Source organism: Pygocentrus nattereri, chromosome 12 (genome assembly GCF_015220715.1).
Source record: "Pygocentrus nattereri isolate fPygNat1 chromosome 12, fPygNat1.pri, whole genome shotgun sequence".
NCBI classification, from domain to species: Eukaryota; Metazoa; Chordata; class Actinopteri; order Characiformes; family Serrasalmidae; genus Pygocentrus; species Pygocentrus nattereri.
In genome coordinates, this window is record NC_051222.1 from 32,630,777 (window position 1) to 32,774,955 (window position 144,179).

At 41.8% G+C, this 144,179-nt stretch overlaps 5 protein-coding genes across 7 annotated transcripts; 1 reads left to right on the plus strand and 4 right to left on the minus strand.

Moving 5' to 3' along the window:
• Positions 1-940: 940 nt before the first annotated feature.
• On the minus strand, positions 941-13,479 carry LOC108412700 (adhesion G protein-coupled receptor E3-like). The gene is made up of 14 exons (XM_037543798.1): positions 13,390-13,479; positions 13,166-13,310; positions 11,723-11,754; positions 11,541-11,618; positions 10,764-10,947; positions 10,525-10,644; positions 9,618-9,787; positions 8,585-8,743; positions 6,705-6,917; positions 5,753-5,985; positions 5,092-5,158; positions 4,308-4,399; positions 2,720-2,882; positions 941-1,455 (listed from the first exon to the last, which is right to left on the minus strand). Exons 1-14 carry the CDS (start codon positions 13,435-13,437, stop codon positions 1,366-1,368), a joined length of 1,794 nt encoding a protein of 597 aa, XP_037399695.1. The 5' UTR covers positions 13,438-13,479; the 3' UTR covers positions 941-1,365.
• A 2,864-nt stretch (positions 13,480-16,343) lies between these two features.
• LOC119264667 (sushi, nidogen and EGF-like domain-containing protein 1) lies at positions 16,344-23,469 on the minus strand. Its single transcript, XM_037543289.1, has 3 exons — positions 23,299-23,469; positions 16,732-16,874; positions 16,344-16,640 (listed from the first exon to the last, which is right to left on the minus strand). The coding sequence occupies exons 1-3, from the start codon at positions 23,339-23,341 to the stop codon at positions 16,344-16,346; spliced, it is 483 nt and encodes a 160-aa protein (XP_037399186.1). The 5' UTR covers positions 23,342-23,469.
• Positions 23,470-49,742: 26,273 nt separating this feature from the next.
• On the plus strand, positions 49,743-52,998 carry LOC108412698 (CMRF35-like molecule 1). Of its 3 annotated transcripts, XM_017684840.2 has the most exons (6): positions 49,743-49,890; positions 50,135-50,455; positions 50,571-50,651; positions 51,569-51,673; positions 51,783-51,823; positions 51,910-52,258. In XM_017684840.2, exons 1-6 carry the CDS (start codon positions 49,857-49,859, stop codon positions 52,126-52,128), a joined length of 801 nt encoding a protein of 266 aa, XP_017540329.1. In that variant the 5' UTR covers positions 49,743-49,856; the 3' UTR covers positions 52,129-52,258. The 3 variants fall into 3 exon arrangements, with proteins under 3 accessions (XP_017540329.1, XP_037399702.1, XP_037399703.1); XM_037543805.1 differs by lacking the exons at positions 51,783-51,823; positions 51,910-52,258 and adding an exon at positions 52,644-52,998; XM_037543806.1 differs by lacking the exon at positions 51,783-51,823 and having other exon boundaries at positions 51,910-52,047.
• A 1,122-nt stretch (positions 52,999-54,120) lies between these two features.
• On the minus strand, positions 54,121-66,860 carry LOC108412694 (B-cell receptor CD22-like). The gene is made up of 10 exons (XM_037543799.1): positions 66,624-66,860; positions 63,251-63,448; positions 60,122-60,185; positions 59,483-59,830; positions 58,929-59,162; positions 56,945-57,202; positions 56,632-56,719; positions 55,959-56,004; positions 54,850-55,094; positions 54,121-54,758 (listed from the first exon to the last, which is right to left on the minus strand). Exons 2-10 carry the CDS (start codon positions 63,272-63,274, stop codon positions 54,710-54,712), a joined length of 1,356 nt encoding a protein of 451 aa, XP_037399696.1. The 5' UTR covers positions 63,275-63,448; positions 66,624-66,860; the 3' UTR covers positions 54,121-54,709.
• A 5,912-nt stretch (positions 66,861-72,772) lies between these two features.
• On the minus strand, positions 72,773-91,651 carry LOC119264668 (B-cell receptor CD22-like). Its single transcript, XM_037543290.1, has 7 exons — positions 91,452-91,651; positions 83,566-83,632; positions 82,925-83,272; positions 78,885-79,124; positions 77,820-78,077; positions 77,130-77,369; positions 72,773-72,948 (listed from the first exon to the last, which is right to left on the minus strand). The coding sequence occupies exons 1-7, from the start codon at positions 91,455-91,457 to the stop codon at positions 72,773-72,775; spliced, it is 1,335 nt and encodes a 444-aa protein (XP_037399187.1). The 5' UTR covers positions 91,458-91,651.
• Between the last annotated feature and the right edge of the window lie 52,528 nt (positions 91,652-144,179).

Genomic DNA, 144,179 nt, shown 5'->3' on the forward strand with positions numbered 1-144,179 from the left:
TCCTTATGCAAGTGGATTATCTTATGTGTAATCTTTTCTCCTCAGAAACATCTTCTGAAACATTAGTGGCCACTTTGACTGCAAGTTAGATGAGCGATCTTATAAGTGGTCTCTAAATGGGTACAGGGACAATCAAAAGTGATGAAAGAGATTAATTGAATTTACTTTATTAGAATGTGAACACACTTTCCACATTAATTATACACAGACATTTCTTGAAACTAACTTCTGAATTACATTTATAAGCTGTACGGTTTGTCTTTAGGGTGGAAAACGAGCTACACATGCAGCAAAGGGTTGCTTGCAGAGAAATCGTGATTATAAATGTTATATCATTGATAGCTTTTATTTTAGGATCCTTACATTTCTGATTTTACCCACCATTTATTTGGATTCAAATGTGCTGTGTGATCCCAATACACCAAATCTACATCAAATTACTTTACAACCCCAAATCAGAAAAAGTTATGATGGTAAATATACAGCTGTTCCTGCCATTCAGGCCTGCAATACAATTTGGTACAAAAGCAACATCCAAGAAAGGCCTAGTCCTTGGGGAACAAAAAAGGGCTGAGGATCACCAGTTTGTCAAAACCATGTTCCAAGTTCAAAACCATGTTCCTCAAAGAAAGACAGAAAGGTATTTGGAAATTGCACTCTCTATGTTTCATAACAGAATTAAGAGATTGGAGGAACCTGGAGAAATTTCTATGTGCAAAGGAAGCAAAATAACCACAGCGGGCTCAGAATTACTTTGGCAAACCTTAATCAAGCACTACATTACATCCACCAATGCTACTTAAACTTGATCTTTGTTTTAAATAACATGTTTATTCTTTTACATAAATGGCTGCAACTGTAACAACTGCAATTTCCCTCTGTGATCAATAAAGCATTCTGATTCTGATAATGCTAATTAAAACACAGAATAATATGCTGGTCTATTATTTTCAATACAATACAGGTAAAAAAATCATTTATAATAATCATTTTCTAGTTCAATTCAACACATTCTCACAACTTTTTTCTGAACATTGATAACAAAACTGTGCCTTACAGGATATGTATAAAATTAGGATTCATACAGGGAAAGTCAACCATTAGTCACTAACAGAAAAACGATGCCAAAATCAATACGATAAAAACTAAATGTGTAAATTATATAAAAATAAAATATGTTGTATTTTCTGTTGTAACACCACATAAAAACAGCATAACATTCCCACAGAAAATGCACCTTTTCATATTTGTATAAGAGTGAGACTGTTTTGAGAAAATACATTGGAGAACTTAAACCTTTATCCAATTGGACTCTGCAGTAATATTGTCATAGTCAGTGTGTCGACTGCCACGTAGATCAGGACTTCATCCTTGTGTGGTGCTGGTTTCAGTGATAATGGTTGGAGAGAAATTAACCTGAAAACCACCCAGCAGGTTTCTGTACTTTTGCTTTACCTGGAAATAGACATTAAACAGTGTCAGACAGTGTGTAGAGTCAGAACAAAGTGAGATCAAATAAGCATTGTTCTTTCTGCCATCATTTGTTGAAAGGACAAATTGGCTCTTCTTCACATTTGGGTTGTGACGCCTGATCTAAACTGGCTTTTAATGCAAAGGCTGCCGGTCGGATTTCTCGCTCATCCAGTCGTGTTTTTGTTATGTGCCGCCACAGACTGTCTGGACGCTGCACTTCCGCACTCCCACGTTCCGCCTTATGCGTTTATAAATGAAATATTTAGAAAATCGATTTTTGGCATTTTTGAATCGATTCAGAATCGTTCACGTCTGCATGGCGATGCATCTAAAAATGAATTTTTTTCTGCACCCTTAGTGTCCATGTTAAAGTACAAGAGATCCTGGACTATAAAAATATATAAAAATGTACTCTACAAAAATATATCAATGAATAAATCAATTTTAAAAAGTGCTATAAACAGTAACAGGGAAGCTGTGATATAAAAACTCCCAAATACTTTGTAACGATTTTGGGTAAAATCGGTGTAAGTACTACCACAGTCTAACTAAATGAAATGCCTAATAGGCTTTATCTACTCAGCAGATAAAAGCCAAAGTACAAAGTTTCATATTTCGAAATGTTATTTGGAGTAACAAAGTGGTAAGTTAAAAGAAACTTACACTAAATTTCATTATAATAGTGCATGTTTAACTAGGAAATTATTGGGGACACCTCGAAGTATAAGGTACATAACTCTATTGTCAGAAGAAAAACTTCTCTAAAATGAACAGAAAACAGAAAAAATCTCTAAAATGGTAACTTTACTTTTAGCTAAAACGTAGTGCAGTACTTTTTCTGTAAAAGTAGCTAAATTGTAGCTAGCTACAACATTTGGGGGAGTAGCTTCAAAGGAGCTAATTACTAATTTTTCAGTAGCTATCCCAACCCTGAGTAAACTGCAGTCAGATGCATGAACATGTCTGAAGGTCAAGGTAGTTTACTGGTAGGACATGTAAAGCAGTAAGAGAGTCTCTCATATAGGAAGCTGGAACCAACTGCTTTTCCGTTAAACACTCAGTATGTTAGACCTCACTGGCGTCATTACAAAGACACAACTGTGCAGAACCCATGAGGCCAATGTGTGCTTTGCACAGAAATGATCAGATTATGTAATGCATTTGGATAAGACGTCTAAGACGTCATCATAAACATCATACAGCTTTCTCTGGTGTCAGTGTGGAAGGCTGGACAGAGAAGACTGACCTCATTACTGAGGACACAGTGGACGATGAAGATGAAGGTGCCCTGCTGAGAGATGAGGATCACAAAAATAATCTCCAGAGCCTTACTGTCGGCGGTGAAGAAACCCAGAACCCAGGGGCAACCGAGGATGACAAACTGAGCCATGGTTTTAAAGAAAACAGTCCTACAGAGAGAAAGAGAGAGAGAGGGGGGGGGTAAGTAAATGACCTTTAAGCCATTCTGCTGATGTTTGTTTCTTTTTGGATTAGAAATTTAAGGTGTCCTCAGTTCAAACATTTCAGTACAGATTTGCATTATGACACATTTATAATGATATTAAGAACCAGTCACTGGTAATTAACCAGCTATTCATTAATAACAGGGATTAAGTAATTTAGAGACCCTTATTAGTCTCACAATCTGTGAAGTGAAACACCACACACACTAGGGCGCACTTGCCTGAAGTGGTGGGCAGCCCTATCCACAGCACCCGGGGAGCAGTTGGGGGTTAGGTGTCTTGCTCAAGGACATGTACTGTTGGCTCTGAGGACTGAACCAGCAACCTTCCAGTCACAGGGCCGGTTCCCTAACCTCCAGCCCACGACCGCCCATAATGTTGCATTTTTGTTATGAGATCTCAAGAAAATAATTTCTCTATTGCTAGGAAACAATGTTTTCCATGTTGTGATCATGGCATGAATAACTTGGGATCTCAAGAAAATAAATAATAAACTTTGTATCATGGGAAAATAAAATAAAGAAAATATGCCAATTTATGGCCTCTTAGGATTTTCTTTAAGATTAGAATTGCTTGCAATTTTATTACTTTTTACAGTATTATTTGACTTTTTACAGGTCAAATTTCAAATAACAAAACATTGTTTTTAATGGGGAAAATGTATTTTAGATCAAGTATCAAAGTCATAAAGTACATTTCATAAAGTACAGCTCACTCAATACTATAAACAGTAGAATTTAAGTTTAATCTCAATATTTCAATATCTCAATCCCAGTATCTGCCTATAACATCAGAATCAGTCTTGAGAATAAACACTACCATGTATGATGTTTATGTCACGCATTCAGCTCGACGAGCGGACTCCAACTCCCAGAACACCCTGGGAGATCATGTGACTCTGGACTCCGGCACGCGCACCTATCAGCGCTCACTCTCCCCAGACTTTTAAGGAATGTCACCTGTACCTCATTAGAGCTGAGCATTTAAGCTCAGCTCTGACAAACAGTCAGTGCAAGGTATTGTTTTTCCTAGAAACTTACTGAGCGGATTCCTTCTTGTGATTTGATTGTCTTACTGTGATTTTGACCATTTAGTATCGTGTTTTTTGACTACGTCTGTAACCTATCCCTTTTGGTACCTCTGCTGGTTTTGTGGATTTGTTATTGGAACTCTTGGACTGCTCTTTGACTACCCCCTTGTGTTTTGCCCCTTTTGTATCTTTGACTGTTAGTCCACCAAATAAATAGTGGAACCTTTCATCCGCGAGCGTCTGGACTTCTGTCACTTCGTAACAGTTTATAACATAAAACTAAATGCTTATGTTGTTACAGACCCAAGAAAAGGCTGGTTAAGTTGTAGGGTGAATGTTACCTGGTTTGTTTTATTTGTGAAACTTGACTGTTCAGGTGAGCCAGAGAATATCCCAGGCTGAAAGCAATCAAACTGAAGAGAATTGTATTGGACTGTAAATGTAAAGAGAATTAAGTTAGGATCAAGTTGAAACTTCTGGGGTTCAGGAACGCATTCATGTGTCAAAGTCAATGTATCTATATATATGGTTCTCTATCTTTGTGATACTACAGTGCAGAAATATGGTTAATTTTCTGAATCTGTAGAGTGACACTTTATATTGCATCTTAACGTGACATCATATGTGAATCACATCTGGAGTTATGAGCCTGTGAAGAGGGGCTGAGATACATGACATCTGCCTGTCACTGCATGTAACTAGTGGATTCATGCGGATACATTTTGTGTGAAACTGACCAATGGACACTCAGGGAATCACTAAAGACTGATCCATCACATCAGAAACCTTTCCTTCTTCAGTAAGTAAACAACATAGAACACAACATGGTGTTCAAAGAGTTTACAGTTGCTGAACTAGTTGCAGCAGTTTTGGAATATAGCAGGGAAGATAGCAGAAAACTTTGATATGAAATATACGAGTATCATGTTAAATGCAAGTGCATTTAAAAGCAAATTTAAAAGCAGAAATTGAGAAAATATCCATAGACCTCAGATGTTTAAGTGTTTCAAAAGTAATTTGAACATCTGAAGAGCATCTTTTGGTGAGTGTCAAAAAAAATGTAGTCTTGAACATATGTGCTCTGGTTTAACTGTGACTGTGATAGGCAGGTTTATCAGCACTTACTGCAAGAATAAAAGAAACAGGACCCAGAAAACTCCACTTTAAGTCTTTGTCCTGCTTAAGCCAGCATCTAAAGAGAGGAATGGGGGGGTGATAAATTCATGTAGAATTGTAATGGGAAGATTTATACTTTAGCAAATAAATTTGAATGCTTTATTCTTAAAGTTGAATGTTTCTACATTTTCTCAATTACAATTTCAAAAGTAAAACCGTTACTTGTCATATTCTTATTTAGACTTGCATTAGAAACTGAAGAAAAAAAAAACTGCCCACAGCTGTGACAATTTGTCCTTGTGCAAGAGCCAGTACCATCAATTTGTCACCACTCCACCACATCACACACCACAAAAAAGAACTTTGAATTCATCTGTTAAAATATTGCCTTCTAACTTTTATGTATCTGAATATATTTAAATTCAGATACTTTTTGATTTTCACTCACATGCATTCTTGGCTCCACCCTTCCACTTTTAACTGAGCAACTTTGATGAATTACCAAGAATTTCAAGTATAATTCAAGTATAATTTCAAGTTCTCTGCACTTTTTATAGCACTGCTGACTATTGAAGTTCAACCAAATTACACCTCACAACACCTAATGAAAGTAGTCTGAATACACAAAATGCACTACTACTATTATATAACTACTATTCTCCACACTCACTGTTCACTGCCATATCCTTCAGGTACCACTGCAGCAGACACACCCACCACAAACAGAGCGATCATGTACCCAACCACAGTTAAAAGCTTCCAGTTAAGAAAATTCCTCTGCTTTGATTTGGGACGTGACAGGTTCTTTACAGCGATGAAGAGCATCAGTGCCTCAATGAACATCCACACAAAAGCAGAGAGGAAGAGGAAGTGCAGAACGCCTGCCATCACCGCACACGCCAACTGTAGAAAGAGAGAGTTTAACACAGAAATGCTGTTAGAACTGCAGCTTTACACTATTACTATTACAACATATTACTGTATCCTTAAATTTGGTGGTCCCCTATAGATGCTTTGTTGATATTTTTGTCTTTTTTTTATTGCTTTAATCTAACCGTATCCTAATCCTAACACTCGCTGTAACACGATCCTGAACGTCAACCCTAAATACAAACCCATCTCTCACTGTAACCCAGTGGTGAAGGCAGAAATACGTTTTGGGTAGGCCTGTGAAAAAGTGTAATATATATATATATATATATATATATATATGTATATATATATATATATATATATATACCTAATATTACCTACTAATAAGTTACCTAATAAAGTGGCTGGTGAGTGTGTGTGTGTGAGTGTGTGTGTGTGTGTGTGTGTGTGTGTGTGTGTGTGTGTGTGTGTATACTCATTCTACATCTCAGTTCCCTAAAACCCTAACCTTAAACCACACCCTAACACTCTGATTCTATCCCAAAACCCAAACTTATTCTTAATGGTCACTGCATAAACCCTGTCCCAAACTCAATTCTACACATACTTTTTATGAAGATATCAAAACAAAATGGAACAAAACCTGATATTTAGAACAGTCATGTATAAACAGATTTCAGTACCAGGCGTGATTGTCTGTAAATAATAAGGTTTTCCTCTTGATGCTGTATGTAGGTAATAACACTCACCTTGTGAGGCTGTAAAGATTTGCTCTTCAGTAATATTTGTGTGAGCAGGAAGAGGAAGTGGGCCAACAACAGGCTTATACACAGTTGGATCCGGGCCGTGTTGATCACTCTCGGGTTCTTTCGACAGAGGGCAAAGGTCAATAGAGTCAACACCAAGAACACCAGCCCCAGTGTCTCAGCCACCATGCTGAACACGTCCAAATGATGGTCATTCTGGAAATAATATTTGAATTACTAGGGGGTCTTGGGGCCTTAGCATGTTTAATCAGCTAAGTGACAGAAATTCATCATGGTGTACTAACAAATATTATATTTCCTCAGTTAGGATGAATTATATTCAGTAATTTTAACAAAAGCTTAAACAACCCCCCCCCCCCCTACCTGCTTCTTAATCACTGACTTCCATCAGCTCATATAGCTTCTTTGTCAAAATATGTTTTTATTAACATATTTTTTGTTTTAGCTGGTACAAAAACATCCTCTGACTGGCCTTCAGTGGAACTGTCACTTCTTAATTTTGCTTCATGATCAGCACTATATGTCTATTTCACTGACATTAACATACTGTAAACAACTACATCTGCCAAATACTGGTGTCATTATTTCCAAATACTGAGGAGAACTCGGAAAATAAAAACATTAATAACTGTTAATAACACTATTTCCTCCACTTGCTCACACTCTTACTATGAACTGAAGTTAAACTAGTTTGCCTGTTAGCATGTTAGCTAACGTTAATATTTACCTAAATGCTTTTCTTGATTTTTTACCTCATGAAAACCCAAAGTTTGTTAACTAACAAGCAACTGAGTAAAAAGTTAATAACCAGCTATACTGACCATAATTTGCCACAAATCCATATTGTAGGGGGTATCTTTACTCTGTAACTACGGACTGTTTCACTCTGTGTATAATGTATTTTGAATGAACTTTAATCTCTGATGTTCATTTTAGTGAGCTATTAACAAAAGTAAGTAATTGCTGATTACTTTGCAGTGCGAGTAAAATCAGAGACCCTTCCCCAGGGTATGTTATGATTGGCTTAAATCTTAAATGGTCTCTTTTCACAGTACATTGGTAAATCTCTGGTAGCACAATGTATTGTGAATGAGAATGAACTATAGATGATTTGAACTAGAAATATACATTTATGTCAGAAGGGAGGTAAATAACCCATGAAACCCTTCTAAAATGGGCCTAGTGACACCCATGACAGACAAGCATGACTACATATTATACAGTAACATAGCCTTCTGTACTTGGGTCCTACCACACTTGTAAAGTAAAACACAAGCATATTGCAGTTCTATGACACTTTCAAATTAGCATTAAAATCCATGCCTAGTCTACTACACTTAGACCCAATCCCATTTCACCCCTTGCCCCTACCACTTAGCTGTTAGCCCTCTGTTTTGTGAGTTTACATTTAGGGTTAAGGTGCCCAATTTTTGTTGACATAGAGGGGTAGAGTGAAGTGTTCGGGCTACATGGCCCTCCAAATGGAGGTTTTTCAGAGTCACTCTAAACAGAGTGTTATGAGAAAAAAAGAAAAACTGCATGATGGCTCCGCGAGCGACCAAAGAAACCCACAAATGTGAGAATTTTCTCAGTTAAAAATTACAATAGCCACTGTATTATCTTAATTTAACCTCTTTTCAATGTATTATGGCCCTTTTCTTAATAACAAGCATTAAAAATCACTAATAGCATGCTAAGGTCTCAGTATTTAGCTAGCTAACCTTAAATAGTCTAAAACTGCTTTATAATCATCTTTTTTCCTGCTTTCTGTGTGGTGAAATGACCCCGTACAGTAGTTTATTGTAAACCTGAGTCGTTTTGGTAAGAGACATGGCCTGTGAGGTGAAAACACCTCTGTTTACCTCAGATGGTTTGGTCTGCATGATGAGAGCGAAGGTTGACAGGTGATCACAGGAGCAGACAGAATGAGTGCTGTTGGTCTCTATTAGTGTACAGCCGTCTGTGACCCAGTCAGTTTCTTTCCAGTAGACACAGGAGGGGGTACCACTGAGATTAAACTCCTAAACAAGGGACAATAATAAAAATAAAATAAAAAATCAAGCAAGCAGGAGAAAACAAATGATTTCAGTCCTTAAACTAGTTTTGAGCCTTCTGCTTACAATTTATTTGGATTTGTTTTGTTTTGTTAATATACATGGTGGAAATAAGTGAACACACACATCTTCTACAGAGAACATTCTAAAATATGACATTTTTTCTGCAATTTTTATTCATTTGCTGAGTTTAACTTTTTAAACTCTTTTTAAGCTCCTGTAAAAGCTTTTATAATAAAGAAATAAAATAAAAATTTCCATTCATTTCATGCAGTTACTGAATAATTTATGATTTGGTCATGTAAATTCAGAGAGAATAAGAGGTTAAGATGCTGGGATATATCTATCTATTGATATCTATCTCTATCTATCTATCTATCTATCTATCTATCTATATATATATATATATATATATATATATATATATATATATATATATATATATATATATAAATGTGGCATTCATTTTACATGTCATATCTTAATTATTTATTAATATCATTTTTTTAACATGCTAATTTCAGCAGATAAACCGTGTTTTCATTGTAGACAAAATAAAAAATGACCAGGGATATTCAAACTTTTGCATAGCACAGTTATATACATTAGACATTTGCATGATGATGGAATGGAGGATGGCCTAGTCTTCTTTTATAAACCAGGTGTTTATTCAGTCTACAGTTTGTTCACCCTGTTAATTTAGTTGCATGAAGTGAAAAGTGAAAACCGTTTTGTATGTTTTCACTCTTTCAGTAGATGGTGATAAATGCCAAATGTCAGTACTTTTGTGTGATCACTATGGGTTGCCGTCAGTTCATCTAAACAGAAGTGAGTAACTCACTGCAGTGTGCTTCAGGGTGAAGTTGACTGGTTTGGTGAGGCTTGTGTTTCTGGTTCTGGGGAGTGTGGCTGAAACCACAGTGGATAGAAGTTTCATTGTGCTGATAGTTGTACTGAACAGGCTGGAATTCGACATGTTGGTGTAGCTTATGAACGCTACAGCTGCGTGCCCTGAAACACAGATTAAACACCACACAATAATTGTACCACATTGTTTGTCCTTTCATTGCAGTTATATTGTTTTGTTAAAACTGGAGCTACAATATATGGAAAGAATGGGGCACCTAACCACCATACAAGACCTATTAGTCCACCACAACAGTTGTGAGATATAATGTACTGTTTTTGTAAAGAATTCATGTAAAGACTTTAATACTATGGAATTTACGAAAAGAAGAACGGTTGCAAATTACAACAAAGGAGCTGCTGAGTCCAGACTTTGAAATCATTGCCTGTACTTGGGATTAGTTGAATTGAGAGAATCAGAAAATGCAAACAACTTCTAAGACAGAACAAGAGAAAAGAAAATTGAAACAAGTCTCTTCAAGAGATTTCAATAGATTAAGACAAAGTATGGACAGACTAAACACTGCATACTTGTACCTTATGTTGAATTTAACTAGGAATTAAATAACTGAAGGAGAGCACAATATTGCATACATATAAATGCTCAGGCTGCCCCATATTCTGTTATTTAATTAATAAAAAAAATTAGATTCTTGTATTCTAGACTTTTGAGATTTTCACACAACAAAACAAAGACACAACAATATATGAAGAGATTTGAATAAAACAAATAACACAAGCAATACTACAGTAATCATTCCAGCAAGCATTAAGAGTAATAATAATAATAATAATAACAATAACAAACCGGTTGGTACCAATATCACTAATAGTGACCATACCTTGATTCATCTCGCTTTTAGAAATTCCAATGAGATCAATATCCATTTTATTTTCTGATGTGTCAAGCTGAGGGATTTCCATCATGGAACAACTTGGTCCAACTTCAGTAACTCGAGCCTCTAATGGAGAAACATAATGTAGATAAATGGGATTATATCCAAATATGTAGAGTTTTCTAATGATCAGTACAAAATTGCAAGTAAAGCTTTGACGATTTATTGCATGCCTATATGGTTACCTAAAGTTTCAAGGGAGATGCTAACAGAAGAATTGGTCTCTACTTTCTTCACCAAAGTAGACATCAGTTTGTCTGTGGCTCTCAGTACATTATTGAAAGAGGATATTAGTTCATCTTGGTTTGTTTTTCCAACAAGCAAACTGTTTTGTTGAGTAGTAAGGAACTTCAATTTGTCCTCCACAACCTGTTCAACAATCAGACAGAAGCAGAAGTTCATATATTAAAAAAATCTATATGAGATTTCTGCAGTTATCAGACTATTCAAATGGTCATGTAAGCAGCATACTCTGCTTTCTTATATTGGAGTAAAGTCAAGAAATCTGATTAAGAAATCCAATCAAAAGAGTTGGATTTTAGCTCAGTAATCACATTTACAGTGCATGTAAACTCTTATTTCTCAATCTGCACATGTGCAAAAACAGGTGGTGGTACTGGAAATAAGCAAGCAGCACTGGCAGATGGCAGCAGAACACTCTAGGAGCAACACAGAAAACAACTACATAAAGTTTTCCCCTTATATGATTACGCATGTAAACACACTGATTGGATTACTGACAAAATCTGATTTTATGCAGTTATCGACATATTAATTGCACGTAAACACACTCACTGTTATGCTATTTTAACTCATAAATTTTAACTTCATGCTTTAACTCTATGCTTCTAAACACAATTAAGTCATACACATGTGTAAAACAGTATTTAGAGACAGCAGTAAGAAGCAGCTGAGTAATAGTTTGCTGCTAATCTACCAATCAGGTCCAACAAACTACTTACTTCCTTTGATAACACTTCAGTAGTGATGTTGTCAATCTTACTCAGGAGTGTTTTTGTACACTCCTGGCTGGCATTAGCCTAAAAAAAGTAATATAAACACTTTAAACTTTTCACAGTTAGCAATGGCAATTAAGAGATTTTAAGGAAGTCAATGTGCTTCTCAGTAACATGTATGTCCTGACCTTGCAAGCTTCAGAAACCTTGATATTCAGATCTGAAATAAACAGAGTTTGTTAAGAGACAAGTAACTGGCAAAACTATGAAAACCATACCTTTACTGAACTGCAGAAATCTTCAGATGATTTCTGAGTAAGATGTGTAATGACCTGACACTGCAGGTTTTACTGTAATTGAGGAAAGTATTCATGACAATAAAGCATTTCAAACAACCTCTGAAATTTTGAGTGTACAGTCATTACAAACATGCCCTTAATTTATGAAGCACTCTAGGACCACTGGATGGGCTGGCTCTTCATAAAATAAATAACTGGCTACCTGATATATGATGTACTTTTTGGCAAGGCTTATTAATGGGTACTTATGGAGTAATTTAAGTTAAGTGATACTTTTGTTTTTAATCCCACTACCGGGGAAATTCCACCTCCGCATTTAACCCATTTGTGAAGTGAAACACCACATACACACTAGTGAATACACACACACTAGGGGGCAGTGATCACACTTGCCCAGAGCGGTGGGCAGCCCTATCCATGGCACCCCGGGGAGCAATTGGGGGTTAGGTGTCTTGCTCGAGGACAACAGTGCAAAGAATACGACACAAACAGCAAATGACTCACTATGCTTATTGACATGGGCATGTACTTATCCCTGCTGCTGTCATGTGTGCTCACACACACTGAGAAAGGCATGTCATATAGCTGGGATGCAGGGCTGAGGCAGATCTTTGGGGCTCCAGTGCACACAATATCAGTCCCCAAGCAGCTTCAGAGTCCCCTGGCACAAAATCAATTCCTCAGTTGGCCCAGCAGGGCTGTGACACCCCAACAGCTGCAGCAGAGACCTCTGAATAGTCCAGACTCTTTGGAAAAACCCTGCCAAGTGTTTTTTGCACACCATGATATCATAGACAGGAGGAGCATGTTTAGTGGCAGGTTGCTGTCACAGAGCTGCTCAACCGACAGATTCAGGAGATCCTTTGCCCCCAGAGCCAGACTCTTCAACTCTTCCCAGGGGGACCAGCAGAGAAGGGGGGAGAGAGAGGAGGACTGGGTGTGAGTGACTGTCTGTGTCTGTCTGTCTATCTGCCCTGTGATGGACTGGTGACCTGTACAGAGTGTATCCTGCCTTATGCCCGATGACTGCTGGGATAGGCTCCAGCACCCCCCGCGACCCTGATGGAGAAGCGGCTTAGAAAATGGATGGATGGATGGATGGACAGCGCTATACGAATTATGTATGTAACCAACCCCACCCCCATTTTTAATGAGTTTAATGTTTTTAATGAGGTTTGATGTTGAGTGGCTGGACATGAGCTATAAGGTTTCATGCATCTGCCTATTGAAAATCAGAACCATAAGATACCAGCTGTGCCAGGGTTCGCAGGTTACACAGGTCACCAAAAGTATATTTACTATGTTGAACTGAATTCAGTGAAAAAGACTTACCGCTGGTAGTGGTGTAACTGCTTCCTTGGTTTACCAAGAAGGCCCAGCGCCCAGGGACATTCACATTGCTTGTGCTGCTGAGCTTTGAAACATTACTGTTGGTTGACGTGATCTCAAAGCTGTGTTTGAAGGTATCATATCCAGCCTGGGCAGAAAGCACTTTTAGAACAGAGAATACAGATAAAAGGATTTATGTCAAGGAGGTTATGCTTAGAGCACTTTACCTGCACTTTGTGGGTTGTTGAATCAATGGGACCGTAATTTATCAACATAAAGGAAAGAGTCCCTCTGGAAATCAAAACCACTTGAAATGATGCCTTTTAAAAGGAAAAAAATAAATATATCCATTAAAAATACAGTCTCTTCTGACAGCAAAGTAAAAAAGAAATAAAAAGCCAAGCCAGCAAAGGCTGAGTATGAAGGGATATCATTAACCCAATGGGCCTGCTGGCAACTTTATTACACATTTTACAACAAAAGAATAGCTTAACCAATTTGCAGTGAAGTCCTTGCAGTTACTGTATAATAATGTGTTTTATATAATTAGCTTGGAATGGTAAGAGGTTAAAATAAAAGGGAATTTTTGGGTTTTTTGTGTTGTTTTTAGACTTTGTCAGAGAACTGGGACCAGGGGCTAAGAAACACCAAGCTCAAGAACAAAACAACAAAGTTAGGTGGTCTGCCAACAAAGATGCCATGTTCGAAGTTTTTAACACCTAGATGTAAGTATCAAGAAAAGGTTGACAGTTTGATCATCTTTTCATTTAAAACCTAAATGACTTCAGTGTATAGCAAAAACAAAACATTTCACCTTGACTTTCCACTACTTCCAAAGAAGACTGTACTTGTTACAAATATGTTGAAGTTATTTACTTGATTTACTCCTTTTTGCATGATGTTTTAGATTTTACGATATATAAACTGATCAGGCATAACATTCTGACCACCTCCTAGTTTCTACGCTCACTGTATCAGCTCCACTTACTGTATAGCTGCACTTTGTAGTTCTACAGTTACAGACTGTAGTCCATCTGTTTCTCTGATACTTTGTTACCCTGTTCTTCAGTGGTCAGGACCCCCATGGACCCTCACAGAGCAGGTGAGGCATTCTCAGCACTGCAGTAACACTGACGTGGTGGTGGTGTGTTAGTGTGTGTTGTGCTGGTACAAGTGGATCAGACACAGCAGTGCTGCTGGAGTTTTTAAACACTGTGTCCACTCACTGTCCACTCTATTAGACACTCCTACCTTGTCAGTCCACCTTGTAGATGTAAAGTCAGAGACAGTAGCTCATCTGCTGCTGCAGTTTGTATTGGTCATCCTCTAGTCCTTCATCAGTGGTCACATTGTCTGATCCACTTGTAACAGTGAAACACACACTAATACACCACCACCACCACATCAGTGTTGCTGCAGTGCTGAGAATGATCCACCACTCAAATAGTACCTGCTCTGTGAGGGTCCATGGGGGTCCTGACCACTGAAGAACAGGGTAAAAGGGGTAACAGAGAAACAGATGGACTACAGTCTGTAACTGTAGAACTACAAGAAGGTAAATTAAAGAATGCAGAGAAGAAGTTTTTCACCATGGTGATAAATAAAATGACTCGTCAATAATATTGTAAGTATAAGAGAATATTAGATACAGTATTAAGTCAGACATGTGGCTACAGTATTGAACATTAGTTGAAATTAGAATAAAGTAGCTAAAACATACTACTATGAAGTTATTTTTAACGGCACTATTAACTTCTTTAATTAGTATCAGCATGTTTTACATTTTCCCAGAAAAGTTCACGTTCTGCCCTAGATGTGAAAAGAGTTCAGGTGTAGGAAAGGCAGCTAGCTAAGTTAGCTAATGTTATTTAGTTCTGTGTTAACTGATTTAACAGTGGATGGTTATCCTCACTGACCAAATTAAAACATAACAGGTATTATGGTGAAAATGCTGGCATGAAAAAAAATGTATAAAAGTAATAAATCTTTTTATTTTTGATTTGCTTATTCTCTTCAGTTCTCTGCATAGATTTTTATTTATTTATTATTATTATTATTTTTTGGTGTTACAATGTTATCTATGTGCTATTCCACAGGGATGAACACCTTTAACATTTGTGTCTTTCTTTACTACCGTGGTGTCCTGTGTTCAAATGTAATGGAACAGTATGGTGACTTTAAGCTTGGACACTCAGTAAGCAGCCTTTTGTAATGAGGGGGAGTGATGAGGAGGTGGACACAAATGCTGAGAGAAGCGAGATTTATTTGGGGCAAATCCAGGGTCATGGTCATAACAGTCCAGGTTCAACGAGCCAACACAGAGAAATGGAGGGACAGACATAACGAAATAAACACAGACTGAAACACACAATGGAGGCTGGAATAACAAAACAGTAGCATACAAAACACTTCCAACAGGGCAAACAATACATACAATACAAAGACCAGCAAACATAGGACTTAAATACCAACAGGGATAATGACAGAAAACAGGATACAGGTGGAAAACACAGGTGGAAACAATCAGGCGCGGAGTCAGAAAACAAGGGGGCTGGGCTGGGAAAGAATCAAAACAAAGAAAGCACCTGGACTAGACTGAAAGGTAAACAGACGCACATGGAAGACTGGGAGGGACCAATCGTGACACCTTTTAACATTTTGGTCTGTTATCAGAACAAAAAACTGCTACAATTAATCACTGACACTTTATCAACAGTGTTTTTATTGCTACTGCTAAATTTTGTGGGTTACCAATAATGGGTGCGATTATCAACCAGATTATATTCTCGTTGCACTTTGTTGGGTTGAAGAAAAGATACGTGTATATTTTTACGGATAAATCAGTAAACTTATGGAAAGTTCTGTGTATAAAGTGGAGGAATTGTCCTGTATGCACAAAAATAGCACATAGTGTATATAAAGTAATTTAACCTATTTTTTTGTTAAATGAGTGAAAGAAAATTTCTTTTTTTTTACCAGTACATTTCCTGTTATTTTATTTATTAATATGTTATTTATTTATGTATTTTTGCTCTGTGTTGCATTTATTAATGGGATGCAAAGAAACACTCTGAACCAGATCAGCCACATTTTAAAAGAAAACGGTCTTGGAAAGGTCTGTTGAAAAGAAATTCCTCTTGATTTGACTTTTTGTTTCCTAACTCAATGAATTTAATCATTTTTAGGTATGACATTTTACCTTGCCTGGTTGGTTGTAGTATGGCACGCCATCCCATGTTGCAACAAACACCCAAGAGGCAGTGAAGTTAACTTTTGGAAAGTACCGGTTTATGTCTTGTGTGGCCCGTAAGAGTACACTGCCCTCAGAGTACTGATTGTGTGAGATGACACCTTCTTTTCTGTTATCCAAGTCAGTCCAGAGTGGAGCAATAATAGTAGTAGTACCATCAGCCACAAATGGCTTAGGCACATAGGCAGTAAGCTCCAGTTTAAATGTTAGATCTCCATTGTTGTTGACCTGCAAGTGAAAACAACAGCAAACATTTTCGCGGAGAAATTTTGAAAAAACGTCTGATCAACATTTACAGCTAAGCTGTGATGGAACTTACGTATATCTGAGAGTATGTGTGTCCAAAGAAAGAGAATGGACTCTTTAACTCAATAGCAGGTGAGCTGACATCATCAGCTCGAGGATTTTCTCCGTATCCTTTCTCCGTGCCGTGTGGATAAAATAGGTCTGACAGTGGAGAAACTGTGAGAGAATAAAAGATATTTTCTGCATTATTGCATGATTTTAGCAGTAAATGGATCAGATTTGAAAGTATTCATTCAGTTGTAAGAATTGAAAACAGCTGTTAAACTTCAGAGGAAGGCTAGCAGAAGTGGACCAGGCATCCAACCTGAGGATACCATGGATTTTCAAGCTTCACCCTGCTGTTGAGTGATAGGTTAGCGTTGTTCTGCATATACAGAATGCATGTCTGAATGTTGGTCTCAGCAGGCGGCCTCTCATTGTGCAAAACTGAGGTTTAAGACCTGGACCGGAGCTTCACCACAGTCAAGTCATGGCTCCTCAGCTGGAGGCTGTAGACTATGTTGGCTGGTTCAGAAGGGATGACAGTTTCACTTGCACAGTGTCACTCAGTCAACCTACTCCAAAGCTCTATTACACTTTCCCCAACTTTTATGGCTAGAATTAGGATGTTGAAACTTTTCATTGGCCACAGGGTAATGTTGCAAGGTGGTTCACTCCAGGGGTGAGTGTTTTGGTAAGGACGTCCGTTCTCCTTGTCTTTCTGCCAGGTTTAGTGGTTTCCCCACTGGTTGGATGGAAACTGGTTCCAGCGATATTCAGTATGATTTGTCTTGATGCCTGAGCTGCATTATACCAGACCATGGTGGTTGGGAGCATTCTAATCAAGATCATGAGAACTGCTGGGAGCTGTGGGTGGACCCCTTGGCTTGGTGCCAATTGATCTTTCCAGTTCCACTCGGGAAGGGACCGAGTATCAAGACAGAAGACACTGGGGGTCTCCGTCCATTTGCTCAAGGCCTGCCAATGTTTATCACACCCGCTTAGAAATGAGTCACTAAGTTGTTTGTTGGATAAGGTACAGAGACAAGCTGAGATACCTTGAAAATGGCTTGTGGTGGGGCAGAGGTTTTGGACAAACAGCAATTTGAGGTTTGAGTCCTCCATCTCTGATTCATTTTTGGAACCAAAATAAGCTTGCCAAAGGCAGCTGTAGTACGGTTGGGCCGATTCTCCCCTTTGTTTAATTATTAGAGCTGAAACTAAACCTGTCTGCTGTGAGTGCTTGGATAATTCTTCCCCCAGGGTCATTGGAAGTTCCTCCAATCAGGTTGTCATCTACCATAGCATTTGCAAATTTATACAGTACTAGTTAATGTCTTTTAGGTAACCTTGGACATCATTAGAACCTTTAGGTGTTGGTTCAGAATGAGTTATATTACACACGAGTCCCCTGGGGGACGAGTTAGGAGGTATCCACCTGACTGGGTGAGGGTGGCTCGGTGACACCTCTTTGAGCGTCCCTAGGACCTCATTCTGTGAGTTAGCCATGATCTATCTCATGACAGGCCTATAATTCTTCTTGAACATCAGTGAAATTTTCCCCATAATTAATCTTTTGTCATTAAGCCTCTCAAGTCTGAATTTGATCTCTATCAACTCACTTTTGGTCCTCAATTACTGTTGTTGGGACACTATTAAATCAGCTCTGAATTCTTCTTGAGCACCTTTATGTTGTACCCTCTGCTGTACTAGGCTTGCCTGAACTTGGCTAAGAAGTGGCTTCATCAACCTTATGCTCTAGTTCTCCACCTCTAGCATTAGAGTTGTCTAGTTCTTTCTCATATACAGAGAGGACGTATCCTAATATCCCAGATTTATATGCTAATACCACTTTCTCTTCCTCAAGTTTTTTGGCTGGCTATATTTTCTGACATCAGTAACTCTAGGTTGGAGAAGTGTTATGGATAGAGTTTGCATAATTCATAATTGTCATATCTGCCCATGATGTTTCCAAACCATCCAGTGAATCTTCTCCACTGGTTATGACTGACTGTAATAGACAACAGTAACAAAAAAATATCTAATATAATATTATATATTATACATATGACAATAAAAATGAACAAAATGAAAGTAATAAGCTGAGTTAATTTTCTAAACTGCTTAGCCTTTCAGGTCGCAAGCCGAGTGTGGGGTATTTTTTTGCTGGAGCTAAACTACACTAAAGTGAAAATACAACTACAACAAATGAATAAATAAATCTATGAATGGAATAAAGCAAGGGAACAGAGGAAAGGCTTTAACTCAATATGCATGTCAGTGTTATACAGTGTTAGATAACTTGTAATGGTCTCGACGATCTGTCCTACTCTAATTTGGTTAAATAAATGAGTTACAATGAACCAAAAATGTATTGATTGCAAGTAAAAGTAATAAGGAAGAGAGAACGCAAAGGTGTATTTCATACATGTGAAGGATGTGCACTGTTGATATAACTTGTATTAATATTTTAATAGTGTTTGTAATACAGTGAGTCTCTAGAAAGAATGTATTATTATTTTCTTTCTAAGCTTAATTTAACCAAAAACCACCACAAACCAACTTTGTAATTCACTAGTCGACCACAAAGTGCACTAAAGTCAATTTGATTGCAGTTCACTAAGTCAAATGACAGGGGGAGCCCAAGATTAATTTTACCTGCAATACACTAAGTCAAATGATGGGGGTACCAGAGATGCTTTTACTTACAATGTACTGAGAGGCTCATTCAGTGCCTGACTTTGTCAAAGTCAGTTTAACAAAGGCCTCCATACAGAAGCTACTTCAGCTGAATCTGTTCATAAACACTGAGAGACAAAGTTTCAAGCCTTTAGGCAGCAGGGCAGCCTCACAATAAGAACAGTAAAAGTTGTGGATCACTTTCCACTTTCAACAAACGTACGACTGTGACACACTCATGAATTTAATACTGGAATTTAGCAGTATCTAATTTATGACAAAATCTTTGTGAACCTTGTTTATCCGGTTTCAATGCCACTCATTCCATGCTAATAGCAGCTTCACTCACAAAGCATGCAGCATTCCGAAATACTTTTAACAGCGAGAATATCCTGAAACGTTACGGAAATATTCGGGACCTATTCTGCTCAGTGCCGGAGGTTTTGTTTTTGAGGAATGCAGATGCAGTTTTTTTCCATTGATGTGTTCCACTAACAGGTTTTACCAATTTCTAATGCTAATGGAATTTTTTGACTTCCAGGGAATGAGGACTGTTTTCTTGGTGTTCCATAGATTGATCTAACATTACATTAGTCAAATTGATTACTGATGTGCCGCCAAGCAGAAAAGGTTAGGGACATTCAGTCTACACCTTGTTGTACCATTGAGTCAATTTGCATTGTTTATACCTTCATTAATGTACAAAGAATGAATTTACTTTGAATGAATGAAAGGTGTGAAATAAATGTAGTAAAATTTAACATTTTAATGTTAAGTCTTAATTTCTCCAATATAACTGATGTAAATCTACATAAATGTTTATATACACTTTTTCCAATAGGTGTCATCAGTCAAACATGTTACATCTGTCAAATTTGTCAAGTTGACATGACATCTAATGAGTGTGTGTTTTTCCCAGACATGAGCTGAAAGGTGGACTCGTCTGACCACAGGACACAATTCCACTGTCTTTTGGAGCATTTCAGATAAGCTGAGGCCCAGAGAACTCAGTAGTGTTTAAAATTAATGCATGGCTTTCTCTTTGGGCCAAGTAACGATGGTTTTTCAAAATACTGCCGAGCCCATATGGCTGTTTGTCAAACATAGCATGACGGTTTCTCTCACTTGAGAGTTCAAAGGTCATGCACATTCAGCAGTGGCTTGCTACACTTTAAAAATTTCATTTTTAAATTTTCAATTTAAAAAGTTTTCTGGAAGGGTTTGAATATTATCTCTTCTCCCATTAGTACATGTGCCCTCATGTCTTAATGGCCCAGTGAAGTAGCCTGAACATTGCTTGTTATACTATAACATATAATGTAATACACTGTGTGCACAATTATTAGGCAAGTGAGTATTTTGACCATATTATCATTTTAGGCATATTTTCTAACTCCAAGCTGGATAAACTTGAATGCTTAATGGATTTAAGCATAGCAGGTGATGTGTATCTGTGTAATGAGGGAGGGTGTGGCCTAAGGAGATCAACACTCTATATCAAGGTGTGCATAATTATTAGGCAGCTTTTTTCTTTAGGCAAAATGGGCCAAAAAAGAGATTGAACTGACTCTGAAAAGTCAAAAATGACCAAAAGTCTCTCAGAGGGATGCAGAACTCTTGAAACTGCTAAGCTATTGGGGCGTGGTCACAGAACCATAAAACGTTTTGTTGCAAACAGTCAACAGGGTCGCAAGAAACGTGCTGAGAAAAAAAGACGCTAATTAACTGCCAAGGATTTGAGAAGAATCAAGCGTGAAGCTACCAGGAACCCATTATCTTCCAGTTCTGTCACATTCCAGAACTGCAACCTAGCTGGAGTATCAAGAAGTACAAGAGGTTCAGTGCTCAGAGACGTGGCCGAGGTAAGGAAGGCTGAAACCCGACCACCACTGAACAAGACACATAAGCTGAAGTGTCTAGACTGGTCCAAGAAATATCTGAAGACAGATTTTTCAAAGGTTTTATGGACTGATGAAATGAGAGTGACTCTTGACGGACCAGATGGATGGGCCCGTGGCTGGATCAGTAACGGGGCAGAGCTCCACTTCGAGTCAGACGCCAGCAAGGTGGAGGTGGGGTACTGGTATGGGCTGGTATTATTAAAGATGAGCTGGTTGGACCTTTTCGGGTTGAAGATGGGCTCAAAATCAACTCCCAAGCCTGCTGCCTGTTTTTAGAAGACACTTTCTTTAAGCAGTGGTCCAGGAAGAATCTGCATCTTTCAAAAAGACGATTTTTATGCAGGACAATGCTCCATCACATGCATCCAACTACTCCTCTGCATGGCTCGCCAGTAAAGGCATTAAAGATGAAAAACTTATGACGTGGCCCCCTTCCTCACCTGACCTGAACCCAGCTGAGAACTTGTGGGCAGTTCTTAAACGGGAGATTTACAGTGAAGGAAACCAGTACACCTCTCTGAACAGTGTCTGGGAGGCTGCGGTTGCTGCTGCACAAAAAGTTGATCATCAACAGATCAAGAAACTGACCCACTCCATGAATGGAAGGCTTATCACTGTTATTGAAAAGAAGGGTGGCTATATTGGTCACTAATTTTTTTTTTTAATTTCTCAGAAATGTTCATTGGAAAGCTTTGAGTTGTTTGTTTATAATTCTCACTTGAACAGATGAAAATAAAGTGAGATGGGAAAATGTTTGTTTTTCATTTAGCTGTGTAATAATTCTGCACTGTTATAGTTCCCCAATAATTGTGCACATATAGATATTCTCCTAAGAAATCCAAAACCTCACTTTATTTTTCTTAAACATTCATGTTTGAGGTTTATTAACATTTTGGATTAACCGAGAGCGCTGTAGTTGGTCATTAATAAAAATAATCCTCCAAAATAAGACTTGCCTAATAATTGTGCACACAGTGTATTGAATAATTACCAATATGTGTTTGACATACCAATAAAACACTGAACTACGCTCAGCTCTCATAGTTTGCTGTGTCACTTTACCCCAGAATGTGTTATGACAACCTAATGTTAACAAAACCCTGTCCATTTACACAGATGGTAAGTTAACTTTGATGTTAAAACTACATCAAATATTGGGATAAGTCCTTTATAAGTCTTTATGTAGGTTTATTTCAGTTGTCATAAAGGCTTATGTAGATGGAAACTTTAGCAAAAGTTCTGCCAGAACAATAGAGTCAACCAAGGCTGCAACACCCTTCAGTATGAAACATGCATCTACTCAATAAAGGAACATTTGCCCGATGAAGATGCCATATCACAGTTCATCAAAAAAACAAAAAACAACAGCACAGCAAACTTAAAATCTAAGTCTTACATTAATCATCATAGGGTAATGCATAGTGGTAGACAGACCTAAAGAAGATGACATACTGAGATAAAATCAGACAGCTGCAATGTGCAAAGACGAGGAACCTTAGCCAAATCGTCATAGAGAAAAGCACACTACAAAGTTGGGAAAGAAAAATGTTTCATTTCTGTCTTACCTGTGATGGCTCAATGAATTAACCTAAAGTAATGTTTTTGAACTGTAACTGGATCTTGAAACTCCAAGAAACTGACAAACTAACAAACTGAAAGACATGACGGCACTTATGGACAACAAAAAATTTTTTGTCTTATAACAATGACTGTTTTTTTTTTCAGAAATGAAATGAAGGTTAAAGTTCTTTGATTTGACGGCTCTATAAAAAGTACCATAACAAGCAAAGTAACACGAACAAATCTAACTTGCTATTTGCCACCTTGGGCTAGAACTACAGCCGCAAGCTCCTTATAAAAGTCATCATTTCGATTTTCAACACAGCATTCTCATAAAAAGGGTTACAGAACCTTTGATACAAACAATGAAAGGGAACTTCTAGCAAAAAGAAAGAGAGAAAATAATCAGTTGATGAAAGAAGTAAAGAGTAAATTAAGAAGCATTAAAAAGAAAGTCTCACCAGCTGTAAAAGAGAAGAGGAAGATCACTGGGATGTTTCTCATTCTGACTAATCAAACTGCATTAATAATCGATGCTATTCCTGAAACACGTCTGTGTATGACTGACTGACCATCAATGAACTGAAGACGATTGTTTGATCTCTGTTTAAACTGTCTAGACCTCTTCCTTGATGTGACATGGTGAAGTGGAAGTGTCACAGAGATGTCGCAACAATGAGGTTTTTTTATATGTACTTCTTCTGCTCATATGCGATACAGTAAAATCTAAATATATTATGTTTTATGTTGTAATTACACAAAATTCATCTTTATAATAGCATATATTTGGGCAGTTTATGTCAGGATGTCCCCCTTTGCCTTATTTCCTCTAGAAAGTCTCCCCTTTCCCTGCCTCATGCCTTTTGACTTTTGTCTCATATGAGGTCATGTATCAGATTGTGCCTCATGTGTTACCTTTATTATTTCTACATTCTCACAGAAAAGTAGCAGGCTTATATACACTCTATGGACAAAAGTATTGGGACACCTACACATGACTCCTATAGTAGCTTTTATGACATTCTTTTCTAAATCCATAGGCACTGATATGGAGTTGGTCCCTCTTTGCAGCTATAACAGCTTCCACTCTTCTGGGAAGCTTTCTACAAGATGTTGGAGAGTGTCTGTGGGAATTCATCCAGGAGAGCATTTGTGATGTCAGACATGATGTTGGACGAGAAGGCCTGGCTCACAATCTCTGTTCTAGTTCATCCCATAGGTGCTTGATGGGGTTGAGGTCAGGGCTGTGAGGGCCAGTGAAGTTTTTCCACACCAAACTCACCCAGCCATGACTTTATGGACCTTGCTTTGTGCACTGGGGCTCAGTCATGCTGGAACAGAAAAGGGCCTTCTCCAAACTGTTCCCACAAAGTTAGAAGCATACAGTTGTCCAAAATGTCTTGGTGCTGGAGCATTAAGATTTTCCTTCACTGGAACTAAGGGTTCTAGGCCAACCTCTGGAAAACAACCCCATAGCATCAGCCCTCCTCCACCAAACTGTCCAGTTCACACAGTGCAGTCGGGCAAAATTCTCCTGGCTTTCGTCAAACCCGACTCGTCCATCAGACTGACAGACAGAGAAGCATGATTCATCACTCCACAGAATACAGTTCTACTGCTCCTGGCCAGTGGCAGCATGCTGAACACCTTAGCCACCTGAGAGTATTCTACTGTATTTGTAATCTTTTCATATGTAGTGAGGAGAGGAGAAAAGAAGCAGGGGCTTACTAACCAGCACAAAAAGGCTGTATTATTTCCCTCATTTCCACAGGCAAGGGCAGGATGACTGGGAAAAATGTCCACGGGGCAGGCGGGCCCACAACAACATCCACGGGGTCAGGCGGGCCCACAACGATGTCCACAGGGGCAGGCGGGCCCACAACGATGTCCACGGGGGCAGGCGGACCCGCAATGACGTCCACGGGGGCAGGCAGGCTGCAACGACGTCCATAGAGTCCATACCTATTAACAGAATAAAATCATTATGACAGAAACGCAGAACTTCTTTGACCATCAATAGTTATATCAAAGTTAATCGATTACACATATGTTATTACTCTTATTCAAAAAAGGGAAATTTGGGGACTTAAGGTTATGAATCCTTAATAAAAACCCTTCTGGAGGTCCTTAAGAGGACTAGAAAGTTTAACCATATTGGATAGGGCAAGATGGAGGCAGATGATCCACTGTGGCGACCCCTAAAGGGAGCAGCCGAAAGAAGAAGAAGAAGAAGAAGAAGAAGATTGGCTGCCAGTCAAATTCTACATTGAGTAAATATAAATCTCTAAACAGACTCACCCCTCAGTACCTCAGTGCTGCCATCTCAGGAGCCCTCATGTCTCTGTTACCTTCTGGCTCTCTTTTTCCTAAAAGTAGTCACTGGTTTTCACTGTGGCTGTTTTAATAGATCTGTTACTCTGACAGGCCTCTAACAGTGGTCATCAGTTATCAATGGTTAATCTAAATACTTCTGTCCAGTGACAGGCTGGTTTCTTTTTTCCTTATTCTCTGTATCCAGTGTTTTATACTGTAATAGCTTATCCTCTATTCATACTCTCCTATTTTTTGTGCAGTCTTTTGTGTTGAGCAGTGGGGGATGGGCTCCTTTTTTTGGTTATTGGTTCCTCTCAAAGTGTTGTGCCCTTGCTCTTTGCTTTTCCTCTTACACAGTCACTGTGGTAGGTTTGCATCAGCAGTAGATGTTGTTGGCTGGAGGTGACAGATCTTATCTGTTGGTGAGGAGTGTTGCAGAACTTACTAACTGCATTCATTTTAAGAAACATAAAAATATATGAAGGACATAAAAGCTTAAAGTCTGTTTCTTTTGTTATTTCACATTTTAAAAAAGGAACCCTAATAACACCCTAAATGAAACTTTTAATGCAACCCTTCTTTTCCACTTTGTATAAAGATATGAAATTGTAACGAGGTGGACGCACATGCTGAGATAAGCGAGATTTATTATGGGCAAATCCAGGGTCATAGTTGTAACAGTCCAGGTTCAAGTAGCCAATACGGAGTGATCGGGGGGCAGACATGGCAGACACCAGAATGCAACAGAACAAACAGAACATCCAACACAACAGATAACAAACAAAGACCAGCGAAAACAACGGGCAAACACAGGGCTTAAATACGACACTGGGGAGACGAGGGAGCCGAGGCACGCGGCTCCGAAGTGTGCCAAACAAAACAAAACGGATGCAAGGGACCAAAAAACAGAGAACCAAACTAGACAGGGACAGAAGCCGAAACAGGAACAATGAGCACAGAAACTGAAGCAGAGGCAGAAATGGGCACAGAGGCAGAAACAGGCACACTAGCGGAAGCCAAAGGCACAGAAACAGGAGACACAACACCAGACACAGGAACAGATGGAACACAAACAAAACGAGGACGAAACACGGAGGGAGGACGAGGAGGCACAACACAAAAAGATGCCGAATGAGAGACGACCGGAGAAAAACAAGGACAAGGGAAAAAAGAATGGACCACAGACTATGTAAACGAGAGGGGAACAGGAAACAAAACAGAAACTGGAACAGAAACCGACACACAGACAGACACCGGAACAGAAATGAAAGGAGACACAGGAACGGGAACCACAACATGAACAGGAACAGGCACAGAAACAACAGACGGGAACAAGACAAAACCAGGAACAGAACAGGGCAGAAACAAAGGAACAGAAATGGAAGACCCACAAGCACATACAGAAGAAATAGGAGGCCAACGGGGAACAGCAGACATCGGAGAAATGGGAGGCCCACAGGGAACAGCAGACACAGGAAAAGGAGGCCCACAGGAAACAGACACAGGCAAGGGCAGGATGACTGGGAAAAATGTCCACGGGGCAGGCGGGCCCACAACAACATCCACGGGGTCAGGCGGGCCCACAACGATGTCCACAGGGGCAGGCGGGCCCACAACGATGTCCACGGGGGCAGGCGGACCCGCAATGACGTCCACGGGGGCAGGCAGGCTGCAACGACGTCCATAGAGACTGGCGGCGGGTCTGGAGGCGCGGCGACTGGCAGTGGGTCCGGAGGCGCGGCGACTGGCGGTGGGTCTCACCAAAAGTGTTGATAAGGGAGCGCATACCGCTTAGCCTTCCTTGCTTTCTGCCATTGCCACAAGCCAGTTTGTTATCAGTGCACCAGTACTTGAATCTGAAGATCCAGTTGCAGCTGAAAGATCTAACAGAGGACGATCTGAAACTTGTCACTGCAGTGGTATCCCCAAGGGTTCATCTTCAGCACCTTTAGCTAGGGAACATAATTGTACTATAATTAACTTTAGATCATAGTACATGGATTTCTTCTCACCCAAAGTTTGGGTTCAGATTAAGGTTAGGTTTAGGATTAGGGCCAGGTTTAGAGTTAGGATTAGGTTTTGGGTTAAGATTAAGGTTAGGGTTAGGATTATCTGGAACATCACAGTAACAAGTGTTACAACAGGTGCTGTCACAAAGCAGCTTTACAGAAAAATCCAGGTCCAAGTCCCCATGAGCATTTCCAGTGGTGACAGTGACAAGGTAAAATTCCCTGAGCAAGAGGAAGAAACCTTGAGAGGAACCAAGACTCAAAAAGGGAACCCATCCTTTGGTCGACACTGGATGGTAAACAGCGTTAGTATAAATTATTAGAATACAAATTGGGTAAAAAACAGGAGGAGCAGTGCTTAATTAGGTGGATTGAGTTTTTGTTGCAGCAGCTTCAGTATATCATAATAGCCAATCAGATTGCATCAACCAGACCAAATCAAACTGAATCTAAACCTCGTGTCCATAGAAGTGTTATGTCAACCAGAAGCTGAGACTGTTGGTTATTGGAATAAGCCAGGTTTTGTCAGATGTCATGGAAGGATTATGTAATTGTGTTGTAGCAATATTTAATTAAGCTACAATAAATTGTTGCACACCTTAAGTACAGTTGCTCTGCACTTTTGGCTGTACTGAAACAAACAGGCTACACTTGCAGTGTCATAGACCGAAAGAATGTGTTAGCTGTGAAAAAATGGACAACTTCAGCCACACAAATGCTGTTAGGAATCTTGGCTCCTTCTCTGATCCCATCACCACCTCATTCAATAACTGGTTGTTATCCATGGAGCTCCAGGAGTGCTAGATGACACAGGTGTCTCACTATTGAGGAACACACTTCACTTATTCTGGGGTCAAGAGTACCTTTTAAGCATGACCTTTAAGAGCATGTTTGACTGTAGTTAGTACAACACAAAATACAGAGTTTGCAAAAACACTAAGCTGAGGTGCCAAAAAACAGGAAACCATGACCAAGCAAAAACAGCAGACAGCAAAGCTGAGGTGTTAAAATGAGCCAGACAAGGCTACAAAAAAGGTGTTATATTTTACTTAGACAGACCAGCATAAGATGCATATATTAATTTCAATATGTGCTTACAGAACAGCTTTATGATACACAAAAGATTCTCCTTGTAAGGAAATTCACAGAATTTCTTTCAAATGCACAAAATTTCACAAGAAAACAACATCTGGCTACAGGCATTTCAAGACAAAACACAATGATAACCATTTACCTCAATGCAGTATTAACAGTTTCTGTTCTCTATGCTATTTGCAACCCTGAAATAAACTGCCTACTTTTGCTTTTCCATCAACATACACTTAAAAAAAGACGGTTCTTTAGTAAAGAAAATAGGTCTGTATAGAACCATGAACACTCAAAAACCCTTTGCATGATTCATTTTCAGGACAGTTGCGTGAAGTTGCATTTGCATGATGGTTACAAGCTTGCCAATTGTAACAATAGAAGAACCTTTTTGGCTGCTATATAGAACTGTTTTTCAAGAGGATTTTATATAGAACCATCTTAAGCACATCCTGCATTCATCTAAAGAACACCTTTATGATACAAAGAAGCCTTTAATCATACAAAGGGTTCTTTGAGTGTTCATGGTTCAATATAGACCTTTCTTTACTAAATAACCCTCAAAGAACCATCTTTTTAAATGTACTTTGTTGGAAAAGTAAATGTAGTCAGTGTTTTTCAGAGATACAAAAAGTATAAAGAACAGAAAGTGTGAGTTCTTTTTTGAGGTTAATGGAAAAAAGAATGTACAGGGTGAGTCAAAAGTCACAGGACACCGTTTTATTTTATATGCTGTCACAAGCCTCCACGATGTGGTGCACACAGAAACCGACACACAGACAGACACCGGAACAGAAACGAAAGGAGACACAGGAACGGGAACCACAACATGAACAGGAAGAGGCACAGAAACAACAGACGGGAACAAGACAAAACCAGGAACAGAACAGGGCAGAAACGAAGGAACAGAAACGGAAGACCCACAAGCAGATACAGAAGAAACAGGAGACCAACAGGGAACAGCAGACATGGGAGAAATGGGAGGCACATGGGGAACAGCAGACACAGGAACAGGAGGCCCACAGGAAACAGACAGGCGAGGGCGGGATGAGCGGGAACAAAGGGGCTGCAATGTCCACGGGGGCAGGCTGGCCCGCAACGACATCCACGGGGGCAGGAGGCAGGTCCAGAGGCACGGCAACTGGTGGCGGGTGCGGAGGCACGGCGACTGGTGGCGGGTCCGGAGGCACGGCGACTGGTCCGGAGGCACGGCGACTGGCGGCGGGTCCGGAGGCGCAGGCTTGCCACTGGGTGCAGCCACGGGATCAAGCTTGCCGTGGGTGTGGCCATGGGTTCAGAAATGCTGTGGGGTGGAGCCACGGAATCAGAAATGCTGCAGGTTGGGGACAGCTGCTCCAACCTGGAGAAACAAAGACACAGAAGCTCCCAAGGCTCATTCGACTTTTTGCCAGCCCGCACTGGTGCTTGAAAGTGAGCCGAGAACCACTGCAGGGGTTATCTGCTCGTTCCTTCCATCTAACCACGTCTTGTGCTGCAGGTCGCTCCTCCCTGCAGCGTTGATCAAGACGGGCAGACCCAAGGCGCTTACCTGAGCGCTCGTCGTCCAACTCGAAGATGGGATTGTCCTTCGTCCTCCTCCGGGACCGACGAGATGCTCATGTTCCCTCAGCGCCAGGGGATTTGCTGTCACCAGGTTGGTGGCGTTGGGACACTTTGACCTCGGGCTGCTTAGAAACAGCCGGAGCTTCATCCCAACGGAACAACCGGAGTCTCGCTTACTCGCTGCGTCCTTTGGTGGCTGGTCTTTCTGTAACAGGGAGCGAGGAGGCGGACGCACTTGCTGAGATAAGCGAGATTTATTAAGGGCAAATCCAGGGTAATAGTCGTAACAGCCCAGGTTCAAATAGCCAATATGGAGAGATCCTTGGGGGGCAGACATGACTGACACCAGAATGCAAGAGAACAAACAGACCATCCAACACAGCAGATAACAAACAAAGACCAGCGAAAACAACAGGCAAACACAGGGCTTAAATACGACACCGGGAAGACCAGGGACAGGTGAAAAACAGGTGGAGACAATCAGGGGTGGAGTCATGAAACAAGGGGGCTAAACCAAAACAAATGCACATGGAAGACCAAAACAAAAAGCACATGGAGTGGGAGGAGCCAATCGCGACATAAATAATGTCTATCTTAAAAAATTAAATTCCCCAATTTCTCTTTGAAGTGATTCATAGAAGAACCACAATTGTTTCAATAACTGGACCAATGAACCTATTTGAAGTTTAACCCTTTGAATAGTTATTATATAAAATAGTTATGAACACATTGCTTGATACCTGATATATTGTTTTACAATAGTTATGAGGTCTTTTTTTTTGGGTCTAAAATGTCCTGCTAATCCATTTCTTTTTATTATTTTTTTTGTCAGAGGGATATGCAGATGTTGTAAACCTTGGAAGACTCCAATACTAAAAATAGGTATATGGAAGCTCATTTGAAGTTTGCTACAGAATATTTGGAGAGGAGCGTAGATCACTAGGAGGATACGACTATAAGAGGTTAAGAGAAATATCTCAACAGCCAATCAGATTGCATTTATCAAAGTCTAGAACATCATAACAGCCAATCAGATAGCATCTACCAGAGTCTGGAACATCAAAACAGCCAATCAAATTGTATCTCCCAGACTCTCGAACATCAAAACAGCCAATCAGACAGCATGTACCAGAGTCTGGAACACCACAACAGCCATTTAGATTCAGTCAACCAGTGATTTGCATTGTTGTTGGGAAACACATTTCAGACTCTGACCCCTAATCCCCTAAAAGGTTGTTTAAACTTACCATTGGTTGGTCCATGCATTGAAAAGATTTGACATTCTTTTATTGATCACCATTCAACTGTTAAATTTTTAGATGAATATTGTAACAAATTATATTCAGAACTTAAGACTGCAACAAAAGATTAATTCTTTATGTTTTATGGTTCATCTTTTTATGAAAACAGAATGAAAAAAGAAACATAGGCTTGAAGCTTGATGGCCTACATATTTTTTATGTTCCTGAAAGTAAAAGAAGTTGGTAAGTCTTGCAACATCACCAACAGATCTGTCACCTCCAGCCAACACCATCTAAAATAAATTCACAACCTAAAATCTCATGATCTCCTTTTCTTCCCACTGTAGTTTTTGCTAGACTGAGAGAGAGAAAAATAAGAGTCACTCGGCTTTGTATACAGACAAAATGGGCACATAAAATGATGACACCAGTCTGCTGCCCATCACTGCATTAGATTAACTGTAGTGCTTAATATTTCTCTTAACCATACCTCATGACAACTGCTTCTTCCCTCCTCTCCCCACCTAAGTGAATTTTAGTACCTTTTATTCTGAGGATGATGTGTTCAAATTTAAATTTACATTGATATGGGACTTGTGACTGTAGTTCTAGCACACGTAATGTCCAAAAAGCCAACTACAATCTTGGAAATCAATGTTTACAAGCAAATCTATATCCATATCTGAGAAATGATGTGTTCATGGTTGGTATTCTTCAACAACAATCTCACCAACAGTGTTGATAAGGGAGCGCATACTGCTTATCCTTCCTTGCTTTCTGCCATTGCCACAAGCCAGTTTGTTATCAGTGCACCAGAACGTGCAAACTCCACACAGAGAGGACCCCGGTCACCCGGCCGGGGAATTGGAACCCAGGCCCTTACTGCTGTGAGGCGACAGCGCTACCCACCGCGCCACCCTGCCACCATGCCACCCGTTGACTGTAGCCAGTACAAGAAAAAATACAGAGTTTGAAAGAACACTAAGCTGAGGTGCCAAAAAACAGAAAACCATGACCAAGCAAAAACAGCAGACAGCAAAGCTGAGGTGTTAAAATGAGCCAGACAAGGCTACAAAAAAAGGTGTTATATTTTACTTAGACAGCCCAGCATAAGATGCTTATATTAATTTTAATATGTGCTTACAGAACAGCTTTATGATATAGAAAAGATTCTCCTTGTAAGGAAATTCACAGAATTTCTTTCAAATTTCAAAATTTCACAAGAAAACAAAATCTGGCTACAGGCATTTCAAGACTTCCGCCTTGTGGCAAAACACAATGATAACCATTTACCTCAATGCAGTATTAACAGTTTCTGTTCTCTATGCTATTTGCAACCCTGAAATAAACTGCCTACTTTTGCTTTTCCATCAACATACACTTAAAAAAAGACGGTTCTTTAGTAAAGAAAATAGGTCTGTATAGAACCATGAACACTCAAAAACCCTTTGCATGATTCATTTTCAGGACAGTTGCGTGAAGTTGCATTTGCATGATGGTTACAAGCTTGCCAATTGTAACAATAGAAGAACCTTTTTGGCTGCTATGTAGAACCTTTTTTCAAGAAGATTTTTATATAGAACCATCTTAAGCACATTCTGCATTCATCTGAAGAACACCTTTATGATGCAAAGAAGCCCTTAATCATACAAAGGGTTCTTCGAGTGTTCATGGTTCAATATAGACCTTTCTTTACTAAATAACCCTCAAAGAACCATCTTTTTAAATGTACTTTGATGGAAAAGTAAATGTAGTCAGTGTTTTTCAGAGATACAAAAAGTATAAAGAACAGAAAGTGTGAGTTCTTTTTTGAGGTTAATGGAAGAATGTACAGGGTGAGTCAAAAGTCACAGGACACCGTTTTATTTTCTTTTATGTTTTATGCTGTCACAAGCCTCCACATTGCGGTGCTGAAGGTGGTGTGTGTTGTAGATTTTTTCAGCATACACAATTTGTATACAAAAAGTATAGAGAACAGAAACTGTGAGTTCTGTTTTGAGGTTGATTTGGGGGAACTCCGATTATTTATTCATTTTAACATAGGGCAGAAGTGTTGAAATGGCTGTGTATGTGCAGCTTCAGTGGTGTAGACAGAAAGACATTTTTAGGGTAAGGTTCATAAAAGGTTGGTGGGCTACCTTGGTAAATACAATTTCCAAATATGTTAATGTCTCAGAGTGTCCTTAAGTCATGCTGTAGCCTATTCTTGACAGCTGGACAGTTATACTTTCCAATGCTTTTACTCTTTGGTGAATCAAAAATAATAGCAATCAACCAAAATGTCAGGTTCAACACTGCAGCACACTTCAGTATACAGCATACATCAGCTCATCACAGGCACTTTTGATGTGGGTAGATGAGATGTCAGACTTCTGGGATGTTTAAAGATGAAAAAAACACGGTAAACTCAAGGCTAATTATCCCAGGCAGAAACAGACAGCTGGAAACAGGATATGCAAACAAGAGGAACCTCAGCCAAGTCATTCTAGGCCAAAGCACACGGCCACGGTGGGCACGAAAAATATTTATGGTCCATTTATGTCTTACATTTAATGATTCAATGCACTGAACTAATGATAAACTTTTTCATGCAGGCCATGTCAGCTTTTGTAGTAAAACAGCATTTTGAGAAAACTGACAATGACAGCAAAGTTTTGCTAATTTGTTTTTGGCTTTCAATTAGAAGAAATCGACACACTCTACTGGTAAGAATCTCACTTTGATACGTGATCTTTTATCTGATGTGCTCATAATGAACTGAAGGTTTGTGGCAATGGCGAATAGCAACAGCTGCTAAAGAGTGATTGTAGGGCTGAGAAAATGCCAGATGCATAATGATTTGAGTGGTCACAAAACAATGACAGCAATCACAGAAAACAAATGACATTTTATTGTTAAAATCAAGACTTAAATGTACAAATGAATTAATGTAGTAAATGTAAATGTAATGTTAGACTTTCCACTTCTGGCTAGAACTACAGCCATATATAAGGTTATCATTTTCATTTTCAATACATCATTGTCAGAATAAATGTGTTATTTGGATACAAACACTGTCAGTGAATGACTGGCAACAATTTCTATCAATGAGAGAAAGAGAGACAAAGAGCTGTCAGATACTGTCCATTGGTGGAAGGAGCAATTTGTGGAACTCCTTAATCTGGGAGTCTTAGCCAAGGATTCTGGCATGACAAGCTCTATTTGCCTCTTGGAGGTCACTGAGGTAGTTGCTCTTCAGTGGCAATGCATTGCGGGAGGATGAGATTCATCTCGAGATGCTTAAAGCTGTGGAGCTTTGTGTGGCTGTCATGGCTGACATGCCTCTGCAATGTTGCATGGACCTTGTACTGGCAGACCGGGGTGGTGATCCCTATTTTTAAGAAAGGGGACTGGAAGGTGTGTGCCAAATACCAGAGTATCACAGTGCTCAGCCTCCCTGGGAAAGTATATGCCAAGGTGGTGCAAAGGAGACTTCAACCGATAGTTGAACCTCAGATTGAGCAGGAACAATGTGGATTCTGTCCCAGACGTGGAACAATGAACCAGCTTTTCACCCTCTCACAGACTGTTGAGGGGGCACAAGAGTTTGCCAACCCGGTGTGTTGGACTTGAGGAAGGCTTACGGCCATGTTCCCTGAGATATCTTGTGGGAGGTCCTCCGGTAGTATGGGGTTCCAGGCTTCTCCTGGAGTGAGAGCTGTGTTCGTATACTTGGCATTAAGTCAACGTTAGTGTTGGAATCCTCCAGGGTTGTGCCTTGTCTCCACTCCTGTTTGTGACATTCATGGACTGGGTGTTGATAGGTAGCCGAGGTCAGGAGGGCATTATGTATGGAGGCCAGAGGGTGGCATCTCTGCTATTTGCAGCTGAGTGTGAAGGGGTTGGTATGCAGATGAGCAGTTCCAAGTCTGAGTCCATGGTCCTAGCATGTCCACTCCAGGTAAGGGGAAAGGACTTGCCCCAGGTGGAGGAGTTTAAGTATCTTGTTCACGAGTGATGGAAAAATGGATTATGACATCAGCTGCAGGCTGGGGCAGGCATCAGCAGTAATGCAGTCACTGTACTGGACTGTAGTGGTGAAGAGGGTGCTGAGCCATAAGGCCTACTACATCAAGACCCCGGGGTCATCCTAGGACCTGCTGTTGTTATTATATCTCCAAGTTGGCCTGGGAATGAGCTGGAGGAAGTTGCTGGGGACAGGGTCATCCGTCTGGGATTCTCTGCTCTCCCAACTGCTACCTCAACCCTATCTGGACTAAACGGTTAATGATGATGATGATGATGAGACAAAGAGAGAGAGAGAGAGAGAGAATACAATGACCACATCTGACTATCAATGAACAGATGACGGTTGTTTAATCTCTGTTTAAACTGTTCAGAAACTCGTACCTCCTCCTCTTGAACTCAATGATGTGTTGAGGTTTTAGATTGTGTCTCATGTCTAATGTTTACGTATCCTACATTTTCAGCAAATTAAACATTTGCAGGTGTATCGAAACACACGGTCATACGGTCATTGTATACCAGCAGTGGCAAAAATCCCAGTCTACAGGAAATTCTCATCAGAATTATGTTCAAACGACGAAACAGATTTTAATTATGTGGAAATGGGTCCTTTTATTGAGTTGACAGTAAATTTGAACCACAGCGCCTACACTAAGCTGCTGGACAACCAGGTGTTCCCTTTTGTTCAGCATCTTCAAGAGAAGAATAACTCTCATGTTCATAGGGCTGCAAATGAGACTGATTGGCACTATTAACATTCATGGGCATTCACACATCTGGACTGGCTGAAATCTGTGGGATGACCTCAAACAACGAGTAAGACGCCAGTAACAGCATCCACAAAATCTGGCTGAACTGCGCAATTCTGTGATGCACGAGTGGCTGAATATTGATGTCACCTACATCCTGAAAGATGTCCAGTCCATGAGTAATTGAATCCCAGCTGTTATTTGTGCTTGTGAAAGTGGTCCATGCTATTAGCAATGTTTCAGTCACAGGTAACTTTTGGTGTCATATAACTGTGCACATCTCCATTTGTCTGGGCTGTCGAGTTCCAACTTCCCCATCCCTTTTTCTTCAGGCGAACACTCTTGATCGCATACATCTACATACACTCAGCTACTTCAATCAGGACTCCGACTTAAACATCTTTCTTCACTCTTCCTTCATTCTCTCCTCTCTCTATTTACTGCCGTCTTCATTTTTAGACAAGGCCCAATCTCATTTCACCCCTTGGCCCTACCACTTAACCCTACCCCTCCATCACGTGCATTCATGACTAGGGGTAGGGTGTCCCGATTTTTATTGGGATAGGGTGGAGTGTTAGGGCTACATGGCCCTTCAAACTGAGGTTTTTCAGAAGCAACACTCCAAACAGAGTGTTTTGAGACAAAAAGAAAAAAACAGTAAAATGGCTGAGCAAACTCACAAATGTCAGACCTTTTAATAACTTTTGATAAATTTTGATAAGCACTGTATTGTCCTTAATTTTTAATTTTAGTTTAACGTTGTTTCAGTGTTTTCTGGTCATTTTCTTCATAACAAGCATACAAAAGCATCCATCTTAAATGGCCTCAGCTGTCAGAACTGCTGCACCATTAAGGTGAAATGGGAGAATTTGAACACAAAGCTGGCAAATGGATGATTTCATCATAATATCACTGAAGAATTAGGGGTGGGCAATAACAAATAACTGTCCTTCCCCTCTTTGAAGGCATATGGCCCAGCAGTGAGGAGCTGAACTTTACCCCCCTCTGCTGTCACTGCAAACGGGCAGGGTCTCCTACAGAGCAGTGCTAGTGGCTGTTATTGAACTGAATTTTTTTTTATTTGAGGGTTTCATTTCATAGGGAAAAATTAAACCACTACAACTTGTTCCAAGGGGCATTATGACCTTTGAAAACAAGGGGTGGGGTTTAAAATTAGAAATGGGATTGGGCTAAAATTCCTCCCCCTTATTCTTCTTCTTTTCTTTTTTTTCTTCTTCTTTGTACACTGATACTATCTAGAGTGCTGTGTTTGTATGTGTGTATGATGTGTCTGTATATGCTGTGTGTGTGTTTGAGATGTGTTTGTATATGATGTGTGCGTGTGTGAGGGTGAAGTGTCTATATATGGTGTGTTTGTGTTCACTCACCCATCCAAATAATTGAATTCCAGTGTTCCAATCACTTCCATGGCCACAGGTGTATAAAGCCGAGCCCCTAGGCCTGCAGACTGCTTTTACAGACATTAGTGAAAGAATGGGTCGCTCTCAGGAGCTCAGTGAATTCCAGCGTGGTACCGTGATCGGACGCCACCTGTGCAGCAAGTCTAGTCATGAAATTTCCTCACTACTAAATATTCCACAGTCAACTGTCAGTGGGATTATAACAAAGTGGAAGCGATTGGGAACGACAGCAACTCAGCCACGAAGTGGTCGGCCACGTAAAATGACAGAGCGGTCAGCGGATGCTGAGGGGCATAGTGCGCAGAGGTCACCAACTTACTGCAGAGTCAATCACTACAGACCTCCCAAACTTCATGTGCCCTTCAGATCAGTTCAGGAACAGCGTAGAGAGCTTCATGGCATGGGTTTCCATGGCCGAGCAGCTGCATCCAAGCCTTACATCACCAAGCGCAGTGCAAAGCGTGGAATGCAGTGGTGTAAAGCACCACCATTGGACTCTAGAGCAGTGGAGACGTGTTCTCTGGAGTACCAATCACGCTTCTCCACCTGGCAATCCGATGGGCGAGTCTGGGTTTGGCGGTTGCCAGGAGACGGTACTTGTCTGAGTGCATTGTGCCAAGTGTAAGGGTTGGTGGAGGGGGGATTATGGTGTGGGGTTGTTTTTCAGGAGTTGGGCTCGGGCCCTATCAGTTCCAGTGATAGAAACTCTTAATGACTGGTCTGCAGTCCTGACCTCAACACGATAGAACACCTTTGGGATGAATCAGAGTGGAGACTGTGAGCCAGGCCTTCTCGTCCAAGAACAGCATTTGACTTTACAAATGTGCTTCTGGAAGAACGGTCAAAAATTCCCATAAACACACTCCTAAACCTTGTGGAAAGCCCTCCTAGAAGAATTGAAGGTGTTATAGCTGCAAAGGGTGGGCCAACATCATATTAAACCCTATGGATTAAGAATGCGATCTCACTCACTGTGTGTGTGTGTGTACACTACAGTCAATTTCTCAGGCATATTTGTACATTTGCATTAAAACACATATTTAAATGAAAAAAACTAACAAAAAAAACAGATAATAATAATGAAAAATACTATTTATGGTCCAATATATGGGATTTCACTGTTGTGTGTGTGTCTGTGTGTGTGTGTGTGTGTGTGTGTGTGTGTGTGTATAATACATCATAAAATGTCACAATCACTCATTTCTAACTACATAAAGTATTATAAATAATTGTATTGTTCATTGAATGTTGTTATACATATACATTATTTTATATAGATTATTAACAACCAGTATTTCAACTTAAGTAATCATGAAAATATAAGGAGGCACTCAGTGCCACTTGCTGCCCGCAGAGGGCAGCAGCGGCATTCATCTAGGGCAAACTCTACCTAGGACTCCAATTCCCAGAAAGCACTGGGTTGATTGCCCTAATGCCACTCAGCTGGAGGAGGGCCTATTTAAACTCAAGAGCTAGTCAGATAAAAAGCTGCACCTTTTACAGGGGTAGCTGGTAATAGTACACCACAAAGATTGAAAAGGGGGAAAAAAGAGAGAGAAAAACAATAAAAGTAGAAAAATAAGAGAAAGAGAAATAGAAGCCATTCCAAAGCAAAAAGAGAGAAAAAAGGAAAAGGCACTCAACATGCTCTAAAACAAAGAGAAAAGGAAAAGGGAGCGATAAAAGGAAAAGACAGACCAATTAATTAGAGTAAAAGAGACTCTTTTGGTTTTTCACTTGTTAACCTTTCCTTTCTGTTAGAAGTTACCAACCAAAGAAGTTTCCCTTCACAGTCTCATAGATGGGACTGCTGGAGGTCCAAGTCCTGACTTGGCCAGGTTTCCACCATCACCTATGTATCAATCCTTTTATTCCATTCTTCCCTTTCAGCACACCACGAAGCTTCCAAACCTGTTTCTAGATAATATTGAATTGATAACCAACAGCCAACTGTGTTTGCATGCAGAGGAATTAGACCTCCGCATTTAACCCTACCATGCAGTGAAACACCCACATGCATGCATACTAGTGAGCGCACACACACTAGGGGGCAGTGAGCACACGTACCTAGAGAAGTGGATCACCCTATCCACGGTGCCAGGGGAACAACTAAGGGTTAGGTGCCTTGCTCAAGGGCACTTCAGTCATGTACTGTTGGCCAAGGGGATTGAACCAGCAACCTTCTGGTTACATGAGTGATTCCCTGACCTCCAGCCCAAGACTGCGCCCATACTGAAATACAGTCCTTGTTAGTCCAATATCCTCTTACACCTCCACCTCTTCAGTGGCAGCCCGCCCCCATCCTTGCTATGGCTCCCTCTGAACAAGCATAGGGAGGCCCACAGAATGAGACCCCTACAAACAAGGGTATGGACCAATTTAGTGGCCTTAGTATTATAATAGCTTATGACTTCAGATCAATTCCTAATCTAGATCTAATCATTGATAATCACATGTACTCCTTCCTGGTGGACTCAGGTGCCACCTACTCTTCTTTCAGTTCACTCTCTTACAGTGGTCTTGTGACTGGTGTGTCTGTTAAGTCTGTGGGTATTACCGGGGTCCCTATTGAGTGCCCCCTGCACTCCTTCACTGCCTGTCAAAAGTCCTGATGACTCGAGCATTGTTTTAATGCATTGCTTTGTTATACCAGATTCACCATTCAATCTAGTTGGTCATAATTTGATGTTTAAACTGAATCTTTCTTTCTTTCTTTCTTTCTTTCTTTCTTTCTCACTTGACTGTGCAGGCTCCACCAAACATCTCCATGTTCACTGATGTCATTGGATACACTTCCTGTTTCAATTCCTGAAGAATTGTCTAACGTTCCTGCTAACCTGTGGGTGTCCCATAAGGACGATGTGGGCTTCATCGAATGTCCCCCCCTTAGATAGTTAAAACCATTTGATGATGTTTTAGGTTCTAGGGTTCGACCTCAATACCAAAGCTGTGAACTTAAGCAAGAAGTCATCCGTCCTCCTGAGAGTCTAGCCAGCTGGGGGGGGGGACGCAAATGACCACAGAGAACAGTGTCTGTACTCAGAAGGCTTTCCCCGTTTATTAATCAGAACAGCAGAGCACATATACACTGAGAAGAAAAGGGGAGGCATACATAAAAATGGCACAAGCATCATGTAATCATGCGACAAGACAAAAGAGAGAGAAAGTATTCATGAGACAGGGACCCCAAAGATGTTTGACATCCAGGTATGTGGAGCCTAAACAAGAGACAGTGTTAGAACATTGCTGATCAGATATCATTGTCACTATGAGTTTCAACTCACCCTATGAACACTCAAGCATAAGCTGAGGCCTCTGTGTGACGCAAGCCCTAAGGCCTTATGCGTATCATAGCCCTGAACCCCATAGGCCATCATATAGTCATGAACCCAGGATTGTGCATTGATCAGGAGTATGCACTAACACCAGGATCTAACAGTCCTGCTGGTGACATCCCTTATAAATGACACCAATTTGTGGCCATGCTGCATTAACATGTGGGGAATAAGATGATTAAATCTTTGTCATGAGATCATCTGTGGTCAAGGATTAATTCTCATTCCTGTGCTTTACTAACCATGGCTATGCATTAAAGTCTCTTTACCACACCTTATGAAGTTGCAGCAATGCAGTGTCTATTTATATGCAATGTCACCAGCAGGGCTCCGTACAAACATGTTCCCACCACCTGCACTGGGGTCCTCCCCCTATACCAACCCAAAATGTGACAAATGAAACATTTGTTTAGCACAGTCTACTCTGACACAATAAAAGCAACAGCAATTATAAGCATATTTACAGTGTATTTACGCTGATCAGGCATAACATTTGAGCACCTCTTTGTATCTACACTCATTGTCCATTTTATCAGCCTAAATAGTGCTTGCTGTTTGAGGGTGCATGGGGATCTGACCACTGAAGAACAGGGTAAAAGGGGGTAACAAAGTATCAGAGAAACAGATGGACTACAGTCTGTAACTGTAGAACTACAAAGTGCAGCTATTCAGTAAGTGGAGCTGGTAAGATGGACAATGAGTGTAGAAACAAGGAAATGGTCAATATTATGGGAATATAAGCTAAATGGCTGTAGAATGTGTGATTGCATAAGAGGAGGTGTGTGTGTGTGTGTGTGTGTGTGTGTGTGTGTGTGTGTGTGGTATGTGAGTTTCACTGTATGCTAATGGCATTGCAAGTGTTGGATGGGATAAGTTATGCGACCCTGGGGTTAGCAGGGCCTAGATAAAATCTGGATAACAGGACACAGAAGACACGATGAGACAGTGTGTTCCGCTTGAGCTCACAGATTCATCTCTTTCTTTTTATTCACCAACATACAAAACTAAATCATCTCTTTTCAACAATCTTTGGTCTTGTACTTCTCTTCTTATCGCAGTTTCACAGCAACATTGCCTATTACTTGCACTTCATATACATTCACAAAGAAGATAATTTCAACTTCTCAAATAACAAAACTGCACATCGCAGTAAACACTTGGGTCTATAACTCAATATACTTGGGCTCTAACACTGTATCCAAAAATATATATAAAAATGTATATAAAAATATTACTCTATATTTATACATCTATACATGCATATATAAAACTCCATACACATGTTCTGCATTAATTTACTCTATTACACTGTTACAGCTTCACCAAAAATACCTTTAACTCAGAGTACACCGACTTTCTCTTAGTGCTTTAATCTCATTGTTAAGTTGAGCTTCATATACTTTATCTGCAGAGTGTATTTACAATTGACCAAAGTATGAAACCTGAATAAAACAATGTGAACAGGAACAATAAGTAGAAAAACCCCAGAGCTGTTACCAACTGTAGCTTATATAGCTTTTAAACACATTCCAGTGGTTGGCAGAGGCTCTAGTTTCACTTAAATGAGGCCAAACAGGCTCTTTAATAGGAAATACAAATAAATCTAATTTTTAGAACCCCTTAACTTCCCTCACAGCGACCTAATATGGTTTTATATTCACATATTTATCTTACCTACTTATGTACAACCAATAGATTAAAGGTGTTTATAAGGCCAAAATAATTAATGCTGCTTATTACATGTGTGAAATGGCGCCAGCCAAGTATGTAGTTACTGCAGTGAGTTAGAAACTCGCGGTGGCCAAGCGCGCGGGAACAGGGCTGAGGTAGCTAATGCTAACGAGGGACTAATGACTCACAATAGCTAACAGGCCACGGTGGCTAACGCTAGCGAGAGCACCCAAGGGATAGCGACAGGGAGACACGCAGTTACAGAGCAAAGTGAGGGAGCGCCAGAGCGAGAAATCGTACACAATAGCGTCGGCCAAACGCGAGGTTAGCGGGCCGCGGTAGCTAATGCTAGCGGAAGACTAATAGCACCCAATAGCGTCGGCCAGGCGCGAGGTTAGCGGGCCGCGGTAGCTAATGCTAGCGGGAGGCTAACAGCACCCAATAGCGTCGGCCAGACTCGAGGTTAACGGGCCGCGGTAGCTAATGCTAACAGAAGGCTAATAGCACCCAATAGCGTCGGCCAGGCGCGAGGTTAGCGTGCTGCGGTAGCTAATGCTAACAGAAGGCTAATAGCACCCAATAGCGTCGGCCAGACGCGAGGTTAGCGGGCCGCGGTAGCTAATGCTAGCGGAAGGCTAATAGCAGGTTAGCGGGCCGCGGTAGCTAATGCTAGCGGAAGGCTAATAGCACCCAATAGCGTCGGCCAGACGCGAGGTTAGCGGGCCGCGGTAGCTAATGCTAACAGAAGGCTAATAGCACCCAATAGCGTCGGCCAGGCGCGAGGTTAGCGTGCCGCGGTAGCTAATGCTAACAGAAGGCTAATAGCACCCAATAGCGTCGGCCAGACGCGAGGTTAGCGGGCCGCGGTAGCTAATGCTAGCGGAAGGCTAATAGCAGGTTAGCGGGCCGCGGTAGCTAATGCTAGCGGAAGGCTAATAGCACCCAATAGCGTCGGCCAGGCGCGAGGTTAGCGGGCCGCGGTAGCTAATGCTAGCGGAAGGCTAATAGCATCCAATAGCGCCGGCCAGGCGCGAGGTTAGCGGGCCGCGGTAGCTAATGCTAACAGAAGGCTAATAGCACCCAATAGCGTCGGCCAGGCGCGAGGTTAGCGGGCCGCGGTAGCTAATGCTAGCGGGAGGCTAATAGCATCCAATAGCGTCGGCCAGGCGCGAGGTTAGCGGGCCGCGGTAGCTAATGCTAGCGGAAGGCTAATAGCATCCAATAGCGTCGGCCAGGCGCGAGGTTAGCGGGCCGCGGTAGCTAATGCTAGCCGGCGCAGAACGTCTGCCAATGCACCAGGACATAGCAGCTCATATTACACACAGTTCAACCTTCAATAGCACACACACACTCATCAACCTTCATTATGGTGCTTTGTGAACATTTATACTTGCAAATTTCCACATATTTCCCCACCTGGGTAGCAGGACACAGAAGACACGTTGAGACAGTGTGTTCCCCTTGAGCTCTCAGATTCAGCCCAGAACATTCTCCTGTTGCCCACCTAAGCCACAGTCTAGCGCCCGCCCCCTGGCACAGCTCCCTCTACAGGAGTGGAGCCATCACATTACAGTACAACAACCCATATAAAAAAACCCAAAAGAACATCTGTATAAAATATATGGGAAATAAATAATTACTTAAATGTGATCACACTTTAAGGGCGTCACACAAGGATACTTGTATTTATTTTTATTTATTTATTTATTTATTGATTTCATTTGTGCATTTCTTGGACAATGATCTAGAACACAACATTTGGTAACTTTAACCTCTTGGCCAGGGCCTGTCTGCAGGCCCTAAGTTTTCTTATGCACTTCTGTAACCAGCATTGTAAAAAGTGTCTACATGAACTTCAATGCAAACAATTTACATTCAAGTCCCAGTAGCTACTGAATAATAAGCCTTGGTATGTAATAAGCCTGGGATTTTAAGGGGGTATTGGAATCTTCTAGAGAATCTCTCATTGTCCTCTAGAGGTCACTATAAACAACTCGGACCAAAACAAAGCTCTCAATGCTGCCATTTTCACTTACAGAACAGCAGCCTATGTACGGAGATGATAAAGATCCATGTCCCATGACCAGCATTCACATTTAATATTTATGGTGCATTAATTATGATGCATTAAAATAAGTGTTAGTGCCTTGCAAAAGTATTCGGCCCCCTTGAACTTTTCAACCTTTTTGCCACATTTCAGGCTTCAAAAATAAAGATATGAAATTGTAATTTTTTGTGAAGAATCAACAAGTGGGACACAATCGTGAAGTGGTGCGAAATTTATTGGATATTTTAAACTTTTTTTTTAGAAATAAAAAACTGAAAAGTGGGGTGTGCAATATTATTCAACCCCTTTACTTTCAGTGCAGCAAACTCACTCCAGAAGTTCAGTGAGGATCTCTGAATGATCCAATGTTGACCTAAATGACTGATGATGATGATAAATAGAATCCACCTGTGTGTAATCAAGTCTCTGTATAAATGCACCTGCTCTGTGATAGTCTCAGAGTTCTGTTTAAAGCGCAGAGAGCATCATGAAGACCAAGGAACACACCAGGCAGGTCTGAGATACTGTTTTGGAGAAGTTTAAAGCCGGATTTGGATACAAAAACTTTTCCCAAGGTTTAAACATCTCCAGGAGCACTGTGCAAGCGATCGTATTGAAATGGAAGGCGTATCAGACCACTGCAAATCTACCAAGACCCGGCCGTCCCTCTAAACTTTCAGCTCAAACAAGAAGACTGATCAGAGATGCAGCCACGAGGCCCATGATCACTCTGGATGAACTGCAGAGATCTACAGCTGAGGTGGGAGACTTTGTCCATAGGACAACAATCAGTTGTATACTGCACAAATCTGGCCTTTATGGAAGAGTGGCAAGAAGAAAGCAATTTCTCAAAGATATCCATAAAAAGTCTTGTTTAAAGTTTGCCAGAAGCCATCTGGGAGACACACCAAACATGTGGAAGAAGGTGCTCTGGTCAGATGAACCCAAAATCAAACTTTTTGGCCACAATGCAAAATGTTATGTTTGGTGTAAAAGCAATACAGCTTATCACCCTGAACACACCATCCCCACTGTCAAACATGGTGGTGGCAGCATCATGGTTTGGGCCTGCTTTTCTTCAGCAGGGACAGGGAAGATGGTTAAAATGGATGGGAAGATGGATGGAGCCAAATACAGGACCATTCTGGAAGAAAACCTGTTGGAGTCTGCAAAAGACCTGAGACTGGAACGGAGATTTATCTTCCAAGAAGACAATGATCCAAAACATAAAGCAAAATCTACATTGGAATGGTTCACAAATAAACGTATCCAGGTGTTGGTGTGTCCAGTATTGCAGTTTCCATTCTTTTCAAATAAATCCAGTCAATTTTCAGTCTTAAAAGTTCAACTGTTAGAAATGAAGGTTCTGTGCAGGTAGGTTTTTCATTCATTAGGGTAAAAACAATGTAAATGTTCCCTCAAAGGTAGCGCAGTGGCTTTAAGGTCCAGTTGTGAAGCATAAATAAGCTTTTCCAGATGAAAAGTTCATATTGGTACATTTTTAATAACAATGTTTTTAAAAGAAGACAATACAATAAAAGCCTGGAGGTGAGACGGGGTGTGTGGAGTCATTATTCATTAGTCGTTATGATAACCATAATCCACTGAAATGATATGTTCTCTGACTAAAGGTACTGTAATGTACCATTGTGGATCGCCTCTGCAGTGACGAGGTGACAAATTAATACCTGAGAGTGTGATCCAAGAAATTCCAAACACAGTCATCAATATTGAGGTCTGGACTCTGGGGTGCTCAGTCCATGGTTCAGCTTCTTTGTTTTCCTTTTATCAGTGAGGTTCTTCTTGAACAGCTACACATCCTTTCAGACCCATAGCACCGAGTCATCTTCTCACAGTGGAAGAATGGACAAACACCTTTTTTTGGATGTCTTCACATTTGAAGCAGCTTTGTGTGTGTGTGTGTGTGGTTGTTGTTGTTTTTTTTTTTTTTTTTTCTTCCTCTCTCTCAAAGATGAATGATTTTTGAAGTGCCGTTTATTTGATGGGACAGTGTTGGTGTCTTCCAGGTGGTTGTTAGGAGGTTGATTTTTCTCTGGAGGTTTAATCCTTTGGGTCATTTTGGATCATATCACTGTAGAAGTTACACTGCCTTCCTGTTCCTGAATAATCCTGTTAATCTGCTTTCGGCTCTCCATATCGGTACTGGCCTTGGGCCAAGGCCAATGCTGGAACAACAAATTCCTCAAGAAGAACACTGCAGCGAGACGCGCTTTTATCCCTTCCCCCACTCCCCCAAACACCTACTGATTGTTGACTCTGCCCGGGACCCGTGCGAGGTTGCCTCCATGGCAATTTGCTGTGTTATCGCTATGACACCCAGTGGACTGAACTACCTAGACTGGGATGCCAGGCGAAGCACCTTCACCAGGCCCCCCCTAATCGTCTTCACCCCTCACCCCACCCCCGTTGCAAGTCTTGGAATCTGGGTTGTAATGTGTGCTTATGATGCTGAGGTGTGTGTGTGTGTGTGTGTGTGTGTGTGTGTGTGTGTGTGTGTGTGTGTGTGTGTGTGTGTGTGTGTGTTTTTTTTTTTCCTGTCTTACTGTCCTGTCCCCCCCCCCCCCCCCTTTTCATCATATTGTATATGCTCGGATGGGTTGATGGCTGTTTCACTGGTACTTGTGACTAGTGACAATAAATCATCATCATCGTCGTCATCATCATCATCATTGTCGTCATCATCAGGATCATCATCAGGAGTAGAAGATTTGGGTTGGAGGTGAGCCCTACAGAAAGGTACATCTGCAGAGGGAGGGTTTGGTACTACTGGTGTAGGATAAAGGTCCATAAATGCTTTAGTTTTCCCTTCATCAGTTAACAGCAAAAAGTTGTTTGTGTGGAGTTTTCAACCATTGTGTTTGACTGGGCACCTGTTAACTCTTCTAAACTAAAATACACAGTTATGATGCACAAGTGAGTGAGTAGGCCTTTAACTACATTCACGCCTGTGTCAGAGTGACTGCACATATCAGCGTGATTACAAACAGGGGTTAGATTGCGACAGAGTGAGTTTTGTGGAAGAAGTTGAGCAACATGCTTCTAAGGTGCAAGATGTACACCAAGAACAGATCAGTCCTCTTGACTTTGACTTTTCTTTCTCAGTTCTTTTGACTTTTTTGTTTTTTGCATTCTTAAAAAATATCAAAATATCACCCTCCACTGGAACAAAGGGCCTGAGACCAAACCTTGACAAACGGCCCCAGCCTATTAGGGAACCAGCCCGACGAAGGTTGCTGTTTCGATCCCCTGAGCCCACAGTGTATGACTGTGGAGTGCCCTTGAGCAAGACACCTAACCCCCAACTGCTCCCTGGGTGCTGCGGATAGGGCTGCCCACCACTCCAGGCAAGTGTACTCGCCGCCCCTAGTGTGTGTTCATTACTGTGTATGTGGTTTTTCCACTGCATGGATGGGTTAAATGCAGAGGTAAAATTTCCCTGTTTTGGGACTAATAAGGGTCATCACTTCAGTTGGTAAATAATTGAAGATTCTTTCTTGTACTTGGCTATTTGCTCATCTTAAAACTGAGGCACACAAAGAACAATGATCAGACAAATGAACCATTTTTCATTCTTTGTTCTTGTTGTCTCTTTATGGTCTTTCTTTTAATTTCACAGTTGGTTATGAGTCGGACTGTTCAGGTCATTCTTCTGAAAGTGGATGACCATTTCTTTGTTTTAATGCTAGAGGTAGGTTCTATAATTTACCTCAGTTATAAAGAAGACCAATGATGTGACAATATGGGGGCCAAAATGGTTTAACAATCTCTGAAGGAGCCAGTTGTGACCAAGAATTAGAAGATGGTCTGGACAAGAACTAGACAAGAATTACCCTAAAGGTTTTGAGAACCACCAGAGGTTCTTATCACCACGCTTTTTTTCCCCCTGAGACCTTCTCGTTGAAAGCCATGTACAACAATTGTTTTGTGTGTTTTTCTTTTGTGGTAATTAATAAATGTTTAGCAATTTTGCCCATTCATTCCTTTTTTAAATATTTTGCCTAATTTGAAAATAACAGCCGAATGGGCTGATAGAAATGATGTAAAATTACTTGAAATTTTGCAAACTTATAAAATTGTAAATCATTCAGGACAACAATACAGAGGCCCTGAAGGTTAATATGGGGAAAAATTAAAATGCATTCTTCAGTGTAAAATCCACTTTTATTTAATTTCTCTGCTTGTATAACTCACTAAAAATCTGGTGTACAACTTCATGTATCAAACCTCAACAAAAAAAGCTGCTGCATGTAAAAGAGTATGCTGGCTAAGACTTGGCATGTCACATCATCTGTTTATTCAACTTTTCCCCTTAGCCTTTGTGATCCAGGTGAGGAGAGAAATCCCAGGGAGCTGACTGCCCAGTTTTGGTTCCTGGAATCTGGGAACGTACCAATTTTTTGGTTCCTTACTGGTTTTACAGAAAAGAAATACGATGTTCCTATGTGGTTGTGCATTATGGATCAAAGGATGTTCCCATACCATTCCTGTAACCTTTTGGAGAACCTTGCAGTAACATTGTAGGATGGTTCCAGTAGTGTCCCCCCTACCTTTTTAAAATGTTATTTCAATATCCCAGCTATTTTGTTCTGACAGCATTTGGACAAACTGCTGTTTTGGTGCCTGTACCATTTGTAAAAGTGACCTATGTTTCTAAATGGAGTTCAAAACCATCTAGAATTTTGCAAATTCAGAATCAAAGGCTCTTATCTATTCCTAGATGTATAGACATGTCTTTGTGAAGCAATTGTTTACAATATTAGTATATATTTGCACTGTATTATTGAATAATATTAGTATTGCCACAGGGATCATTTTTCATGAAGCTGGATGTCCTAATATCCTCATGTCTAGCCATTATGTTTGTTTGTTTGTTCATTCGTTTAGTTGTCACTGAGGCGTAGAACACAGGAAAGTACACTTCAAACATGGTTGAATGTTTTTATAGAGTGAAATTTAAAAAATCAGAAACTGGCTTACAGTTTTTTACAGTATAGTGGCTAAAATTGTACAAGGATTTTTTTTTACTCTGTTCTGTTTGAATAACAACAAATAATGGAACTTGAACCCTGATGATGATGATGATGATGATGATGATGATGATGATGATTATATTTTTTTTAGTTTTCATATTACTATTGATCTAAAACTTCATCCATTACTTACTTTAACAGATGCAGTTTATCCAGATTTGCAAAATATACAGAAAGCATCAAAGATAAGAGCTTGAGGTAGTACAGTCAGTGTGAGTTTTGATGTAAACTGATACCAGACGTGTCATTTAGAGCTAACATGTTCTACCAAAAGTGATGGTCAGCTGTTTCTGACCACTGCTGTTTCCTAACCCAGGTGAAATTTCTCCCATACATTTCTCTATATTACTCACTTTAGGCTCCCAGACTTTCTATTTTCGCTGAAGAACTGAACTGAGAACTCGTAATGAAACTGTTAACCTTGTGATTTGGGGGCAGATGTCAGTCAGTGTGTTCGCCCATACAACACATAAACCTGCACGCCACACTGTGTAGCCACTGCAGTTAGAGCTGCTGGTGCTGGTCAGAATGAAGCTCCATGTCCTCTGTGGTCTCCTCTATGGTGAGTTCTGATTTCTGCCTGGTCTTCTAAACAACTAGGTGTCCGTTTTACTATCATTTCAGTGTAATTTTACTATAAATTCAGTATCTACAATCAATCATTAAGCAACTACTGTACATTTTTCAGTAAACAATTAAATAAGCATAAAATAATCTGAATTATTTGGAAAACTTTTATTAATTTTAGGAAATGATTAGGTAGCTACGTGAAACCAATATTTAAGTTTTTATTTCCTTCTCATCAGCGGTCACTAAAGAGGTTTTGGCTGTTAAGCTGACAGGCAGAGTAAATGACCATCTTAGCTTCTCCTGCCATCACTCGTGGGCCAGTACAAACATCAAGTACTTTTGCCGATGGGGCTGCTCAGATAAAGACGTTCTCATCAGATCTAACGGAGTGGGGAAAATAGCCCAGAAAGGACGATACTCGCTGTATGACCGAGGAAGAGGACGCATCACCATCACCATCGCAGGCCTGTGGAAGTCAGACTCTGGAAAGTACTGGTGCGGGGTGGAGAGGTCTGGAATGGACACGTTTCAAGAGGTCTTCCTTACAGTGCTGGATGGTGAGACTTAATTATACTTCTTAATGCACAAATATATAAAATAGCATCACTGCCTAAAGAAAATCAGTAGTGACAGTGTCTGTCTGTCTGTCTGTCTGTCTGTCTGTCTATACAGCTTCTATGGTCACTACATCACCTAAAACAGTCTTTGACCCAAACTCTTCAGTGGAGAAGACAGACAAGATCTCTACTAAAGGTAATACACACACACACACTCTCAGATTTGTCATTTTTAGCAAGTGTGTCACCAGTAGAGCAAAAACGAAATGACCCTTCACATTCTACTCAGTTCCCCTTTCTGACCAGACTACCTGTTTACCACAAACACACTCACATAAATACCTTCAAAGTTTCCACCTACTAAAAAGTGTAACTAAAGGGAAGGTGGTGTAAAACCGTGCTAAACATGCCTGTCATTTTTGAGTTTGTTGCAGGCATCAAATTCTGAATTATGATACATATGGTTTAATGAGCCAGCCTTGAATGCATGCGCGCACACACACATATAGTTCCGTGTGTGTGTGTGTGTGTGTGTGTGTGTATGTGTGTATGTGTGTGTGTATATATATATATTATTTATTTATTTATTTATTTATTTATTTATTTATTTTACAGGGTGAGTCAAGTCACAGGACAAGTTTTATTTATTTATTTATTATTTTATTATGGACTTTTATCTCAGGGGTCATCTCAAACAAATTGTGTATGATGAGAAAATCCACAACAAAAAAATAAAATTAGTTTTATAATCTGCTGAATTTTGAGGTTAGGATTAGGGTGAGGGTTAGGATTAGGATTTGCTTAATGGAAGTAACATATTAACAATACATCTACTTAATGTAAAAGTATCAACAGAACATCTACAAAACCTTTAAACTCTACTAAAGCTACTGTGTTGATGTGTTACTGATAATCTGCTAAGCCATTTTGGGCTGTTTCAGTCCATTCATCATGAAATTTATACACAACATAAAGAGCAGCATGCATTTTCAAATAGTCAAACAGAAAAACGACAAACATGAAGATACAAGGGGTGTGTGTGTGTGTGTGTGTGTGTGGCATTAAACTGGATATTAATAATATTAACGCTAATATTAATCAAACACTTCATAGGTCGTCAGAGCATCATTCCTGTGTGCGTGACCGCTTTATTGTTGACCGTCGTTCTGTCTCTGGCACTTTACTATAAATGGGGGAAATCCTGCTGTGCAGTAAGAGGTAATGATGCAGTTCACACTACACGAACACACACACACACACACACACACACACACACACACACACAGAAGGTACTAGTTGTAAATTTGCTCTTTCTACTTCTGTCCAGCTTGTTTCTCCAAACGTTCTGACAAGTCAAGTAGAAGTGAAGTGAGTGGAACTGAAAATTGGAATTCATGTCTTTCACCACTGATAGCAAAAACAGTGTCTAATGGATTTGTTCCTTATATTTTTAGGTTAACACAGTCAATGAACAGACCTCATCTAGACCCCAGAAATCAGATGGAATCTGCTCCATCTACGAGAACATGGACCCCAGCACAATCCAAACAAATCCACTCTACCATTCGCTGCACAACACCATCAAATCAGATCACTTGTATGACAGTCTAGTCAAACAAAAGGGCCAATCAGATCGATTCAAACCCAAAAAGAACCAGAGATGTCTCAAATGAACACTCTGCAAAGTTTCCATCTAGTAATGAAAATATTCACGTTGAACTAAAACAATTTGAGTGATTTAATTGCGTATGTTGAGTAGAGCGTTTGGAATTGTGTAAAATATTAATGATGTCTTTAATTTCTGAACTCGTGGGCCAATACACTGCAGACTTCAGCACACTGCCTGATTAAACACACCTGATTCAGCTCATTGTGTAACTGGCAAGCGTTATTCAGAGCATTAGATGAGGGTAAACGCTGAAGAGACAGTACAGCTTTAGTCAATAGTTTATTAGGAAAAAAAGGTCATAAGCGTGTTTATTACATATTTTGAGTAATGTGCTCATTCATTCTCAATTACTCAATTCTGGTTATGCTTGAGGTTTCGTCAGATCTACAGACAAATACCTGTTATTTTTACTGAAAGGTAAATAAAATACAAGCAAACCATCTTCAAAACCTCATTCAGTTCTAAAACGGCAGAAAACTTGAACAAAACTTTTCATGTTCTGTTCTCACTGACTTTCAGGACTGCATTTCCCATCATCCCACAGACGCAAGCCTGAGATCATCTAATAAGAGGCAGTTTCAAAGAGGCAACTCGCCTGACTATCGATTCTATTCACCTGTGTTGCTTTGTTTATCTTTTGTATAAATACCCCTGTGCATGTATTGTGATTTCATGTTTAAGGTTTTTGCCCTACCCTTTTGTCTCGTTAGCCTGTTTTGCCATTTTTTTTTTTTTTGGACATTTGCTAGTATGACAACATTGATTTTTGCCTTGTCAATGCATTTTGCTCTTGTTTTCCACAGTATTGACTTGGCCTGACTTTGGATGCTTGATCCTGAATCAACATTAAAGCCCTTAATTTTTACATCTGCAAGCATGTGGTTTGTTATAGTGTACAAAAACGCTCATTAAATAGTCAGTCCCACTTTATATTAAGTGTCCAATAACTGTAGTTACACATGAATAGCATATGCAACACTGTAACTACTGGTGGTTTAGTCAATGGTCCAGATGGAGTACAGAAGTACAGCTTATATAATTACACAAGTGTATCTTTTTTGATACACTATGGATCAGAAGTCGCTTCCAGCAGTTAAAGGAAGGATGTTTTACATAACATTACATTTGTTTTACATAATTACTGTGGAATAACAACAAGGTGACCTAATATTAAATTGACTGATGCCATTCTGTAATTGCATTGTACCTATAACTACACAGGAACCTTCAAGTTGCACTTTTAAAAAATAAGTGGACAGTTCCTGTGTAATTGATATGTAAGTACTATGTAATAATAGAGGTAATATAGATGTTGCTTTGGAGATCATGCAACACATGTATTAATGTCATAAGTTACATGTTAATATAAGGGGATGTCTGCTGTTCTGTCACATTACAGAATGGATTAAAGCTGAAACTGGTTAGTGTCACAGCACTAGCAACATTAGTACTAGCTAAATGTTAGGAAATCTGGCAGATACAGTGTAAGTAATGTTTTAATGTAAGTTATTAACCACTTCCTTTTACTGCTGGAAAAGGATGTTCCAGTCAGACTACAGATGTAATTACATGTATTACCCTGTGTAATTATGAGAGAATAGGCTGTTACAGCTATTAAGATACAGTAGGTATGAGGTATGTGTATGTAATTACATGTGTATAATCCATTTGCAACATGACTAACTCATTAGTAGTTACAATGTTGTTGCATATGTTCACTTTTAACCACTAATTAGAGACACTTAATATAAAGTGAGGCCATACAGTTTTATAGCTACTTTCCTCACTGTACTACCACTCCAGCCAGCCCATATGACCCGTTCCTAATGGGATCAGTAGTAGACCCGTTTTAAACATTTACACCAGTCAATATATTTGCCACCATCTGTACAACTAGACCTCTCAAGGTTAATTTCCTGAAAGAGAGATCCTCAAGCCTTAGTAACTCTATTCCATTAAATGTTCCATTTAAAAAAAACAAACATGGTGCAAAAAGCACATTTTATAAAATTTTTATCTGAAATTTGTTACATTTAAAGCTTGTGTAGCTGCAAAAGGTGAAATCAGAGGTGCTAAAGAAATCACTATTGCCATACATCCATATGTATATATTGCCATATTGTCCATGTATCCAGAAAATAAGCTTCTGCTCAAAACAAGCTCCCAAAATTCTAATATTAAAACAATTGTTGCTTTTAACAGTTACATTACATCAGCAAATATAAGCATGTAAATATTTCAACAAACAGTGAAACAACGTGCAGTTGCGCTTGGTGTCCTGTAGAGGCACACGTGGGTTCATCTCTGATGACTCATGACACTTCAAATAAATTTGTATTTGAATGCTTTTAGTTCCACTTTGATTTCTTTCCACCAAAATGTTGAAATTTCTGTCCAATAAACATCCCAGCACTGAATTTGAGGAGAGACAAAGTGGAAATGGCCAAAATGTAATAAAACACACTGGGGGGTGGAAAAAAGGTGATAAAAGCAGGTAAATGAAGATGATGTGGATCCGCCGGGTGTCCAGTAGCCATGTCCAGAAGGATGCCAATGTGGATGGTGAGCAGATCTTCAGATGTTGTTTAGTTCACGCTGCTGTAGATCACTGAGGGACTCTGAAGTGCAGCAGAACTGAAACCACAAGGGATTAAGTGTGACTGGAAAGCATTTTGGAGACATGCTGTATTGGAGAGAATAAACACACTTAGCTGTTCTAACTTACCTGTGGGCTGGATCAGCATGAGAAAATCTGACACAAGCGTACTCAACCCCGGCCTCCTGAGTCATCTGGACTATCTGATCACGGTGGTGCTGGATGTTACCATACGGAACCTCGTCCTCAGCACCATAGATTGGGTTGATCCTTCCACAGAGCTCAACTGTGGAATAAAAACCATCATCCTGATTGGCCAAATCTGCTGGGTTATTTACTGAAGGTCTTGTTCCCATGTTGCTATAGAGGTTTTCCTGAGATGTGAGAAAATGACGCGTCACCAAAGTAAATCTTAAGTTATGCCTAATAAAAATTTTTAAATGTCATTTTTCTTAAAACAAAAAGCACCAATCACAACTGTATGGCACAAAAATGTACCCCTGCTGTATCTGGTACTTTGTGCAACCTTCCTGAGCCACTATGATGAGCAGTGAGTCTCCTATGAAGCTTGATGAGTTTAGAGAATATAAAACAAGGACTCAGACAGTCCTTAATAAATAATACTTAATAATGGGGTAATTAGGACTCGTCTTGCATTTGCCAAAAAAATAAACAAATCTAAATGACCCTAAGACTTTTGATATAACATTGTGTCGACTGATGAGTCAAAGCTGGAATGTTTTTGGAAGACAAGGATCCCGTTACATCAACAGCCAAACATGGTGGTGGTAGTGTGATGGTCTGGGGCTGCTTTGTTTCTGCAAGACCTGGACAACTTGTAGTAATTAATGAAAACATGAATTCTGCTCTCTAGCAGGAAATCCTGAAGGAGAATGTCTGCCTGTCAATTTGTGACCTAAAGCACAAGTTGGGTTATGCAACAGGACAATGACCTGAAACACACGAGGAAGTCCACCTCCAAATGGCTCAAAAAACAAAAAAAATTTAGGTTTTGGAGTGGCCGAGTGACTTGAATCCCACTGCGATGTGATACTTTTTCACAGCACTGTATATGCGGGTTTACTGATTATATATAATTTTTTTTACATTGATAATTCCATCAATTTGCTGTCAATCATAATTCCTACACATTCTTTGTAAGATCAAGGAAAACTATGTAAAACAGTGATAATGCTGTGGCATTTGAGCATTCACTTCAGTATTTAATGTTGACTTGCCTGTATTGGCTTGGGTTCTCCAGCTGAATGACATTTTCTCTTTCTCCTGACAAGCCACATAAAAACAACAACAATTTAAATAATAACTTCTGGTGTAGGTTTACCATTGTTATGATTTGGTCAATTTGCTTAACAAAAAATCTTTAGTCAAGAAATTTTATTTTATTGGCAATGTGTCTTCAATAGTAGGAAATAAATACAAATAGAAATATAACCGCAAGTGGCAACCTGAGGGTTCAATTGTGTGTCAGCTTAAGGCCTTATGGCCCAGTTTGTTCCAGTGAGGCCTCACCAGGCCTAAAGCATTTTAAGCCTTATTCGTAGACTGAAGATAGTGGGTCAGTAGAAGACAAATTTATTTTGTCCAAAGGCCTACATTTGCCATAACTGTCAAACACAGGTCTTCTAGCATAAGTAGATTTTGCATATTATGTTTATTAGCAAAAATAAGTAGGCAGAGTTTATGGCTTTGGCTTGAGCCAAGGAACCAAAAGCAATAAGATCTTTTTTTTTCTGTATAATTTGTGGTGGAGGAGTTACAGGCCAAATAGCATAGCGCTGCACTGTAGCGCCTCCTTCAGACTGATCAGGCTCATCTCTCTGATCTGAGTAATACTTCTTGACCAGTGTCGTACAACTTGCAGGTTGGTAGAAAAAAAGAACATGTGCTTACCTTATAAACAAAAGGGCAAGGATGAAGAATACGCCTCCAGTTCCAACTATGATGCCAATGATGATATATAGGAAAATGTTTGGATGCCCTGTGTGTGAAAAAAGTGTGCAAGTGTCAAGTGATACTGTTGGTATGTGATGATAAAGATGTGAGAATGATACTGCATCATATAGAAATACTGTTTGGGCCACCTAGAGGCAGAATGACACATTACACCTTATTATTCTGTAATAACAGCCCTGCGTGAGTTAATCTTTGGATGACATTAGATGTCTACAAAACGATACTTTTACAAAATACAAATTATACTCACACAAAACATTCAGAGTCAGAGCTTCAGAGAGCTTCTCTCCATGTTCATTACTGGATCTGCACTTGTATTCTCCACTGTCCACAGAGCTGATGTTCTTCATTGTGTAAGTCTCTCCTTTTGCTACTGATGATGTTCCTTTAAACCAGGTGTAGTTCTGCACAGGTGGGTCTGCATCACTGCTGCAGGTCAGAGTCACTGAACTGCCTTCCACTATATCACCAGAGGGACTGATGGACACTGAGACCCTCTTAGGGCCATCTAGAGGTAGAAAGACATGTTTCACAATATTACAGTTTATGAAGGCTTTTAAATAATACTTTAAACTTCTCACAGAAGGACATCATGTTTTGTTACAGATATCAGTGATTAACTCGTAATTTGAGAATGAATGAATACAGACTCCAATACAATACACAGTGGTGCTTGAAAGTTTGTGAAACTGTTAGAATTTTCTATATTTCTGCCTTTTTTTTACCTAAAACTTCATCAGATTTTTACATAAGTCCTGATAGTAGATAGAGAGTCTAATTAAACAAATAAGACAAATGTATTAGACTTGGTCACTTGTTTAGTGAGGGGGAAAAATAATCCAATATTATCCAATAATATCTGAGCAGCATAAGTATGTGAACCTTCAGGATTAGCAGTTAATTTGAAGGTGAAATTAGAATTGGGTGTTTTCAATCAATGGGAGGCAATTAGGAGTGAGTGGCCACTCTGTTTTATTTGAACAGGCATCTATCACAGTCTGATCTTCACAGTACATATTTGTGGAAGTGCATCATGGCACGAACAAAGGAGATTTCTGAGGAGTTGTTGATGCTTATCAGGCTGGAAAAGGCTCCAAAACCATCTCCAAAGACTCTGGACTCTGGACAAATGGAGTCCCCCGTCAGGAGTACACTGAACAACAATGGTATGCATTGCAGTGTTGCCACAGCTCTCCAAAAAGAACATTGCTGCCCATCTGCACATGCATAGCATAACATTTATGCTATCTGTGAAACATGGTGGTGGTAGTATCATGGTTTGGGCTTTTGCTGTCACATCTGCCGCTGACCATTCCCCTCCCCACCACTGGAGGTTGCTGTCACCAGAATATTAGATGGTCTCTTGACCCTTTTGACCTTTTTTAGTCAGCCATCGTGTGTATGTACTCTGCGTTTGGACATGTTCATTGCGAAGTCTTGTTTGGTCTACCGGCAATTCTGAGCGTTAGTATTTCTGATTTTGTTTTTGACCTTTTACTTTTTGTTCTTGACTACTCTTTTGGATTTGCCCCTTTTGGATTTGTCTGCTAGTTGTGACCTGCTTTTCTGGATTTCTGACCCTCTGCTTGTTGTTATCTACTCACAACCTGGTATTGAACTTGCACTTGACTCCTTACCATTGTGTAAGCACTTCCTGACATTTGCTGCATCTGGGCCATTCTAAAGGAAAATCTCAGGAAATCTGCCTATGAACAGAAACTCAAGAGAACATGGGTCATGCAAGACAATGGCCCTAAACACAAAAGTTGTTCTGCAAAAGAATGGTTAAAGAAGTTCCCACAAGATACTGAAAGCAAAGATTCACATACTTTTGCCACTCACAGATCGATAATACTGGATAATTTTCCTCACTAAATAAAGGACAAAGTCTAATTTTTGTATCATTTGTTCAGTTTGGGTCTCTTTATTATGCAGAAATATAGAAAATATTAAAGGGTTCATAAACTTTCATGCACCGCTGTATATACAAGATTACACAAGAATAATTTACATTAGTTTTATTACATTACAACAAAAAAAAAATTCAAAAGACAAATATGATATTATATTTATTTATTTACTGTTCTTATTCAATACTCTCATTTCAGGCATGACTGGTGAAAGGAATAAATTGGAAGTTGGAGCATTTGGTCATTTATTTGACCTGTTCAGTATTAACAATAACTGCTTACATCTGTGCTTTAATAGGAATGAACAAATGAATCTGTACTTACATCTAACATTAAGAGTGACCTCAGGAGAGTGAAGGTTCTGACTAGCACAGCGATACCTGCCTGCATCCTCCCTGCTGACCGGCTGCAGGTGGAGCTGGTCAGTATTGGAGGATAAACGATGTTCATTTCTGTACCAGGTGAATGTTGGTGTGACTGTCAGACTGCAGGTGGTTTTACATGTGAGAGTGACGTCATCTCCCTCTATCACTCTCTCAGGAACCTCCACCTGGAGATCTGAGAACCAGAGAAACAAACTCACATTGTGGAGACTCACACTCGCTGAGTGAATGTATTATGACCTATGTAAACATCTACACTTAAAATCAGACTTTTATAAACAATCAAGAGGCATTTGACCCATTACATTAACATGATGCAGCTTAGACCTGAACATTAATTCCACTTCCAAGGTGTACAAACTTCTCACAAGCAACTCTGAGTTGAAGTGATCAAAGATGTGCTATAAAGGATTGATGTGATATTACAGAACTGCTTTGTGACCCTGAACACCAGTGAATGAAGTCCAGTGTCTTATTTCTGCTGATGGATCTTACCTGTGACTGAAAGATCAACTCCACCTCTACCTTGATACTGTCCTCCAGTTTGGTCTGTTAGAAATCTGAAGTAATATTTACTTTTATCAGTTTCTCTCACATTCCTCAGTCTGAGAGTGCAGTCGTGTTGTTTATCTCCGAGGTACTGAACTCTGCCACTGTACTCTGGATCATCTAACAGATCAGGAGGCTCTGAACCTCGACCCGACTGTTTGGTCCAGAAAGCTTTTTGGACTACGGGACCACTTGGATATGTGTAAGTGCAGCGCATGGTCACTGTAGACCCCTTTAGAGCACAGATAGACTGATCTTTGTAATCCACACCCCACCCATTCTGAGCAACAACTCCTGCAACACAAAACACAGAAATGTGTAAATTCTCACTGTTTGGGTTTCAGTCAGTAAAAACGCTGCATTAAGTCTCCACTTCAGCTCATTTCTAAGATGGTTCATATCAGCTGAGTGTGAATAATCAGCTGTAAAAATCTGAGATTATTTGGAGGTAGAAACACAGTGAGAAGCTCCACAGGTCTTACAGTGAGGTGGATATTTACACTGCTCACACAATGTATTAGACATATTTTGAATTTCTGCTTTAAAACATTGTACAGAAATGTCTCCTTATGTAACTGCACTCACCGTGAATTAGGAGTAGAAAGACCAGAGAAGTGGGAGGAGTTATTCTGAGTGACATCTTAAGAGTCTACAAACACAACAGAAGATAAAATCTTTGTTTTATCTTTCAAAATAAACATCACATCACTCGATGCTGACTTTATGGCCTCGCCATGATGCGTTTGTGTTTATGTGGGTTTTTGTGGTTAAAAGAATCGGTCACACTTTACTGTAGGGCACTGTTTAGAAGGCTACATGATGCCTACATAAGCGCTTCATGACAACAGACACAAACATACATAAACATTTATAAATACTTATTCCAAAAGCTGTCAGCTGTCATAAAGACTTCTTCTGTCAACTTCGATGCCAACTTGACATAACCACTATGTCCAGAGACATTTTTGGTGACATTAGGTTGTGTCATGGCATTTTCTGAGGTGAAATGACACAGCATGTTATGACAACTGACTTTGTAGCTCTTTTTTTTGGTATGTCAGGGTGACACAGTGCTGATCATGTGAAACAGCTTGACAAAATGAGGCAGTTGGTAAAACTGAACAAAAGTGAGGTCGTCCTGATATTACAGAGTGAGACGTGGCCCTGGACCAACAGGGGAAGTGATTAAATTTCATTTGTTCAACCAGTCACAAAGTCCATGCTATGATATCAAGTGCAACTAAGTCCAGATCCAGGTCATCTGCACCTCCTAGTGGAGGTAAGCAATTTCTTTTAGAAGGTCCTTGTTCTACATCATCCTCGATGCTCAATAATATAGTCCTGGTGTTGCTTACACAGTTAAAGGTTTACTGTAGGTGGCTTTAGTTTGGTTAGTTCATGTCTGACCGCTTTTGTTTAAGTTCAGCTTTGAACAGTTTCTTCTGGCATTTTTTTCATACAATTAAAGTAACAAAGTTATGGAACTGGAGCTTTTAGCTTATTTGCTGCTGTCTAGGTAGCTAACAGTTAGCACACTTAGAGCCTTACAGTTCAAGGAAAATCATATCTGATATTTCCTTGGGGACATCATATAGGAAAGCTTTGTTAACCCAGAAACAGCGTATTTTATTTTAAAAGTAGAAGCTGAAGTTCTGGAACAGACCTTTTTAGTTTTCTTACCACATAAGGTAGAACCCCAATTCCAGTGAAGTTGGGACGTTGTGTAAAACATAAATAAAAACAGAATACAATGATTTGCAAATCCTTTTCAACCTATATTCAACTGAATACACAACAAAGACAAGATATTTAATGTTCAAACAGATAAACTTTATTGATTTTTGCAAATATTCACTCATTTTGAATTTGATGCAACACATTCCAAAGAAGTTGGTAAAGTGGCAACAAAAGACTGGGAATGCTCAAAAACACCTGTTTGGAAGATTCCACAGGTGAGCAGGTTAATTGGAAACAGGTGAGTCATGATTGGGTATAAAAGGAGCATCCCTGAAAGGCTCAGTCGTTCACAAGCTAGGATGGGGTGAGGAATTTGGGTTGTACTTAGCATGTTATGTAGTCCCAGGAACATCATCCAGTCCTGATCTGGGGGCATGATACAGTTGTGTTGGCCCAGGGACTTTTATTTTATGTTAGCCCAGAAGCAGCATATTTAAGAATGAAGCCTTTCTAAAGACATAAGGCTGTAATTTTAGATATTCATGCATATGATTGTTGAACAGTATTTTCATGCCTTTGTTTGCAGTGAAGACAATTGAAGGGGACATGCAATACAAGCTGGCACTGAAGCTGTACAGAAGATGTGGCTCCAGAGGACCTTTGAAAAGCAAAGCGTCAAAAGAAACGATTGCGTGCACGGCTCCAATTATGAGGCTTTACATAACATTTACATATATAAAATATTTGTGATTCAAAGGCATCTCAACATGTTATTTTAATTTGTTTAGGTTTTGTCAAACTGAAAAAATCTTGTAGAAAAAGTGGGATGTTTTGAGCTTTGGAGTACTTTTGTACTGTTGATATGGTTGTTACAAAGCAAGTTTAATTCATACTACAGTCGATTTGGTGTACAGCCAGCTAATATGTCTGTGCTTTTCAGTTTGAGTCATTAGGTGACTGAACAACCTAAATATATATATAATAACTTTGTATACAGAAGGCATTATCATTTTGTCAGTAAAAGTGTTCAATATAATTTTGTTTCTACATTTTGATTTATTGCTGCCATTAGATGTTAACAATAACAATTTTCTTACTAATTTACAAATGTTTGTTTATTGGATAGAACCTCCCCCCACCCCCCACCCCCCCTGCGACCCTGATGGAGGAGCGGCTTGGAAAATGGATGGATGGATGAATAAGGATTTATAAAATGTTATAAACTGTCAAATGGATCTCAGTTTACTTAGGGGCCAGAGAAAATATACATAATAGTGTCATTACAGTGTCATAGTACTTGAATAAGGATTCACAAAGAGGATTTTACTTAACACCCACATTATTTAGTAAACAATGGAAGCAAAAGCAAAGCAAACATAGAACTATAGATTGAGACCACATATCTCTATTTATGTTCATCTAGATGGATGGATGGATGGATGGATGGATGGATGGATGGATAGAAAGATATGTAGTCTCAAGCTATAGTTTTGTATATTTCTATATCTCTTTCAATCTATATGCAGTGTGTTACATACCACAGAAAAAAGAAAAAGAGCTACAAAGTCAGTTGTCATAACATGCTGTGTCATTTCACCTCAGAAAATGCCATGACACAACCTAATGTCACCAATCTCTCTGGACATAGTTGCTATGTCAAGTTGACATCAAAGTTGACAAAAGCAGTCTTTATGACAGCTGATGCCTTTTGGAATAAGTTTTTATAAATGTTTATGTATGTTTGCGTCATGAAGTGCTTATGTAGGTATCATGTAGCCCTCTAAACAGTACCCTACAGTAAAGTATGACCAAAGAATCTACGGAAGTTTTGTAGATGTTCATATCCAGAGATTCAGAGTGTAAAAGCTAATTGTGTAACATTTTCACCATATTATGTTCATACTGGAAAAAAACAGGCTTGCTGTAGTTGCATGTGATCGCCTGGAGTTGCTCTTGGTTTAGATGCCGGAGCATCAGAAATAATATATGTATATTAGAAACTCGCTGTATTGATAAACATAATGAAGCATTTCTTACCTGGCTGATGACCACCATCCGCATTTACTGTCAGATCAGCAAATGAAGAAAGGAGCAGCGGCTTTGAGGTTTTAAGCTACCCCACTCTCTGTGGGTTCTCACATTCTGAACATTCACACACGTTTAGCCTCGTTCTTCTGCTTTTGTTGCAGCAGTCCTCCTTTGCACAATGATGCAGCACTTCAACAGCAGATAAACCTTGTGTTGAATGCGGAATACACTCATATGAATATTACTAACAACAAGAGATCAGCAAATAGAATTTTATCATTGGTCTCATTTATAGCTGGTTGACGCATCTGTAAGAGGCAGTGTTTGTGTCTACATAGGTGACCTTAAGACAGCGTACTGTTCACTCTTATTACAGGTGCATGTGTGTAAGCTGTCTACTGTACCATGAATGCATAATACAGAAAGCAAGAGAAATAAATAAATGCACAGATGGGCTGTGGGGAGAGAGAGAGAGAGAAAGAGAGAGACGGGGAGAGAGGGAGGTCAAGTGAGAGAGTGCAGTGTCACCAAAAAGAGGAAGTCTGTTAAAGCAACTTCCCAAGTCACCATGGCCCCCTATAACCCACAAACCACACTGTGCTGTTGGGCTGACCTGAGGTTTCATCATGTTGTCATAGAGACGAGCATGTGTATGTCTTTAATTCCTCCATGTGTCTGTCAGGTATTGACAGCAATGCTGGTATATATTAAACTCCTTTTACAGTTTGACTACAACATAAACACCTCATGCTGGTCTTTCCCCAAGAGCCATTAATCTCTTCTTCTTCTTTCGGCTGCTCCCTTTAGGGGTCCCCACAGTGGATCATCTGCCTCCATCTTGCCCTATCCACTGCCTCCTCTACTCCTCTACACCAACCATCTCCATGTCCACCTTCACTACATCCATAAACCTTCTCTGAGGTCTACCTCTTCTCCTTCTACCCGGCAGCTCCATCTCCAACATTCTTTGCGCAATATATCCACTATTCCTCCTCAACACATGTCCAAACCATCTCAACCTGGCCTCTCTGGCTTTATCTCCAAACTGCTCCACCTTCACTGTCCCTCTGATCTGCTCATTTCTAATCTTGTCCATCCTTGTCACTCCCAACGAAACAGCCATTAATCTCTAAATTGCTAAATTTCCTTTGGGATCAATTAAGTATCTCTATCTATCCATCCATACATCCATCCATCCTTCTATCCAAACTGAGGTGCATAAACCCTGATAATAAGATACACATTAACAGTAAACAGCCATTCAAGACATAGACTTCTTTTTGACACACCCAGAGAAGTCAAACACGACAAGGCAAGAGCCCATTTTTTATTTAATCGCAGAGAATAAGAAGCTTTAAACTTGAGCTATATTAGTATAAATACAATTACAAGCTGTTTCAAACAAAACTATTAAACTAATCTGGATGTAAAAGTATAAAATGAAAAGATAAGAAGAAGTGCTGTCGTCCCGCTGCTCGCACGCGGTCACTCAGGTTTGTGGACGGTGGAGGGATGCCGAACTGTTTCAGAGTGCTGCCGTGTCTGTGTGTCCTTCTGGTTCTCTCCTGTTAGTTAAGCTGTCATAGTCAGATCTGCCGGAGTTGTTAGCCACACTCTGTAAATGTTCACATTCCCTGTTTATGTACAAACGGATAGAATAAAACTAATTCCATCTCCTTGCTTTCTTTCTGAGTATACAATCACCCACATGTCCGGCTGGACACTGAAGGACGACCGACTGCCGAGCCCTCCTGCTACCCACTTCAGACCAGCTGCCCATGCCCCAGCTGCCTTGGACGAGCTGCCCACTCTACACTGATGTTCTCATAGACTCCTAGTTATTCCTAATACCAATATTACTGCTATTAATATTAGTAATATAATCACTTGTAGGTAGTTTGACCAGAGGAGGATGGGTCCCCCCTGGTGAGCCTGGTTCCTCCCAAGGTTTCTTCCTCAGTTCTGAGGGAGTTTTTCCTTGCCACTGTTGCCCCTGGCTTGTCCACCGGGGGGTTTCTGTACATTCTTACAGTCCTGTTGAAACTTTGTCTTTTCCGAAATTCTGTAAAGCTGCTTTGTGACAACATCCGTTGTAAAAAGCGCTATACAAATAAATTTGATTTGATTTGACTTAATAGCAAAAAAAAAATACTCAGTAATTCAATGTACTTAAGTGCCTCTTCAGAGGTAAGCAGTGGAGAACGACAGGATAAATAGTTAGCCATCAAATACTGTTTCCAGTTAATAGTAAAGAGCACAAAGTCTGGCAGACCCAATATAGTAATGGCTCACAATCATAAACAAACGCTAAAAGGCATTTTTGGGCTGAGATGATGGCACAATTGCAGTTGAACCCCTTAAAATGCCAGGGTTATTATGTACTAAGGCTTATTATTCAGTAAGTAAAGGCACTTCAAGGCAAACTGGTTGAGCTATTCTTAGCTTATAGAAGTATGTAATAAAGCTTTGGTCCCGCAGTTGGCCCCTGGCCATTTAAGGCATTGATTGCAGGCCTAACGCTCATGAATTTTGTGTTAATGCTCTCCACAGAAATGATGATGTCATTGAGAGTGAAGCTTTATTGTTGGGCTCCATATTCTCCAGGTGGTGGTGCTGTTACCCGTGGTGTGCTATAGAGAGGAGTCAAGTATTGATGAATAAATATGAGTGGGAAAGTGATGAATCGCATCCCATATTGCTGGAGTTTGAGCTTAGTTTGAGTTTTATATCCAAGATGTTGGATTACAGAAAAGTTACAGATGAAGGTTCTATCCATGGGTCATAACGGTGGTTCTGAACAGATCTGGGAATACTGGTTATTTCACACTGCTGTAGATCACTGAGGGATCCTCAAGTGTGGAAATAGCAGACCTGCATCGAAAGAACAAACAGTGTGGCCTACAGTAACACTTTACTTTCAGATATAGACCATAGCAACTGCCTAGCAATACCCTAGCAATCAGCTTGGATACCATGGCAATCACCTAGCAGCACCTTAGCAACCACCTGGGATACCATACCATACCACTTGGGATTCTTGGGACTTATTAATAGTATTAATGCTTTGAATGAGTAAACAGTATACAGCTTATCCTTGTTACAGGTGCATTTTGGGGCATAATACAGAAAGCAGGAGTAAGACATGAGTGCACAGAGGAGGTGTGGAGAGAGAGAGAGTGAAAAAGAGTGCAGTATCACAAAAAAGAGGAAATCTGGATAAAGCGATCTCCTACACTAACTTGGCCACCACAACCCACACTGCGCTGTTTTGACTGATCTCGGCGGTTTCATCATGTTGTCATAGAGATGAGGATGTGTAACTCTTTCCTTCTGTGTCACTTTGTTAGATACTGATAAAGATGGTGTAGGGGCTACTACTCACGACTGGAGCGAATCCACGACGGACAGGCTTTAAGTCACTCAACGGGGTCTAGCCCTTTAAGAGACTCAAGGGGGGAGGCAATAGTTGGTTTTAGTTGAGTTGTGAGTTTCGTTTTTGTCTCGTTAAATTAAAGTTTTCCCTCCGCGGGATTCTCCACTAATTTGAGCCTCCTTACTTCACGACCCGCTTCAATGGTGACCCCGACGCCTCTTCGGACGTCTCCGAAGCTCTTCCGATATGACAACACACGCAGTGGCTCTTAAGCTGCCGGAGTTTGGGAGCAGCACGCCGCCGTTTGGTTCGCGCAAGCTGAGGCTCAGTTCGCCATCCGGAGAATCACGGAGGACGAGACGAAGTTCTGTTACGTCGTCGCTTCCCTGACCAGCAGCACTGCCTCCAGAGTACTGAGTTTCCTCCAGGCTCCCCCCGAAGGCGATAAGTATGCAGCGTTAAAGTCACTTCTCCTTCAGACGTTTGAGTTGTCCGAGTCAGAGCGCGCACGCAGGCTTCTCTCGCTACCCGGTTTAGGCGACTCAAAACCGTCCGAACTCATGGACCATATGTTGTCTCTGCTGGGCGACCACCCGCCATGTTTTCTATTCAGAGAACTTTTCTTGCAGCAGCTGCCTGGCGACGTTCGTGCGGCTTTAGCAGGCTCAACTCTTAAAGACTTTCGTGCTTTGGCTAGAGAGGCCGACAAGATCCTCTCCGCCAAGCAGGGTCTTGCGGCCACACGGGCATACGCGTCCTCATCCCCCTCTGACGCCCCGGTATGTGCAGCCATGCCCCAACCCCCTCCAGCCTTCTGCTTCTATCATGCACGTTTTGGGGCCAAGGCTAAAAAATGACGTCCTCCCTGCAGTTTTGGGAAGCCCGGAAACGCAAGGGCCGACGCCTGCTAGCGGCTACAGGCGTCGGCTATTCCAGCAGCCTGCTCTTCCTCACAGACACAGTGTCAGGGCGCCGTTTCCTTTGCGACACAGGCGCTCAGTTGAGCGTTCTGCCTGCCTCCGGGTTGGACATGAAGTCAGGCCGCCAGTGGTGCCTCCATCCCCACGTATGGGCTGAGGTCAATCCCACTGTGCTTTGGCGGGCAGCGGTTTCCACCCCCCTTCTAGGTGCCGATTTTCCTGTGTGCCAACAGCCTGCTGGTTGATGTTAAAAACAGAGGCCTTGTCAACCCGGAGACGTTCAGCTCCTTACCATGCTCGCTCAGCCGTTTTGGTGTAATCTGTGTGTAAGGGTTCTGCCTGCAATGCCTGCTGCCAGCAGAGGGCATCGGCAGCAAGGCACCCAGCCCACGCCACCTGCTCCCGGCAGAAGGCATCGGCAGCAAGGCACCCAGCCCACGCCACCTGCTCCCGGCAGAAGGCAACTGCAGTGAGGCGCCAAGCCCACGCCACCTGCTCCCGGCAGAGGGCAATGGCAGCAAGGTGCTGTGGATCAATTAGACTAACTCGATGCACCTGGAAGCTTCCTTATATAAGGTGCTGGCAAATGCCAATGTTTGTCACGCCTTTGTAGAGGGATGACCGGTACAGGACTTAGTCAAAGGAAAGAAACTGCGCCAAAAACCGAAAGAGGGAAAAGGGAGCTGAGAGAAGAAATTACCCCCAAAAATAAAAAGAGATAAGAAGAGGGCTGGAACAAACAGAAGAGAGTAATTGCCCCAAATTACTCAGACAAAAACAAAAACCCAAGCCATACCAAAGGTGTGAAACAAAGTCTGTCTTACCACCACAATTACAGGACATTCGTCCTTTCGACTACACCTTTGTTTGATCACGTCAGTTGTGGCATCTCCTTTGTTTGTCATTGGTCCCGCGCTTTTTCCCCACCTTCCTTGAGGTGCTTTAACTGTTGCCGTTTGCGCACTCTAGTGGTGCAGCGGTAGCGCCACAGTCCATCGACCATAACAGCGATGGTTTAAACCTCAGTCCAGGCGCCTCATTAACAGTGACACCGATTGCATATTCCGTTGCCTTTTGGTTTTCACTGGGTTTCAGTTCTGCACTTGCGTCCGCCTCCCCGCTGTCCCATAACACTGCGTAAAGAACATGTTCATCATTAAGCTCTGAAAGAAGAGAAAGATAAAGATGCTCAAACAGAAGAACATGAGAGCAAAATGGTATCTAGTGCTGGAAGAGTGAGATCAGGTGAAAATCAGTAATGGCCTTATTTAGATAGCAGCTTTCTTATATTACACTTACAGCAGATCTGCTAAAGAAGAAATAAGATAACATTGTAACAAAATAGTTAAATAAATGAAAACGTACAAGACATTTTATGAATGAGTAAAATATATTTCAATTAAACATGAAGACCAGCTTAACTCCTTCAAACACATTTATGTTTTAAAATATAAAACATCCATGTACATGAAAAACTGCAGATGGCTGAAAACTCACTTGTTCAGTTTAGCTTCTGGTAGTTAATCTTCCCCACTTAGATAAAGACGGCAGATCCAGGGGTCCATGGACACAGGGAATTTTAGTAAATGGAGACACTGGTGCCGTTGTCCCACCTCTCACACGTAGTCACTCTTTTTGTGGATGGTGGAGCAGAGGGATGCCAAACTGCTTCAGTGTGCTCTCGTGTCTGTGTGTCTTTTGGTTCTCTCCTTTTAGTTTAGCTGTGATAGTCAGATCTGCCAGAGTCATTAGCTGCACTCTGGAAATGTTCACATTCTTTCTTTTACACATAAACAAACAGAAGAAAACTAATTCCATTTTCCTGCTGTTTTCCGAGTGTACAACTTCCCACCTGTCTGGCCCGACGCTGGTGGGTGATTGACTGTCGAGTTCTCCTGCTACCCGCTTCAGACCAGCTGCCCACGCCTCAGCTACCGCCACCTGCCTTGGACTAGCTGTCTACCCTACATTGATTCATGGACTCCTAACTATTACTACTAATATCTCTATTAATATTAGTAGTATAATAACTCTGTAGGTAGTCTGACCAGAGGAGGATGGGTCCCATCTTGTGAGCCTTGGTTCCTCCCACGGTTTCTTCCTCAGCTCTGAGGGAGTTTCTCCTTGCCACTGATGCTCCTGGCTTGCTCACCTGGGGGTTTTACATTCATGTCAAAACTTTCTCTTAATTGGAACTCTGTGAAGCTGCTTTGTGACAACATCAATTGTAAAAAGCACCACAAATAATTTTGATTTGACTTGCAGATGTTTTGGACCATAAGTAACATTTTAGTAATATAGTAGAGGACTAAGCTGCTAAAGCCTGAGGACGAATCTTTTCTGGTTGGTGAGTCATTTATTGTATGTAACTGGTGTCATTTTGTTGTATTGACTGTGATGTTAATGCAAAATATGCATGGATCCAAAAGCTGATCTTACTGCTATCAAATGTTTCATTAGTATGTTTATATTTATGTTTGTTTATAGTTTATATTGTCCTCTCAGTGTCCACTAATTTCATATTAGTCACTGTTGGTCTCCCACCAGCGACCCCACTACTTTATTGGAAACCCATGTTTATTATTAAAACCTGTATGTAAGTTTTTTTTGCATTAACTCTGATTTTGAAGGACACTCCTGTGTGTGTGGTAATAAAACCTCACAGAGCCTAGCAGTAAACGTGGTAAGCCCTAGCAGCTAACAGCTCAAGGGTAGAGCAGGCCATAGCCTGAGTAGGAGGCAGTAGGAGACCTTTCTGAAGTAGCAAAAGCACCTAGGAGCCATACATCACACAAATTTTGACGGTCGCCCAGCATCACAGCTGGGCGCCGGCCTTCAGTGGGATACCACAGTGCCTGACTCTGGAAGGAAAAGTGCTCCAGGTGATCCTGGACCTGTTGGCAGAGTAGCATGGCGATTTAGCAGTTTTGGCCATCAAATTGACTTTGTTAGACGTTCACAGTGAAGGTGGTACATAATAAACTCCTTTTACAGCTCAACTACTATCTTTTTAAATCCAGCCATTAAGATGAGTTCAGTTTATTTTCAGGACTTTGTTCAGTGATGCATTTTAGTTTTCCTCAGTCATAAAAACACAATGGTCATCTTTTCCCAACAGCCAGGAACCTCAGCCTAGATTGAGGTGTGCAAACACAATAATGAGAGCAGACATACATTAACAGTAAACAGGCGAAATGTAGACATCATGTTGACATACCAACAGAACACAAACATTTATTTAACTAGAAAAGAAAATTTATTTAGTTAGTTATTCATAACTAACCGCATGCTTATGCTTAAACAAACAAATAGAAATTCACATGTGAAGCTTCACACTTCAGCCAAATCATAACATTGTACATCACGAGCTGTTCTGAAAACAAAGTGTAGCATCTATAAATCAGTATCGCATGTGTAGAAGCACAAAACTGCATAAAATAATGAGTTCAGACTACACCAGATGTGATCCACAAATGAATAAGAAGCTAAAAAGCTAGGAGGTCTGTGTATTGATACAGTATTATAGACTATATTGTATATAATAATATTATAACTCAAAGAACATTTTTACATTTCAGCGAATATACAAGTACATAGTATCAAGTAGAAATATGGACTGAATACTTGTACTTTTACTTGAGTAGCATATTTATTTATTTATTTATTTTATTTATTTAACCAAGAGCATAATTAATTGTTTTAAACATTTGACACGGTGGTGTGGTGGGTAGCGCTGTAGCCTCACAGCAAGGAGGGCCTGGGTTCAATTCCCCGGCCGGGCGACCAGGGTCCTCTCTGTGTGGAGTTTGCATGTTCTCTCCGTGTCTGCGTGGGTTTCCTCCGGGTTCTCCGGTTTCCTCCCACAGTCCAAAAACATGCAGTCAGGCTGATTGGACATGCTAAATTGCCCCTAGGTGTCAGTGACTGTCTGTGTCTGTCTGTCTGCCCTGCGATGGACTGGCGACCTGTCCAGGGTGTATCCTGCCTTCCACCCGAAGACTGCTGGGATAGGCTCCAGCACCCCCCGCGACCCTGACGGAGAAGCAGCTTAGAAAATGGATGGATGGATGAAACATTTGATCCAATACAGAAATACCATACCAAGGATCAGAACCAACTTTTACCATAATGGGAGAAAATTGGGAACGATAAAAAACGAAAAAGTTGGGAGGGAGAAAATATGAACGATAAAACAATAATATACCACAAACAGAGAAACAGTGAAAAGATCTGTTACTGTACGTCTTTCAAACTGATTAGTATTGACCGTCTGTATGTCAGATGCTGTTTTGTGTGATCAGGCTCCCGACCTGATATACCAGTTCTGAATCTGACAGAGATTAATATAGAAAGTACAACTGGAACTGGCTGTTTTCCCATGATTCATCACCAGCGTGGTGCTGTGGCAAAGCTACCACACTTGTTAGATGATAAGATCACTGTGTAAACCTGACATCGGTTACTTCTGTGAGCTTTTTGATGGAATCAGAGTCCTTTATATAATCTTACACACCGTCCAAACCACTTTTCTATCAGTGCCCGAAGTGATAAGAAGATCAAACTCCAGTAAATCGGCTCAGCACTGTAAAATACTGGAGATCCTAAAGAAGAAAGTGTTCTCTATGGGATTGTTGTGCTGTAGAGACGAGTCAAGTATTACTGCTGTTACTATAAAAACCTGTGGGAAAGTGTTGACTGATGTCTCAACTTGATCTTGCTTGATTACTTTGAGTTTTATATCTAATAAGTGCTTCAGTATTGTCGCTTAAAGTATTTCCGTATTTCTAATCTGAAATCTTGAAAATGGTACCTTTTGAAAAGGTGAAAGTCAGTCCTGTAGCATCCTGTGACTATCAGAAGGACATATCAACAGAATGGTCATACTGAAAAGGAGGTCTTCATGCAACAGAGGGCTTATCTTCTCTTTCCAGCAGGATTCAAATACATGCAGATGAAGTTCTGTCCATGGGTCAAAACGGTGGTCCTGTGAACGCTGGTTATTTCACACTGCAGTAGATCACTGAGGGGTCCTCAAGTGTGGATCTAGCAGCCCTGCGTTAACAGAACAAACAGGGTGACCTACCAGAAACCATTACTTGAACATAATTCAGTTCAGGGTGAAGCTCTGTTAGAAAGGGCTCATTCAGTTTAGGAAGGTTGGTTTCTCTCACCTGTTGGCAGCACCAGTGCGACTAAACCTTACACTCGCATACTGAGCGTCCACTTCAGTCTTCTGTACTACTTTATCACTGCGGTGCTGGACGCTGGCGTACTGAACCTCCTCATCAGCCCCAAAGGCAGAAGCTGTCCCTGCAGAGCTCTCGGCATTCCTGGGGTTTCTGGGTTTACGGGGTACAACACTGGCATAATGAACATCGTCCTGATTGGACGGATCTGGATCAGGTGCTGCATCACTGGTTGCAGGTCTTACGGCCACATTACTGTAGAGATTTTCCTGCAGTCAGAAATAACGACGTGATGGGTCAATAATTATCTCATACACTGAGACTCAATAAACGAATTGCATTCATGCCTGTTTAGGTGATAATAACACTTGTACTTGTTGTCTTTTATAGTGATTTGATGTGCATCTGTGTGCCACTCTGAACTAGAGATGAGCATTTCTGGATTTTATTAATCCTTTTTTTTTTCCTTTGGCAATATTAGCATATGTACACCATAAAGAGGAAACATCCATCCATCCATCCATCCATCCATCCATCCATCCATCATCTTCCACTTCTCCGGGGTTCGGGTCGCGGGGGCAGCATCCTGAGCAATGAGGCCCAGACCTCCCTTTCCCCAGCCACTTCCACTAGCTCCCTGGGAGGGATTCCGAGGCGCTCCCAGGCCAGCTGGGCGATATAGTCACGCCAGCGTGTCCTGGGTCTTCCCCGGGGTCTCCTCCCTGGTGGACTTGCCTGTGACACCTCCCAAGGGAGGCGTCCAGGAGGCATCCTAACCAGATGCCCGAACCACCTCAACTGGCTCCTCTTGACGTGGAGAAGCAGCGGCTCTACTTTGAGTCCCTCCCGGATGACCGAACTTCTCACTCTATCTCTAAGGGAGAGTCCAGCCACCCTGCGGAGGAAACTCATTTCGGCCGCTTGTATTCGCAATCTCGTTCTTTCGGTCATTACCCAAAGCTCATGACCATAGGTGAGGGTGGGAACGTAGATCAACCAGTAAATTGAGAGCCTTGCCTTATGGCTCAGCTCTTTCTTTACCACAACAGACCGGTAAAGAGCCCGCATCACTGCTGACCCAGCACCAATCCGCCTGTCAATCTCCCGCTCCCTTGTACCATCACTCGTGAACAAGACCCCAAGATACTTAAACTCCTCCACTTGAGGCAAGAGCTCATCCCCGACCCAGAGAGGGCTCTCCACCCTTTCCCGCGTGAGAACCATGGCCTCGGATTTGGAGGTACTGATCCTCATCCCGGCCGCTTCACACTCGGCTGCAAACCGATCCAGTGAAAGCTGAAGTTCACGGCCTGATGTCCCCAATAGGACCACATCATCTGCAAACAGCAGCGATGTGACCCTGAGGTCACCAATCCAGACACCCTCCATCCCCTGACTGCGCCTAGAAATTCTATCCATAAAAATTATGAATAGAATCGGTGACAAAGGGCAGCCCTGACGGAGTCCAACTCTCACTGGGAACAAGTCTGACTTACTGCCGGCCATGCAAACCATGTTTTTACAGGGCCTGAATGGCTCGTAGCAAAGAGCAATGTACCCCGTACTCCCAAAGCACCTCCCACAGAATACCCCGGGGAACACAGTCGAATGCCTTCTCCAAATCCACAAAGCACATGTGGACTGGTTGGGCAAACTCCCATGACCCCTCCAGAATCCTGGAGAGGGTAAAGAGTTGGTCCAGTATTCCACAACCAGGACGGAACCCGCACTGCTCCTCCTGAATCCAAGGTTCGACTATGAGCCGGACTCTCTTCTCCAGTACCCCTGCATAGACCTTACCAGGGAGGCTGAGGAGTGTGATTCCCCTATAGTTGGAACACACCCTCCGGTCCCCTTTTTTAAAAAGAGGCACCACCACCCCAGTCTGCCAATCCAGTGGTACTGCCCCCGATGTCCACGCAATGTTGAAAAGGCGTGTCAGCCAAGACAGCCCCACAACATCCAGAGCCTTGAGGAACTCGGGACGGATCTCATCCACCCCTGGAGCCCTGCCGCCAAGGAGCTTTTTAACTACCTTAGCGACTTCGGCCTCAGTAATGGACAAGCCTATTCCCGTGTCCCCAGACTCTGCCTCCTCACTGGAGAACGTGTTGGTGGGATTGAGAAGGTCCTCAAAGTATCCCTTCCACCGCCCAATGATGTCCTCAGTCGAAGTCAGCAGCACACCATCTCCACTATATACAGTGCTAGTGTCACACTGCTTTCCCCTTCTGAGTCACCTGACAGTTTGCCAGAATCTTTTCGGAGCTGACTTAAAGTCACTTTCCAAGGCCTCACCGAACTCTTCCCACACCCAGGTTTTTGCCTTGGCAACGACTGAAGCCGCAGATCGCTTGGCCTGTCGATACCTGCCAGCTGCCACTGGTGTCCTACAGGCCAACCATGTCCGGTAGGACTCCTTCTTCAGCTTGACGGCATCTCTCACCTGGGGTGTCCACCACCGGGTTCGAGGATTACCACCCCGACAGGCACCAACTACCTTGCGACCACAGCTACAGTCAGCCGCTTCAACAATGGAGGAGCGGAACATGCCCCATTCTGAGTCAATGTCCCCCACCTCCCGCGATATCTGGTCAAAGTTCTGATGGAGGTGTGAGTTGAAGATCAATCTGACAGGTTCTTCTGCCAGACGTTCCCAGCAAACCCTCACTATACGTTTGGGTTTGCCTGGTCTGACCGGCATCTTCCCCCACCACCTGATCCAACTCACCACCAGGTGGTGATCAGTTGACAGCTCAGCTCCTCTCTTTACCCGAGTGTCCAATACACATGGCCGCAAGTCCGCTGACACGACTACAAAGTCAATCATTGAACTGCGGCCTAGGGTGTCCTGGTGCCATGTGCACTTATGGACATCCTTGTGTTCAAACATGGTGTTCGTTATGGACAAACTGTAGTTTGCACAGAAGTCCAAAAACTGAACACCACTCGGGTTCAGATCAGAGAGGCCATTCCTCCCAATCACACCCCTCCAGGTCTTACTGTCGGTTCCCATGTGAGCGTTGAAGTCCCCCAGTAGGACAATCGAGTCTCCAGGAGGAGCACTTTCAAGCACCCCTCCCAAGGACTCTATGAAGGCTGGGTATTCTGAACTGCTGTTCGGTGCATAAGCACAGACAACAGTCAGGACCCGTTCCCCAACCCGAAGGCGTAGGGAAGCTACCCTCTCATCCACCGGGGAAAACCCCAACATATAGGCGCCGAGTCGAGGGGCTATGAGAAAGCCCACACCTGCCCGCCGCCTCTCACCATGGGCAACTCCAGAAAAGAAAAAAGTCCAGCCCCTCTCAAGGAGATTGGACCCAGAGCCCAAGCTGTGTGTTGAGGTGAGCCCAACTATATCTAGCCGGTATCTCTCAACCTCGCGCACCAACTCAGGCTCCTTCCCCGCCAGTGAGGTAACGTTCCAAGTTCCAAAAGCCAGTTTCAGCAGCCGAGGATCAGAACGCCATGGCCCACGCCTTCGGACACTGCCCGATCCACAATGCACCACACCCCTACTATTGCCCCTCCCATCGGTGGTGGGTCGATGGGAGGGGGGACTCATGTAGCTCCTTCGGGCTGGGCCCGGCCAGGCACCATGAGTGAATGCCCGGCCACCAAACGCTCGCTGGCGAGCCCCTCCCCCAGGCCTGGCTCCTTCCTTTTTGGTTTCATAGGGGTGATTGTGGATCACACTTTGTCTGGCCTGTCACCTAGGACCAGTTTGCCATGGGAGTCCCTACCAGGAGCTTTTGCTCCAGACAACATAGCTCCTAGGATCATTCAAGCACACAAACCTCTGCACCACGATAAGGTGGTGATCCATGGAGAGGAAAGAGGAAACAATCAAAGTGAATATAGACATAATACTGTCTCTCATATTTATTCTTCTTAAAACTAAAGCAAAAATGTCACTATTTTAAAGTTTTACTGTTTTAATGTTGTAACTGACTTGCCTGTGTCTGGTTTGCATCATCAGCTGAATTGCCTTTTCTCTTTCTCCTGAAAAGTAACAGTATAAAGAGTAATAATATTAATATTAACAATAATATTGTGCAACAATTGCAACAGATTCATTTTTTCACTGACACATTAAGAAAAACTAGTTCCAGTGCTTCAATAAACTTTAAATATGTGTTTACTTACCTTACACAAAATACAGCAATGATAAGAGATAAACATCCACATCCAGCTGTGACTCCAATAACTGCATATAGAGCTGAATTCCAGACCCCTGTGTGCAGATGAGTGTTAAAGTTTAAGGTGATGCTAATTATTATGAATGTTATTAAATGTTATTCAGGCTGTGTTTTCCATCAATAACACCTTTTACAGTCACTGCAGCTGATTTCTGAGATCCGTGTTCTGTTTGTGTTCTGAAACTGAATGAATGAATCTGGACTTACATCTCACATTAAGAGTGACCTCAGGAGAGCGAAGGTTCTTACTCCATACAGCACAGTCATAACTGCCTGCATCCTCCCTGCTGACCGACTGCAGGTGTAGCTGGTCAGTCCTGAAGGATAAACGATGTCCATTTCTGTACCAGGTGAATGTTGGTCTGTAAGACAGACTGAAGCTGGTTTTACATGTGAGAGTGACTTCATCTCCCTCTATCACTCTCTCAGGAACCTCCACCCGGAGATCTGAGAACCAGAGAAAACAAACTCACACTGTGGAGACTCACACTCGCTGAGTCAGCTGGGTAAATCTAAATCATGAAGCTGGCAGCAGCTCAGATTTGACCACTGGACATAATATATAAATCTACAGTGATCTGAGGGAGATTAACCGTTATTACACATTAGCACATTAGCAGTGTGAATTTCCCCTGTTGTGGGACTAATAAAGGATTATCTGATCAGTGAGATCAGACTCTGATTCTGAAAGGCTTTACAAATTGTGGTTCTCCAGTTCTAAGCAGTGATTTCTCAGGGTTGCTTTGAAGAACTGATGTAATGTATTTCAGAACTGTTGGAGGAATCCTGTACAGCAGGGGGCGCCAAGTATTTCAGCACTTTCACAAAATTCTGCAGTAAAGCTGATTAACGATAATTTAAACAATGGTTTTATTTGATTGAGGAGGATTTACTCACACAAAACATTCAGAGTGAGAGCTGCAGAGAGTTTCTCTCCATGTTCATTACTGGACCTGCACTTGTATTCTCCACTGTCCACAGAGCTGATCTTCTTCATTGTGTAAGTCTCTCCTTCTGCTACTATTGATGTTCCTTTAAACCAGATGTAGTTCTGCACAGCTGGGTTTGCATGACTGATGCAGGCTAGAGTCACTGACCTGCCCTCCAGTATTTCACCAGTGGGACTGACAGACACTGAGACGCTCTTTGGACCATCTAGAGGTAGAAAGACACATCACACTTTATGGAGGTGCTTTTCTGTTTAATTAATCAAACTATAAATGTAGTGTAGAAATATGTTTATATGTTTTATTACAGATGCACATCATTCAGTTCAGCGTATGAAGATCACTGTTCTTCCAGCTTTTAGATCAGTTTTACCAAAGACTCTGAATGAAACTTTCCCAAATGTTTCTTGGTTCTTTAAGGATCAATAAAAAACTAATGACTTCATGACTTCAATCAGACTTACACAGTTAAGGTAGGTGATGGTCTTTACTAAAGCCTCCTTAATTAAAGTAAAATACTGGACAAAGTGCTCTGGTGACTCGAGTCACTGACTCAGATCTGACTCATGACTGTATGATGTGCACGTCTGGATTTTTTCCTCAGTTTAAAACTGAAATATAAACTATTATTACTGCATTATATATACAGACTAACACATAACATAGGAAGCGTCAGGAGGAGAGTAGAGAGGTTTTCATGCTCTTACAGCTAAACTTTAGCTAATCCCAAAGTCCTTCATGAGCTCAGGAGTGTTAGAGCAGGAAAACATGAAAACATTCAGTGAACAGAATCTGCAGGACTGAGATTATTAACTATGGTTTCACAGTTAAAGTGTGTGAGTTCTGTCTGTACAGATATTACAGTGCCATCCTAATGGATATTTACTGCAGGTACTCAGTGATATATTACTGTCTAAAGAGATCAGCTGCTGGGCTGAGCTTCATCACAGACAGTTCAGCACGAAGCCTCAGCTTAGTTTGTGTTCTGAGACTGAATGAATGAATCTGGACTTACATCTCACATTAAGAGTGACCACAGGAGAGTGAAGGTTCTGATCCAGTACAGCACAGCGATACCTGCCTGCATCCTCCCTGCTGACCGGCTGCAGGTGGAGCTGGTCAGTATTGGAGGATAAAGGATTCCAGTTTCTGTACCAGGTGAATGTTGGTCTGTCATACAAACTGAAGCTGGTTTTACATGTGAGAGTGACTTCATCTCCCTCTATCACTCTCTCAGGAACCTCCACCTGGAGATCTGAGAACCAGAGAAAACAAACTCACACTGTGGAGACTCACACTCGCTGAGTCAGCTGGGTAAATCTAAATCATGAAGCTGGCAGCAGCTCAGATTTGACCACAGGACATAACATATAAATCTACAGTGATCTGAGGGAGATTAACCGTTATTACACATTAGCACATTAGCAGTGTGAATTTCCCCTGTTGTGGGTCTAATAAAGGATTATCTGATCAGTGAGATCAGACTCTGACTCTGAACTGCTTTATGTAATATTATATATATATATAGACACTGAAAATGACACAGCAGAATTCCTAAACCTCAACACTCATTAATAATCAACAGTGTATAAATAAAAAATAAGGACCCTCACATTTGTTTGTTATTTATTTATTTATTTGACTTGATTTAATTACATTGTGTTTATTCTTAACATTTGTACACTGTTTATTTTTGCTGACAGAGCTGAGAATATAAAATTGTTTAAGAGAAAGGCGTTATATTTATTTCACCCAGTAGGTTGAACCGACAGGAAAACGGGCTGTGTGGCTAAAAGGTCAAGAATAAACCTCACACCACGGGCTGACGGCACATTCACTTCTATGTTGGTTTTCCTTTTCATTTTAGAGAAAGAGAGAGAGAGTGAGAGAGAGATAGAGAGAGATAGAGAGAGAGAGAGAGAGAGAGACAGAGACCACATCCTGCCATCATACAGCCATTTGCTGTTATGATACCATATTGTGCACGGCCCAGGTTCTCCTAGGCCTGAGGCCGGCAACACTAACAGGGATATAAGTTAAAAGTAGCTTCAGCTAAAAGCTCCACACACAGCACAGCTTTACTCAGGCGGATTCAGATTGGAGTCTTGATCCTGTAAACTCGTGTCAGTGAAGCTCCAGTGAGCTGGAATGAACCTGCGCTGTGCTGAGCTGTATGAGATGCTAAGCTACTGCAGTAGAACGGTACCTGCTACTAGAACAGCTCTACACCACTGTTTGATGATCCATGAGGCAGACGTGAAAAATGAATTTGACGCCTCATATTTCAAACATTCACTTCTGTTTACTGAACCTTTAGATTCAATTTCCTTCATTTTTCTTTAAAAAATTATTAAAAAACATTTATAGACAAATATTTTAAAACGTGTTACAACAGTCAGCGGCCATCTAACTTCAGAAGGTTCATTAGAAATTAAAATGATCTTCATTCAAATCGTTACAGATCAACACAAACATTTTCACTCTCTCTCTCTCTCTCTCTCTCTCACTCACTCTCTCTCTCTTCTCTCCTCTCTCTCTCTCTCTCTCTCCTCTCTCTCTCTCTCTCTCTCTCTCTCTCTCTCTTTCCTCTGTCTCAGTCTTTCTCTCTCTCTCTCTCCCTCTCTCTCTCCTCTCTCTCTCTATCTGTCTCTCTCTCTCTCTCTCTGTCTCTCTCTCTCTCTCTCTCCTCTCTCTGTCTCTCTCTGTCTCTCACTCCCTCTCTTCCTCTCTCCCCTCCTCTGTCGCGCTCTCTCTCTCTCTTTCTGTCTATCTCTCTCTCTCTTCCTCTGTCTCTCTCTCACTCTCTCCTCTCTCTCTCTTTCTTTGTTTCTCCTCTCTCTCCCCCCTCTCTCTCTATATATATATAGATATCTCCTCTGTCTCTCTCCTTCTATCTCTCTCCGCTCTCTTCTTCTCTCTCTGTCTCTCACTCTCTCTCTTCCTCTCTCCCCTCCTCTGTCGCTCTCTGTCTCTCTCTCTCTCTCTGTCTATCTCTGTCTCTCTCTCTCTCTCTTCCTCCCTCTCTCTCCCTCTGTCTCTCTCTGCTCTCTCTCTTCTTCTCTCTGTCTCTCACTCCCTCTCTTCCTCTCTCCCCTCCTCTGTCGCTCTCTCTCTCTCTCTCTCTCTCTCTGTCTATCTCTCTCTCTCTTCCTCTGTCTCTCTCTCTCTCTCTCTTTCTTTCTCTCTTTCTCTATCTCTCTCACTCTCTCCTCTCTCTCTCTTTCTTTGTCTCTCCTCTCTCTCTCTCCCCCCTCTCTCTCTCTATATATATATATATATATCTCCTCTCTCTCTCTCTCTCTCTCTCTCTCTCTCTCTCTCTCTCTCTCTCTCTCCTTCTATCTCTCTCCACTCTTTCTTCTCTCTCTGTCTCTCACTCTCTCTCTTCCTCTCTCCCCTCCTCTGTCGCTCTCTGTCTCTCTCTCTCTCTCTCTCTCTCTCTTTCTCCCTCTCTCTCCCTCTGTCTCTCTCTGCTCTCTCTCTTCTTCTCTCTCTGTCTATCTCTCTCTCTTCCTCTGTCTCTCTCTCACTCTTTCTCTTTCTCTCTCACTCTCTCCTCTATCTCTCTTTCTTTGTCTCTCCTCTCTCTCTCTCTCTCTCTCTCTCCCTCTATCTCTCTCCACTCTCTCTCTCTTCTTCTCTCTCTGTCTCTCTCTCTCTTCCTCTCTGTCTCTTCCTCTGTCTCTCTCTCTACCTCTCTCTTCCTCTCTCTCTTCCTCTGTCTCTCTCTCACTCTCTCTTTCTTTCTCTCTTTCTCTATCTCTCACTCTCTCCTCTTTCTCTCTTTTTGTCTCTCCTCTCTCTCTCTCTTCTTTTCTCTCTGTCTCTCTCTTCTTCTCTCCCCTCCTGTCGCTCTCTGTCTCTCTCTCTCTCTCTCTCTCTCTTCCTCTCTGTCTCTTCCTCTGTCTCTCTCGCTACCTCTCTCTCTCTTCCTCTGTCTCTCTCTCACTCTTTCTCTCTCTCACTCTCTCTCTCTCACTCTCTTTCTCTCTCTCTCTCTCTCACTCTCTTTCTCTCTCTCTCTCTCTCTCTCTCTCTCTCTCTCTCTCTCTCTCTCTCTGTTGCTCTCACACTGTCTCTCTCTCTTCCTCTCTCCACTCCTCTGTCTCTCTCTCTCTCTCTCTCTCTCTCTGTCTCTCTCACTCTCTCTCTTCCTCTCTCCCCTCCTCTGTCGCTCTCTCTCTCTCTCTCTCTCTCTCTCTTTCTCTCAGATGTATCTGCCTGTTCCATCATCCATGTGCAGGACCTCTGACTAATCAGATAATTGATCATTAGTGTAATTGAGGGGAGGACTCTATGCCATAAAAGGAGGTCTTTAAGACGGCTGGAGAGGGAGGGTGTGTTCAGTGTGTTTATAATCTCTCGTATTAAAGTGTGTTTGTTTGTTTTAGGTATTTTATCAGTAGTTCCTTCACTCTAGTTTACATGAGCTTGTCTCCTGTGTTGAGGGAGAACTTTAGTCGTGGTGTTTGACCTGAAGGCTTTTAACTATATTTAACTAGGGACTGCAGCTCTTGTGCTGCCTGCATGCTTTGGTTGGGTGTTTTACCAGCACTAACTTTGTTTAGAGGAGACTTTGTCTCTGCCAGCATGAACCCCCGACCTAAGCTTACAAGAGCTCAAGGTCAGAGGGATGTGCAGCCCATAGAAGTCTACGCTGTCTAGCTCCTGGGTCAGAGGGTGGGGGTGAGGTTTTGTCCTTTGGTCCTGTCCACGGTCTGATTCTTCCAGTGTGGTACTGGATATCTGGACATTGCAGCACAGCATTTTTATTACCGTTGGTTTTTATTACATAGTATCATGAAGTCTTTTATCTGTTCCTCATGCTTTTATCCATGTTACTGACCCCACAGTGCTATAGGCCCAATGCGGGGTCATAACAGAATATATATTGATGGGTCTTATTTTATTTTATTAGTTGTCTGGACTTCTAATCGTTTGATTGAAATGCAAACAAGAAATTTGAAGTAATTGGACTTTCAGTGTTAGTTAAATATCCCTGCTGACCACCAGTGAATGAAGTCCAGTGTCTTATTTCTTATTTCTGGATCTTACCTGTGACTGAAAGATCAACTCCACCTGCACCTTGATACTTTCCTCCAGTTTGGTTTGTTAGAAATCTGAAGTAGTATTTACTTTGATCAGTTTCTCTCACATTCCTCAGTCTGAGAGTGCAGTTGTGTTGTTTATCTCCGAGGTACTGAACTCTGCCTCTGTACTCTGGATCATCTAACAGATCAGGAGGCTCTGAACCTCGACCCCACTGTTTGGTCCAGAAAGCTCTTAGGACTACGCGACCTCTTGGATATGTGTAAGTGCAGCGTATGGTCACTGTAGACCCCTTTAGAGCACAGATAGACTTATCTTTGTAATCCACACCCCACCCATCCTGAGCAACAACTCCTGCAACACAAAACACAGAAATGTGTAAATTCTCACTGTTTGGGTCTCAGTCAGTAAAAATGCTGCATAAAGTCTCCACTTCAGCTCATTTCTAAGACGGTTCATTTCAGCTGAGTTTGAATAATCAGCTGCACAAAAAGCACAATGTGACAAATCCACAGTGGATCTTGTAGCAGGGTGGAGTGTGTGTGAGTGTGTGGAGGGGAGGGGCAGCACGAGTGACCACAGTATCATATATAATAATAAACTCATAACAGTACAGAGTTCAGTGAGAAGTAGCAGCTCAGACTCACCAGAGATGAAGAGCAGAACCAGCAGAGAAACAGTCAGAGACATTCTGAGTGAGATCAGCAGGTCAGCCTGTGTGATCATATACAGTAAGAATGTAATACATGTAGAAAATCTTCATTTAGAGTCTAAAATGCTGTTTCAGACGTCAACATCTGTAAAAACACTCATGATTACAGAATAAGAGCTCTGAGTTCAGACGTGCAGTTACTTCTTTGTCTTTTACATTGTCTTTGTGTTGTTCTGTAGTTGGTGTCAGTCCATATTAGGACCTCCCAGTTAAAGCTGCTTTTTTCTGGAGAAAAAGAAAACGGCGTTTATTAAAATCGCTGCTGCTGCATCCTGTGGTGAACAAAATCCTCCAAAGATGAAATGTTTTGTCCTGTGTTCATGTTTCTCCTCACTGTGACTGAATCCTCTGAACTGTGAAAGTATTTAGAAGTCAAATTGTGACTAAAGCTAAACTCTAAAAACACTGTCTTGTTTTTTGTTCTTGTCCAGTTGCTGAGTTCAGCCTGACGGGTCATTGTACTGGGTTATTTCCACAGTGCTGGATAGTTCTCTTCATATGGAGCTCAGCTGCTGGGTTAGTGACTGTCATAGTTGGCTGTTTACACAGGAGGGCACTATGGGCAGTGTGTGTATAACAACATCCACCAGCGGCTCAGCTGGTACTACACGTTGACCAGGGTTGGGACAGCTACTGAAAAATTACTAGTACTTTCCCAAAATGTGTAGCTGCTACAATTTAGCTGCTTTTGCAGAAAGAGTGGTGTCTACTTCTTAGCTACTTTGAAGGTTTTCGACTGTCAGAACGTTTGTGAATCTCCACCTGAAACACCAAACAAGCCCAACTGACCGTGATCAAGACACTGCATTTAATCCTGTGCCAGAAAGAAACGACTGAAAAGCTGCAAATCTACAAACAGATCACCAAAAAGTCCAACCAATCAAACTTACACACCCAAAGGCGTGATATCCAACAACAATTAGGACTGAAGGCAAAGTCAATCATTCCAGATCTTTCCTAACAAAACCAACAAAAACAACCGACAAACCAGGGAATTTTGTGCAAAGCTCTGTCAACTGTAGAAATAAAACCTTTCAGCAAGATACGCTGATCATAACGTTCTGGCCACCTCCGTCTTTCAGCTCCACTTACTGTATAGCTGCACTTTGTAGCTCTACAGTTACAGACTGTAGTCCATCTGTTTCTCTGATACTTTGTTTGACCCCTTACACCGTGTTTGTCAGCACTGCAGTAACATTGATGTGGTCGTGCTGTGTTAGTGTGTGTTGTGCTGGTCTGAGTGGATCAGACACAGCAGTGCTGCTGGAGTTTTTAAACACCTCAGGGTCTCTGCTGGACTGAGAATAGTCCAAATCAAATCAAATCAAATCAAATTTATTTGTATAGTGCTTTTTACAACGGATGTTGTCACAAAGCAGCTTTACAGGATTTCAGAAAAGACAAAGTTTCCACAGGACTGAAAGAATGTACAGAATGTACAGAAACCCCCCAGTGGGCAAGCCAGGGGCAACAGTGGCAAGGAAAAACTCCCTCAGAACTGAGGAAGAAACCTTGGGAGGAACCAGGCTCACCAGGGGGGACCCATCCTCCTCTGGTCAAACTACCTACAAGTGATTATACTACTAATATTAACAGCAGTAATATTGATATTAGGAATATCTAGGAGTCTATGAGAACATCAGGGTAGGGTGGGTAGCTCATCCAAGGTGGTTGGTGGTAGGCGTGGGCAGCTGGTCTGAAGTGGGTAGCAGGGGGGCTCGGCAGTCAGTCGTCCTTCAGTGTCCAGCCGGACATGTGGGCAGTTGTATACTCGGAAAAAAAGCAGGTAAATGGAATTAGTTTTGTTCTATCCATTTGTATATAAACAGGGAATGTAAACATTTACAGAGTGTGGCTAACGACTCCGGCAGATCTGACTATGACAGCTTAACTAAAAGGAGAGAACCGGAAGGACACACAGACACGGCAGCACTCTGAAACAGTTCGGTATCCCTCCGCTCCACCGTCCACAAACCTGAGTGACCGCGTGCGAGCAGCTGGACGACAGCACCAGCGTCTCAGTTTACTATAATTCCCTGTGTCCATGGACCCCTGGATCTGCTGCCTTTATCTAGGGGGGAACATTACCTACCAAAAGCTAAACTGAACAAGTGTGTTTTCAGCCTAGTCTTAAAGATTGAGACTGTGTCTGAGTCCCGAACAGTTTCTGGAAGATCATTCCAGAGTTTGGGGGCTTTATAAGAAAAAGCTCTTCCCCCAGCTGCAGCCTTCTGAATTCTAGGAACTATTAATAAGCCAGCGCTCTGGGATCTGAGTGGTCGTGATGGCTCATAATGAGAAATAAGGTCTTGCAGGTATTCAGGAGCAAGACCATGTAGGGCTTTATAAGTCAGTAAAAGGATTTTATAATCAATACGGGATTTAATAGGTAGCCAATGAAGTGATGATAGCACTGGACTAATATGCTCAAATTTTCTAGTTTTAGTGAGGACCCTGGTTGCGGTGTTTTGGACTAGTTGGAGTTTGTTTAAATTCCTGCTCGTGCATCCTGACAGTAGTGCGTTACAGTAGTCTAGCCTAGAAGTACTAAAGGCGTGTACTAGTGTTTCTGCATCACGCAGGGACAGGGCATTTCTGATCTTGGCGATGTTGCGAAGATGTAGAAAAGCTGTCCTAGTGATGCCGCCTATGTGTTGATCGAATGATAAATCTGAATCTATTATAACGCCGAGATTTTTTGCTGCTAGTCCAGGTGTGGCTGGAAAGTCGGCGAGATTTAAGATTAAATCTGGTGATTTACTTCTTGCTAATTTTGGACCCAGAAGGAGAACCTCCGTTTTGTTACTGTTTAATAGGAGGAAGTTGCGTGACATCCAGCCTTTCACGTCTTTTACACAGTCCTCCATATTCTTTAACCTGTGTTGGTCATCAGGCTTGGCTGATATGTACAGTTGAGTATCGTCTGCATAACAATGAAAGTTTACGCCATGGTTACTTATAACTGTGCCTAACGGTAACATGTATAGTGTAAATAGTAATGGTCCTAATATAGACCCCTGCGGAATTCCAAATCTCACTTTTGAATAATTGGAAGATAAATTGTTTACCCTAACGAACTGATAACGTTCTGATAGGTAAGATCTGAACCATGATAGGGCGGTCCCTGTGACTCCAACCATGTTTTCTAACCTTTCTAGGAGAATATTGTGGTCTATTGTATCAAAAGCCGCACTGAGGTCAAGTAGCACTAACAGGGATACGCAGCCTTGATCAGAGGCAAGAAAAAGATCATTAGTTATCTTAACTAGAGCGTCTCAGTGCTGTGGTGTGGCCTGAATCCAGACTGAAATTTTTCATATATATGGTTCTTGTGTAGATATGAACTGAGTTGTTGGGCCACAGCTTTTTCTAAGATCTTAGATATAAACGGTAAGTTAGAAACAGGCCTGTAATTGGACAAAACGGCGACATCAAGATTTGGTTTCTTGATCAGAGGTTTGATAACAGCAAGTTTAAAAGCTTTGGGTACATGGCCCAGACTAATGGATGAGTTTACAATAGTTGAGATAGGGTTTATAATGGCTGGCAGTACTTCTTTGAGTAATTTTGATCGAATTACATCGAGTGTGCAGGTTGTGCAATTTGCAGAGGAGATAATCTTCTCTAGCTCCAGCTGTGGGAGGGGGTGAAAGGTTTCCAGACTCTTTTCTACAGCTGTGTTTTGTTCTATATCAGCCAAGTCAGATGGCAGCAAAGCTGGATTTGAATTTGATACTGTGGGTTGAATTTGTTGTCTAATATTATCAATTTTATTATTAAAGAAGTCCATAAAAACTTCACTGGTGAGAGTTGCTGGGATTTCCGGTTCATTACCTGCCTGATTTTGTGTGATTTGGGAAATCACATTAAACAGAACTCTAGGATTATACTTATTATTCTCGATCAGCGAGGCCAGATATGCTGAGTGAGCTTCAGTGAGAGCATTTCTATCCTCTATAAGGCTGTCCTTCCAGGCAGTGTGGAACACTTCTAGTTTGGTATGACGCCATTTCCGCTCTAATTTCCGAGCTGTTTGTTTTAAGGTCCGGGTTTTATCGTTGTACCACGGGGCGAACTTTTTCTGCCTTATTCTTTTTATTTTAAGTGGGGCCACATTTTCTAAGGTGGATCGTAAGGTATTTTCTAAATAATCGGTTAGTAAATCTAGTTCAATTGGATCTGATGGAGTGGAGACTGGGGTTGATAACTCTGGGAGATTTTCTATAAATTGTAGGGCGGTAGATGGTTTTATTGTGCGCTTTGTTGAATAACGAGGGGACGTATATATATTATGGCTAAATCGTAGCTCATATGAAATTAAGTAATGGTCGGAGATCGCTGTGGTTTGCGGTAAGATATTAAGCTTGTCTATGTTAAGACCTCGTGTCAAAACTAAATCTAACGTATGACTACAGTAGTGTGTCGGCCCTGTTACATTTTGGGTAAAACCAACAGAGTCTAGGATTGAGGTAAATGCCCTTTTTAATGGGTCGTCTACCTTCTCAAAGTGAATACTAAAATCTCCTACAATTATTACTTTATCATTACACACAGCCAGGTTTGCAGCGAAGTCACTAAATTCTTTTATAAATTCAGAGTAGGACCCTGGTGGTCTGTAAATGTTAAATAATGAGAACGCCTTCTTTTTTGTGACCGGATTTGTGACGTGTATAGAGAGGACCTCAAAGGAAGTAAAAGTGTCGCATTGTTTCTGACTAATATCGAGAGTATTTTGGTATATTACACAGACTCCACCTCCCTTGCCTGTTAGTCTTGGCCTATGTGCATAATTATAGCCTACAGGCGTGGCTTCATTTAAAGCTAAATATTCATCTGGTCTAACCCACGTTTCAGTAAGACAGAAAAAGTCAAATTTATGAGTCCACCAACCAAAACACCAACAGCGTCCTGTGACCCCTGATGAAGGACTAGAGGATGACCAACACAAACTGTGCAGCAGCAGATGAGCTGTCGTCTCTGACTTTACATCTACAAGGTGGACCAACAAGGTAGGAGTGTCTAATAGAGTGGACAGTGAGTGGACATGGTGATAAAAATTGCAGCAGCACTGCTGTGTCTGATCCACTCAAACCAGCACAACACACACTAACACACCACCACCACATCAGTGTTAGTGCAGTGCTGAGAATGATCCACCACCCAAATGGTACCTGCTCTGTGTCTGAGTTCATGGGGGTCCTGACCACTGAAGAACAGTATAACAAAGTATCAGAGAAACAGATGGACTACAGTCTGTAACTGTAGAACTACAAAGTGCAGCTATACAGTAAGTGGAGCTGATAAGATGGACAGTGAGTGTAGAAACAAGGAGGTGGTCCTAATATTGTGTCTGATCGGTGTATGAACTGACATTCAGAGTCTTTATTAAACTTCAGCAACACTTTAACATCAGAATTCTCATCAGTGACTGTGGCTCTGTTTGGGGTGAGAATCAGGCCTGAATAATCGCTCCACTGCTGCAGAGCATAATACAACATAAAAGTCCTCCTTTACTGTAAAATCATTATAACACGCAGTTCTAACACAGTTTAACAATAAAAGATCTTAAACGCTGGAGTTAATGTAGAACTGCTAATTCACCCTTTAAACCTAAAGATCAGTGCAGACTGCTGGTCACCATAGCAACGCAGATAATGAAACGGCAAAGGGAGAGAAGACGAACATCGGTAATTTGGAGGTGAATGGACTTATTTACATTTATAATCAGTCTGATACATTTAATCTGCAGCAACTCACGAAACTTAAGTCAGCTTGTCGTTCTCCTGCTTGGTTTGGTTGTTTTGACCGGGACATCAGCAGAGTCTCACCATCTGGCTGCATCTGACAACCACGATGGTGAGACTCTTTCTTGCTACTCTGAGCACGAGTGAGGAATGAAAAGCAAAGGCTGTGTTATACACAAACAGGAAGTCCCAGAGCAGAGCATGAAATAGTCTCCTGGACTGGGGACCGAGTGTGAAGAAAGAGGAAAAGGTGGCGGACAATGAGAGAAAAAGCTTTGACCATCAGGAATAATCCGCTCACACTTATGGTGGAACTTTTCAAACTTGCAGAGTGTAAGTCCAGTGGCAGGGAAGGATCTGTCCATGCTTGAGATGGATGAAGAGGAAAGCTGCCTTAAGCACATACAAGATTTCATGTACAGTAAGACTTTGTTGAGTCTGAGGATGCAGGAATGGCCCAGCTGCTAGAGTTAAATGATGTCATTGGTACCATCTTCTACTCCAAAGCTGGTGTGGATGGTAGGGTTGATCTGCATAATGCACTTGGAGGCCAGGTTAATGTAAATGCTGATAGTACTGTGATTAGTGCTCCTCATACAAGCCACACAGTCACATCCAGCTAATCCTTCATCAGCTACTAATCTAGTTCATCCAACCACAGCTACTCCTGTCAAAGCTACACCTGGTACTGACACATATCTGCAGAAAATGCTTTCTAGTTATGCCGTTAGTAAGAAGGTACATGATCAGCCCCACCTCACCACCCACACTTCCATCACCATCACAGCCTGTATCACAACCCAGTGATGTGCAGCTAAACAATATTCACACATAACACGTGATAGCATGGTCCCCCTTTTGGGTGTTCTCAGAGGTATCAGGTCTGGAAATCTGAAGACATGTTAACGCACAAGGATGACTAAACTTTTGAGGAGTTTAAAGACTCTCCAGTCCCACCTAGGTGGACAGAGTAATATCAAACTATTGCAAGAGCTCATGTGCACTAAGCAGCATGACAGTGAAATGCCACAGCAGTCCGTGTATTATGTGATAGAACTCAAGCAAGAAATCTAACTCTCTTCTAAATAAACTGAGACAGATGTAAAATACAGTGTGACCACATGATGTTTTCCCTAACGTGGTCTACCAGGGCCTTGAGCATGAGGACGTTAACCAGGAGCTTAATCCCCTGCACTTGGACTGCAAAGTGACTGATGAAGCCATCCTAAAACAAATGATGAAGATCACAAATGGTGAAAATGAGAAACAGTGGTGTTTGAGACTAGTTGTGTGCCAGAGATGCGTAAACATGCATAATACACGGTATGAAGTTGCAGCTCAGATTGAAAAAGGAAGCTCACATTTATCATCCAACATTGATTTGCTCCAGCTGAGAAGAGAAAGAAGCTGATGAACATAGAAGAGCTGCTGCAGAATCGATTGCCAAGCCAACAAACAGAACCATCATACCAGCACTGTCACAGTAAGGACCATGGAAATCATACAGCTGCTCTCCTTTCTGGCAAAATAGCAAGACCCACTGAGAAGGCGAAGCCAATTGGGAGCTTCATCCGAGATGGAAAACCTTGCATGCATTATGGTTCTTTTAGGACTGGTACAGAAACTGTCATACCAGCAGGACAAGTACCCTTCCAGTATGGGCCCATCAGAAACTCCACTATGGGTCCATCAGAAACTCCTGTATGGGCCCATCAGAAACTCCTGGATGGACCCATCAGAGACTTCTAAGCCCAAAATCCAACTGAATGGGTTTTAATCAACTTCCACCTCCAAAACATTTACAATTTCCTGAACTGATCTTGTTTAATGTTAAATATTCATCCTGAGCACAATTTAAAACTGAACTACTTTTGTGTGATTTCTGAAAAGCCATGCAATAAAACCTCCATTCAGCTACCAGAGTGTCTCAGCGTTTCTCTTACATTAGAAATGACCACGAGGGACAAACAGCTCATAACAAAACATTACAAATGTATCAGTTCATTTTTCTCCCCATTAAACTTTGATACATAAAATACTTTCTACTCGTTTCACAAACAATAAGAATATTTCCAACCTGCATTAGGCGACGTCCTTTCCCTGAAGCTGAAGAACGACTGCAGAGAGCAGGAGGGGCTCTGACGATTTGAGCTGTTAAACTGTAAGTGGTTAAAAAGTGTTGCTGACTTTCTCAAATACGCTGCCTGTTCTCTTCCTCGTTTCACTGGATCTGTCATTGCTTCTGCTAAACTTACTGCAGTCAAACTGCCGTGTGTGGTTTCCTTCTTTAGTTCCATGTAAACTCCACTTTATGTAGTCATGATGTCTTGTTTCTTCATCTAATGAATTAAAATGAAAAATCACAGATTCTTGATGAAGCAGTCAAAAGATCTGAGAAATGTTCTTCAGTGCAGAGGAATATCAGCAATGACGTTAGGAACATCTTCAGCTTTTGACCCTCACTGTTCTTGTGGTCTGTAGTCAGCATGGAGGCCATTTCTCACACACATCTCATTAGCATGATCAGATGACACTGCTCAGAGTCTCTGATGCTAAAACCACAATCCACCACAGACAAACAAAACACAGGGTTGTCATGGTTCTGCTGAAATAACTGCTGTGTGCTGACCACACTGACAGAAAAAGGAACACACAGAACACTGAGCTCGAGGTCACCACTGGCCACATGCTGCACCATGATGGCTTCAACTCTACTCACAAACCCCCAACACAGAATAACACAAACACCATGTACACACAACCTGAACCAGTGAACAACACGAGTCGTGCCTTTTCAGGAGGGGACACACAAACCATAAGGCTCTGGATGTGGTCATCTGCATAGCCACGCCTCCAACACCTCAGCTGTCAGCGCCAGCCAGTATCAGAATGCTGCACCGCTGTAGGTCATAGTTTAACTGTGCTAATGCTAATCTGGGTGAAAGCTCAACAGATCACCCTGAATTGGGCCACTGTGAACCAGCCCAAGTGGGTCCACATCACTGAACCCGCAGTGGGCCATGAAGGGTTTCTATTTGGGCAGTACACCACAGGGTCAGCACACAGATGACCTGACACAGGCCCATTGTGAGTCTCTCCACACTGGGTCCACACCAGCTGGTCCACAGTGGGCCCTTAATGGATTTGGGTGGATGGTGCACCACAGGGCTAGTCCACAGATGACCTGACACAGGCCCATTGTGAGTCTCTCCACACTGGGTCCACACCAGCTGGTCTACAGTGGGCCCTTAATGGATCTGGGTGGATGGTGCAACACAGGGCTAGTCCACAGATGACCTGACACAGGCCCACTGTGGGTCATTTTATTATTTGGTTTTATGAAAGTCAGTGAGGTGTAAGTTTTTCTAATGCATTACGTTTAAAATTTCATTGAAAAATCATAATTTCTTGTTAAAACATTAAAGAATTATTTTAAAATCTTGAAAAGATAATTCAGTGCTGAAGAGTGTCAGCAGTGTCATGGGGAACATTTGGTTTGTGTTTCATATCTCAGTGAGTTAAGCAGCTGCAGTACAGCTTCCTGTTTTATTTTCATGGACACATCAGATACATAAAGACCCGGTGTGTTGTTTTTAATATCTAACAGGTAAATAAGAAACAAAGCTACTGTTACACTCAGATACAGAGCCCCCTCTCTCTCTCTCGCTCTCTCTCTCTCTCTCTCACTCTCTCTCTCTCTCTCTCTCTCTCTCTCTCTCTGTCTCTCTCTCTCTCTCTCTCTCTCACTCACTCACTCACTCTCTCTCTCTCTCTCTCTCTGTCTCTCTCTCTCTCTCTCTCTCTCACTCACTCACTCACTCTCTCTCTCTCTCTCTCTCTCTCTATCACTCACTCTCTCTATCTCTCTCTCTCTCTCTCTCTCTCTCTATCACTCTCTCTCTCTCTCTCTCTCTCTCTCTCTCTCTCTCTCTCTCTCTCTCTCTCTCTCTGGGCGTTTTCACACTTGGGCCGTTTCAGCATCAGAAGTGGACTCAGAGCCGCTGAGTCATGGTTTCTTCTGCATATGTGAGCAGGCCAAACGAACTCAGACCCCTAACTGGCCCCAAAAACGACCCGATCAGTTCATTTGTAGTTTGTTTTGAGGTTTGATTAATTTGTATATTGTGAAAACAAAACGGCCCCAGTCCGCTTTAGCTTTGCTTTATGGTGAAGACCTCGAGGCTCAGCACACACACAGCCACAGTCTTCAGCACTTCAGCAGGTAAAACAGACCAGGGTCATTTAAAAGGTTCTACTCAGGATGAAGTCTGTCAGTGATGTGAGTCAGGCAGCACAGCTGACATAGTAAAGCGATAAGATGCGAGAGCTCGTGTGATTTTACCCTGTTAAAGGCTCGAGCTGGGCTACGGGACCACGGCAGACCCGCCGGGCCATTTTTCCAATTATGCGCGATGCACTTCAGCCAATCGTTTCAGCGCAGCCAATAGAAGAACATCAGGCAGTTCTGGTGGTTCTTCTCGTCCCCTGAGAGGTCGGATTTATCAGAGAACACTGTGCAACCGGGATTTCTGTGAAAGGGGTCCGACTTCTAATGGAGTGGTGGTCTGAACAAGAAGTGGTCGGGGATCAAAGGACCAGAAAGAAAACTCATTTGCATTTGGTTCCCTTGCAGGTTCACTTTAACAGAACCCGGTTCTGTTCTTTTAAAACTAACTATATGTGAAAACACTGTCTGACAGGCCTCACTGATGATGATGTCAGAGTTGGTTTGTCATCTACTGCTGGTTAGTGCTGCCATCTAGAGGAATGTAGTTATAATTACAGGCGCCCTGGGCCATAAAGCCCATCACTGATTAATGAACATATTAAATGATGTACTTGGTAACTCACAGCCTTCAGTCAGGCGTTCATCTGGAAGCACAGAGAGTGATATAAATATGAAGAACGGTTGATGTTATTTAGCACAGAAACAGGAAGATGAACATTTTTAAGTGATTTAGAAGAAACTTTATTTTTAATATCAAACTCACAATAAAAGAAACCAAAGGCACATTAAATTACAGAAGAACTGTTGTAGCTTAATATCGCAGGAACTGTGTGAAATTAAAACAAGTGTGAGGAACCTGGATGGAGTCAAAACAAAGAAACTAATCCTGACCTGTTGAATCTTCACTGTAACTACAACCAAAACAAAAGAAAACAATCCTGACTTCAATGGACTGGTTTAACTACAATCCCTAGATACACTGATATACAGAACAGACTTACAGAAAGTTTAACACAGTGCTAACAAACAATAACACAACAGAAATAAAACCAACATGTAATAATTAAAGTAACATCTTAAGTGTTAGATCATTTCACTGCCCACCAAATGTAAGGGGTTTATTTTCACTGCATAGTGAGCACATCATTAATGAGAAAAACAGCTTCAGCTTTATTTATACAGCACCTTTATATATTTAACTGGAGCTAACAAAAAAGTTCACACCAATTGCAGGACCCTATCAGTCTGAGAAGTAGTGCTTCCTCCAAGACATGAGAATCACCATCTTTTCCCACAACGTCATTGGATCAGAGATGGTATTCTGTCCCCCATTCAGGGTCAGTTATTCAGGTTCATTAGCACCTCATGGTCATTTGTGGTAGTGCAGGGAATTATTTGTTTGAGGCAAGGCAGCCTCCATTTTGTTTTCAGTCTAGCTTCAGTGTACATGGACTCACATTCTCCTTTTCTGCTTGAGTCTACGGAAATATATGCCTGTAAGTTCAAAAATCGTAGAACTTAATTGCTGTTAGCACTTTTAAGAAGCATAAAACTTAGGATTTGTATTTCTTTGGTAGTGGATGCTTTGGATATTTTGTGTTTAATCCATGCTGTATCTGTTCATTGGTTAGCTAGCTAGTCTAGGCTGCTGCACTACAATACTGTGCTAGCTTTGGTAGCTCTTACCTCACTGTAGTTATTTTAATGTTAATTAGCATCTGCACATATTTACACAACCAGTATGGCTAACTATTTACATAAACAGCTGATTTGAATCAGTTCCAACTCAGAGATGATGATAAAGGTGTAATGTCCATCTCATTTGTGCTTATGGTAAAAATACATTTTGTATTTGTGTTGGTATTTACAGTTTTACATGTACGAATGAAAGCAAAGAATCAATTAAACAACAAAGGGTGTGAATGAACCTGAAGTCCTCAGTAAAGCCTCTCCTTTTACGAAGTTTGATTCTTGTAATTCCTGTTAGCTATCTGTCTAACTCTTGCTCACACACGCATCTGCGAGGGCAGAATAGCTGGTTTATGGGGAGCCTGGCTTCTTCCTATTTCCCTTATTATATCAAATACATGACTACAAAGGGCACCTGTGAGCAAGTCCTCAATAAATGAGGGTGAATGGAGCTAAAAGGCTAAAAACCAGTTACAATAGTTTCTAATCACTCACCAGAACTTTTCGTTCATTTTAGATTAATCAAGTAGATGGATATATTTCACTAAAACAGCAAAGAAACTCACCTGTATGTTTCTACAGCAAACGGGTTTTGAGCAGCAGGACGCTAACATTACTGCTACTGAGTGCTGATTGTTTGGCGAACAGAGCCGCTCATTGTTTATTTGTGCTCAGTGACGTCATGAATGTACATGAAGCACCATTTTAAACTCATTTAACTTCAAAAGCTCTTTGAAATTTAACAGCAGTGTGTAAATATTTATGCTGTTCTATGTTCAGGAAATGAATGGATTGTTTTACATTAAAACGTTTAAGCATTCATAAACTATGATTTTACTCAGAGTTTCCATCTAAGCTCATTTTTGGACTTGCTCAGGAGCGCCCTCTAGCGTTTGAGAAACCCTGAAGACATTACAGAGTGGTAATTCTCCTTTATACAAGTTCTCTAACTGGATGATAAAAGAAACAGTCCTTCACTAAGCCCCACCCCATATCAGTTGTCTATTGTCCAATCACAACTTGGCAACTGTGTCTAAGGCCATGCACCTCTAATAAGCCTTGAAAACTGTGCATTATGCCGCATGGTTTATGAATTTGGACTGTGATCTATAATGTTTATCACAAAGCTACATGGATCATTGTACCAAATACTTTCAAACTCCAGTGCCACAGAGAACAACTATAATAAATGAAGTGTTGAGACACAGTAATGAGCTTAATACGTACAAATGATCATTTATAGGGTAATTTTTATGGAGAGGAGGCCCTACATTTCAAACTACTGACAATAATATTCACATTTTTTGTATTTAAAGATATTTTTGATTTTTTATAATAAAAACATGAAAAATTTAGATTCATCATAAACTTCATTTTTAAGTGAAATGTTGTCCCTTGTCTTCATGTCACTACCTAATGTCACGATTGGCCCGTCCCAGTCCTGTCCATGTGCGTTTGTTTTGGTTTTCTAGTCCTTGTTTCATGACTCCACCCCTGATTGTCTCCACCTGTGTTTGCATCTGTCCCTTGTCACCCTTAATGTATTTAAGCCCTGTGTTTTCCCCAGTCTGGTTACTGGTCTCTGTTTGAATCTCTGTCTGTGTTGTTGGTTATTCTGGTTACTGTGTGTTGTTTGAACCTGTTTATTGTTGGTCTGTCATGTCTGCCCCCCCCCCCCCCCCCCCCCCCCCCCTTAAATCCATGTTGACTCTATGACCCTGGACCGTCTTGACCATGACCCTGGATTTGCCCTTAATTAATCTCGCTTATCTCCACGTATGCGTCCGCCTCCTCGCTCCCCGTTACACCTAAACACAAAGAGTTTTAGTCATTGGGTGCATTTTAGAGCAGGAAGTGAGGCTGCATCCCTGTCCCTCATGGCCACATGATGAGCAGTTAGATCTCATTGTTCTGAAGTAAATGTGTCCCAAAGTCTGAAAATCAGTCACTAAAAAAACACACATTTTCTCCAAAGAGCTAAACTTGTTAGTGTTTTGAAATTCTGATTGAATATTATGACTTTATGTGTGTACAACTGTTCAAAGCTGTGAGTTCAGGGACTGCTGTGTTTTTGTTTTTACGGAGACGTGGATGACGAGCTCCACTCCGGACTTAGCCGTTCAGCTCGACGGTCTGTTGTGCTTCCGTGTGGACAGAGACGCTGAGCTGTTCGGTGAGACTCGAGGAGGGGGCCTGTGTGTTTACATCAACACTGAATGGTGTAAAAACACGGCGCTAGTCTCCAGTCACTGCCATTTTATTAGCCTAGAGAGCCGAGTTCGCTGTATATAATAGCGGTGTATATAGCTCCCAGTGCTAATGCTAACACCACACTGAACGAGCTGTACAGCGCTATCAGCGACCTCCAGAACACAAACCCAGACGGACTGTTTATTGTTGCCAGTGATTTCAACCATGCAATTCTGAAGTCGGTACTCCCCAGATTTCATCAGTATGTGGACTTTGCCACCCGGGAGGCTCACATACTGGATCTCTTTTACACAAACATCCCCGGCATGTACAGGGCTGAGCCCCGCCCCCATTACGGCTACTCTGACCACATCTCTGTGATGTTCATTCCAGCATACACACCACTCATCAGACGTGCCAAACCAGACCAGCAGCAAGTGAGAACCTGGCCACCAGGAGCTCTCTCTGCTCTTCAGGACTGTTTTGAGCAGTGGGAGATGTTCAGAGTAGCAGCTACTACCGGTGACTCCTCAACCTGGAGGAGTACACAGAATCAGTGACTGGCTACATCAGCAAGTGCATTGATGATGTTAATGTCTCCAAACCCGTCACAACTCACCCCATCCAAAAACCATGGATGACTGCCGAGGTGCGCATGCTGCTGAGAACCCACGCCAAGGCTTTCAAGTGAAAGGGACAAAGCAAGCCTCAGGGTGGCAAGAGCCAAGCTCTCCCGGGCCATCAAAGAGGCTACGCATGCCTACTCAAAGAAAATCCATGATGATTTCAAAACACTGCTGACACACAGTGCATGTGGCAGGGCATCCAGACCATCACCAACTACAAGTCACCTTTACCTGCCCAAGTGAACAGGTACTGTGACTGGCCGCTGCTGATGTGCAGAGAACTCTACACAGAGTCAACCAAGCATACCAAGCAGAGTGGTCAGAGAATGAGCCGAACAGATGGCTGATGTTCTCACTTGTATATTCAACATATTCTCTCTGAGCACTGCAGTCATTCCAACATGCTTCCAGTCCATCATCATCATCATCCCTGTGCCGAAGAAGTCTCCAGTGTTCTGCCTCAAAGAGTACCATCCAGTTGCACTCACTCCTATCATCATGAAGTGCTTGGAGAGGCTTGTCAAGAGGGACATTAAAGACCAGCTTTCTCCTCCGCTGGACCCACTGCTGGATATCGCTCCAAGCGCTCAACAGACGATGCCATCTCCACCACACTCCATCTGGCTCTCACCCGCCTGAACAATAAAGACACCTACGTCAGGATGTGGTTCATAGACTTCAGTTCAGTGCTCAACACTATCATTCCTCAGCAGCTGACTGGAAATCTGAGAAAATCATCCCCTCCATTGTGGACATCTACACCGCACATTGTATACGGAAAGCCACCAGCACTGTGGACAACCCCATCCATCCCTCACACGGACCTTATTCCACGACCTCATGTCCAGAATGAGTGCTGTGTCGGTGCTGCACTGTCCTGTCTGTTTACTGTGTCTAGTGTCTGTATAATTTATCGTATTTATTGCTTCTAGCTGAATTTTTTGTTTGCACAGTGTGTCTGCACGTTCACACTTTGCACTCTTTTGTTCCTTGTTGCATCGTGTTGTTGCTGGAGTAACGTAAATTCACTCCACTGTGTACATAGATGGAATGACAATAAAAGCCTCTTGACTTGACTGTATTTAGGACAGTATTCACCACTGGTCTATTTTCAGCTCATTTATACTGACTTTTGTATTTAATCTGTTTTGTCACCAAATGGAAGAACCCTTTAAGAACTGTATTCTTTTTCATTGTGACCTGCATAGAGAACATGTCATTACTGATGTCTGGATGAAGTGAAGATAAAGATAATGATGCTCAAACAGAAGAACATGAACGCTTGCATCGTTTTCCAAACTGAACCTAAACGATCTTTAGTACTGAAACAGCAAGATCTGCAAAATAAACCCAGCAATAGCTTCATTTACAGACATTTTCATACACCACACTGAAACCAAGAAAGATCTGCTAATAAAAAACAAGATAAAATGATAATAAACTGATGAAACGATGTGGAAGGTAAAGAAACTAATAAAATGTATTTCTATTCTACATGAACAGTTTCACACCTTCAGCCACACGTTCATGTTTTAAAAATCAAAATGTAAATATATATAAAAGAGTCTTGATATACACCACTCAAAAAAATAAAGGGAACACTTAAACAACACAATATAACTCCAAGTAAATCAAACTTGTCCAGAGGCTGGAGGCGCTACCAGGAGACAGGACAGTACACTAAGAGACGTGGAGGAGGCCGTAGGAGGGCAACAACCCAGCAGCAGGACTGCTACCTCCTCACAGCAAGGAGGGCCTGGGTTCGATTCCCCGGCCGGGCGGCCAGGGTCCTTTCTGTGTGGAGTTTGCATGTTCTCCCCGTGTCTGCGTGGGTTTCCTCCGGGTTCTCCGATTTCCTCCCACAGTCCAGAGACATGCAGTCAGGCCAATTGGACATGCTAAAATTGCCCCTAGGTGTGAGTGTGTGTGTGAGTGTGTGTGTGAGTGACTGTCTGTGTCTGTCTGTCTGCCCTGCGATGGACTGGCGACCTGTCCAGGGTGTATCCTGCCTTACGCCCGAAGACTGCTGTGATAGGCTCCAGCATCCCCCCGCGACCCTGACGGAGAAGCGGCTTAGAAAATGGATGGATGGATGGATGGATGGATAGCTTCAGCTAAAAGCTCCACACACAGCACAGCTTTACTCAGGTGGATTCAGATTGGAGTCTTGATCCTGTAAACTTGCCTCGGTGAAGGTTCAGTGAGCTGAACCTGTGCTGAAGCTGTGCTGTGCTGAAGCTGTGCTGAAGCTGTGCTGTGCTGAAGCTGTGCTCTGCTGTACTGAAGCTGTGCTGTGCTGAAGCTGTGTCATGCTGAGCTACTACTGTAAAATGGACGTGGAATTTTAATTTGACACTGATGTTTCAAATATTACGTATTTCACTTATTTGCTTAAAATTTTAAACATTAATTCCAAATATTTCAAACTAGTGTACGTTACATTAGTGAAGGCATGTTCTGTAGCCATAAGCAAGCTGCTTTCACCACCCTGTAATCTTCTCATTAGCATATTTAAGTATTTTAGATTGTTGTTTTGACTGATCTCGGCGGTTTCATCATGTTGTCATAGAGACAAGGATGTGTAACTCTTTCCCTCCGTGTGACTTTGTTAGATACTGATAAAGATGGTGTTTTATACTGGGCTGACCGCCACTGCCTCCAAGGAGCTCGAGAACTGTGGTCATGGAGGGGGTCTTGCATGGAGGATTAGAAGAGACGTGTGCTCCCTGTAAAAAGGACATTAAAGTTGTTTGTTAGTTTAAGTGAAGTGTGTGTGTTGTTCGTGTTTAACTGTGTCAGGGTGTGAGTTTAGTTTAGACCCCTCCAACCAGTGATGCCATTCCTCAAATGCTGACATTATTGCTAGCAACTCCCTGTCCTATAGGTTGCATAGGTTTTTTTTGCAGTGTCAGATTTATTCCATTCACTTCACTACCCATGGCTTTCTACACAGAAGGAACATTAGTCAGTCAGGTGTTCAGGTACTTTGGCATCCCCAAGGATATTCTTTCTGATCGAGGTTCTCAATTCGTGTCACAAGTCTGGGCTGCTTTTTCCAAACATAGAGGGGTTTCCATTGGTCTTCAGGATACCACCCACAAACGAATAGACAATGCAAATGACTAAATCAGGAATTCTTGAGATTGTTTTGTTATAATCATTTAGACAGGTCTAGATTTCTAATGTGACCATAGGTCACTTGAAAACTCACTGATCAGCTCAGTTACAGCACTGACCCCTTTTAAATGAGTGTTGGGTTTTCAACTTCCCACTGCCCCATGGACCGGAATGGCATCCGGAATGGTTCCTGCTGTGGATAACTGGAAGCAGTGAAGTGACTGGAGTTTTGAAGCCACACAGGACAAGTGAATTTCAGTACCTTGTCGAGACTATGCACACTACTATAGCCACAAATCAATCCATGCTAAAAAAAAATAAAATAACTGAGAAAATATTGTAAATCCTTGATAGATTATTATATCTTAACCCAGAAAAATGTAGACGTTAAATGGAATTCACACTTCTCGCCCTTAAAGTACAAGTTGTTGACCAACAGTTTGGTTAGGACCTGACAAACATTATTGATGTGTGTCGACAAATCTGGTGAATATATCAGGATGTCATGAATGTACACTGTCAAATTTACTCAACGTGTCTCTTATCGCGTCATTAAAGAATGCCGGCAGTGGAAGGGGCATTTGAAAGGCCGAATGGCATGGCTAAGTATTGATAGGACTTCCCCTCATCGTTTGTCCTTATTCTTAATATTAAGAGACCCTTATTAGTCCCACAATGGGGAAATTTCAACTCTGCATTTAACCCATCCGTGAAGTGAAACACCACATACACACTAGTGAGCACACACACTAGGGGGCAGTGAGCACACTTGCCCGGAGCAGTGGGCAGCCCAATCCGCAGCGCCCAGGGAGCAGTTGGGGGTTAGGCGTCTTGCTCAAGGACACCTCAGTCATGTGCTGTCGGCTCTGGAGATTGAACCGGCGACCTTCCGGTCATGAGGCTGGATCCCTAACGTCCAGCCTACGACTGCCCCCTTAACCAGGTTGTATGCGCTACGAGGGTCAACCTTAAAAATTACGAAATGCAGTAACCACAGCTGGCTCATTCCAACTGCTGCCAGTGGCCAAGGTGCAGAATTCCAGTGCATAATCATAAACTGAACGATTGCACTGGCAGAGCTTAAACAGCTGTTCTCCCAGAGAACGTCCTTTGTGAGGGTGATCAAAAATGAATTAAAATTTCTTATCAATCGCTTCATAAGTGTCCCATTAAACATTTGATGACAGGGCAGTGGCCAGTGTGAAGGTGGACTATTTAAATGTGAGATCAGAAAGGAGATCTGAAGGTGAGAACAGCAGTTGGAGCAAAACCCTAGGGCACGGAACTTTTGGGAGACAGAAAAAGAGACAGAGAAACAGATTGAGCAGGAGTCAGCGTTCTCAACCAGAAGATAGCTGAACTCCTAAGTTTGTGCTGGCCTTAGTCAGAGAGACAGGCCAGAATTGTAATACTCCAAGATCAGATCTGCTTAGATCAGTCCGTCTACAGATCTTCAGTTTAGACCACCCTCAGAGAAGGAAGGTAGATGTTTCTTGTCTGCCAGAGAGAGGTAGTTAGTTAAGTTCGCGTCACCAGCCTTAGAACTTTGACTGCAATCAAACCGGACGCAGGAAAAGACCAAGCGGTTCGGACGCCACGGAGAACCAGCAGCACATCATGAGCCATGCACTAATCTGTGAGCACATTACCCAGCAAAAGGCTGCCAGATGCCACCCTGAGACGGCCACGAGATGCCACCCTGAGACGGCCATGAGATGCCACCCTGAGACGTCCACGAGACGCCACCCTGAGACGTCCATGAGACGCCACCCTGAGACGGCCACGAGACGCCACCCTGATACGGCCACGAGACGCCACCCTGAGACGGCCACGAGATGCCACCCTGAGACGGCCACGAGATGCCACCCTGAGACGGCCACGAGACGCCACCCTGAGACGGCCACGAGACGCCACCCTGAGACGGCCACGAGTCGCCACCCACAGACTGCCACGAGACGCCACCCTCAGACGGCCACGAGATGCCTTCACCAATCCCTGACGGGAAGGCGCGTGCCCACACGGCGACTCAGCATCTGCGACCAGCGAGGAGACAAAGCAACGCGTGAGCTCAGGCCTCAAAGACGGCCCATTGGAAGTCAGCTGATTCCCACGTAAGCTGGTTCCATCAATTGACAGTCAGTGCTCTGACGCCAATTTATTTAATAAGACAGCGTTTAATAGGTCCATCTAACTCAGGCATATGTAGTTACTCCCGCCTGTACTTAGGTTAGTTCTTTACAGAGACTCTTTCAAGTTTAAGTTAAAGTCTTCCCGAGAACAACCCTGCCTCATATCATTTAACTGAACCACTTCAAGCGAGCTATGTTGTCCTTGGTGCAAGCATCTCTCTCTCTTGCCCTGCCATAAATCCAGGTTACCTCACACCCTCATCTAAAGGTTTGAGCAATAATAAAATGAATATTGCATAGATCGTAACAAATATGTCAGATCGACTTAAATTATTTACCAAGAAAATAAGATTTGCATTAATATAATCATAAAAAACATATATAAGAAAAAATAAAAATCTAATAACAAAGTAAAGCATGACATAACAAAGCTTTAAGTTTGTGTGTGTTTTGGTGTAACCTGTGTGTAAGGGTTCTGCCTGCACCGCCTGCTGCCAGCAGAGGGCATCGGCAGCAAGGCACCCAGCCCATGCCACCTGCTGCCGGCAGAAGGCAACTGCAGTGAGGCGCCAAGCCCACGCCACCTGCTCCCGGCAGAAGGCAACTGCAGTGAGGCGCCAAGCCCACGCCACCTGCTGCCGGCAGAAGGCAACTGCAGTGAGGTGCCAAGCCCACGCCACCTGCTCCCGGCAGAAGGCAACTGCAGTGAGGCGCCAAGCCCACGCCACCTGCTCCCGGCAGAAGGCAACTGCAGTGAGGTGCCAAGCCCACGCCACCTGCTCCCGACAGAGGGCAATGGCAGCAAGGTGCTGTGGATCAACTAGACTAACTCGATGCACCTGGAAGCTTCCTTATATAAGGTGCTGGCAAATGCCAATGTTTGTCACGCATTTGTAGAGGGATGACCGGTACAGGACTTAGTCAAAGGAAAGAAACTGCGTCAAAAACCGAAAGAGGGAAAAGGGAGCTGAGAGAAGAAAAAGAGATAAGAAGAGGGCTGGAACAAACAGAAGAGAGTAATTGCCCCAAATTACTCAGACAAAAACAAAAACCCAAGCCATACCAAAGGTGTGAAACAAAGTCTGCCTTACCACCACAAGTACAGGACATTCGTCCTGTCGACTACACCTTTGTTTGATCACGTCGGTTGTGGCATCTCCTTTGTGTCATTTGGTCCCGCGCTTTTTTCCCACCTTCCTTGAGGTGCTTTAACTGTTGCCGTTTGCGCACTCTAGTGGTGCAGCGGTAGAGCTGCATTCATTTAGTCACTGTCGGTCTCCCACCAGCGACCCCACTACTTTATTGGAAACCCATGTTTATTATTAAAACCTGTATGTACGTTTTTTTTGCATTGACTCTGATTTTGAAGGACACTCCTGTGTGTGTGGTAATAAAACCTCACAGAGCCTAGCAGTAAACCTGGTAAGCCCTAGCAGCTAACAGCTCAAGGTTAGAGCAGGCCATAGCCTGAGTAGGAGGCAGTAGGAGACCTTTCTGAAGTAGCAAAAGCACCTAGGAGCCATACATCACACAAAATTTGACGGTCGCCCAGCATCACAGCTGGGCGCTGGCCTTCAGTGGGATACCACAGTGCCTGACTCTGGAAGGAAAAGTGCTCCAGGTGATCCTGGACCTGTTGGCAGAGTAGCATGGCGATTTAGCAGTTTTGGCCATCAAATTGACTTTGTTAGACGTTCACAGTGAAGGTGGTACATATTAAACTCCTTTTACAGCTCAACTACTATCTTTTTAAATCCAGCCATTAAGATGAGTTCAGTTTATTTTTAGGACTTTGTTCAGTGATGCATTTTAGTTTTCCTCAGTTATAAAAACACAATGGTCATCTTTTCCCAACAGCCAGGAACCTCAGCCTAGATTGAGGTGTGCAAACCCAATAATGAGAGCAGACATACATTAACAGTAAACAGGCGAAATGTAGACGTCATGTTGACATACCAACAGAACACAAACATTTATTTAACTAGAAAAGAAAATTTATTTAGTTAGTTATTCATAACTAACCGCATGCTTATGCTTAAACAAACAAATAGAAATTCACATGTGAAGCTTCACACTTCAGCCAAATCATAACATTGTACATCACGAGCTGTTCTGAAAACAAAGTGTAACATCTAGAAATCAGCATCGCATGTGTAGAAGCACAAAACTGCATAAGATTATGAGTTCAGACTACACCGGATGTGATCCACACATGAATAAGAAGCTAAAAAGCTAGGAGGTCTGCGTATTGATACAGTATTATAGACTATATTGTATATAATAATATTATAACTCAAAGAACATTTTACATTTCAGCGAATATACAAGTACATAGTATCAAGTATAAGTAGAAATATGGACTGAGTACTTGTACTTTTACTTGAGTAGCATATTTATTTATTTATTTATTTATTTATTAATTTTGTTTATTTAACCAAGAGCATATTTAATTGTATTAAACATTTGATCCAATACAGAAATACCATACCAAGGATCAGAACCAACTTTTCCCATAAGGGGAGAACAGCTTGTTGGGAGGGAGAAAATATGAACGATAAAAGACAATAATATACCACAAACAGAGAAACAGTGAAAAGATCTGTTACTGTACGTCTTTCAAACTGATTAGTATTGACCGCATTTCTGTCAGATGCTATTTTGTGTTTAGCCTCCCGACCTGATATACCAGCTCTGAATCTGACAGAGATTAATATAGAAAGTACAACTGGAACTGGCTGTTTTCCCATGATTCATCACCAGCGTGGTGCTGTGGCAAAGCTACCACACTCTTGTTAGATGATAAGATCACTGTGTAAACCTGACATCGGTTACTTCTGTGAGCTTTTTGATGGAATCAGAGTCCTTTATATAATCTTACACACCGTCTAAACCACTTTTCTATCAGTGACCGAAGTGATAAGAAGATCAAACTCCAGTAAATCGGCTCAGCACTGTAAAATACTGGAGATCCTAAAGAAGAAAGTGTTCTCTATGGGATTGTTGTGCTGTAGAGACGAGTCAAGTATTACTGCTGTTACTATAAAAACCTGTGGGAAAGTGTTGACTGATGTCCCAACTTGATCTTGCTTGAGGTCGATTACTTTGAGTTTTATATCTAATAAGTGGTTCAGTCTTGTCGCTTAAAGTATTTACAGTATTTCTAATCTGAAATCTTCAAAATCGTACCTTTTGAAAAGGTGAAAGTCAGTCCAGTAGCATCCTGTGACTATCAGAAGGACTAATCCACAGAATGGTCACACTGAAAAGGAGGTCTTCATGCAACAGAGGGCTTATCTTCTCTTTCCAGCAGGATTCAAATACAAGCAGATGAAGTTCTGTCCATGGGTCAAAACGGTGGTCCTGTGAACGCTGGTTATTTCACACTGCAGTAGATCACTGAGGGGTCCTCAAGTGTGGATCTAGCAGCCCTGCATTAACAGAAGAAACAGGGTGACCTACCAGAAACCATTACTTGAACATAATTCAGTTCAGGGTGAAGCTCTGTTAGAAAGGGCTCAATCAGTTTAGGAAGGTTGGGTTCTCTCACCTGTTGGCAGCACCAGTGCGACTAAACCTCACACTCGCATACTGAGCGTCCACTTCAGTCTTCTGTACTACTTTATCACTGCGGTGCTGGACGCTGGCGTACTGAACCTCCTCATCAGCCCCAAAGGCAGAAGCTGTCCCTGCAGAGCTCTCGGCATTCCTGGGGTTTCTGAGTTTTCGTGGTCCAACACTGGCATAATGAACATCGTCCTGATTGGACGGATCTGGATCAGATGCTGCATCACTGGTTGCAGGTCTTATGGCCACATTACTGTAGAGATTTTCCTGCAGTCAGAAATAACGACGTGATGGGTCAATAATTATCTCATACACTGAGACTCAATAAACGAATTGCATTCATGCCTGTTTAGGTGATAATAACACTTGTACTTGTTGTCTTTTAGAGTGATTTGATGTGCATCTGTGTGTCACTCTGAACTAGAGATGAGCAATTCTGGATTTTATTCATCCTTTTTTTTCCTTTGGCAATATTAGCATATGTACACCATAAAGAGGAAACAATCAAAATGAATATAGACATAAAACTGTCTCTCATATTTATTCTTCTTAAAACTAAAACTACAATGTCACTATTTTAAAGTTTTACTGTTTTGATGTTGTAACTGACTTGCCTGTGTCTGGTCTGCATCACCAGATGAATTGCCTTTTTTCTTTCTCCTGAAAAGTAACAGTATAAAGAGTAATAATATTAATATTAACAATAATATTGTGCAACAATTGCAACAGATTCTTTTTTTCACTGACACATTAAGAAAAACTAGTTCCAGTGCTTCAATAAACTTTAAATATGTGTTTGCTTACCTTACACAAAATACAGCAATGATAAGAGATAAACATCCACATCCAGCTGTGACTCCAATAACTGCATATAGAGCTGAATTCCAGACCCCTGTGTGCAGATGAGTGTTAAAGTTTAAAGTGATGCTAATTATTATGAATGTTATTAAATGTTATTCAGGCTGTGTTTTCCATCAATAACACCTTTTGCAGTCACTGCAGCTGATTTCTGAGATCCGTGTTCATTCTGAGCCTTACAGTAGTAGGATCCTCTCTGTGGAAGCCTGTAACTGTGTCCAGATCCTACAGGTGAGCTTCCACCTTCTTTAAACCAGGTGTAGTTCTGCACAGGTGGGTTTGCATCACTGGTGCAGGTCAGAGTCACTGAACTGCCCTCTGCTGTTTCACCAGAAGGACTGATGGACACTGAGACACTCTTTGGAGGATCTAGAAGTCACAGAAGAACTGCATGATGTAGTCATCACATGACAGTAAATGTTTATAAAAGAGAATTTCTACAAAATAATGAACAACTGGAACAAATAAACACAAACTCACACAAAACATTCAGAGTTAGAGCTTCAGAGAGTTTCTCTCCATGTTCATTACTGGATCTGCACTTGTATTCTCCACTGTCCACAGAGCTGATCTTCTTCATTGTGTAAGTCTCTCCCTTTCCTAGTGATGATGTTCCTTTAATCCAGTTATATTCCACAGGTGGGTTTCCATCACTGCTGCAGGTCAGAGTCACTGACCTGCCCTCCACTATTTCACCTGTGGGACTGATGGACACTGAGACGCTCTTTGGAGGATCTAGAGGTAGAAAGACACATCACACTTTATGGAGGTGCTTTTCTGTTTCATTAGTCAAACTATAAATGTAGTGTAGAAATATGTTTTATATGTTTTATTACAGACGCACATCATTCAGTTCAGCGTATGAAGATCACTGTTCTTACAGCTTTTAGATCAGTTTTACCAAAGACTCTTTCCCAAATACCAAAGAAACTTTCCCAAATGTTTCTTGGTTCTTTAAGGATCAATAAAAAACTAATTACTTCATGACTTCAATCGTACTTACACAGTTAAGGTAGGTGATGGTCTTTACTAAAGCCTCCTTAAGTAAACTAAAATACTGGACAAAATGCTCTGGTGACTCGAGTCACTGACTCAGATCTGACTCATGACTGTCTGATGTGCACGTCTGGATCTTTTCCTCAGTTTAAAACTGAAATATAAACTATTATTACTGCATTATATATACAGACTAACACATAACATAGGAAGCGTCAGGAGGAGAGTAGAGAGGTTTTCATGCTCTTACAGCAAAACTTTAGCTAATCCCAAAGTCCTTCATGAGCTCAGGAGTGTTAGAGCAGGAAAACATGAAAACATTCAGTGAACAGAATCTGCAGGACTGAGATTATTAACTATAGTGTCACAGTTAAAGTGTGTGAGTTCTGTCTGTACAGATATTACAGTGCCATCCTAATGGATATTTACTGCAGGTACTCAGTGATATATTACTGTCTAAAGAGATCAGCTGCTGGGCTGAGCTTCATCACAGTCTTTTCCCTCTGTCCCCACACCTTCCACTAGACCGCATCATCTCATTCTCGATCCCTTAGACTGTTTCTCTTCTCTTTCCACAGATGCTGTCCTTCAACTGATCAAGTCCAGTAACCCAACCACATGCCCACTGGATCCAATCCCATCTGCTTTGTTTCAGTCAATCTCTGAGGACCTATTGCCCTTCATCACATTTCTCATCAACGAGTCTTTGACGTCGGGTGAAGTTCCAGCAACTTTCAAGATGGCAAGTGTACTCCCCATCTTGAAGAAACCCACACTTGACAGCTCTGATGTCAACAACTACAGACCGGTATCACTTCTTTCTTTCCTTTCAAAAGTTCTTGAACGTGCAGTCTATAATCAACTTTCTCTCTTTCTCACACAGAACCAGCTCCAAGACCCCAACCAGTCTGGCTTCAAACCAGCACACTCTACAGAAACTGCCCTCATCGCAGTGACTGAGAACCTCCAATCTGCAAGATCGGCCAAATTGTCTTCTGTCCTGATCCTTCTTGATCTCTCAGCAGCTTTTGACACAGTCAACCATACGATCCTTCTGGACACCCTCACCAACCTCGGAATCACTGGTTATGCATGGAAATGGTTCAAGTCCTACCTGGAGGATCGCTCTTATCAGGTAACATGGAGAGGGTTCACATCCTCTCCATGCAGGCTCTCCACTGGCGTCCCCCATGGCTCGGTCCTGGGTCCTCTTCTCTTTTCTCTCTACACTAGCTCTCTTGGTGATGTAATATCTTCTCATGGCTTCTCTTACCACTGTCATGCTGATGACACTCAACTAATGTTTTCTTTCTCTCCCTCTGCACACAGGTTTCCAGTCGCATCTCGGCATGCCTGTCTGACATCTCTACATGGATGGCAGCCCACCACCTGAAGCTCAATCCCAGCAAGACTGAGCTGATATTCATCCCTGCGACTACAGGTCCTCATGATCTTGCTATCTCATTCGAGAACTCCCGGATTGTTCCATCTGCAGAGGCAAGAAGTCTTGGTGTGACCCTGGATGGCCAGTTATCGTTCTCGACTCACATCGCGAACCTGACTCGGTCATGCAGGTATCTACTGTACAACATCCGGAGGATCCGACCCTTCCTCACCCGAGAGGCCACCCAGGTGCTAGTGCAGTCTCTGGTCATCTCAAGGCTTGACTACTGCAACTCGCTCTTGGCTGGTCTTCCCATGCAGACCATCAAGCCTCTGCAACTCATCCAGAATGCGGCAGCACGACTCGTCTTCAATCTGCCCAAGTTCAGCCACGTCACCCCATTGCTGCGCTCCCTTCACTGGCTTCCTGTAGCTGCACGCATCAGATTTTAAACCCTAATGCTGACCTACAAAGCCAAAAATGGACCAGCCCCTACCTACTTGATGGCAATGGTAAAATCTCGAACTGTACCACGAGCCCTTCGAGCTTCGAGTACAGCTCGGCTTGACCCGCCATCCTTCAAGGTGCACGGAAGACGAGCGTCGAGAATGTTCTCTGTACTGGCACCCAGGTGGTGGAATGAACTCCCACTGGCTGTCCGAACAGCAGAGTCTCTTACTGTCTTCAAACGTAGACTGAAGACTCATCTCTTTACACAGCACTTAAATCAGCACTGAACTATAAGCTGCACTTATTTTATTTATTGTATTGTATCTTATTCTTATTGTATTGCATTGAATGGCACAGAGTTCTGCGTTCAACTCTGTTTCTTTTTCTCTTGGTGTCTGCAGTGACATATTTGTCTCTAGCAGTATCTGAGCTCAGGACTGTCTTTTTCTCTAAGCTATTGGTAACTAGCAAAGATACTTTCACTAGATTGACAAAGCACTTCTTGTAAGTCACTCTGGATAAGAGCGTCTCCTAAATGCTGTAAATGTAAATGTAAATCACAGACAGATCATCACGAAGCCTCAGCTTAGTTTGTGTTCTGAGACTGAATGAATGAATCTGGATGTACATCTCACATTAAGAGTGACCACAGGCGAGTAAAAGCTCTTAGTCCGTACAGCACAGTCATAACTGCCTGCATCCTCCCTGCTGACCGGCTGCAGGTGGAGCTGGTCAGTACTGGAGGATAAATAACCTCCATTTCTGTACCAGGTGAATGTTGGTCTGTCAGACAGACTGAAGCTGGTTTTACATGTGAGAGTGACTTCATCTCCCTCTATCACTCTCTCAGGAACCTCCACCTGGAGATCTGAGAACCAGAGAAAACAAACTCACACTGTGGAGACTCACACTCGCTGAGTCAGCTGGGTAAATCTAAATCATGAAGCTGGCAGCAGCTCAGATTTGACCACTGGACATAACATATAAATCTAGAGTGATCTGAGGGAGATTAACCGTTATTACACATTAGCACATTAGCAGTGTGAATTTCCCCTGTTGTGGAACTAATAAAGGATTATCTGATCAGTGAGATCAGACTCTGACTCTGAACTGCTTTATAAATTGTGGTTCTCCAGTTCTAAGCAGTGATTTCTCAGGTGTGCTTTGAAGAACTGATGTAATGTGTTTCAGAACTGTTGGAGGAATCCTGTACAGCAGGGGGCGCCAAGTATTTCAGCACTTTCACAAAATTCTGCAGTAAAGCTGATTAACGATAATTTAAACAATGGTTTTATTTGATTGAGGAGGATTTACTCACACAAAACATTCAGAGTTAGAGCTTCAGAGAGTTTCTCTCCATGTTCATTACTGGACCTGCACTTGTATTCTCCACTGTCCACAGAGCTGATCTCCTTCATTGTGTAAGTTTCTCCTTTTCCTACTGATGATGTTCCTTTAATCCAGTTATATTCCACAGGTGGGTTTCCATCACTGCTGCAGGTCAGAGTCACTGACCTGCCCTCCACTATTTCACCAGAGGGACTGATGGACACTGAGACGCTCTTTGGAGGATCTAGAGGTAGAAAGACACGTCACACTTTATGGAGGTGCTTTTCTGTTTAATTAGTCAAACTATAAATGTAGTGTAGAAATATGTTTTATATGTTTTATTACAAATGTACATCATTCAGTTCAGCGTATGAAGATCACTGTTCTTCCAGCTTTTAGATCAGTTTTACCAAAGACTCTGAATGAAACTTTCCCAAATGTTTCTTGGTTCTTTAAGGATCAATAAAAAACTAATGACTTCATGAGTTCAATCAGACGTACACAGTTAAGGTAGGTGATGGTCTTTACTAAAGCCTCCTTAATTAAATTAAAATACTGGACAAAGTGCTCTGGTGACTCGAGTCACTGACTCAGATCTGACTCATGACTGTCTGATGTGCACGTCTGGATCTTTTCCTCAGTTTAAAACTGAAATATAAACTATTATTACTGCATTATATATACAGACTAGCACATAACATAGGAAGCGTCAGGAGGAGAGTAGAGAGGTTTTCATGCTCTTACAGCAAAACTTTAGCTAATCCCAAAGTCCTTCATGAGCTCAGGAGTGTTAGAGCAGGAAAACATGAAAACATTCAGTGAACAGAATCTGCAGGACTGAGATTATTAATTATAGTTTCACAGTTAAAGTGTGTGAGTTCTGTCTGTACAGATATTACAGTGCCATCCTAATGGATATTTACTGCAGGTACTCAGTGATATATTACTGTCTAAAGAGATCAGCTGCTGGGCTGAGCTTCATCACAGACAGTTCAGCACGAAGCCTCAGCTTAGTTTGTGTTCTGAGACTGAATGAATGAATCTGGACTTACATCTCACATTAAGAGTGACCTCAGGAGAGTGAAGGTTCTGATCCAGTACAGCACAGCGATACCTGTCTGCATCCTCCCTGCTGACCGGCTGCAGGTGGAGCTGGTCAGTCCTGGAGGATAAAGGATGTCCATTTCTGTACCAGGTGAATGTTGGTCTGTCATACAAACTGAAGCTGGTTTTACATGTGAGAGTGACTTCATCTCCCTCTATCACTCTCTCAGGAACCTCCACCTGGAGATCTGAGAACCAGAGAAAACAAACTCACACTGTGGAGACTCACACTCGCTGAGTCAGCTGGGTAAATCTAAATCATGAAGCTGGCAGCAGCTCAGATTTGACCACTGGACATAACATATAAATCAACAGTGATCTGAGGGAGATTAACCGTTATTACACATTAGCACATTAGCAGTGTGAATTTCCCCTGTTGTGGGTCTAATAAAGGATTATCTGATCAGTGAGATCAGACTCTGACTCTGAACTGCTTTATAAATTGTGTTTCTCCAGTTCTAAGCAGTGATTTCTCAGGTTTGCTTTGAAGAACTGATGTAATGTATTTCAGAACTGTTGGAGGAATCCTGAACAGCAGGGGGCGCCAAGTATTTCAGCTCTTTCACAAAATTCTGCAGTAAAGCTGATTAACGATAATTTAAACAATGGTTTTATTTGATTGAGGAGGATTTACTCACACAAAACATTCAGAGTTAGAGCTTCAGAGAGTTTCTCTCCATGTTCATTACTGGACCTGCACTTGTATTCTCCACTGTCCACAGAGCTGATCTTCTTCATTGTGTAAGTCTCTCCTTTTCCTACTGATGATGTTCCTTTAAACCAGGTGTAGTTCTGCACAGGTGGGTTTCCATCACTACTGCAGGTCAGAGTCACTGAACTGCCCTCCACTATTTCACCAGAGGGACTGATGTACACTGAGACCCTCTTTGGACCATCTAGAGGTAGAAAGACTCATCACACTTTATGGAGGTGCTTTTCTGTTTCATTAGTCAAACTATAAATGTAGTGTAGAAATATGTTTTATATGTTTTATTACAGACACACATCATTCAGTTCAGCGTATGAAGATCACTGTTCTTCCAGCTTTTAGATCAGTTTTACCAAAGACTCTGAATTAAACTTTCCCAAATGTTTCTTGGTTCTTTAAGGATCAATAAAAAACTAATGACTTTGTAGCGCCCTCTAGGGGTGGTTACACTAATAGTTTCTTTTTTTTTTTTTTTTAAAAGGAACTAGAGAAAATTATGGACCAGATAGGTTCGAGAAGGAGCAGTAAAATTGAGAGACACAAGACCAAGTGTAATAAAAGAATTCTGTTGTATTAACAATTTTAACTCTGATTCCACAGTAGAAAATAATAAAAGGAATAATGTAGACAAAAAATGCAAAATATCCAAGCAAAAGGTTTTCTCCCAAAATAACAGTAAATAAAACAACTAAAACAACCAGCAAAATACACAAAAAAAACAGTGACAGGTAAGTATCTTTTGGGTTTTCTTTTCTTTAGTATTCCTTATTCGGTATTAGTAGTTATTATTTTATGTTTGATCTATTTTTTTTTTCAGTCCTCAGATAAGTATCTTTATTTAGTATGTATCTATTTTAATAACTATCTTTTTCAGGTTTCATCAGGATTCAAGTGAGTATTTAGGTAAGTATAACAATAATAATAATATTGATAATAATAATAGGTGGATATTACTAGGGGTTGGAGAGTTCAAGTATTACTTAGTTTATCTTACCCGGACAATATTACCCTTCAGAATATAAATAACTACTAACAGTAAACAGAATAACCCAGTATGTCAGTTGTACCGAAATACAAAAGTATAAAATAAGCCCAAAATAAAAATAGCAAATCAATTAATATTAAATACAGTAGAAACAAGTGAAACCAACCATTAAACAACTTCAAATGAAGAATTTAAAGATTAAAGGAGTATTTAGAGTGTCTCTGAGTTCAAATAACTGTTGCTGTAACAGCTACAGTTCTTGCGAGTTCTTGGGAGTGCAGTGGAATTCCCTTGCGGTAAAAGAAAACAGTCCACGCGAATAAAATGAGGAATACTCAAGGTTTAAGGCTCATGAAGAGTTCCGTTGGACCATGGCTCGCCATCCCATCTTTGGCGCGACTGGGGTTCTGGTAACCACGCGGCAGATCTCTATCAGAATTTTTCATCCCCTCAAAAACTGGCCTGTTATAAAGAAACAGGGCCCTTAGCAACTAATAACCATTTTGTCCACACTCAAGACTACATACAGCAGTTCCCAGATCAAGTAATTACAGTTAACTTAGAAATAACAGTATTATCTTACAACAATAACAATAGAACAGTACTCTCTCAAATAAAAACAATTAGCTTGCCCCACCGTTAGCATGTTACAGCGCTAGCTTAGCAGAAAAACAGTACTCTCAAATGAAAACAATTAGCTCACGCCACCGTTAGCATATTATAGCGCTAGGTTAGAAGTTGTATCCTTAGTTTTTTAGTGTTATCTCCTAAAAAATATTAAGTTTTATGTGTTTAATCACTCACCAACTCCAATCTGGGTGTTCAACACTCGCCAATCTGGCAACCGCGGCAGCAACTCGGCTATCGTGTGCGGCAGTCACGAAAGTTCCTCCTGCGATCCTCCCTTTGGGTGGTTTGGTGGCTAAACTAGCGTATTTAAAACTTTTAAGCTTTAATAAAGCTATAAGCAGCGCCTTGCTAGTGATACTCACTCGCAAACTCTCAAATTTATAGTGTTTAGCTCCGTTTCTCAGCGCCTAGCTGGAGAGATATCCTGCACGTTCAGCCACCAACCGGAGAATGAGATCCCCTAGCATAGGAAAGCTTAGAGCTCCGCCTATCTTGACTGCTAATTTGTTAAGATTTGGTGCAGTGGCTGGTCCCAGGGAATCCTATGAGGTAAGCTGTTAATTGGTTAATATTTTGCGCAGTGGGCGGTCTTAGTACCCGCACTCAGTTTAAATACTATTAATGTTATATATTAATATTGAAATGCTAAACCTTATACATGTTCCCATTTTTCTTTTATTATTAATAATTTATTAATTTATAATCTATAATTAAATGAATTTATAGACATGTAATTTCTGTTAATTTCTTACTAACACTGCTTCTATGTATTATTTAATAATACATTCTAATTAATAAGCTATTCTGAAACCTGGGTTACACCCTCCCGCTTTAAACTGTATGCACGTCCCTGTGCATGCAAAGGGCATGTCTAGCAGGTGAGCATGAATTTGTATAGGGGGCATCCATGAGAGATTCAGTAAGGGCAGTGCTTAAACCTTGGAATAGAGATTGCACTATGGAAACAAGGGGATTTCCTAGTTCAGGGTATGTTAGTCTTTTAGCCTTTTCTCTGTGCCTTGTTGAATGCCTTACTGGGATTTCAGCTTCACTGCCTTCAGATGGATAGTTGGACTGTTCTTGAATCTCTGCATTGTCTTCTACACTTTCTACAGACTCTAGTGTAGCCTGTTCGGCAGTTTGGTTGACTACAGGTTCTGCAGGTAGGTAGGTAGCATCTTGGGATCTTCCAGGTAAACTCTTCTTTACAGGTGATTCATCAGAGAAGATATCAGGAGTTGTCTCAGGTAAGCTTTCAGCAGGTTTCTCAGGTAAGTTCTCAGGAGTTGTCTCAGGTAAGCTTTCGGCAGGTTTCTCAGGTAAGCTATCATCAATCGGCTGACTGGGTACCAGTTCAGACTGGAGTTCAGGAGTAGGTAGGGTTACCAGATTCTTGCTTTCATGGAAGCGAATGATTTCCACTGGTTCAGACCTCAAGGGACCTGTGTAGTAGGGGACAGGATAGTCGTCCAGATCCGAACAGGGTTCTGAGTCACTCCTGTGCAAAACAGAGCGTGTTCTAGGCCTCTTTGCTTTAGCCTTAGGGGGGTCTTCATCAGGTATTGACAGAAAGTTGCAGGGGCGAAGTAAATCTCGATGTAGTGTACGTACTGGCCCTTCTTGATTTTCCGGCCTGACCTTGTACACAGGAAGTTCTCCAATACGCTCCACAACAACATAGACAGTGGACTCCCATCTGTCCGCCAATTTGTGCTTGCCCCTCAACTTTACATTTCTGACCAGTACTCGATCATTTTTTTCTAGGATAGATTCAGTTACCCTTCGGTCAAACCTGGTCTTGTTCTTTTCTGCCAGTTTGGCTGCATTTTCCATAGCCAACTTATAGCTTTCTTCTAGCTGGGTCTTTAAATGTTGTACATACTGAGAGTGGGATATCCCTTCTTGGTGATCTAAAGTAACATCAAAAGTGAGGTCAATTGGCAATCGAGGCTTCCTTCCAAACATGAGCTCATAGGGAGTAAATCCTGTGCTTTCATGCTTTGTGCAGTTATAGGCGTGCACTAAAGGTTTCACAAAGTCATGCCAATGTGACTTCTGTTCCTCTTTCAGAGTCCCAATCATACTCAGCAAAGTCCTATTGAAGCGTTCCACAGGGTTTCCCCTTGGATGATACGGTGTGGTACGAACTTTCCGTGTGCCGATTACTTCACAAAGCTCTTTGATTGTCTTCGATTCGAAGTCAGGGCCTTGATCACTGTGAAGTCTTTCTGGGATGCCATAATAAACTATAAAGTTCTCCCATAAGCATTTAGCAACGGTTCTAGCTTTCTGGTTGGGAGTGGGTACAGCTACTGCATACTTAGTGAAGAAATCAGTGATGACCAAGACATCTTTAGTGTTACTTCGATCAGGTTCAATTGAAAGGAAATCCATGCATACCAACTCTAAAGGTCTGGTGGCTCGAATGTTTACTAAGGGAGCTGCTCTCTCCAACGGTGCTTTGCGGAGGACACAGCGGCGACAGGTTCGGATCTTGTTTCCGATGTCAGTTGCCATTCTTGGCCAATAGAACCGTGACCTTACTAGATCAAGGGTGCGTTCTACACCTAAGTGGCCCATGTCATCGTGTAGACTTGTCATGACCATTTCTCTCCATTCTTCTGGAAGAACTAGCTGGTACTGTACCTCTCGTCCGTCTTGCCGTTTTCTGTACAATATTCCGTTTCTCAGTAGTAACCTGTTCCATTCTCAGCACATGAGATGCAATTGTGGAATCTCCTTCTTTGCAGAAGGAGAGGGCACCCCTCCCCCCTCTAGAGAGGAGATCACTTCCCGGATAACAGAATCAGATTTCTGTTTTTCACATACTTCTGCCTCAGACAACTTTGAAATGATTGGGAATCCTTTGAAATGTTCTCCTTGTACAAAACCATCGGGCAGGGAATCTGGATGTGACGCCAGAGATTCCACCAATGGAATACTGGAGCTTTCAGAGGCAGAGCCAGAGGGCTGACGCACAAGCCGGGCTTCACAAATAGCTTGCACTACTTCAGGGCCAACTCTGATGTCATGATAGAACTCAGGTAAGTGCTGCAATGTAAATTGGCGGATCCTGTCTTGCTCTTTTTGTGAGGTAGGATCATCAATACCAGTGTTATGAGGAAGACGTGAAAGAGCATCTGCATCAAGGTTGTGCTTTCCTGGGCGGTACTGGAGTTTGAACGAAAAGGTGGATAAAGCGGATAACCACCTATAACTCGTGGCATCTAGTTTTGCTGAGGTAAGGATATATGTTAGGGGATTGCTGTCAGTGATGACTGTAAAGGAATTACCATAAAGATAATCGCTGAACTTTTCAGTTACAGCCCATTTAAGGGCTAAAAATTCAAGTTTATGGGCAGGATAACGGGATTCGCTACAGGAAAGTCCTCGGCTGGCAAAAGCGATTGCTCTTATCTGACCATCCTGCTCTTGATAAAGTGCAGCTCCAAGACCTGTGGTGCTGGCATCAGTGTGCAAAATGTATGGGAGTTTAGGATTAGCATAGGCCAAGACAGGGGCTGAAGTGAGCTTGTTGATGATTGTGTCAAATGCTTCTTTGCAGCTTTCGGTCCAGCGGCTTCCAAATGGCTCTTTAGGCTTGTAATAAAGAGTATCCCTATTGCCCACCTTGCACTTCTTCCTGACAGGGCCATACCCAGCAGTTAGGTCATTCAAAGGCTTCACAATCTTTGAGAAGTCTTGTATAAATCTTCTATAGTATCCTGCAAATCCTAAAAATGAACGGAGCTCTTTAAGATTCTTTGGATTTGGCCAGTTTTTCAGGGCTTCAATTTTTTCTGGGTCAGTTTCAACACCATTCCTTGAGACTATATGTCCAAGATATCTGACGGACGTCTGGAAGAATTTGCATTTCTCTGGGGACAGCTTCAACCCGTATTCTTTCAACCGTTGGAGGACTCTAAGTAGGCGATGTTCATGCTCTTCCAGTGTTGCAGAGAATACTATGAGATCATCCAGAAAGACAATGACTTCCTTTAGATTCAGGTCAGACATGCACTTTTCCATGAGTCTTTGGAATGTGCTAGGGGCATTTGTAATCCCCTGTGGGAGCCTATTAAATTCCCAGAATCCTAAAGGACACACAAAGGCAGTCTTGTGTTTGTCTGCTTCATTTAGTTCTATTTGGTAATAACCGGATTTTAGGTCAAGTACTGAGAACCACTGGGAGCCGGTAAGTACTGAGAATGTTTCTTCTAAGTTAGGTAAGGCATATGCATCCTTTACTGTTTGTAAGTTCAGCTTGCGGTAGTCAACACAAAGCCTAACGTCGCCATTCATCTTTCGGACCACAACAATGGGTGATGAGAAGGAAGACTCTGACTCCCTAATCACCCCAGCTTCGAGCAATTCTTCCAAGTGCCGGCGCACAGCATTTATGTCCTGTGGGTGTATAGGGCGGGCTCTTTGTTTGAAAGGAGTCTCGTCACTCAGTCTAATGTGGTGCCTCACTTTGCTGGAATGACCAAAATCAAGGTCGTGCTGGGCAAACACCTCTGGAATTGCATTAAGTTTACAGGTTACCCTTTCCTTCCATTCTTCAGGAATAGGAGAGTCAGCGAAATCGAATTGCACTCCTGAATTTGGAACTGGTGACGGTGGATTTGGGACTGAACTTCCAGTGGAAGGAGCACTGGGAAGTACCTGCTGCACGGCATGCAGTTCAGCGATGACTCTCTTAGGTGTGAGAATTATGTCACGATTTGATTCATTTTTTAGCATTACTGGTAACTTAGTTTGGGGTTTGTTTGGTAAAGTGAGCAGACTGCTGGTCACTATAAGACCTCCAGGGAGGGATGTTGTGGGTTGCTGTAAAACGAATTGCTTCTCGGGGCCCCTTGTGGTCACTGAGCCGTCCAACACCAAGCTTTGATGTGCTGGGATGACTTGTGGTTCCTCACTGCAAAGCCTTACATCGCTCACCTTACTGTCTTCGGTCTGCTTGTGTCTGACTTCAAGGGTTTTCAGCACCATCTTGTATCCATGATGTTGTGATTGGTAATTTGCTGAACACTCTTCGCAATATTTCTCATAGAGAGCATCTAATGTGTTGGTGCCTATTAACAAGGGGGACTGAGCTGATCCACACTTGTCAGGAACCACTAGGGCTAAAGTAGGGACTTCAATAGAGGTGCCAAGGAAACTTTCAGGGAAGGTTATGTTCAGCTCAATGTAACCGGAATACGGCACAAGTTGTCCATTCGCAGCTTCTACCTCCAGTAGATCGTTAAGAGGTTTACACTCGGCATGAGGCAAGTAGGTCTCAAAAAATGACTGAGGGATTGTGGTCACCTGGGAGCCTGTGTCCAAAAGACAATTGTAGCTCCGGCCATTGATAGTCACATTAGAGGTACATTTTGTTCCCACTAATCTACTTGGCAGCTGCTTATGGTATGTAGCACGGGCAGCTTTGCTGTCTACTAGACTCCTGTTAGGGTAGGGACGTCTCCTTTGTACAGTCTCTGTTTGTCCCTCAACAGAGACTGAGGTCAGTTTAAATGAAGTTTGGAGAAATGCTCAAGTTCCCAAGCTTGCTGCTTTTCCCTTAGTTGTTTCCTTTTAACAGCCACCAGGGATGGGTTTGGATCAGCATTGCATAAAGTAGCAATATGCCCATCTTCACCACAACAAAAGCAGTACCAGGGCCTTGGCTTTCCACAAAGTGGTTTAGAAGCACCAGCTTGAGTTTCATGTGACACAGCTTTGGCAACTCGTTTGGTCTTTTCCCCAGAGTGCTCCACTTTTGATTTTTGTGAATTTGAAGCTTGCAGACGAGTGATCTGGCTTTGAAGCTGAACAATTTGGGTTTTCAAATCAGAGGTATCCCCTGGTGAATCGGAAGTCCTTTGGGGCTTTAAGGCCTTGATTTGTCCTTGAAGTTCGCCCATTTGTTTCTTTAACCCTTTCACCATAGCTGTCAATGGGTCTTCTTTTACCTCTGCATCACAATTTTCAGCCTGAATGACATGAGAACTAACACGATGCCTGACATTACCTAGGTGCTTCTTCATCCGTTGTTCTTTGGCTGTGTGCTTTTCTTCTTCAATGCGAAGTAGAAGTAGAAATTCTGAGAATGTTGGGGGTCTGTTTTTCTTTTGCTCTAACTGAAGATCAGCTATCAAGCCGTTGTCCCAACAACCTCGACAGAATTGACGCAGCAGATGCTTATCAGCCTCAGTAGCAGGTATTACTCCTTGTTTAGTGACTCTACTCATCACAGCATGCAGCCTCTGCAAGTACTCAGAGGGCCTCTCGCTAGCATCTTGTAAGGTGTTTAGAAACTTAGCAAAAAGTTCATCACCTTCCTCAACTGTAGCAAAAGCGGAATCCAGCAGGTCAAGGTAGGCTTTTGGAGTAGCCAAAGGGCCTAAGTGTTTTACCAGGTTGGCAGCTGGGGGCAGGAGACTGTCAAGGATCTTGCGAGATCTATGCAAATCTGACAGAGAGGGATCATTTAGCAAAAGCTCAACATTGTTGCGCCAAGAGTCATAATCTACCTCACTATTGGGGTGTGGAGTCTTTCCTGAGAAGGTTCTAAGCCTTGCTGCTACATTTGTGTGTGATGCTGCTTCTTCACTTCTGACAATGTGCTCAACCACGACACGTTGCACTGCAGGTGGGTTTACGTCACCCAATGCGATGACGGGATCAGTTGTGGCGAACCTTCTGGAGTCAGTCATTGTGGGATTTCGGTAAGTCTGAGGTGGGCATGTCTGATTGATTACTGGAACATCACCCTCACATTCGGTCTCAACATCTTCCTTACCGGTGTGGTCTCTTGCTTCGTCGGCAAGAATAGACTCATGGCACAAGGAAAGATGTTCCTGCAGGAGCTCAGAGAATGACTTGTTGCTTTGAGCCGCAAGTTTTCGTAGTTCATCCAGGAAACAATGTGTGGCACGTCCGGCAGCTGGGGGCACATATACTCTTGCTAAGGCCTTCAAATGATAAGCAACATCTTTACTTGGGCTGGGGTAAGTATATGGAAGCAGCGGTCTAAGCGTGTCCATTGCGGAGGAACACTTGAATTCCACTATTGCGTGTTTGTGGAATGTTGAAGTGGGGTCATCGATACGGAGAACCCTGCTAATAGGACCATACTGTTCTAGATAGCTAGACAGATCTGAATCTGCTTCAGTTTCAGTTAGGCCGTTAACGAGGACTGAGTTAGCTACGTTAACTGTTTCACGCTCTACTATTTCCATATTGACAGTTTTGAATTTTATCTTGTATTTTGACAAAGCGCTCTAATTTAGCTTGTTGTAGTTAGTGTTTGCTTCCCAAACACCTGGCCTCTGTGTCTCGGCTTTCCTGGCTGGCTCGCCAAGAATTTGTAGCGCCCTCTAGGGGTGGTTACACTAATAGTTTCTTTTTTTTTTTTTTTTAAAAGGAACTAGAGAAAATTATGGACCAGATAGGTTCGAGAAGGAGCAGTAAAATTGAGAGACACAAGACCAAGTGTAATAAAAGAATTCTGTTGTATTAACAAATTTAACTCTGATTCCACAGTAGAAAATAATAAAAGGAATAATGTAGACAAAAAATGCAAAATATCCAAGCAAAAGGTTTTCTCCCAAAATAACAGTAAATAAAACAACTAAAACAACCAGCAAAATACACAAAAAAAACAGTGACAGGTAAGTATCTTTTGGGTTTTCTTTTCTTTAGTATTCCTTATTCGGTATTAGTAGTTATTATTTTATGTTTGATCTATTTTTTTTTTCAGTCCTCAGATAAGTATCTTTATTTAGTATGTATCTATTTTAATAACTATCTTTTTCAGGTTTCATCAGGATTTAAGTGAGTATTTAGTTAAGTATAACAATAATAATAATATTGATAATAATAATAGGTGGATATTACTAGGGGTTGGAGAGTTCAAGTATTACTTAGTTTATCTTACCCGGACAATATTACCCTTCAGAATATAAATAACTACTAACAGTAAACAGAATAACCCAGTATGTCAGTTGTACCGAAATACAAAAGTATAAAATAAGCCCAAAATAAAAATAGCAAATCAATTAATATTAAATACAGCAGAAACGAGTGAAACCAACCATTAAACAACTTCAAATGAAGAATTTAAAGATTAAAGGAGTATTTAGAGTGTCTCTGAGTTCAAATAACTGTTGCTGTAACAGCTACAGTTCTTGCGAGTTCTTGGGAGTGCAGTGGAATTCCCTTGCGGTAAAGAAACAGTCCACGCGAATAAAATGAGGAATACTCAAGGTTTAAGGCTCATGAAGAGTTCCGTTGGACCATGGCTCGCCATCCCATCTTTGGCGCGACTGGGGTTCTGGTAACCACGCGGCAGATCTCTATCAGAATTTTTCATCCCCTCAAAAACTGGCCTGTTATAAAGAAACAGGGCCCTTAGCAACTAATAACCATTTTGTCCACACTCAAGACTACATACAGCAGTTCCCAGATCAAGTAATTACAGTTAACTTAGAAATAACAGTATTATCTTACAACAATAACAATAGAACAGTACTCTCTCAAATAAAAACAATTAGCTTGCCCCACCGTTAGCATGTTACAGCGCTAGCTTAGCAGAAAAACAGTACTCTCAAATGAAAACAATTAGCTCACGCCACCGTTAGCATATTATAGCGCTAGGTTAGAAGTTGTATCCTTAGTTTTTTAGTGTTATCTCCTAAAAAATATTAAGTTTTATGTGTTTAATCACTCACCAACTCCAGTCTGGGTGTTCAACACTCGCCAATCTGGCAACCGCGGCAGCAACTCGGCTATCGTGTGCGGCAGTCACGAAAGTTCCTCCTGCGATCCTCCCTTTGGGTGGTTTGGTGGCTAAACTAGCGTATTTAAAACTTTTAAGCTTTAATAAAGCTATAAGCAGCGCCTTGCTAGTGATACTCACTCGCAAACTCTCAAATTTATAGTGTTTAGCTCCGTTTCTCAGCGCCTAGCTGGAGAGATATCCTGCACGTTCAGCCACCAACCGGAGAATGAGATCCCCTAGCATAGGAAAGCTTAGAGCTCCGCCTATCTTGACTGCTAATTTGTTAAGATTTGGTGCAGTGGCTGGTCCCAGGGAATCCTATGAGGTAAGCTGTTAATTGGTTAATATTTTGCGCAGTGGGCGGTCTTAGTACCCGCACTCAGTTTAAATACTATTAATGTTATATATTAATATTGAAATGCTAAACCTTATACATGTTCCCATTTTTCTTTTATTATTAATAATTTATTAATTTATAATCTATAATTAAATGAATTTATAGACATGTAATTTCTGTTAATTTCTTACTAACACTGCTTCTATGTATTATTTAATAATACATTCTAATTAATAAGCTATTCTGAAACCTGGGTTACAACTTCATGACTTCAATCAGACTTACACAGTTAAGGTAGGTGATGGTCTTTACTAAAGCCTCCTTAATTAAAGTAAAATACTGGACAAAGTGCTCTGGTGACTCGAGTCACTGACTCAGATCTGACTCATGACTGTCTGATGTGCACGTCTGGACCTTTTCCTCAGTTTAAAGCTGAAATATAAACTATTATTACTGCATTATATATACAGACTAACACATAACATAGGAAGCGTCAGGAGGAGAGTAGAGAGGTTTTCATGCTCTTACAGCAAAACTTTAGCTAATCCCAAAGTCCTTCATGAGCTCAGGAGTGTTAGAGCAGGAAAACATGAAAACATTCAGTGAACAGAATCTGCAGGACTGAGATTATTAACTATAGTTTCACAGCTAAAGTGTGTGAGTTCTGTCTGTACAGATATTACAGTGCCATCCTAATGGATATTTACTGCAGGTACTCAGTGATATATTACTGTCTAAAGACATCAGCTGCTGGGCTGAGCTTCATCACAGACAGTTCAGCACGAAGCCTCAGCTTAGTTTGTGTTCTGAGACTGAATGAATGAATCTGGACTTACATCTCACATTAAGAGTGACCTCAGGAGAGTAAAGGTTCTTACTCCATACAGCACAGCGATACCTGTCTGCATTCTCCCTGCTGACCGGCTGCAGATGGAGCTGGTCAGTATTGGAGGATAAATAACGTCCATTTCTGTACCAGGTGAATGTTGGTCTGTAATACAGACTGAAGCTGGTTTTACATGTGAGAGTGACTTCATCTCCCTCTATCACTCTCTCAGGAACCTCCACCTGGAGATCTGAGAACCAGAGAAAACAAACTCACACTGTGGAGACTCACACTCGCTGAGTCAGCTGGGTAAATCTAAATCATGAAGCTGGCAGCAGCTCAGATTTGACCACTGGACATAACATATAAATCTACAGTGATCTGAGGGAGATTAACCGTTATTACACATTAGCACATTAGCAGTGTGTATTTCCCCTGTTGTGGGACTAATAAAGGATTATCTGATCAGTGAGATCAGACTCTGACTCTGAACTGCTTTATGTAATATTATATATATATAGACACTGAAAATGACACAGCAGAATTCCTAAACCTCAACACTCATTAATAATCAACAGTGTATAAATACCCACCTCCCCCTCCCCCCACCGCCCTGTTTCTAAAGCCTGGCTTTCCTCTGTTTCCCTGCAGTCTGTCTCTGTTACAGACTGACAGATGAGACCAAAATAAGCTCTAACTGTAACTTTAATAATCAGAAATCCTGAGTCTTCCAGTCTCTCGACTTCTCACACTCAGATTTGAGTCTTTATCCTCTAAATTTGCCTCAGTGCCACGTCGGTGAGTCAGAGTTGCTGGATGTTTAGTTTTCTCGCTAAGCTACCTTTAGCGTCTGGTGCTAACAGTGATATGAACTAAAAGTAGCTTCAGCTAAAAGCTCCACACACAGCACAGCTTTACTCAGGCGGATTCAGATTGGAGTCTTGATCCTGTAAACTCGTGTCAGTGAAGCTCCAGTGAGCTGAACCTGTGATGAAGCTGTGCTCTGCTGAAGCTGTGCTGTGCTGAACCTGTGCTGTACTGCACTGAAGCTGTGCTGTGCTGAAGCTGTGTCATGCTGAGCTACTACAGTAAAATGAGTTTATTAGACAGACATGGAATTTTAATTTGACACTGATGTTTCAAATATTACGTATTTCACTTATTGGCGTAAATTTTTAAACATTAATTCCAAACATTTCAAACTAGTGTACGTTACGTTAGTGAAGGTATGTTCTGTAGCCATAAGCAAGCTTCTTTCACCACCCTGTAATCTTCTCATTAGCATATTTAAGTATTTTAGATTGTTAGATTTCAAGTCCACTGCTATACACCATCCATACATTCCTTTTATTCTAATGTACTAAAAAAGCCTGTATTTTATATGGAAAATGGGAACTGTTGACACATTTGATACAAATATCACTTTATGCAACTATAATAAGAAATGTCCATTTCAAGTCACACATCTCATCTGTTCACAGTCTGATCAAAAGCGAAAACCATGTATGACTTTGGAACAAAACACAAATAACCAATTGTCATACGCTTGTAAAATGCTCAGTTGATTATAAAAGTATGCTAAAAAATGAGTTTATGCAAATATCCCTGTCGACAAAAGCTCTCATCTTCAGTATGGCTGATTTTCATTTTTTGAAAAGGTTTCAATTACAATCAAAATTTCCTCTCTCATTAAGTTGCTTTTTAAAGGATATGTTTTTTTTCCAATAGTGACAAATTATTTATTATATTAGTTGTGTAGACTAATCACCAATACTTGTGCATGTTATGATATGTCATGTAATTATTATTCTTTTTTTTATCAGAACCTTAGTAAGCAAGAAATTGTATGTAAGTGGACTGAGGTTTTAGTTCAATACTACTGCTGTAGAATGAAGTCCAGTGTCTCATTTCTGCTGATGGATCTTACCTGTGACTGAAAGATCAACTCCACCTGCACCTTGATACTTTCCTCCAGGTTGGTCTGTTATAAATCTGAAGTAGTATTTACTTTTATCAGTTTCTCTCACATTCCTAAGTGTGAGGGTGTCATTGGGCTTTTTATTTCCACAATACTGAGCCCTGCCTCCATACATTGGATGATCAATGAGATGAGGAGGCTCAACACCGTTTGGCCACCTTTGGGTCCAGAAAGCCTTTTTGACTGGAAGACTATGTGGATATGTGTAAGTGTAGCTCATGGTCACTTCAGACCCCTTCAGAGCACAGACAGATTTAGAGGTGTAATTCACAGCCCACCCATTCTGAGCAACAACTCCTGCAACAAAAAACACAGAAATGTATAAATGATCACTGTTTGGGTCTCAGTCAGTAAAAATGCTGCATAAAGTCTCCACTTCAGCTCATTTCTAAGACGGTTCATTTCAGCTGAGTTTGAATAATCAGCTGTAAATATCTGAGGTTCCTGGGAGATAAAAACACAAAGTGAGAAGCTCCTCAGGCCTTTAAAGGGGAGAGAGGACTCATAATGTAAAGCAGTGTCTAAAACACTCCACAGAACCGGTTATGCTGCCCATAAAGAGTCATTTAAAATTTGTTTTTAATTTGTTTAACATTGTACAGAAATGTCTCATTATGTAACTACACTGACTCACCGTGAATTAGGAGTAGAAAGACCAGAGAAGTGGGAGGAGTTTTCTGAGTGACATCATCATTAGAGTCTACAAACACAGCAGAAAGTTAAAGGTTTTTTTAACTTCCTAAACAAGCATCATATTTATCACCACAGTGTTGACTCTGGCCTCGTCATGATGCCTCTGTCTGTATTTTTTTTTTTGGTTAAAAGAAACAGATGAAGTTTCGTAGACGTTCATATCCAGAGTTTCACAGTCTAAAAGCTTATTGTGTCACATTTTCACATCATATTTTATTAATAAGTAAAATAGACTTGTAGCAGTTCATCAAAAGAAAAAAGAGAGCAGTTACAAGAACTTGTACTGGCAACATGTGATCTGATGTCGCTCTCGGTTCAGATGCAGGAGCATCAGTATGAACAGACACATGGGTCAGCCTGGCTGATGGCCGTCTCATTACAGTTTACTGTCCGGACAGCAAATGAAGAAACAGGCAGCAGCTTTGAGGTCTTTAACTGCAACACTGTCTTTTGGGTTCTCACGCTCTGAACGTTCACACACGTCTTGCACTGTTCTTCTGCTTTTTGTTGCATCAGTCCTTCTTTCCACAGCCACACACCACTCCAGCAGCAGACAGACCTTTTTCAATGTGTAACGGTCAGACAGATTCGCAGACGCTCGCAGTATGTAGTTATTAAACAGGCAGAGTTAAACCTGAAAATGTTGAATACATTCTATGAATACATGACTTTTTTTCTAATGAGCAGAACATTAGATATAATTTTATAATTGGACAGTCAGATACATGGCCAGCCTGCTCATCTGTCAGAGGCAGTGAATATCTTTAAAAGACATCTTCAAGAAAGAATACAGCTTATCCTTGTTACAGGTGCCTTTTGGGGCATAATACAGAAAGCAGGAGTAAGACATGAGTGCACAGAGGAGGTCTGGAGAGAGAGAGAGAGTGAAAAAGAGTGCAGTATCACAAAAAAGAGGAAATCTGGATAAAGCGATTTCCCACACTAACTTGGCCACCACAACCCACACTGCGCTGTTTTGACTGATCTCGGCGGTTTCATCATGTTGTCATAGAGACGAGGATGTGTAACTCTTTCCCGCCGTGTGACTTTGTTAGATACTGATAAAGATGGTGTTTTATACTGGGCTGACCGACACTGCCTCCAAGGAGCTCGAGAACTGTGTTCATGGAGGGGGTCATGCATGGAGGCTTCCTCAAATGCTGACTTTATTGCTATTCTTTCTGATCGAGGTTCTCAATTCGTGTCACAAGTCTGGGCTGCTTTTTCCAAACATAGAGGGGTTTCCATTGGTCTTCAGGATACCACCCACAAACGAATAGACAATGCAAATGACTAAATCAGGAATTCTTGAGATTGTTTTGTTATAATCATCATTTAGACAGGTCTAGATTTCTAATGTGACCATAGATCACTCGAAAACTCACTGATCAGTTCAGTTACAGCACTGACCCCTTTTAAGTGAGTGTTGGGTTTTCAACTTCCCACTGCCCCATGGACCGGAATGGCATCAGACGTTCCTGCTGTGGATAACTGGAAGCAGTGAAGTGACTGGAGTTTAGAAGCCACACAGGACAAGTGGATTGACACCTTGGGGATACCACCTCATACCCCCTCTATATTGTTCAATGAACTCCAGTAGATGAGCAGGAGAATTTCAGTACCTTGTCGAGACTATGCACACTACTATAGCCACAAATCAATCCATGCTAAAAAAAAAATAGCATAACTGAGAAAATTAAGATGAAGATTATTATATCCTAACCCAGAAAAATGTAGACTTTAAATGGAATTCACACTTCTCGCCCTTAAAGTACAAGTTGTTGACCAACAGTTTGGTTAGGACCTGACAAACATTATTGATGTGTGTCGACAAATTTGGTGAATATATCAGGATGTTATGAATGTACACTGTCAAATTTACCCAACATGTCTCTTATCACATAATTAAAGAATGCCGGCAGTGGAAGGGGCATTTGAAAGGCCGAATGGCATGGCTAAGTATTGATAGTGCTTCCCCTCATCGTTTGTCCTTATTCTTAACCAGGTTGTATGCGCTACGAAGGTCAAACTTAAAAATTACGAAATGCAGTAACCACAGCTGGCTTATTCCAACTGCTGCCAGTGGCCAAGGTGCAGAATTCCAGTGCATAATCAGAAACTGAACGATTGCACTGGCAGAGCTTAAACAGCAGTTCTCCCAGAGAACGTCCTTCGTGAGGGTGATCAAAGATGAATTAAAATTTCTTAACAATCTCTTCATAAGTGTCCCATTAAACATTTGACGACAGGGCAGTGGCCAGTTCTGAAGGTGGACTAGTTAAATGTGAGATCAGAAAGGAGATCTGAGTGGAATCAGAACTGGGAGAAGGATTACTAAAAAAAACGGATCACTGTAGTAGAAGTTCTCTACACTGGTCTGATGAGCCATCAAATTTGCCTGGCTTGCTAATATGAAAAGTGACAGTAAGAGGAGGCAGAGAAACAAAGATTACTGGGTACATCATGAGCCTCACTGTCATTCAAATTCTGTACCTGAGTCGTAACCTCTCTGAAATCAACTGTTTTTGTTTGACACTGTGTTGCTGTGTGAGGGCACCTACTGACTGGGTCATGGACTCAAACCATTGATGATGCTGACCTGATGTTGTGCCTTGGTTATTTACTGTGGTTAGTAATTCCTTGATATCAAAGTATTCTGTATTGCTAAGATGATGAATCAGACACTTGTGGATATAAAATAAACTGTAATGTAGGAGCAATTCCAATAAAACCAAGTATAAAAAAGGAGTCTATGGCTGACGCGTGTTCTGATGTCCAAAAAAGAAAAAAGAAATGTCTTCCCCTTGAATTGCGTTTAAAAATGTTATTTTACTTGTTGCAAAACATTCCAAAACTCAATAATCCACTACAGACTCGTGTACACGGTCAGAAAACCGTGCGACTCCACCTCCTTCAGCCCGTGCTCCTTCTCTCATCCCGATCACACGTGTTCCCATGCTGCAACCTGCACTTACATGTTTAAAGTGACAGGCACCCATTTTAGCTTTGTTTTACAACATTAGAAACTGTTACCTTAAATTATAACCTTAACAAACATAACACAAATGTTTAAATTATTAATCTGGAAATGATCAATTATGCAAATTATAAACATCCAAAATTATTATTCAAACATAAACATTAATATTAACTCCAAAAATATAAAGTAGGAATCTGGCGCCTACATTACCGGCCCCTAATTGTTCTAATAATGTATTGACTTGGAACAATTACCACATTTCTATTAACTTTACTACACATAATATAAACCAGTATATGCATTTGGATGCATTCAGTGCTCTACCACATAACAATGATGCTGTTTACATACACATTAAACGTCCAATACTTTGTAAATCAGCTTTGCAAAGGATATTAAGTCCACTGTCTGTTCACTTCCAAAGGCGAGTGTAGAGAAAAGGTAAGAAAGAAGGAGAGAAATAAAGAAAAGAGCCAGAGGTTACTAGCACATGGCTCGTCGTAGGGGCTCAGTCTTTACCACTTGCCCATTCAGATTCTACAAGCAGACAAATCTTCGTAATGGGTCTCTCCAAGACATTAGTCTTTGTCTTTATCCGGACTCTTCGGACAAGACCCTTCTTGTCTGGAACTGCTTCAATGATCTTTCCCATAATCCATGAGTTTCTTGGAGCACAATCGTCCACAAGAAGAACAACATCTCCTTCTGCAAAGTTTCTTGATGCTGTGGCCCATCGCTGACGTTCCTGGAGTTGAGGTAGGTATTCTTTAATCCATCTCTTCCAAAACAAATTGGACATATATTGGACCTGTTTCCATCTGTGTCGTGAATAAAGATCATTCTGTTCAAACAATCCTGGAGGCAGTGAGGGGTTTGTTTTCAACAACAGGAGATGATTAGGTGTCAGAGCCTCCAAGTCGTTTGGGTCACTGGACGCCTTAGTGATTGGTCGGCTGTTGATGATCGACTCTGCCTCACACAAGACTGTATGAAGACATTCTTCATCCAGAATCTGTTCTCTCACAGTAGAATTCAGTACCTTTCTTACTGATCTGATCAATCTCTCCCATGCTCCACCATGATGTGAAGCAGTGGGAGGGTTGAATGTCCACTTAATTCCATGTTGTTGGAACAGATGCTGAAACGGTGAGGTGTTCCAATCTGCAATGGCTGCCTTTAGCTCACGATTGGCAGCAACGAAATTTGTCCCATTATCCGTGCGAATCTCCTTCACTTGTCCTCTCCGTGCTATGAAACGCCGGATTGTGTTTATGCATGAATCTGTGTCTAATGAAGAAGCCAGCTCGATATGCACTGCACGAACCGCTAGACACGTGAATATTACTCCATATCTCTTTAAGATGGTTCTTCCACGTCTCACCTCAAATGGGCCAAAATAGTCCACACCAACTCGGGTGAAGGGTGGATCATCTGGTAACACTCGATCCTGTGGAAGATCAGCCATTAGTTGTTTCCCAACCTTCCCATGCAAGCGACGACATGTCACACACCTCGCAATAACCTTTCTGATGGCTGCATTGGCGCTTGGGATCCAAAACTTCTGCCGCAATTCAGAGAGCATGTGATTGCGCCCTCCATGCCCAGTCTCTTCGTGTATCTGTTGGAGGACTAGATCAGCAACGTGGAAGTCTCTAGCCAAGATGATAGGCTGCTTAGCAATTTCTGGCATAGCTGCCCGACTCAGCCTCCCACCAACTCGCAACAGATCATCCTGTAATATGGGGTTCAGCTTGTACAAACGGCTACCACGCTTCACACTTTGTCCCTTGCACAGAGCTGAAATCTCTTCTGAAAATTTCCCTTTCTGACAAAACCTGATTATGTCAAGTTCTGCTTGATCCAAGTTTTTTACTGAAATCTGTGTAGGCTTAAAGCTTGCCTTGAAACTGTCAACCTGACTTTGAACCAACTGTCGACCACTGTCTATGCTGTCCTCCGCATTGGTTCCATACAGCTCTTTACGTTTTCGACAGAGACTCCAAAGTAAAACTTTAAGCTTCGTGAACCATGCCACCGTTCTTTTCAACTTCATCCACGATGAGAAGTAGTTTATCAGCCTCTCAAAAGGATCACGATTCTCTTCCACTTCTATCCTGTTTACTGTGACTCTTTTGATCTCTGGATCATCCAAAGTCATTTCTGCATGATTCAATCGAGTATTGGGCCAAAACTCTACTGGACCACAAAGAAAATCTGGCCCAGACACCCAAGTCATGTTCCTCATAAATTCATCCACTCTTTGCCCTCTTGAGGCACAATCAGCTGGATTTTTGTCTGTGCTGACATGTCTCCACTGATCCATATCAGAGCCTTTCAGGATAGCGGAAACTCTGTTTGCCACAAATGTACGGAAACGCGTGGTCTCATTCTGGAGGTACTTGAGCACCACTGTACTGTCCGTCCAAAAAATTGATTCTGCAAGGTTCAGTTGTAGCTCTCTTCTCAGGATACCATCCATCTTAACTGCTACTGTAGCCGCAGTCAATTCCAGACGGGGTATGGTAGGAGGCCTGAGAGGCGCCACTCTGGACTTGCCCATCATGAATGCACATTGTGTCTCGTTGCTTTCGTTACGCAAGAGAAGGTAACTGACCGATCCGTAGGCATCCTCGCTTGCATCTGCAAAATGATGTAATTGCGCAAATACACAATTTCCAAACTCCTTTGGCTTGAAGCATCTCGCTACTGAGAAATGTTCCAAAGCAGGAAGGCTCGTTAACCAACTGGACCATCGCTTCTTCATGTTCTCAGGCAAGTCGTCATCCCATCCAATCTTCAGTCTGCACAATTCCTGCAGGATAGCCTTCGCTGGCAAAACCACAGGTGCCAAAATGCCTAATGGATCATAAACTGACCCAATGACAGAAAGAAGGCCTCTTCTTGTGAATGGGCGATCTCTGATAGTGATTTTAAACTTGAATGTGTCTGACTCAACACACCAATTGAGACCAAGGGCCCTTTCCAATGGAAGTTTGTCATGATCTAAGTCCAAGGTTTTCATTTCAGCTGCCAGTTCAGACCTTGGGATAGAGTCGAGAACCTTCCGTCGGTTGCTCACCCACTTGTTGAGACGGAAGCCTCCATTGGCACAGATTTTTGTGAGATCCTGACACATTGATATAGCTGCCTCCTCAGTAGCAACAGACTTGAGACAGTCATCCACATAAAAATTCTGCAAGACTGTTTGAACAACTTCATCTCTGAATTGTCCACTTTGATCTTCAGCACACTTCCTCAAAGCGAAACTGGCACAACTGGGTGAGGACGTGGCCCCAAACAAATGCACAGTCATCTTGTGCTCGGTCAGTGCTTGACTGCAGTCACCACCTGTCCACCAGAGAAACCTGAGTAAGTCAGAGTCATCATCAGGCACCTTAACCTGGTGGAACATTGCTTCCACGTCTGCCATAATTGCGACGGGTTCTTGTCTGAACCGGATAACCACGCCGGTCAAACTGCTGGTTAAGTCCGGACCCTGGAGAAGTTGATCATTCAGGGATGTGCCCTGATAGGATGCTGCACAGTCGAACACGACTCTTAATTTCTGCTTCACAGGGTGATATACAGCATGGTGTGGTATATACCACACCTTCCCTTCCTTGCGTGTCAGTTCGTCATTCGACAATTGCACTGCATATCCCTTCTTAATAAGGTCCTCCATGAAGTCTGTGTACTCTCGTCGGAAGCAGTCCTTCCTGAGCAGTTTACGTCTTAAGCTAAGTGCTCGCTGCTCTGCAATTGGGCGGTTATTTGGCATGTTGACCAATCTGTTCTTCAGAGGTAGACATATAGTGTAGTGGCCATCAGTCAGTTTTGCGGATTCCATAACCATATCCATGAACTGATGGTCCTCTCTTGACATCTCCACTTCATCATATTTTCCTCCCTCTGGAAAATCCACCTTGAACTGTTGAATCCACAGGTTCTCTAAACTGCTCACCGAGATGCGATTTACCATGGCCTCAGCTGGGTTCTTCTTATCTCCATGATAGCAGGTTTCTCTCAAAGGTCCATTCACAGTCCAACCTAGCTTGGTTCTCACAGCGTAAGGTCCATTACCAACACTGCTCACCACCTCCCATGGCTCCATAGCCTTTGGTACATTTGCTCCAATAAGCAATCCAATGTCAGACTCAATTTGAGGCAGATTAATTTTGTTAAGGTAAGGCCACCTTTCCAGATCTTTCTGTTTTGGTATGTTTTCTTTTCCTACAGGTATCACTCTTTGTGTGAAAACTTCTGGAAGATCAATGTACTCATCACCAGAAAAACTACTGACCTCCAAGCCTGCCACCACATAAGTACAGGCAGGTTTCTCTTCATTCATGGTTCTCAGTAGTATGTCGGTTTTCCTTCCACTGAGCTTCAATTTGTCCATTAATGCTTCTGTGCAGAATGTGGCAGAGCTTCCTGGGTCTAAGAAGGCGTATGTCTGCACCACCACGCTTCCCTTCTTGGCTTTGACCTGGACAGGCACTATTGCAAGTGTGCAGTCATCTTCACCGGCCCCAGTTGGCCCACAACTCTCAGACTCTGCAGAAACAAAGGCACTGAAAACTGTTTGACCTTCACTATTTTTAATCTTCTTTTCTGAATCAGCAATTGTGTCCCTTTTTTTAATATGCAGCAGTGTAGGATGAGTTAGAGAGCACACCTGACAGCTCACTTTTGCTTTACAAAATTTACTCATGTGCCCTTGCTTCAAGCAACTGAAGCACAGTCCTTTGCCTTTCAAGAATTCCAGCTTTTCGTTGTGCAGCTTCCCTTTAAGCTTACAACACGCATCTATGATGTGCTCACCACTGCAGAACAGACACGTCTGTGTGTTTAATTTGACAGAACTCGTTCCTTCTTTTGGCTTTGTGTCTTTCTCCTGTTTGTCCAACTGTGTGGCACTTGTGATGAATGACTTCTTCATTATGACCCTTTTCTGATCCTTGTTGTTGTTTTGTTTAATTGTGGATGCTTTAACAGTTGTGATGTCCCTTAAGTCACCAAATACTGGATGAAGTGCAATTCTGGCTTGTTTATTAATGAACTCCACCAAATCCTTAAACTTGACTCTTCTGTCGCTTTGCTCTTGCATACCACACACAACACTTCTCCACCTTTCACGTAACTTGTATGGAAGCTTTGCTATGATGGCTTTCAAGTTTGCAACATTGTTAAGCTCCTCCATGTAACTCACTTCAGCCATGGTGTTAGAACAAGCTGTCAGAAAGAGTGAGAATGCATTTAAAGCTTCTGCATCCTCTGGCTTGATAGGTGTCCAGCTCAAGACCTTGTTCATGTAGGCAACTGCAATTTTGTAGTCATTTCCAAAATGGTCTTTGAGCAGCTGTTTGGCTCTGTGGTAGCCTGCATCTGGCTTCATATGAAGGCAACTCTTTATTAGCTCCTTAGGCTGTCCACTAGTGAACTGCTCTAGGAAATAGAGACGATCCTTAGGGCTTTCAGTGCGGGATTCTACTCCATGCTCAAAGGCACTGACAAATGTGTTGTAATCTAGAGGATCACCACTGAAGGTAGGGATGTCTAAAGGTGGCAACGTCATCATTTTCTGCTGCTTCACCATCAGCTCTGTTATATTGTTCTGTCTTGTCATGACATTGCATAGTGTTTCAACTGTGTGATCACCTGCTGCAAAATTCACTCTAGACTGTTGTGCATGAGTAGTTTGAAAAGGCACAAACTCCCCATGTCCATTTTCTGTATTAGTCCCTGGTGTTTGACTTACAGGCAGTGGGATGAATCCAGAATCAATAGTCATTGTGTGGGCAGGGCTCACTTGTGATGAGCGCTCATTTTCAAAAACTTCTAAAACTCTTAATTTAGCATCAGAGGCAGCAATAGCAGTTTGCAGATCTAGCTGTTCTCTTTTTGCTTTCAATTCAGCTTCCTGCCGCTCTAGATCTTGTTTTTGCTTGAGAGCTGTAGCTTGTGCTAGCAATTCGGCTCTCTCCATTTCAGCTTTGAGGCGTGCTGAGGAAGCAGTGGACACCTTGCTCCCCACAACTGACCCATGCCGTTTGTTCTTGTTGCTTAAAGCAGCAGACACCACGGATACGCTGTCAGAAGGCCGGATGTCTGCATCATACTGTCTAGCCTGTTCTGCGCGCTCCTCGGCTGCTTTAATCCACATCTCCACATGTTGCATAAACCCACAGATACGGCTTGCATTGGGTTCATACCAAAAACTTTGATCCTTCTTAAATTCTTCCTCGTGCATTAACTGTTTCAAGTTATCATTTATCTTACGCAATTCTCCATACAGGTCTTGATAATCCAAACGTAATTTCTGTTTAACTGTGTTCACGTTAGCATCATCTTCCATTAGCCGTTCGAGCTGATTAGCTTGGCTAGTTAGCTGGCCTAGCTTTGCCTTCCTAGATTGAGTTAGCCTGTGCAGTTTTTCCTCAACAGCCTTTTCTGTCATTATCGGTTGCCTTTTTTCACAAGCTAGTTCTTCAACACCCTTGTCCATTATGGCAAATGTAAACAATCAGCCAAGCAAATTTTTTCACTGCTTACCGTGATTCCAAGTGGGCAATTACCCTCCACCTTATGCAGGATATTCCATGCTAACGTGATTCCTCCAGCCAGTCCAATCGTTTCCACAAGCCTCGTATCCTTTTCAATATTTTCTTTTTACACGGAGCAAGAGGTTTTCTGACTAAAATTGTAGGAGCAATTCCAATAAAACCAAGTATAAAAAAGGAGTCTATGGCTGACGCGTGTTCTGATGTCCAAAAAAGAAAAAAGAAATGTCTTCCCCTTGAATTGCGTTTAAAAATGTTATTTTACTTGTTGCAAAACATTCCAAAACTCAATAATCCACTACAGACTCGTGTACACGGTCAGAAAACCGTGCGACTCCACCTCCTTCAGCCCGTGCTCCTTCTCTCATCCCGATCACACGTGTTCCCATGCTGCAACCTGCACTTACATGTTTAAAGTGACAGGCACCCATTTTAGCTTTGTTTTACAACATTAGAAACTGTTACCTTAAATTATAACCTTAACAAACATAACACAAATGTTTAAATTATTAATCTGGAAATGATCAATTATGCAAATTATAAACATCCAAAATTATTATTCAAACATAAACATTAATATTAACTCCAAAAATATAAAGTAGGAATCTGGCGCCTACATGTAAGGTTTATTGAAAAAGGATTGACATAAAAAACAGGTTAACACCAGAGCAGAGCAAAAGCCAGTAGAGCAAAACTCAATGAAAGCAGGCAAAACTGTAGTTGTATAAATGTGATGGTTGGAACCAAAAGATCTACCAAAAAATTCAACAAAGCCAACAAGGAGAATCCAAAAAACGATCCAAGAAACAAAGCAGGGTCAAACATGGAATGAGAGGCTAACAGGAAAATGGCTCAGTATGTACTGATGGCACGGGGGCAATACGACACCATGGATCTGCTAGTTGACTGGTGATGGTTGATGGAGTCACATGACATACTGAAGGATCCTGGGAGCTGGAGTTTTTAATGAAGTGAAAGTCTGACTGAGAACCAGGGAGCGTGACAGGGAGAAAACAGTACAGAACTATGATCCATCACAAACAGAGAGAGAGAAACAAAGAAAAGGTATGTGGATGTACTTCCTTTACATCATCAAAATGAATTCTGACAGCTAGTGTCCCGTGTGAGGAAAGTCATATAAATATGTAGTGGACACCCCAATCTAGGTGAGCCAGAATCACACTGCTGTGAGGACTCCACATTCCTGAACTTTGAGCTCAGGACTTTTTCAGAGGTCAAGCAGATGTCATCAAACAGGATTAGTGTACCAACAAGTTTTATGACTTAAAAGGGTGCTATCTTGGGAATGTGGACACAGTGGGAGGCCTACAACCCCCTTTGCTCCATATGGCACACCATACCAGGCCATAAATTCTGGCCTGGAATCCATCTGCAGATCTTCCCAAACTTTCACTAAGGTATGAATTAACAGAAATCATTCTATAGACTGCGCCGATACAGAATTTCCATTATTCAATGAGATAAACCAATTTGATGATATAAAAATGAACAATGTTCCTTTGTCTTTGCTTAAACTAACTAAAACGAAGAAGGCAGTGATTCTGGGGAAGGCGTTCCTAAAATTATGCACAACCACTCGGAGTTGGAAACATTGAATAGTTAATTAAGTGTTAGGTCAGGAAAACCTATCAGCATTCTGATTCCACCCCAAGGGGACGGGTCAGCAGTTGGAGCAAAACCCTAGGGCACAGAACTTTTGGGAGACAGAAAAGTTAGTTAGTTAGTTTCTTTATTTGTCTCCCAAAGGAGAAATTTTTCTTGGAATGAGGGCATACTGCAATACAACACAAGAACAGACAGACATACAAAATTTCATGTGACCAAAACCCATGTCATTACAATACATTAAAGATTTACAGTGCATTACATTTTATACTTCTACACAACCCCACAGCCCATTACAGATTTAAAGTACATTACATTTTATACTTCTACATAACCCCATAACCCCTATACGACCGTAAAACAGTCAGATGTCATTATTATTTAGGATTTTAATTGACATTGGTACAAAAGAATGTTTAAACCTATTATGCCTGCACAAGGGAACCCTATATCTCCTGCCTGAATTCATGAGCTGGTACTCCTGATAGAGCGCATGTGTACTATCAGATACAATATTCCTAACCTGCCTAATTATACACTGCTGCCACAGCTCCTGAGGGCCAAGAGGGGCAGGAATGCCCATTATTTTCCCTGCTATCTTAACTAGGCTATTTAATTGTGTCTTTGATTTAACTGTTAAACTGCCAAACCAACTTGTAATACCATATCTTAAAATTGATTCAATAGCAGCTCTGTAGAATATTAACATGATGTTTTTACAGACACCAAATAATTTGAGTCTGCGCAGAAAATGAAGGCGCTGATGGATCCTAGAGCACACCTTGGTCACCTGTGTTTTCCAACTCAGATCACAGTCTATATAAACTCCAAGATATTTAAATGAGCTCACTTGCTCAATGGTTTGACCATGAATGGACACAGGATCAGAGTTTCCAACTGTTCGAGGGTCCACCAGCATTTCCACAGTCTTATTTGTGTTAATCTTGAGTTTATGTACCTCGCACCAGGTCACAAGATTTTCTACAGCTATACGATAAGTGTTTGGGTTAGAGGTTTTTGTTAACAGACTAAGTAAAACTGTGTCATCAGAAAATTTTATCAAGTGCTGGTTTGTGTCCATACTAACACAATCATTAGTATAGAAAGTAAAAAGGAAAGGTGAACTAACACTCCCCTGGGGGGCACCCGTACTACAGACTGTTATATCAGACAGAGCAGAGTTAAATTTAACTTGTTGTGGCCTATTTGACAGAAAAGAGTAATACCACTTGATTAAGAGTGGATTTACATTTGCATGGACTAACTTACTGAGAAGCAAATGTGGCTGTATTAAATTAAAGGCTGAACTAAAATCAATAAACAGTAGTTGAACATATGCAGTTGGACACTCAATATGCTTAAGAATAAAATGCATTAATGTTGCTATGGCATCACTTGTGCTTCGTTTTTTTGTATAAGCAAACTGGAATTTATCAATTAGCGGTTCTACCTGTATTCGAAGCTTTTCAAGTATCAATCTTTCAAATGATTTAAAAACATTTGAAGTAAGTGTCACCGGTCTATAATCATTATCCTCCTGAGGGCTGATTGTTTTAGGAACCGGAATAATTACAGATTATTTCCAGAGTATTGACACAGTGTGGGTATCTATAGAAAGCTGGAATAATCTGTGATAGACAGGTGAGAGCTCTTCAGCAAAGGTTTTCAACACAAATGCAGTCATACAATCTGGGCCTCTGGCTTTGTTGGTCTGTATAGTTTTAAAAATTTTAGTGACCGTTTGTAGATCAATTGTAACTCTGTCCATATTTAAATCACAGGTTATATTCTCCAGTACTGCAGTACATTCCTTAGCATTTTCTGTGTTAAACCGCATGTAGAAGTTATTTAGTTCATTCGCCCTAGTTGTTTCATCAAGGGCAGACAGGGGTTTCCTTTTTGCATCCATGTTTGTCATCTGTCTGATTAAATCCCACAGATTCTTTGTACTGGATGTGGCCAGGTCATGTTCTGCCTTCTCCTTGACCTGACGCCGAGCCACCCTTAGTTGGTCATTCAAGTCCTTTTGAGCAGCATGACCACCTGCTACATCACCAGAGGAAAAAGCAACTTTTTTCCTCCTGATGCATTCCCTGATACCCTCATTAATGTATGGTTTATTGTTTGGATATCGTTTAACAGTTTTTTGAGGGATGATTGAATCAACACAGAAAATAATGTAATCTGTGATTGATTCTGCAGCCTTGTCTATATCTGCCCCCTCCAAAAAGATATCCCAGTCCGTGCAGAGGAAACAGCCTTTCAGCTCCTCTTTCCTGTCGTCTGTCCAAACCTTCACAGTTTGTATTTCAGGCTTAGAGGACTTGAACACCGACCGGTAAGTTGGAAGCAGATAAATGACATTATGGTCAGAGTTACAGAGAGGTGGTCTGGCTTTAGCTGTGTAAGCATCCTTAATATTACCATAGCATTTCTCGAGTATTTTAATATTTCTAGTGCTGCATTTGACATATTGATAGAATCCAGGAAGGTTATTTTCCAATCTACAGTGATTCAAATCACCTAATATCAGCAAAGTTGCATCAGGTTTACTCTCCAAGAGGTGGTGCACACAGTCAGAGATTTGTTTAGCTGCACTCTTGGCGTTCCCACTTGGTGGAAAATAAACAATGCACACAAAAATATTGGTAAACTCCCTTGGCAGATAATATGGGCGCAGGGTAACACACAGCAGTTCTAAATCGGGGTTGCATATTTTTCCCCTGCAATATTCCGACACCAGCTATCTCTTATATAAATGCACACACCACCTCCCTTACCTTTGCCAGAGTTTGCATCTCTATCCAGTCTCACATGGGAAAATCCGTCAATTTGTATAAAATTATCCGGTACATCATCTCCAAACCACGTTTCAGTAAAAGCCAACACAGCAGACGTACGAAACTCACAGCAAGCTCCAACATGCTGGCATAGATTGTCCAACTTATTTTTAAGTGATCGGGAGTTGCAGAGAATCATAGGCGGCAATGGCAGTTTGTTTGCTCTCCAGATGCGCTGTCTAATTCCACCCTTCCGTCCCCTCTTCCTGGGTTTCCTCCACTGCCGGTCTCCTACATCAGGAGATATAAGTATCTCCCTTGGTACGTCGCTCCATAATCCCGCTAATGGTGGCAAACCAGTATGTCGTAGTTGGAGCAGCTCCGTTGAACTGTAGGTTAGCTGGCCACCGTTCGTGGTCTCGGCAGCACCACTCCGAAGAATCTGGTCCGACAGCACTAGCCATGCTAATGCTAAAAACAAAGCCCTGTTCCCTTTAACTACCTCCATACGCCGCCCGCAGTTAAGGTCACAGAGCACTGTACAAAGAGTCCAATGCAAAAAAAACCCCATACAGCCATATATAGGACTGGGGGGTGACAAAAATGACCAAAAAAGACAAAGTGCAGCAGGGACAGAGACAGAGAAACAGATTGAGCAGGAGTCAGTGTTCTCAACCAGAAGATAGCTGAACTCCTAAGTTTGTGCCGCCCTTAGTCAGAGAGACAGGCCAGAATTGCAATGCTCCAAGACCAGATCTGCTTAGATCAGTCCATCTACAGACCTTCAGTTTAGACCACCCTCAGAGAAGGAAGGTAGATGTTTCTTGTCTGCCAGAGAGAGGTAGTTAGTTAAGTTAGTGTCACCAGCCTTAGAACTTTGACTGCAATCAAACCGGCCACAGAAAAAAAGACCAAGCGGTTCGGATGCCACGGAGACCCAGCAGCACATCATAAGCCATGCACTAATCTGTGAGCACATTACCCAGCAAAATGCTGCCAGACGCCACCCTGAGACGGCCACGAGACGCCACCCTGAGACGGCCACAAGACGCCATCCTGAGACAGCCATGAGACGCCACCCTCAGACAGCCACGAGACACCACCCACAGACGGCCACGAGATGCCACCCTCAGACGGCCACGAGACGCCTTCACCAATCACTGACGTGAAGGCGCGTGCCTGCATGGCGACACAGCATCTGCGACCAGCGAGGAGACAAAGCAACGCGTGAGCTCAGGCCTCAAAGACGGCCCATTGGAAGTCAGCTGATTCCCACGTAAGCTGGTTCCATCAATTGACAGTCAGGGCTCTGACGCCAATTTATTTAATAAGACAGCGTTTAATAGGTCCATCTAACTCAGGCATATGTAGTTACTCCCGCCCGTAATTAGGTTAGTTCTTTACAGAGACTCTTTCAAGTTTAAGTTAAAGTCTTCCCGAGAACCACCCTGCCTCATATCATTTAACTGAACCACTTCACGTGACCTATGTTGTCCTTTTAAATTTATTCTTTTTGTTGTGTTTTGTTCTATTTTCTTTCATCTATCATTGAATGTAGTCCATGGTAGTTTAATATTTAGCCAATAAACTCCCTTTTATCGAAGCATCCTTGGTGCAAGCGTCTCTCTCTCTTGCCCTGCCATAAATCCAGGTTACCTCACACCATCATCTAAAGGTTTAAGCAAAGTAAAATGAATATTGCATAGATCGTAACAAATATGTCAGATTGACTTAAATTAATTACCAAGAAAATAATAAGATTTGCATTAATATAATCATAAAAAACATATATAAGAAAAAATAAAAATCTAATAACAAAGCAAAGCATGACATAACAAAGCTCTAGGTTTGTGTGTGTTTTGGTGTAACCTGTGTGTAAGGGTTCTGCCTGCACCGCCTGCTGCCAGCAGAGGGCATCGGCAGCAAGGCACCCAGCCCACGCCACCTGCTCCCGGCAGAAGGCAACTGCAGTGAGGCGCCAAGCCCACGCCACCTGCTCCCGGCAGAAGGCAACTGCAGTGAGGCGCCAAGCCCACGCCACCTGCTCCCGGCAGAAGGCAACTGCAGTGAGGCGCCAAGCCCACGCCACCTGCTCCCGGCAGAAGGCAACTGCAGTGAGGCGCCAAGCCCACATCACCTGCTCCCGGCAGAAGGCAACTGCAGTGAGGCGCCACGCCCACGCCACCTGTTCCCGACAGAGGGCAATGGCAGCAAGGTGCTGTGGATCAATTAGACTAATTCGATGCACCTGGAAGCTTCCTTATATAAGG

Coding starts and splice junctions, on each gene's coding strand:
- LOC108412700 (XM_037543798.1), bottom strand. CDS start 13,437: ATGTTGATAAATTACGGTCCCATTGATTCAACAACCCACAAAGTGCAG. Junction 8,744..9,617: donor TCACCCTGAAGCACACTGCA/GTGAGTTACTCA, acceptor TCCCTTGTTTAG/GAGTTTAATCTCAGTGGTAC. Junction 6,918..8,584: donor TGCAGACCAAACCATCTGAG/GTAAACAGAGGT, acceptor TATTATTTCCAG/AATGACCATCATTTGGACGT.
- LOC119264667 (XM_037543289.1), bottom strand. CDS start 23,341: ATGAGAAACATCCCAGTGATCTTCCTCTTCTCTTTTACAGCTG. Junction 16,875..23,298: donor CCTCTTCTCTTTTACAGCTG/GTGAGACTTTCT, acceptor ATTCTCTCACAG/TTTCTCCACTGTCAGACCTA. Junction 16,641..16,731: donor ACACATACTCTCAGATATAC/GTAAGTTCCATC, acceptor TTTCACTTGCAG/GTCAACAACAATGGAGATCT.
- LOC108412698 (XM_017684840.2), top strand. CDS start 49,857: ATGAAGCTCCATGTCCTCTGTGGTCTCCTCTATG. Junction 50,456..50,570: donor CTTCCTTACAGTGCTGGATG/GTGAGACTTAAT, acceptor CTGTCTATACAG/CTTCTATGGTCACTACATCA. Junction 50,652..51,568: donor AGACAAGATCTCTACTAAAG/GTAATACACACA, acceptor AACACTTCATAG/GTCGTCAGAGCATCATTCCT.
- LOC108412694 (XM_037543799.1), bottom strand. CDS start 63,274: ATGCGGATGGTGGTCATCAGCCAG. Junction 59,163..59,482: donor AGTTGATCTTTCAGTCACAG/GTAAGATCCATC, acceptor TCTGGTTCTCAG/ATCTCCAGGTGGAGGTTCCT. Junction 57,203..58,928: donor GGTCACTCTTAATGTTAGAT/GTAAGTACAGAT, acceptor TTCTACCTCTAG/ATGGCCCTAAGAGGGTCTCA.
- LOC119264668 (XM_037543290.1), bottom strand. Junction 79,125..82,924: donor AGTTGATCTTTCAGTCACAG/GTAAGATCCAGA, acceptor TCTGGTTCTCAG/ATCTCCAGGTGGAGGTTCCT. Junction 72,949..77,129: donor GGTCACTCTTAATGTGAGAT/GTAAGTCCAGAT, acceptor ACCTGCAACCAG/TGATGCAGCACCTGATCCAG.